The sequence below is a fragment of the Tachysurus fulvidraco genome, chromosome 1 (genome assembly GCF_022655615.1).
Source record: "Tachysurus fulvidraco isolate hzauxx_2018 chromosome 1, HZAU_PFXX_2.0, whole genome shotgun sequence".
NCBI lineage: Eukaryota > Metazoa > Chordata > Actinopteri > Siluriformes > Bagridae > Tachysurus > Tachysurus fulvidraco.
In genome coordinates, this window is record NC_062518.1 from 33,563,224 (window position 1) to 33,707,402 (window position 144,179).

The following is a 144,179-nucleotide window of genomic DNA, read 5'->3' on the forward strand; positions in this document are numbered from 1 at the left end:
CTAATAATAATTGCAAGAGTGATTTTCAGAGGTGGCTTGATACATACTGCCACTAGCATTTTAGATTTGTGGATAGCAGTGATAGCTTTTCATTAAAAGATGTTCTTGATTATATTTATTGTATTTCCTTTAAAATGTGCACAAGTTTTAACTGCAATTTTCTTACTCGGATTATCAAATCTTATCTAAAAAAATTATTAACTTATTATAGCTGATACATAGGACTCAAAGTGAGTCATGAGCCTGGGAAATTCATTATCACGTAACTTGAGGCGCAACACCCACTACTTATTAGTACTGTGTTTTCTGTTCCTTCTAGAGGTCCGTAACCTAATAAATGAAACAAAGCGGACAAACTTAGCAAATGAGCCATATTTGCTTTCCCTTTGTGCTCAACAATGTCTCTGGGGCAATTGATTACAACATGTGCACAACACAGTGATGTTACTGAGTAGGAGTGTGTGGAAAGGACTGTAATTTTCTAATAATATGCAGTTATACAATTCTATATGCTGTTTTATAATTAATATCTAAAGTAGTTAGTATCTGGCTTGAAGTGGGGTTCCTAGTTATAGCTTTCTATTGTTTTTTAAGCTATTTTGATTTGTATAGAACAGAGGTCATTTTTATATTAGAAGACAAAAAAAACTACAACAAAGAAACTAGCTATTCACACAGGTAATATGTAAAGGTCTTTGCTATTGGAGAAATTAGCTGGTGTCAGGAAACAATTTCCTTTCCATCATTTTAGTTATAAAGGTGAAATAAAGAACATCTAAATCAATAAGGCTGGGCAAAGCCAAACGAGGTGACAGGAACAGAGTTAAGTCTGGCCGATGTAACACTGTCTAAAGCACAGCAGCAATGGTGAACGGTGAAATTTACATAACCTATGCTGAGAGAAAAAAAAGATGGGGGAGGCATGGACAAGGGAAATTAAGTAATTATCCTTTCAAGTCTAATTTGCAGCGTTGCTGAAAATTAACCTATGCAAATGAAATCCACCAGGAACTTAATATTACTCAGCTGACCGCTACGTGCTCCGGTTATCTTGCTATTTACTCTCTTACTGTAAGTTTTTATCGCATCTATGGCTCAGCATTAAGTTGTAGCACATCCATCTTTACAAACAAACTCATGAGCAGGTTAAAATACTGCTTGCATGGCCAAAGTTTATAATGGACTAGAAAATCATACTGATACTGTCTAAGGTCAATAATATAAGTATTTGTCTGTTTGTGGTTTTTCATTTAAAACATTACATCTTCATTAGTCAGTATTTGTGGGAAAACAAAAGAAATAAATAAATAGTCCAACATAAGATATACAGTATGCTAATAATTTACAATCATGTAGTTGATGTAGGGGAAATGGTAGCTCAATGCTTAGAGCTCTAGGTTACTGATCAGAAGGATGGTTGTTCATTGCCAAACCGCCAATATTGGGGAGTTGAGTAAGGCCCTAATCCCTCTCTGCTCCAGGGGCACTGCATCATGGCTCCCTCTGCTGAAGTTGGGATATAATAAATGTAATAAAAGGTTCTTCTTTTTCTTCTAACACTATAAAATAATAGCATGTGGAATTATGCACCATACGAAATATTCCAACATCTGAGGAAAGGGAAAAATTATTAGAATTTACTTCAATGTCTTAAACTAATGGAGGGCTGCAAAAGTAAGAAGGAGAAAAAAGGCCAGTGCTTAAAAGAGGACACGGTTGCCAGTTTATTGTAAAATAAACTAAAGAGAAAAACATTTTTTTTTTAAAAAACAACATCTCTACAGAAAACATTTTAGAAAAATGAAAGTGGTCTTTATCCCTTTGAAATGTAAAAGTGTCCAGATTTGCACAGCACCTTTGAAGAAATCTTATTATTAAAATCCATTGTCTGCTGTGGCTTCCATTGAGCGCGACTTTAGAATTTTTAAATCGATGGATTTTTCTCCTGCTTTAAGAATTATGTTCTTTTTTGCTTTTTCATTTTCTATCTCGGCTAAGGATTTCAACTTGGAATGGTCAGCATGACTCTTTTATCCAATGAAAGCACACACTTTCCCTGATACGTCTCTGCTTTGACATCCTCTGGCAGCTGCTATGGGCCTCAGACCACTTAGTGCATCATGTGTATATGTATGTATGTATGTAGGTAGATATGTATGTTTAAAATATTATTATTATTATTATTATTATTATTATTATTATTATTATTATTATTATTATTATTATTATTGTATAAAATAGTGTAATGTGTTATGTGATGTGGTCTTTGTCATGCACATTCTGCTTTGAATTTCCTAACCATGTAAAAAAAGAAGAAGGGAGGAACGATTGATGACTTAATGGCTGTCATTTTATCTGTGTACTTTTATTTAACTGTAAATCTCTTTGCTTCTACATGATGTAGCCTTTTTAAGTACTAACTCTAAAGGGGACTGATGCCTCATCTTTCTTTCTCTCCATCTCTCTCCTTCTGTTTCCATTAATCTGCTCTCTCTGATCATGCACTTATAATTTATGAGGAGCACATCTGAGTAGAGTTTCTTCTCTTTTTACCCTGACAGTGCAAGTGTTTTTCTGAAGAATCTTAACATCATTTTCCTACTCCCTCCCTCTCAAGCGTGAAAAGAGTGGATCTTTCACCTCTCCTGCTCTTTCCAAATGCACTACCAACTTTAAGTCCTCTCCAGGACCCTGTGCAAAATATTCACATCTAAAATAGTCTCTATGTTTTCACATCATATGTTGCAAAATGACACATGCACCCACAAAGATGACATTCTAAGTTACAGCAGACTCCTCTGCACGAGAACCTTTAGCTTTTTTAATTCTAACGGGACAAAACGGAGGTGCACAATCTCAAAAGTTGCCTAAATAATTGATGTTGTGGAGACTCTGTATTCTGACTTGTACATCCAGGGGTGGGCCACCTCCCATCGGCTGGCAGCAGTAATTGGAGGAATCATGACAGCATAGAGTTAAGTGCTTCGTTCACTCTGGGTGAGGAATGTGACACTCGCACACAGCTGCACTCATAAGTGTAGACCTTTTTTCCTCTTTTTCTCTGCACCTATTTTAAATGTCATTTCTCGTGTGGGAATCTGTCAGTCATTTTCTGGGTGGCACAGCAAATATGCTGATAAGATGTTTGGGAACTAAGCTGAACTCGGATAAGAAAACTGGACGATGGTCACTCGGTGATGTCGTCAAGGTGAAAAAAAAAGGTCACAAGATTATTAGTAAGAATTGATAGGTTTCCAGAAGAATTCCAGAAGATTTCTTTAGAATCTGCAATTACAGTACTAGTTTCATATCATTTCTCTTTTCTCCACTTTTTTCTTGAACATTCTCCTCTCTCCTTCCTTCCATATTCTCTCATAGCCCTTTTTGCTACCTGCATCTTTCATTATTTCTCCATCTGTCATTGTTGTCTTTCTAATTGAACTCTCCTTATCTTTCCTGACTTTATTCTCTCTCTTGCTACAGTAACTCTACATCATCTGCCGTATCCCTCTCCTTTTTTCCATGTCAGACTTTTTTGATAGAAATGTAGGTTATAACAAGTGTTATTTTCATTCTTTATAAGTCACATGGTTCAGAAATGTTAAGAAATTTTCTAATAGAAATGTCAGAATGGAACAAATATTTCAGGAACAACTGTAAGTGAAATACAGTCTTGGGTTTCTTTCCGATTACATTCAGTAAAAAAACTCTTTTTGGTTGGATCCTTTAAGAAAAAAATTGATTAGGTTCACTTTAGTAAAAGATTTGGTTGCAAGTTTGTCTTAGCGGTTATAGCTTTTCAAACTTGCTGCTTATGCTTGTAAGAATTCCTATGAATTTCGCATGAGGCTGAAATGTGACTGCAGTGACATGCATGTAACGAATTTCCTTGATATCAGCCAAAAGGGTTAAAGTTATGAAGAAATCATTTTAAATAATAAATAAAAAAATCACATATGTTCCAAATATTCTTATTAATTATATGTTTCAGTGCCTACTGCAATGTCTTACCAAAAAATAGGCATATTTAAAAAAAGCTGTAACATGGTAATGTAGACTATATGTTAAAGAGAGTGAAGAGGGAGTGAGTCACAGGTACCATGTCTAGTTTTATAAAGTTAAAAACAGGGAATTGAACAAAATGAGCTTCTGGAGTCACAGGTTTTGCTTCTACTATAAATTATGTTTAAAGCCAAAAGTGGGGAAAAGTGAATAATCAAACATTTTCAATTTAACTATAACGTGAATGGTCAGTCCTGAGTATTTGCAGTGTATGTTAGTGTTTTAAATGTTTATATGTTTGAGTGTTGCAACAAATATGATGTCAAGTTCTGGTGCACCAACCAGCACAGTGTCCAAGGAAAGTGAAGTTACCTGTAATGTTATTATTTTAAATATTGTGACTAACTTTTTACAATTTTTTTTATGATTTTAAAATTCTCTTAATGAATAATAATTCAATCTCAACAACAAAAATAACTTGTACAAAAATGCCCTTATACAACACATTAAAAACAATGAATAATAATAACAATAACAATATCAACAACAACAACAACAACAACAACAACAACAACAACAATAATAATAATAACTGAAGGCTCTGTTCAGTAAATATTCTAATATTCTAAATATTCTAATATTTTACCAGAAATCTTTCATTAATCTTCATTAATCTTTCATACACATGTGCTCATTTAAATCATTGTTTTTCTTTTTAATACATGATTCATAATTAAGCAGCTCTACCTGTTTACCAATCTTGTTGAAGCATGCTAATTCAACTTGCTTTAAACTTACAGTTTAAACTTTTTGCAGTTTAACTGTCTCTAATTCAGGACTTCTTTCAACGGCTTCTCGAAAAAAGAAAGCAGAATCCCACCAATCTTCTCTGCACCAATCGGAAATGATAATTTCTTAAAGAGTAAAATGCTTTGCATTTCTTAAAGAGTAAAATGCTATCTTGACTAATAAATGACAAAAAGTATTAATAAGGTGTCTGATGGCAGGTTAATAGTTGCCTTTCCACCTGATTAAGGAAGATGGCTGTAAGCTTTTACTGTTTTGTTTACTATTTGTTACTATTATCATTTTGGAATCATTTGATTGTTTTATATACATATATATATATATATATATATATATATATATATATATATATATATATATATATATATATATATATACACACACACACACACACACATTTTTTTTACCATAGAATGCTTGGGTTAGTGCTCGAGTAAGTCCGGTGCCCACGGCCTTGCAATAACTAGAGAAAGGCATCTAGTATTGCTACAAGCCTGTGAAAATGCTGCAAAAAACGTTATCAGACAACATTTCTCAGTGGCAAAGACCAACACTGACCTCACGGACTGAGGTGCCCTTGAGCAAGGCATCAAACCCCCCAAATGCTCCCCGGGCACCGCAGCATAAATGGCTGCCCACTGCTCCGGGTGTGTGTTCACGGTGTGTGTGTACACTGCTGTGTGTTTGCACTTTGGATGGGTCAAATGCAGAGAACGAATTCTGAGTATGGGTCACCGTACTTAGCTGTATGTCACGTCATTCACTACAGTACTCTGACATGTATAGTCCCTGCTTCTGAGCAAATGACATCTGCAGAAGCCTCTGGTGATCTTCAGGGCTGGATGGGACACTGAATAGACAACCTGGTGCTCACTTAACCATTGTTGCGGGTTTGGAGCTTCATGGTTAGAGGTTGGAGATGCTAGCAATGGTGGCAGTCTAAAGACAAATCTCAGCAATTCAGTGTCAGAAAAAGGTGAACCAAAAGTTTGCAGTCAATGGTTCCAGTCATTTTTATCCAGGGTATCTTCCCAAATTTATTTACTGTAGCAATAAAGAAAAAGCACTGACCTCAGAAAATAGAACCTCAGTATAAAAGAACCAAACATGTTTGCTGACAAATATCAGCTTCTGGAGTGGTTTACCACAGATCGTCAAAGGTTCTGCAAGTCAGGATTGCAGATGTCAGTTCAAGTACTTTTACTGGCTTGGGAGCAGTAAAGGTGATGTTGGAATGGCAAAAGAAAGTAAAGAAAGCAAAGGAAGTCTCTTCTAAAAAGCTCTTGAAGGCTTCAAACAAAAACCCTTACAAATCCAGTTAGACCTTTGAGAACTGACATGTTTGGCAACACAGGAGAGAAAAGATTTTGCTACTCTTCCAAAGTTCTTCAGAAAATTTGGCTCACACCACAGTTCATGATCAGTTCAGTAGTGCATCTGTGAATGTGTATTACATCAAGTCTGGATACTGTTTGCAACTTTTATAATAATAATAATAATAATAATAATAATAATAATAATAATAATAATAATAATAATAATAATAATAATAATAATAGTATTACAGGGGTGGCCATACTTGGCACCATCTTTGTTACTCAACACAGTTGATTAAGTTTTGCTTTACTTATAGTTGCTTACCCTTTTTTTAAGAAGAAATGATGAAAAATAGTTTTCTTTCTCTACAGGTGCACTGAATCTATCCATTTTATCTCTGGAATGGGTCATATTTCATAAAATTAAACCTGACCTGTGTTTTACAAAAGAGCAGCTGCAGCATGTTCAACTGGGAAATTCCTTTTTTTGTGAGAAATGTGAACGTACTTTTATGTGTATTAAGCATTGATCATGGCTTTCTTTCTGAAACCTTGCCAAACTCATGGGAAATTCTTACTACTTGGAATAAGCAAAGGTGAATCCCAGATGAGTCATCATGCTGTTTGGATTTCATTCAAAATCATTACAAAAAAAAAATCATAATAAGTGGTAACCCTTCATTTCTCTGCTTTCCACATTTACAGTGTGTAAATATGTTATGCCAAGTATCTGTAACAGATCATTATAATTATTAGAAACATGAATTCGAACTATATTAGAAATATATTTTTATACCTACTACAACTTCATTGTACAAAGTGTGAATTTTTTAAATGTCAAACCAGATTTGATAGATGCTTGCAAAGTTTTCAAAGCAGAGCTGAAATTAAATGTGCAGGATTGTAACAAACATTACTATATCGACTTAAAGTGTTGTGGACATTGATGGCAGTAATAAAACCATTGCTTCTATTAGAGAGCATCACAGTATCACATTCTATTTCATAGGGAGAATAAATCTGTTTAGAACAGAGCTAAATTATGATGCCATGTTATATTTGACATGGGCATGGTGCCTTAGTGTTTTGCATGTTTGCCCTTGCACCTCTGGGCTTGGGGGTTCTAATCATGCTTCCAGTCTGTGTGTGTGTGTGTGTGTGTGTGTGTGTGTGTGTGTGTGTGTGTGTGTGTGTGTGTGTGTGTGTGTGTGTGTGTGTGTGTGTGTGTGGGTGTTCACATGTTCTCCCCATGCTTTGGGGGATTAGTAGGTATTGTGCAGGTCACATGAACTATTAATCGTGACTTCCTTTATTTCAGCTCTTGGCCAGTGTATTTTACTAATTTTGATGTCATATTAATTTGATTACACCATTACTATATGATTTCACATGGTTATATTATGTCATTGTTTATTATTTATTATGTATTATTATTTATCTCTTTATTATTTATTATTCATATGTATTATTTCTAGCCCTTATATGAACTTGATTACCAATTTGTCCCACCAGACTACAGCTTTTTCTTTAAGAGGTATTTTAGAAAATCTCAGACAAACTGTTAAAGGCTAATTTGCACAGAAATGACACTTGTTGATTAACCACCGTTCTTACGAATCATTTGGTTGCCATGATGAATGGGAAGGTAAATAAGAAGGTTGCAGTCGATGTGAGAGACCTAATTAAGTATAGTCTCTAAAATGCTAATTTTACTCACATGAGAATGAGTTTCAGAGAAATGTTGCAAACGAATGTAGCTGACATACAGCTGTGAATTAAGCAAAGATAGGAATAATTGTAGGAGTTGACTGCGTAACTGACTTTAAAGGTATATAATCTATATTTCAGACATCACATAGCTTGTGTTTTAGAAACACACTATTTTATTATATTAGACCTACAGTACATATAGCCTGTATAAGATCCTGTATAAGATATGATATTAAACCTGAATTGCAACTTACATATTGATTCTGCAATGAATGACCCGATTCATTTTTTTCATCTGGTTTTCAAGTTGTGATTTGCATGTTTTGGCAAATACTAACAGCACATCAAGAGTGTCTATATTCCTCTAGGAGATTCTTGAATGTAGGCTGTCTTGTAAGAAACCCTGCAATTTTGATTAAGTGTTCATTGTCTCACTGACGCAGTCGACTCAAGAGAAGTGTCACCTGGCCTACACAAATGGTCCTCCTGGTGCTTTCGATCAGCAAGAAACAAAGTGTCATGTAATACAATCCAGTGTAGTGGAGGATGAGGGATGATCCCCAGCTTGGAAAAAGCACTGAACAGCAGTAGTATGAAACCACTGTGAAAGAGCATTATATATACACTCCCACCTAGTATCAGTTCAACCTTTCTGCTCTACTCCACAGATTAGACTGATAGCAAATCATCCTCTGAGTGTGATCTGAGAGTCGAGAAGCTCCATATCAGTGTGATTTCTGTACATTTCTCTCCCCAGACTCATCCTATAAACCCCTAAAACCAAATTCCTCTTGATACACACTTCTTCTTAAAAGGGTTGTGTGTATGAAATAGTCTTTATTAAACCAAGAAATTAAATCATGCCTTTCTTATATCCAGCAGCTAAAATGCTAATGCTTCCATTTTAGACTTAAAATATAAGAAGGGGGCAGAATTGTTGACTCAAGCTTAATTGGCTTTTGACCAAGTATGCTTGCAATGTTATTGATAACTGGAGGGAAAGCAATGGAAGGGCCTTTTTACTTGTTATTCAAAAAAGAAAAGAAGGGAGCAGGGTCATTTTGGTGGAGAACAAAATGATTGGTTTTCTTTTAGCTGAGGCGCTGATAAGATGAGAGCAGGATTTCAAAGTCTCCCTTAATTGCAAGTTAATGAAATACAATTTATGTTGCTTTGATTCTGTCAGGAATGGGGAGTGTGTGAGTAAATTGCTAGGCACAATAGGCATAATTTTTCTGCTAGTGTGCAGAATACTTGAAACATATTGAAGTTATTATTATTATTCAATACAATTCACGAGGATGGGGAAAATGCAAATACTGCAGGGAAAAATCAGACTTCTCTGGCAATCATCCAATGAATAGTATTCAGATTTTGCTTCAAAGCTCAATGGCTAGCATAACTAATAAGTACACTGTTAGCATCTTGCAAGCTGCTGGCCAAAATATTTTTATGCTCATAATAAGCGATCATAATTTCAAATAGATTTGCCATTTTGTGTTGTTATTCCTGGGTATGTATGATTTTATAAAGTTACCTAATAGTTTGCTAATATAAGAGCAAACTTACATCATAACAAACTGACAAATACTTTATACATTTTAAACAATGTTTAAATACTTAAAGGAGTTTAATGAGTTGTGACATAAGCACCAGATAAATATCTGTAAGCATTTGGACCATAACTTGATATCTGTTCATAAAGATGCTGAATTTATGAAAAAATAATGGAAAATATTAAATACTCAGCATTTCTTCATGCTAACTGTTCAGTAAGGACATTTGGAGTGTGTGTATACCGAAATTATCATCAACAAGACTAAGATTAAGATCAACTAAGTCAAGAGAAAGATTAAACACTCAGCAACCATGCTGAGCTATCGTTCTGACAGAATGTATACTTCTCATGTTATATTAACTAAATGCTGCTTTAGTTCAACTTACATTTAATGTCCATGAGCTGTAAATAAAGAGTTTGAACAAAGTGCATCGAGCAGGGTGAACAGAAACAGTTCAAACATAGCCATAGTTGTGTAAACATAGCCACTGATGTGAGGAACCTATGGGGAATTTGTCATAAGATGTAGCATATAGAACCAAATCTATAGTGTTTACTGAAAAATGTTTAGATTGCAGATTTCTCCTTTAATCTTATACGGAACAGGTAAAATATTGTATTTTTTCTATAGAGGACATTTAGCTACTGAATTGCAGCCTTTAGCTGCCATGCTGTCACGTCTCCCACAAATAGGTGCTTTGGGACAACTAAGCTGCAATCAATAATGCCCTGTGATTATTCATATAAAAGATTCTCTGCTAGGAAAATGAGTCATACTGTCACAGTTAGCTGGTTATCTCTCTTTTCATTTTTTCTGTTCATATGATAGATCAGCAGGTCTTAACTTGGGGATTGCAAAGTGATAGCAGGGGTCTCAAAAAAAAAACAAAAAACAAAAGAAAAAACAAAAAACAAAATACTTTTATATATGTATAAAATATGTATATATTTTATAATAATTGTATAAAATTCTTGCTTAACGGCACTGCAAATGGTGTCATGATATAATTAATTAACTGCTGATTAAGGAAGAAATCACCCTTAACAGTTTGTAGTTCATTGTCATTATTGCTTGACTGTTGATTAGACATGGAGCAATTTCATGTGAAGAACAAGTATAAATATGGAGCTAGACTTATGATTTAGCAATGATCTCTTCCTTAGTCCCACTCAGACACGACTGGACTGACTCACATCATCTATCTAAACCCAACCATCACATTGATTGAGTAATCCAAAACATTGCAGTTGTTTTAAGTTAAATTAACATTTATCCATTTAGAGGGGCTTACAAAACACTGTTCTTTAGGTGGGTCAGACTCACACAAAGGCTAAGAACTACTGCTGTAGATAGTTAGATAGTTTGATTTGTGGAACATTATATCCGTATATAGTTTTAACATCTACAGGTTCCTGAACTGAAATATGTTTGCCATTTGCATGTAACCAGAAGAAAAGTTTCAATTTTCATGTTTTATTTGTCATATAATGTCTTTATATTTCCAGTCTTTGCCTGTCAAAACAATGTAAAACCTCTAGTTTCTGATGAACTATTCCTGGCATATTACTATTCCTTCATATCATTTCACTGTCATTACTGTTATATGCCTAGCCTTGAGTTATTTTTATACAGATTTGAACACATTACTGCTTGTTACAGATGATGTATGTTCTTTTAATCTGAGGTCAAATAATGGAAGATCAGGCCATAAGGGTTTGAATGGAGATCAGGGCATGCTTCCTTCTGCACTAGTTCTGGATTTATATAGAGGCCATGAGGCCTAGGACTGCACTAGAATATTGGAATTGCTTAGACAAACATTTGCCAGCATTTTCTATGCCACAGAAAGCTAAAAGGCATCCTGCAGATTAACGTGCGATAAACACAATAGAAAAAAGGGTAAAACCCCCTTGGCTTTGGTTTTAATGTGTCTATCGATTCTGGCAACTGCCTACACAACCCTGTCTCAAACTCTCTCGCTCAGATATGCTTAATGTCAGCACCTTTCTTAACTTCAGTGAAATCCCTTCCTTTATTTAAGTCAGCAGCAAGTGGACATCAAACCCAACAAACGTGTATGCATGTGTTTGTGTGTGTGTGTGTGTGTGTGTGTGTGTGTGTGTGTGTGTATGTGTGTGTGTGTGTGTGTGTGTGCATGCTTATATATATAGCTAAGATCTGATCGGATATCAGTTCCAATTCACATGAATACAGAGAGAGAGAGAGAGAGAGAGAGAGAGAGAGAGAGAGAGAGAGAGAGAGAGAGAGAGAGAGAGAATATTACTAAATATACTAAAAATACTTGGGGATAGCTATTGTATTTCATGCCTATATACTATCCAAAGAAGACGGTTTTTGTTATTATAATGCAAGAGTTGCATTATTATAGAAAATGTCCTTCACTACTACCATGATAAAATACATACAGTGCTAGTTTCTATTCGAAGATGAATAATGCTGCTGACAACGTATTGTTTCGGCCAGATACAAATAAACGTAATGTAATAAAGTCTGTGAACATTAAAATAAATCATTGTATAATAAAGTTAATATCCTGTAAATTCAATTCAATTATTAACAAAATGTTGAGACAATTTTTCTTTCCATCCATCATGACATATTAGTTCAAATGTAAGAAAGTTTTTACAGCTCCTAATTTGACTTTCTTCTTCCTGATTCACTCTCTGACTGTATTTCCATCAGTGGCTAATTACAGACATAATTATCTAAACAACATTATTAACATTACCGAGACTCCAGCACTGAAGACTGCATTGCCAGTTTCAATTAAGCCTTTCTGCATAAGCGATGTGAATACTAATTAATCAATTAATATTCTGTTAGTCCTGTTTGGATTTGAAGATCATCCGTCTGCGGCATCAATATGCAGAAAGGATGCTGTGTACTACACTTGTTCTGACATTGAGTTCTGTCATTGTTCCAAATCTAGTGCAATAATGTTATCCAACTACCTAATGAGAAGGTAGGAAACAAGTACATTTGGTACAGATTAAATCTTAACAAAAAAACAAAACAAAACAATGTACTTCTGTTTCTATAAATATGTAGTCCACGACTCTTATAGTCAGCTAGAAAAGAAATACCACTGAGAAAAATGTATATCTGCAACAGAGGTCTGTGTGTACTACTATAATACTGCTGAAAGGGAAATAAGAAGCTATTTACAGTTTTAAGTGGCAAAACTACCAGATATTTACTTTTTTCTTTTTTTTACATAAGTTGATACTCAGGAGGGCGAATTCAGATGCTGAGCATGATTCTAGTCGTTTTAAATATTGATTTGATGCAGAAAGTCATGTTTTCCTTTGTTTTATTCTATGTAAAAGCATAAAGGTTTCCTCAAATAGTGTGACTATGAGTATTTAGGATTTAACTTGGTTTTCTACACAGTTTATCTATCACATACATTTCTGCAATGTCTCAGGTCTGTGTGCTGCAGCTATGTTTGTAGGTATTAATCGACTTTGTGATTTTGCTTAACAATGATGGAAAGAATATTTAAAAATGACTGACAGTTGCCAAATTTGCATCTGACTGATACTAACACCTTAACCGACATAACCTTAGTACTGAATCCAGTGAATTAAAACAATACTTACTCTTTCTTTCTTTCTTTCTTTCTTTCTTTCTTTCTTTCTTTCTTTCTTTCTTTCTTTCTTTCTTTCTTTCTTTCTTTCCGTCTGTCTGTCTGTCTGTCTGTCTGTCTGTCTGTCTGTCTGTCTGTCTGTCTGTCTGTCTGTCTGTCTGTCTGCAACATGGAGTCTATCCCAGGGAACTTGGGACACAAATTAAGGGACACCCTGAATGATATGCCAACGCATTACAGAGCACAATCATGTACACACACTTACAGTACAAACTCACTACACTACAAGTTTAGAGACACCAGTCAGCGTACAAGGCATGTCATCGGACCGGTGTAGGAAATCCCCGAAGCACAGAGAGAATATGCCAACACTACACATGCATGGTGGAGGTGGGATTCCAAACCCAAACCCCATGCAATTTGCATCAGATAAGATGTTCACCATTATCTCATACTATACAGTACAAATGTTGATAAAGAAGTTTTTTCCTGTATTGTTAAATCTGTACTAAAACATTAAATTCACATTAAACAAGAAAAAATGTTTGTATGTCAGTAAAAACAAAATAAAAAACAGAACATTACACGAGAGCACTTTTTAGACAAAAAAAACCTCATGCAAGCTGTTTGGTTTTGCTTTGCCTAAACTAGAAGCATGTGCAATAGTCAAAGTCTTAAGAAGAACCGTGGCAAATTCTCCCATATGCTCAGTAAATCTTACCAGATAATGTCATTATAAAACCTCACACATTGTACCTGAGTCTACTAATTCTTAAAGAAAAAGCAATAACAACAACAACAACAAAAAACAAACAAACAAACAAAAAAAAGAGCAACAAATGCTGCCTTTGATTATTACTGGTTACTGTGTTTTATAGTCTTTTTTTTAATTCAAAATTCAAAACTGAATGGGAAAAAGTTATGTAAGTAAGAATTTTAGTACTCATAGTGTTTAAAAACCTATTTATTTCAAACCATGGTGTTTTAAATTATCATATAAAGACATTACATGACTAAAAAAACTTGAAAATTGAACATTTTTCATCTGGTTACATGCAAATGGGAAACATATTTCAGTTCAAGAACCTGTAGATGTTAAAACTATATACAGATGTTCCACAAATCAATTTTCTGTTCTGAACATATTCACACCGTGAAAAGAAACAACAATGATTATTTCTCCTCACTGCATATGTATCAGTATATTATAAGAACAAATGCACAGGGCAAGCTATCAAGACCAATTCACTGATCTAATGTCAGGAGTTGAACATGGAGATACTTACCACTGAGCTTAACAGGTTCTAGCTTTCAACAAAAAAATCCTCCGTCACTTGAATAAGATTGTGATTTGATATAGATTTTTTCCACTCATAAAGGCATTCATAATTCTTACTGTGCATTAATTAGTGTTTCTGAATTGTGGTCTTATGTTTCAGAAGAAAAAAAACAAAAAATAAAAACTGTTCTGTTTACATTTTTAACTCCCTGTCTTTCATTTTCATTCAAACTTTTAATCATGCCGTATGAATCTTCTTTTGTGTCATCTTTTTCTCTCTCCACCCACCACCTCCTCCGTCTTGTCTTTCTGCTTCATCATTCCTCTTTATACACCACACCCCCTTTCCTTTTTTCTCCTTCTCTCTTTTGTTTTTTAATTATAAATGGCTCAAAAGGTTTGGCCAGGTTACAAAGCTGAGCATGCTATAAAGCACCACTCTCTCATCTGTAATTAGTAATTAGATGCCATGGCTAGCAGGACTCAGTCCACACCGTGCTAGCTAGATTAAACTCAAGGGAACGACCTGCCTCAGATTTTACACTGCATTGAACATTTAACAAATTAAAGATGGGTTATTCATGAACAGCTTAATTGCAAAGAGCATATGGTGTATTAACTCATAATCAGGATTAAATCAAACAAAAAAAATTGCTAAAAATTTGTTTTTCTGGCATTCCTAAGAACTTCTAACCCTCCTACACCACTGTGCTATTTTCAAATTGAGCTAAAACACATAAAGTACTTAATAGAAGAAAATAAAATATAAAGCCTGACATTTAATTGGCTCTCTGAAGATTTTTGTGGTCAGTGGGCAAGTATTAAAGGAAGACGTATTAACTCGGAAAGTAATTAGGAGATGTTGTTCAGCTTTTAAAAGGCAAAACAAATATCACTGCCAGTGCTTAAGGCATCTATTGGATAATATTAAATAAAAAGTTTCCAAAATGTTTTACAAAACCTGCTCTGCTTTGTGTTACATTGGGTAGTGTTACTGCCTCACAGCTGGCCTAGGTACAATCCTGAGCTCAGGATACTGACTGTGTGGAGATTTACATATTTACGTTCACATTTATGACCTTTAGCAGAAGCTTTTTTTCCATAGCTACTTATATAAGTGCTTTAAAGTCTCTACTGTGGAGTCGGTGTAGAATGAAAACAGACATAAACACTGCAATTTCTGTTTATATAATAAAGTGCTTAATTTAAGTTCCATGTTCATTCTCTCGAATGAAGTGTTTTTGTGCGTTTCCTCTAGGGTCTCTGGCCACCTCTCTCTGTCCAGAAATTGTGTCCACCATGACCCTGATCACTATGAATGAAACAACTGTATGTACACAAAATATTAAAATGTGAAAATTAGACCAGCATTCACCAATATGCTATTGGTTCTGTTCTCTGTCCATGTATCTATACATGTTCTCCTGTGTATGCATGGATTTTCTCCTAACTTACAATAACAACTATACATTTATATACATATATATTTGTCTGCACTAAACTATCTCCACTAAATAGTGCACATATGTGAGTGTGCAAGGTACCATGAAATATGATGGTCAGGTGTTTTTCCCACCTTGCATTTAGTGATCCATGATCTAAATTCACTACAATAATGCCTTCACTACAATAATGACCTATAGGGTCATAAAATAATTTCATTTACAATACAGAAAATAATTATACAGCTGCAAGCAGCAGTGAAGGAACCTGGCATCTCAGGACCACCAGGTAGACAATTAAGTACAGTATGGACACATATGTGTTTAAACTTATTTTTTAGTATAGCACCCCAAGTGGCCAAGTTTCATGACACTCGGTGCATAACCATGATTGCTAATACCAATAAAATGTAAGAAGTTTCGAATCACTCCAACAAAGTGCTCAAGAGATAAACTCACTTTGTGTTTTGTTGTCTTAACCATGGAATTTCATTGGTCACCTGTTTCCACATCATTTGCCCAGAATATTTACTTGTAGGTTTACATGTTAAAAAATTAAAAATATGTTTTTTTTTGTGAATCTAATAGTGTAGATAGTGTAGTCTAATAGCAAAAATGTATTCTGAAGTTTGGCCTGTTGGTGCTGCTTTGGTGCCTGAATACCTTAGACTGTGGTCTATGAGGGTAACAGATTATACCAACATACACCTTGGGTTCGCCTTTAAAACCCATTGAAAAATCAATAATTCCAAGACGGCCAAAAATCAAAATGGCCATAATCAAAATCCCCATGATATTCTAAGCAAGCATTGCTAACATATGGCTGATTTCCAGTTTTGGTTTCTTTTCCATGGAAATTTGGTGTTGATAGGCTAAACAATCAAGGACTAGTTCACAGAAGTAGGTCTTTAAAAAAAATCCAATATGGCAGAAATAAAAGCCAATAGGTGCATTTCAACCGTTACACAACTCTAGGACAAATGATTTAAAACAAGCAAAACGTTACCTTGAAATTTGGCTTGTCGGTGGCACTAAAATGAAGAATAGAATTTGTCAAATATCAGAAAAATCCACAAAGGATATATGGGCTTCCATAGCTCCCTGTAGAGAAAGTATAATAATAATAATAATAATAATAATAATAATAATAATAATAATAATAATAATAATAATAATAATAATAATAATAATATTACAGGCCCATAATTAAATTAAAAAGCTAGAATTAGGAACTGTGAAAGAATATATATTCATTTTGATATTTTTTCATATGGTTTAAATTGCACTTAAATTGTAGGTTAAGAGACAGCCATGCTTTTCTTCACCATTCACCAATTATTTAAAAATGATAATATAGTATATAATATAGTATATAGTATAATATAATTATATTTTATAATTAAATTCTTATTATATTACATATAATAGAATTATATTATTTTTACCTTCAGATTATTTAACAGTGTTTAAATCCAAACCCTGTTGATTTGTGAATATGTGTACGGTTAACAGATGTATAAACAGATAAAAAGCTGCTACAATACATCAATACAATACCTTCTGGCATCTACGTTCTTGCAATATCTAATGTTGACTGGCCTGAATGTTTGCTGCATGTAAGAAACAACAAGTGCAGAAAACATTGTTTCATTGTGTACTAAGGGAAACACTGAATGTTCCTACAGTAGGTGTAAGTAAGAGGGTTTAACCCAATAGTATTATTGTACACCTTTTCAGAATGTAGAGCCCAATCGCCATGTTTTAGGTGTTATTATCTAGGACTTAAGTTCTCATAACACATCCTTGAGTTATATCTGGATTTATAATTCTTTCTGATTATTTATTGATTAATTTGTGTACACACTTTACAATGGATCCAATTAAAGCATCACAGTAGTGCTTGGAATAAATTCTAATTTGTGATAATTCAAATCCACTGTTTACAAATTGCAGCAAGCATCAATCAAGCAGTGCTGATACAATGAATTAATCACACTTATTACTCACTGTGATGATGATTTCATGATAGGTTGTGTGTGAAGGTATGATGAGTTTGACATTGGCTTTAACGGAGTAGGAAAGTCACTGGACTTTTTGTGTGGATCTGGCAGACAAACTGTCAAACTAGTTGTTCTCAATAAATTATAGGACATTCACTCCCATGTATTTACATACAGGTGGAGCTAGACAGTGTGAGTATTCAAAATTACATTTTAAGCTCTAGCTCTTACGGCTAGCACATATGCCTGTGGTGTGTGGAGTTTACACGTTTCCCTGTGCTTTGGGAGGGGTTCCTCCCACTACTCTGGTTTCCTCCCTAGTACAAGGACATGCATTAGACCAGGAGTGTCAAACTCAAATTCACAGTGGGCCAAAATATAAGACTGAGATAAAGTCACGGGCCAAACTGAATATTTATTGAAAAATTAACTGCAACTGATATGTAATGTTCAACCTTTTTCATATGGAAACAAACTTTAGTTTTGCTTAAACACAGGATTTGGAACAACCAGAGCTTGATATTACAAACACATAAGAAATTAAATTCAAAATAAAAGACACATCAGTGGTGTTCATTTTGCAAACTTTGACCATACACATAGACAAACTCTCCCTCATTAAAGGGCCGGGCAGATTTCGAAATCTCTGCTGCCACAATAAAGCTTTACAGCCTTTACAGCAGCTTCACTTTTTGATTTAGCTTTCATGAACATAGTCTGCTGGGAAACCAGACTTTTTTTCATCTCCTCCGCCTTCTGGAGCTTCTGCTTTAAGTCCAGGTCCTTATACTTCTCATAATGTTTCGTGTCCTAGTGTCTTCTTATGTTATATTCTTTCGTTACAGACACGTTAGCTCCGTTAGCACACAAGACCAACAGGTCTGTCCTTTATATTCAGTAACATGGTTGTTTACGACTGCCAGCAGAGAATGTGGGGTGCTTGCTGTTCGTGACTGCGCGTCAATACAGTAGCAAGGCATTCTGGGATTTGTAGTATTAGCGGAGCATGCGGCTAGCCAGCTGTAATGCACATTTGATATGATCTCGCGGGCCAAATATAATTACACCGCGGGCCAAATTTGTTTGACACCCCTGCATTAGACAGATTGGCATCTCTAATTTGTCTGTAGTCTGTAAATGGTTGATGATGTCCTGCGATATTCACGGTATCTTGTGCCTTGCACCCTGAGGTGCCTTGCACCCTGAGGCACCAGACTCTCTGTGACCATGCATAGGATAAGTGGTTCTCAAAAGGGATGGTTGGATGCATAGATAAAAGTTAGACCTGGGCACATCTCATGTTCAGGAAGTCTCAGACTTTAAATTTGTCCAGGCTTTAACACTAGAATGTCCAAATATAAATACAAATATTTGTAAATAGACACAGATACAGATAGTGTCAAGTGTTTGAGTAAGATGTACTGCTGTAGTCAATCCCTAACAATGCATACATCCTCAGTAGACATATTAGAGTTTGCATGTAGAGTAAAGTCATCTATCTTCAGTAACTGCTTCATCAGGATCTGGAGTGTATCCAGGGAACACTGCAGGCATAAGGCAGGAGTACATGCTGGATAGAATGTAGGTCTATCGCAAAGTACCACACACATTCAAAAGGTTCAAAAGGTGAATAATCAATGGATCACACAGATAGCAGACTCTGGAAACTATAGTGTTTACCTCCGGAGACAGTGTGATTTATTACTGCTGTGAAGTTTCTCCACCATGCTCATTGTGTGGCCAGTGGCTGCTCTCTTACATCTACAGCTTTGCCTTTAGTTCTACTGATAGGCAATATGCTTAAATATATTTTCAGTGTTGCATGGCACAGTGGTCTACTTCTTGTGTGTGTAAAAAGGGGTTAAAAAAACTAAAGAAAATCAATCTGAAGAGAACGTCAGAGACATAATCTCCTGCCAATTGCCCTGACATTTCCCTGAGTGTTGTTCCAATCTCACTAATAACAATTAGCTATATAATTGTAACAGTAATTATGATTAAACATTTGGTGAGATGCCAGGGAAGCACTCTCCTGTGTAACTTTAGCATCTTCATTTTTTTTCCACATTGCACAAGAGTGGCAGGGGAGTGTGGGCTGTAGACAAGCCAAACACGCGCCGTTAGCTTTAAGCACGTCCAGCAGCGGAGGAAAAAGCCGAAATGTCTCGATAATTATGCACATCCTAAATACACAATAACATTTCAAATGCACTGCCCTGGAGTGTTATTAACTTCACAATTCTTGTAAACAGCACATGGGAATAAGCAATGTTAAGTATTTCCTAAAAATAAAACAAAATTGTCAATGTTTCAAATAGATTTTCAACAAATATTTAAATATACACACATTTGACAAGGTATATATAGAGTATAGTTGAATTGTATTGTAGTTTTCTGCTTATTATTTGCATATTGACAATGTCCCTTGGTGGGCCAGCGGCAGGACCCCACGCTCTCATTGCAGAAACCTGGGTTCGGTTACCGGGCAGGGAGCCAACCCAACCACTGAAGAGCTAACACTCAGTTCTGGTCTCAAGCCTGTATAAAAATGGGAGGGTTGCGTCAGGAAGGGCATCCGGTGTAAAACCTGTGTCTAATCAAATATGCAGACCAAATGATCAGCTGTGGCTAAACTGAACAGGAAGCAGCCAAAACAACATTTACAGGTTTATTCTTCAAAATCAACAAATGTATTTTTTTTTTAATATTTGTATTTTTATTTGTTAAAAATCTAATTAGTTCATTTTTCTTCTTTATAATATCTATTGTCACCAGACACTATCTAAACTATCACCACTGAATTCTTTTGATCTCAAGGTCTTATTCTGGACAGGTACTTCAATGAAAGTTCAATAAACCAGACGAACGACATTAGTATTTTCTTCCCTTACACCTGTCTGTGAGTTATGGTGGCATTTCAAGAACATTTGAACTGAAAACCTTGGTAAAATACTCAACAGCATGATTTAATGTTTGGCTATAATGTAACTACAAAACAATGCATCCCATTATTTGCTTTAAATGTTGATGAGTAGTTTTACTTCTACACGTTTGACCCCCATCCCTTTCTGAGAGCACTTCCTCCTTGCTCCTCCTTTCTTAACTCAAATCCACCAGCTCATCAATGTGCTCTTGTTGCTAGGCAACATCATCACACATATACTCCCAACAGAGTTTTGAAGGTAATAAAATAATGCCCCAAGATAAACAGAAGCTAAGGTCCGGAAAAGCACAGGAGGGAGTAAGCAGAAGTGACGCTAACTAAGTGTAAATAACTCCTGCAGCTTATGTCTCTGATTGTCTCCACATGCTTCTAATTAAAGGGAGAGAGAGGTTATTATTAGTTAGCTATGTTAGTGTGGGTGCTGAGTTTATTAGCAAAGCAGATGTTATTTTACTTGGGGGTTATCGATCAGGGCTCTGTTTATTTGATTTACCATGACTAACACTTTATTTCATTGGTCTGCTCTCTTTACCATCTATAGCCATGACCAAGCCTAAAAAGCATGCCAAATAACACTTCTCTATCTTTTAGCAAAATGTCATGAAATTTCTCAATAGTGTACAGATTGACCTGAATTTGAAACTGTGATTATAATAATTAAAGCATTAAGGCTTCAAATCTGGAACATCGAAGTAAACCAAAAATGGACAAGCTTATAGTCTAGTAAATCATCTAGTAAAAAACAACAAACATGTTTTCAGCTGACCAGCATTAAACAAAAAACAAAACAAAACAAATCTATTTTTTAAACTACAGAAGAATGTGTCAATTAATAGTCAAATTAATTTTAAATATAAAATAATCACCTTTAAAAAGCAGCTACAAAGATATGAGGCTGCAATGACCAATATATCAGTTTGATAAATGAGCAAAATAATAAATAATAAATCTGTGTATCATATTTTTAAAGGATTTATAACTTCAACTTGTGTGGATGATGTGGCAGCTCAGCTAAATAATTCTGCAGTTCAAAAGATCATATCTGTCAGCAGAGCTCTCATAAAGCAGTGCCATCCTTCCTTACATCATCTGCTAAGTTTTGCCTCGATACTCTGTTTAACTCTGGTCTCAGTAGCACCCAAAAACAAATCTGGTTCGACCTGTTGTTGCTCTCATACTCTGCATTCTGACACTAATCTAGCTTTGGAAGTGCTATTGGAAACCGAAGTGCATGGCACTGAATGCACAATTTCATGATATTATTCACTATACCACACTGCAATTATATTATTTAAGTTATATCTTCTTTTAATGACAATAAAAATTATGGAGAGGAATTCAGAGCAACAGAACAAGATTTAAAAAACCCTACACTTAATATGAAGTTTTAATTAAAAGATAAAATCCCAGTATAGACTTACACAAAGTACACAAGGTACAATTTTTGTAGTTGTACTTACATTCCTTACTATCTGCCTGTGTTTCCTTACACTTTTTACCCCAATTAGCTTACATTAATAGTTAGCTAGTTAATATACTGTATAGTCTGTGTGACCCACAATCTAAATAAAGTGAAAAAACAAAACAAAACAGAAGTTATAGTCTTTAAAGTTGACCTACTTCCAAACAGTAAGCATTGATAGCTGACACTGTTTAGGATCTGTTGATAGATGTTGACAGTCTATTGATGGTGTATTGACTGTAGACTGTCTACAGTGGATCATTCAAAGAGAGTGATGCTGAAATTTTTATATTAGCACTCTTTATTCTAGGGAAAAGCTAGAGAAACACAAGGAAAAAAGCCACATTGTGACGTGAGCTCTTGCTAAAGAGTAAAAACACAAAGTCAAAGGCTAGCAAACAACACAGTAAGTTCTGACATTTGTTATCTTCTTCTATTGCTTTACTATATTTCTATACCATTTCTCAGCATTTACATTTTGAACCATATTTTACGATGTGGCACTGACTGCAAATTTGGATTAGCGATGTGCACTTCTCCTAATCACCATGCAAATCTGTCTCTAATGTTCCCATTGGGCACCTTGTGGAGGGGGAATATTCTGGCTCAAATTGAGAGATGATGAATGCTGAGCCGTGCTTCCGTGAGTATAAGAAATCAGGTCTGCTTAAAAAATAATAATGAAAAAAAAACATGGCGGAAGAAAAAAAAAATCTGAAATTATGATGGTTATGCAAATGGTTTGACAAGAATATATATGACATGGGAAAAAATTGCAAAGCAGAAGTTTGTGTGTATTTGTATATAGTATGTGTGAGTTTAAAGTGTAAAAAGTCTGTTAAAAACAGCAGTAGCCCCTCCTTGAACTGCCACCTTATTGTGGTGGAGGGGTTTGCATGCCTGAATGATCCCAGGAGCTATGTTATCTGGGGTTTCTGCCCCTGGTAGGGTATCCCAAGGCAAACAGGTCCTGGGTGACAGGCCAGACAAAGAGCGGTTCAAAAAGCCCATTATGAAGAATTCAAAATCAAGGTCCGTGACGTCGCCCGGTATGGCGCAACTGGGGCCCCACCCTGGAACCAGGCCTGGGGTTGGGGCTCACATGTGAGCACCTGGTGGCCGGGTCTTACCCCACGGGGCCCGGCCGGGCTCAGCCCAAAGGAGTGACGTGGGGCCGATCTCCCGTGGGCCCACCACCTGCAGGTGGAATCGTAAGTGGCCGGTGCATTGTGGATTGGGTGGCAGTCAAAGGCAGGGGCCTTGGCAACCCAATCCCCGGACACGTAATCTGGCTGTAGGGACATGGAATGTCACCTCGCTGGGGGGGAATGAGCCTGAGCTGGTGCGGGAGGCTGAGAGATACTGACTAGAGATAGTTCGGCTCACCTCCATGCACAGCTTGGGCTCTGGAACCCGATCCCGAGGGAGGTTGGAGACATTGAGTCCGAGTGGACCATGTTCTCCACCTCCATTGTCGACGCGGCTGCTCTGAGCTGTGGCCGTAAGGTCTCCGGTGCCTGTCGTGGCGGCAACCCCCATACCCGGGTGTGGACCCCGGAAGTAAGGGATGCCGTCAAGCTGAAGAAGGAGTCCTATCAAGCCTGGTTGGCTCGGGCTACTCCAGAGGCAGCTGATAGGTACCGGAGGGTCAAGTGAGCTTCAGCCTGGGTGGTTGCGGAGGCAAAAACTCGGGTCTGGGATGAGTTCGGTGAGGCCATGGAGAAGGACTATCGGTTGGCCTCGAAGAAATTCGCCTCGGGAGGGGGAAGCAGTGCTCTGCACACACTGTTTACAGTGGGAGCGGGAATCTGCTGACTTCGACTGGGGATATTCTCGGAAGGTGGAAGGAGTACTTCGAGGATCTCCTCAACCTCACCGACAAGTCTTCCACTGAGGAAGCAGAGGCTGAGGGCTCGGGTTGTGGACTCGTCGATACCCCAAGCTGAGGTCACTGAGGTAGTTGAGAAGCTCCTCAGTGGCAAGGCACAGGGGGTGTATGAGATCCGCCCCGAGTACCTCAAGTCTCTGGATGTTGTGAGGCTTGGTTGAGAATTCGGCCGATAGTCGAACCTCGGATTCAGGAGGAACAATGCGAGTTTCGCCCCGGTCGTGGAACACTGGACCATCTCTATACCCTCGCCAGGTTGCTGGAGGGTTCTTGGGAGTTTGCCCAACCTGTCCACATGTGCTTTGTGGATTTGGAGAAGGCATATGACTGTGTCCCTCGTGGTGACCTGTGGGGGGTGCTCTGGGAGTATGGGGTTCGGGGCCTTCTGCTAAGGGCTGTCCGGTCCCTATATGACCGGAGCAGGAGTTTGGTTCGCATAGCCGGCAGTAAGTCAGACTTGTTCCCAGTGCATGTTAGACTCCGACTGCACTTTGTCACCGGTCCTGTTAATTATTTATATGGACAGGATTTCTAAGCGCAGTTGGGGGCCGGAGTGAGTCCGTTTTGGGGACCACAGGATTTCATATCTGCTTTTTGCAGATGATGTTATCCTGTTGGCTTCCTAAAATCAGGACCTTCAGTGTGCACTGGGACGGTTTGCAGCCGAGTGTGAAGCGGCGGGGATGAGAATCAGCACCTCCAATTCTGTGGCCATGGTTCTCAGCCGGAAAAGGGTGGCTTGTCCCCTTCAGGTTGGCGGAGAGCTCCTGCCTCAAATGGAGGAGTTTAAGTATCTTGGGGTCTTGTTTACGAGTGAGGGAAGGATGGAGTGGGAGATCGACAGGCGGATCGGTGTATCTTCTGCAGTGATGCGGTCAATATACCGGTCTGTTGTGGTGAAGAAAGAGCTGAGCCGCAAGGTGAAGCTCTATATTTACCAGTCAATCTACTGTACGTTCCTACCCTCACCTATGGTCATGAGCTTTGGGTCATGACCAAAAGGACAAGATCCCCGATACAGGCGGCCAAAATGAGTTTCCTTCGTAGGGAGGCTGGGCGCTCCCTTAGATATAGGGTGAGGAGCTTGGTCACTGGGGAGGAGCTCAGAGTAGAGCCACTGCTCCTCCACATCGAGAGGAGTCAGCTGAGGTGGCTCGGGCATCTGTTTCAGATGCCTCCTGGACGCCTCCCCGGGGAGGTGTTCCGTGCATGTCCAACCGGGAAGAGGCCCCGGGGAAGACCTAGGACACGCTGGAGGGACTATGTCTCTCGGCTGGCCTGGGAACGCCTCAGTATTCCCCGGAAAAGCTGGAGGAAGTGTCTGGGGAGAGGGAAGTCTGGGCATCCCTGCTTAGTCTGCTGCCCCCGCGTTCCGGCCCCGGATAAGCGGTAGGAGATGGATGGATGGATGGATGGAGGGTTAATATATGGAAATTTAACCATACTATCAATATAACAAGTTCCGTTAGTATTTAAATAGTTTCCTTTATTATTACAAACTCTAAGGTTGTTCACACTTCTAATAACAGTTCCAATCACTAACAGTGTACAGTTTATTTGGATTGTTGTCATGCCCTGTGTAATTTGTTTTAATGAAAGAATTACTTGTTCATAAATTCATTTGGATAAAAGTTTAGAGCTGAATGGTGGATAGGTACAATTCCAGCCCTGAACTTAGAACTTAGAACAACCTTACAAACTTACATGCTCGAAACCTAACATGGCAGATTGGCAACAGCAATTACACTTCAATGTTTAATTACTCTTCAATGTACAACTACAATTCACTTCAATGTTTAACTTTTAATGATCATTTCAAGGCCATATAATAAGCCCATTGGAAGTCACGTTTTGTTTTGTGTAAGCTACATCGGCTGGTCTGACACAGAATCTTTGATGCTAGGTGTTCTCCAGTGTAATAAATTGCTGTGTCTGTTTCTGGACCATGTTCGACCAACTGATGATTCATGCTGCCTTACCACCCATAGGTATGTTACCTTACATTATTACAACAATATAACAGTAACAAATAATGGGCTCCTGCAGATACTTTTAATGCTTTTTTCCATATTTAAACCAGACACACTTTTCTATGTCTTTGTTTATAGTGTTTGTATACGTTCAGACCCACTCATGCTTTAACCACTGAGGTATTTGTACTTCTGATTTTAGCTGCATTTAGACACACTTTACATTACAAGGCTGGAATGGGGGTCAGTAATTTTTAGTTCAGAACATTATATTGTTGAACATTATATTATATTATATAATTGAACATTATATTATATTATAACGTTATATTTGGTTAAACTCTATAATGGTCAATGGACAACAATGGATACTAAAATTTTATACTATACATTTACCTAAGATAGTACAAATTCATTTTCAATTACGAGTGATGCCCCATGCTTTTTCGAACAGATGTAGTTTACAGTGAATCATGTAAGTTTTTATATGATGTGTCAAAAGAGTTTAAAAGTTTTATGGAAATTATAACCTTCTACACATCCTAAGGCTAAGAATATAGGACTTATGCATGTATATACACAAAATTTTCTCATGTATTCCACTTTACCTGGTGTATTCATGGTTGCAACAAGATAAGAGTTTTAGTCCAGTTGTCCATAAATAAAGGGTTTACATTCTACCACCTCCTGGGAGATCCTCAGAAATTCCCAAGCCAACAGTGATACATAAACTCTCCAGTGGGTCCTGGGTCTGTGGGTCTAATGGGAGCTTACCAGAGGGGCATCCTTATATGGTAGCCCAATCAACCTCAACTGCCTTCTCTTGATTCAGAGGAAAAGCAGCTCTACTCAAACAGCTTTTCCAGTTTGTTAAGCGCTTCACCCTTTAATGGAGATTAAGCATAGCAATGCTGAGGTAAGACCTAATTTCTGCTGCCTGTACTCATGACCTTATTCTTTCACTCACTGACCACAGCTTGGAAATGTAGGTAGTAAAACAGAGATTTCCCCAATGGAGTGGATCTCTTTATGCTATGTATACCTGTATCATATGCTATGGCCATTACAATCAGTGTAACCTGACCCAATTTTAGACTTATGGGGGTTTTGAGAATAATATGTAGAGAGCCATCATTCTCCACTACCATCAGCATTTGGAAGCTGAAAACAGTTCCAGATAATTCAGAGTCTACCACAATCTGTGTTCATTAAATTGCATTAAATGTGTTCTTAAAACTTAAATAAAACTCAAATAAAAAATCATTTTTTACCCAATTTTCTCCCAGTTTACTCACTAACTGCTCTTTAATCACACAAAAACTATTAACCAGGAATAGTGAGGGGTAGTATATGCCTCCTCTGGGGCACAAAAAACCAACCCCCATTGCCATTTTTGCTCTCTTGGACTACCAGCAAAATATGGCTGTGGCATCAACAGAATTCAAACTTTCAATCTGCCAAACACTTTTTTGTTGTGCCACTCAAGATCCTTAAACAATAATACCAAGCAACTTTTTCATAAAGAAATAAAAAAAAAAAAGACACAATGTGCTATTCAAACTTTTCCACTTCCTATGGAAACTTAATGATTGTCAGACGGTAAGAAGGAGAGTCGAAGCCTTGTTAAAGTAGCAATACATCTTCTAGAAGCTTCACTCACGTCTCTGTGAAATAAACTTGGGATGTCTATTTCCTAATAAATATAGTAGCTCTATGTTCTGACAGGTGAGTTGAATACAGGCAGTTACTGTATATACAGTACCTAATCATTCTATCCATCAAATTTAATTTTGTTTTTAGCATTTTACTATTTAACATTAGTGACATGTTTTTGCTCTTTGTTTTCTGTGACTCAAACATAGTTAATATTTTATGAGCAAATAACACAAAGTTTGAGATCCTGTCAAGTGCAGCCATGACAAACATGCTCTACTTTATTTATTTATTTATTATTATTATTATTTTTTAAATTGCATATACATTTAGAAATGCATTACAATAGTATAGTTTCCAAGCAGCTAAGACCATCAACCGTACAGATGTCCTTTACTGCGTAAACACAGGCATGCACAAACATTGAGGCATGCCTCTCATTCTTCATTCTATTTCATACCTTCATAAATCTTTAATCTTGCTCTATTTCTTTCATGGAAAAATGGTGAAAATTTTTCAAGATATGGACAGTCATATCTGTTATTCTCTCCTGTCCCTTACACTTTCTACTGTATATGATACTCAATAGCAGTTACCTAGGATTAGAGCATGAACAGTACACTTAAGCATGGTTTTTAGCCCTTACTCCATGTTTGAATAGCCACAAAAACAGTGCAGGACAACATATACTGTATGGCAGAAGGAACACTTTATGTAAAACTGTCTAAATCACACCACTTTACTCTGACTCTCTCTCACTCATTTCTACCACTTATCTGACTACCTCGGGTCACGGGGAGCCTGTGCCTATCTCAGGCATCATTGGGCATCAAGGCAGTATACACCCTGGACAGAGTGCCATTTATACATTTTACAATTGACAAAAGGTTTAGAAATGCCAGTTCACACAACGTTAATGTATGTCTTTACTATTGCTGGATCAAACACAATTCTAAATTTAAATAAAGAAATGTTTATGAATGGCAGTTCTTTTAGTTTTTCATGATTACAACATGTATATTAAGGAACTATAAGGAATAATACTGGTTAGGACTTTGTAGGACCACCAACTGTCCAATTTTGGTGCTTTTGTGCTCACTGCGTATGTGTCTCAAGATTTGATGTGCTGTGTGTCCTGAGATGCTCTTCTGCTTACCTCAGTTATAAAGAATAGTTATTTGATTTACTATAACCTTCCTGTCAATTCAAACCATACTCCTTTGGATATGCTCCATTGACCTCTCTAATCTCTTAGGCACTCCCTGGATGTTTTTTGTATTTTATACAGTACCATTCTGTGTAAACTCTAAAGACTGCTATGTGTTAAAATCCCAGGAGTCTCTAAAGTAGTCAAACCAGTCAAACCCATCTTGCCATGGTCAACACCATTTTGATGTCATCAGAAGGCTGAATTTTGGTGCTTTTATGCATTGTGCTATTGTGATGTGATTGGCTGATTAAAATATTTATAAATGCATAATAGGTGTACATAAAGTGTCCATTACAAAGAATTGGTGACAGCTCTGGTGACAGCTATGGCATTTTATATTGTTCTGTCTGATGAGAATGTGTATTCTGTTTTTTTTGGTTTTTGGGTCAACATGTAATGTTACTTTGGGATTCGGTTTGTGTATATCAACCTATTAGATCCTTGTGCTGCTATACCTCTTGTCCAGTGTGTCTACATGTCAGAAAATCAGCGAATGTCCAACCCAAAGTCCTTACATCTCTTACATAAGTTCTGCTATGTTGCTGTTTCAGAACAATGTTCCCTTTTCTCCCCTTTACACCAGAATGTCCCTTATAACAATTAATAATGTTTTGTGTGCATGAAATATTAAAAGAACAAAGATCATCTAAAGTACAAAGAACTGAGATCTTCTCCATGGCCTATTCTTATGGATTTTAGAATTCTGCTCCTCAGATTGTTGTCAGTGGAGGTGTGATGATAATTTGTCGTAACTTGTCCCGGAGAGGTCAACGTATTCAATCCTCTGTCATCTTCATCAACATTTTCTGTGAGTGTCATTTGGCTAGAAATATTGTATCTATAAAATACAGCGACACACCGCACACCATTCATGATACACATATAAAAATAAAAGCATTGTGGAGGCAACACTTATTCATTCCTGCCTGCTTTTCTAGAACCATCTCAGTTTGTGAGTTGTTTATGTTGCCAAGGGGAAAGCTGCTGTCAATCAGGATGCGATCTGACACACCTACACATATCTTATCAGGCAGAAAAGCTAAACTTTCTCTAGTATCTAGTTATATTAAATCATAGTTATACAAACAGATTTCTTGAAATTACCTTTGGGAAATGGTATTTAATGATATCTTGTTTCTATAGATAGAATGATGTATCAGAATAAGAAAAATTGATATAAAGCTGTAAATTTCCATGCATTGTAAAATTCCTTGCGATACTATTATAAGGTTGTTTCAGAAAATTCATCAGCTCCTTCACCATCTGACACCCACCGACCAACCTGAACAGTGCTGCGGTATAATAAAAGTGATTATAAAGTCTTATAATACCTTTGTATGATAAAATTAGCAGCTTGAATGGAATATTTTTTATATATATTTCCCAAAATCAAACAGCAGTAATATATATTATTGTAATATTGAACATTATAAGAAGTGGCCTTTGAGGACAACAACCTCCTAATCAATACACAATTTCCGGACTGTATATTTATAATCACACCCTCCAGTATCACACAAATGAGGATGAGGTTCCCTTTTGAGTCTGGTTCCTCTCATGGTTTCTTCCTCTTTTATGTAATGGAGTTTTTCCTCACCACAATCACCTAAGGCTTGTTCATTTGGGATAAATACAAACATCTGTAAATATAAGTCTAATGTTAATCTTGAATTCTTGTATTTTATTAAACTTTGGATAATATGAATTTTTTTGTATTATGTTTTCTCATGTTCTGTAAAGCTGCTTTGAGACAATGTCCATTTGCTACACAAATAAATCTGAAGTGAATTGAAATATATTTCTGGACTGAACATAATGCTTCAGACTGTAGCATGGGGACTAATATGGTAAATGCAAGAAAGCAACTCTATTAAACAGTCTTACGAAAGAAGTTTCCTAGCTAAGGTCTTAGGTTCCTAAATACGGAACAATCTTTTATAGTGAATCATTAATTTCATCTAAGTGCACAATTAAATGGTGACTGCTTTTAGAACAATTTAAAACAAGACTATAAATACCTGCACAGTGCATGTGGAAATTAATTGACATTTTCTCTTGGCTTAGAGCTCCACTTTCCCCATGAGAGTGTTTGATCATGTGGTGTAGGCTGTCTTGTTGGAATAGGCTGAAATTGATAACCCAGCATGAAGTAAACATGACTAACAAAAAAAACACCAAACATCCAAATGAGGCATCTAACATGTACAGTAACAACAACTGTTTATTACCTTTATTGTCTAAAGCCCTAGGGTTTTAATTGCTTAGGGTCCAGGGGTATTTTTGTATTTTACAGGTGCTCCTCTGTGACAATTATGTTCCGAATAGGCCTTTGTCTGTGTTATTGTCTGTACTCCACTGAGAAAATTACAGGCAGAATTACCATGTATTACAGTTTATTTTTTATTTTTGCCAAAGTCAGTTCTGTCTGAAGACATGTGCATGATTTTCTATGCAGTGGTCACCTGGAGTGGGGAAAAAAAAGATGCTTGACTGTCGCAATTAGTCGTATTTAGTTGCATTTGATAATGAAAGTATCAGTGCTGCTTTCCAAGATACTGAAAAAAATCACACTTTCCAGATGTGATATGTTCATCACTAAGGTGTTAAAACCTCCATGGATAAACTACATACATTTACATATATTCATTTAGTGAATGCTTTACTCTAAAGTGACTTAAAAATGAGGAAATTCAAGCAAAGCAATATATCAAGCAGAGAACAATACAAATAGTGCTACCACACTAGAGTTTTAATTGAGGTCTTAAGGAGCAAAGTCAACAGAGTAGAGGTACTTTTATCTATCTATCTATCTATCTATCTATCTATCTATCTATCTATCTATCTATCTATCTATCTATCTATCTATCTATCTATCTATCTATCTATCTATCTATCTATCTATCTATCTATCTATTTATTTATTTAGAGTGGGGACAAGTTAGGGGTTAGCTACGTTTTTAGAAGATTGTGACAGAGGTCACAATGTCCGGATTGAGGGGCAGTGAGCTTGACAATCTGACGCACTGTAACAATACAGATACTGATTCATTGTAAATAAATACATTTTACTTTAAATGATTGGGCAATTAGAGCAGTGCATTTTGAGAGTTAAAAAATTAAAACTCAAAACCTTTAATTTTTAGCCATTTTTAGAGACTGTATATATATGTATATATTTCAATATATACATATATATACATTGAAAATAGTAATTTTGTTCAAGTTAATTTAACATTGAAAAGGTGGTTCAGTGTAACTGTTGGAGCCTTAAGATACAGATCAGAAGGTCATGAGTTTATAATCCCAGCACTACCTAGCTGCTACGGTTTGATCTTGATCTTGGAGAAGGTACTTAACCTTTAATGAACATAGTCTTGCCTCAGCTCTAAATTACTTTAGATAAAAGCATCAAGCAAATGTAATGGACAATGTTTTTGTTTTTACTGTATTATGATTTGGAAGTATCAATTTCAGTGTTCTCTATACTAGTGATACAAATTTAATTGATTCCTTAGGCTGTAAATTTAAGGAACCTGGCAACACAGCTGGCAACATCATTTATACAGTGTGTATGCATAGTGATATAAAGTTTAGCACGGTTATACACAATAAACCTGTAGAAAGGATGTTCATCCTAAGTGCTAAAATAAAAGTGTGGCATTGATGATTCAGGGGTGTCTAGGGTTGATCAGTTTTATCCCCCCCTGTAATCTAAAGAAACAGGCAGATAGTGTTTGAATAAATGGCATGTGCTAACCTGCTACAGCTCCATGTACAGCATTATCTCCTCTGGCAAAATGCATTTTATTCCCCTTTTTTCTTCCTACCAGCCGTAAGGGATTTGTGTAATCAGAAGGGCTTATCCATGAGCCAACCTTGCCACACCTCTGGAGAACACCAAATTTTAATATGAGCCCCAAGAGAGTTTTTTTAAAAATGGAATTTATTTCGTTTACAGTAGGCTATAAACAATACAGTAGAAAAGTCATCACGCTATTTGTGCTAGTTTTACTACATATTTGAAGTTTCCCAAGGCAAGAGAGATAATGTGAAACAAAACCCCAGAACTGTGTACAAAAAGGATAAACGGGAGACAGAGAAAGAGAGATAGGAAAAGTGTTTGTGTATGTGTTCATAAAAGCAATGACCTCGCTGCAGCCAAGGACTCCAGTCCACCAATTGGAGAAAGATGGATTCGGTGGCTCGGAATGCGCCCTGGATTATCTCTGCTGAACAGCAGTGCTACCGAAAGAAAAGATGCAGGGCTCTGCGGCATCTCTTGGAGCCTGAAAAATGAGCGAGGGAGATACTATTTCTTCTTTAATTCACAGTGGGTGAATTCAGGGGCTGTGATAAGCTGCTAGTGATCAACATCCTTCAAGTTTGAGCATAACTGGTTGACTGTTTTTTTACCCCCTTTATCCATGTCCAGACCTATGCAACCTTAAGCCTTGTGTCTGGACCAGACTCTAAAAGAGTATGAATTTTTATTCTCCTTTTTCTGCTAGCTGTGGTTTTTGGATTGAGAGGAGTGTAGAGCATGGGGTTGGAGAGCAGGAGAAAGCCCAATCATGCAGCTAGCACATATGTTCAATGCTCTGATTCATGCAGTGTCCTTGATTCAGCTGAAAACTGGGCAAAGACAAACAAAAAAATATCTCAATGCTTTTTGAAAAAAAAGTTTTTCTTTTATTTTTTAGTATTATTAACATATTCAATAATTATTGAATGTTGTTCATCTCTTTGCAGTTTACAGAATCTCCTAGTGCCTTTTCCAAGTTACTAAGCAAGATCAAATGGATATAATGCGAAATCTATATTAAGTGAGCTTCTGTGTCACAGTGTCAAAAAACAACACTGCCAATGTAATTGAAACAGAAGCTCGATATAGCTTTAGCATTATATTCATTGTAGAATACTCTTTATTCATTTTTCAACACCCACGTCTCAAAATCTAAAAACACATCTTATCGCATCCCTTCTTTTCATGAATTCCCACTACAAAGTAAAAGTGAATCCGCTGTATTCTCTCACTCTGAACAACTCTTAATAATTTTGCTAATTTATTCATTTAACAATGCTAATAGACAGATTGGAATAATTGCATTATTCAAATGAAAAAAAGAAGAACTAACTAGAAAAAAGAAAACAACATCAACATCTAAAAACAACAACAGCAACAAAAACTCCAAAACAATGAGATAGCATGTTATAGAAAGAAAGAAAGAAAGAAAGAAAGAAAGAAAGAAAGAAAGAAAGAAAGAAAGAAAGAAAATGCTTAAGCTAATTTTAAGCTGAAACACTTATTTTAGGTCGCTTATTCCAGGCGACTCAGAACACAAGACAGGATTTACATTTTACATTTACAGCATTTGGCAGACGTACATAAGTGCTTAAATCTCTAACATTGAATACATGGACAGATAACCTGAACAGGATTTGAATTGCAGGTCAGAAACACTTACACACAAGCACTACAGCTTATTTAGAGATGTCAATCAGCCTACAATATATGTCCTTTGACACAGAGAAAACCCCCAAAGCACAGAGAGAACATGCAAACTCAGCTAGGAGGCAAGAATCAAACCCACAATCCTAGAGGTGTGAGGCTAAAATGCTAATCGCTAAGCCACACGCCGATAATAATTCATAATAAATCAGAAATAATTTTTGGAGATGTTAACAATAGAGCTATTCATTATTGCTGTTGTTGTTTTAGTGTTGTTTCATTATTTTGGTGTCAATTAATAATATGATTGCCTATATATTAAATTATACTTTAGCGCTGAATTAATAAAGCTGGTAAGCCTGTCACACACTGTTAATGTTAACAAGGTAACAGCTGATATTCCTGTATTCATTAATCCACACAGCATCATTAAGTGCACCTGGAAAGAAGAAACAGCAATGTCAGTGTGAATATGAAAACTGCCTCTTTTTACTGAGTATATTATTTATTAATAATAATTGTATTTATAATGATGATGATGATTGAATATTGAGAGGAATATGAAATGCAATATTGTCCTCCAATGAATACAATTTATGGTCAATATATATTTTTGTGGACAGCTCATCATCATAGTCATACGTTACCTTAAACTGTTGCCACAAAGTTTAAAGCAGACTATTGTATATGTTTTCTTTGCATACTGTGGTATTATAATTTCCCTTCGCTGGAACTAAGAGTCCTGAACAGTGAAGTCAATAAAGACATAGTTTGCTGAAATGGAAGAACTTGAGCGTCCTGAACAGAGCCCTGATGTTAACCCCACTGAACACCTTTCCCAGACGAGTGGAGCTGGTTATAACCCCACAGTGATGGTCAGGTGTCAAAAACCTTTGCCGTACAGTGTATACGTGTGCCTTAGAGTCTCTCTACAGTGCACAATGTCAGAGGTAATTTCCAAGTAATGTCATGGGGTTAAGTCTTACCTGATTACATGCTTGAATCAAAACAACATAATATCAGATTCAAACCTATCATGGACTCATGATAAGTTTTCATACTTACAAAAGCAGGAACCTTAAAGTGTCCGCATAATTACGGTTGTTTATGTTATTTATTTCACAGCTGATGTATGTTCTTAACTAGTAATGAGCAGTAAGTTTTGCTTAATGTTTTTGCTTAGACATGAAACTATCAAAATCTGACATCTGGTGTAGTTTTGGGTAAAGGCACTCGTTATACCGTTCCTTGTGCCACTCATGAACAAGCCATTTCCCATAATCATCCTGACATTTTACATTCTATATTTGTTGCACACACTTTCTCTACACTTTGAAGGTCACTTCCAAATTATCTTAAGGCATGCAAATTGGACTGTTCATCCTCTGATTTTTAAGCAATAAAAAGTGGACCTTTAAATGTCTCCTGGTTTTTGTAAATTTATTCCGCTTTTCAAATATGAAGAGATAGTGACTTTTATGAGGGTGTTGCTTCAGCAGTTAGCGATGCAAAACATTTAATCGTCAATACATACTGGGTTTTATTTTACTACCAATAAATACATACATAAATACATACATACACATACAGCAACCCAGTGTTATGCATGCAAATTTTATACGATGAAGAATGGAATAAAAAAAAAAATTACAGAGAAAAGTACAGAGAATAGTCCATGTTCTGCGTTACCATGTGACTTGCAAGCCTACATGAATGCTACTGTATGTAATGCAAAACACAGTGATTTTATCCCTGCAGGTCACAAGGCTCTGTACACTAAAGTCGCCAGTAGGCATTCATAGTACTGTTATCATAGTAACATTGTTTATCAGTGGGTGGTACAACTAGTATTCCACTTGACAACAAATTCACTGATATATATATATATATATATATATATATATATATATATATATATATATATATATATATATATATATATATATATATATATATATATATATAGTGATGGGTATATATGTGAATATCAGTGAACCACTGGTCAGTGATGCAACATGCTTAAAAAGACCACAAGAAAAGCCATTAAAGATAGCAATGCTTTTCAGGCTCAGAATAGCAGACATTTCCTTTTCTTCTCTGATGTGAAAGCAAAGCTTTTATTTAATTTGGTCACGTGATGTATTTATCCAATGATGGTTGTTGATAGTCACGGTTAAGAAATGTAGAGTGTGGAACATTAGATGATTGAATAGACAGAATGAATTGTTAACCATGGGTAAAGTATAAGCAGTATGAAACGTCAAAAAGATTCCAGGGATCTGTTTACTCAGAGTTTAAAGTGACTAAGGGTTAACAGTGAGCAGCTGCATCACTGTCTGGTTTGGGATCTGCACCGTCAAGTGTGAAAAGTTTCTTGAGGAAAGCTTTAGCACCAGATGCACAGGATGCTTTCAGTCATCAGCTGTTTAAGTCCTTCCCAGGCTGTCAGGCATGACGTCAGTTGAAATAAGATGGAAATTGTTGATGATGATGATGATGATGATGATGATGATGATGATTATGTAATTATTATCAAAACATGTTTATTCCATGTGGTACACAGCTTCAAACAAGAGATGATCTATTTTCCCTTAAACTGACTCACTCCTATAGCTACAACGGGCGATGCAAACAGACAAGTCATTAATGTTATGTCCATTGCTCTTGAAGTATCTCACCCCCAGAAAGGAGAAATCCTTCATTCTAATGGTATGCAGGTGCTTGACAAAATGATCAGCCAGTCTTGGCTGTGTTTCCCTGATTGCATCTTGTGCAGGAAAGACAATAACAAGTCCTGCGGTGATGCATGAGGACTGATGGGTGACAAAAACTGATCCTTTAAGGCCTGTGAATTTAGTGGCTGTGTTAATGCATTTACAAGTAGAGCATCTTGGATGGATGCATGTAAGTGCCACAGCTATTATTTGGCTATAAATCTCTCCTTATGAGGATGTCTTTAATATTTTTATTTTTTCCTGTTTGTATGATAAACATCTGGAAACATCTTAACAACGGAAGCGGTCTCGTGACCTCACTGAAGGATTTTAAAGTAAAATTTCAAACACTGATTTATATCATTATAAACATTATATTTATTCCTGTTTTAGAGTTCACTGCCACTGGAAAATGTGTTGAGAAGGTCTTGAAGAAGAGCTGTACTGCAAGTTGAACGTGGGGTTAGGATTAGAGTAGGAATGCAGGCAAATTTTAGTAATTTAAGGTGGTTTTCTTGTGTAGCAGTACGGTGTTGTTTAGTGTCGATCTGTCCAGGGGTGTATTTTATAGATGAGCTACTTTTTGTTTTGTTTTGTATTTAAAGATTTTACATTCTTGACTATCATGACAAGGGCATGATACTAAATAAAAAGCTTAAATGCATGCTTACACTGGTTCTGCAGTGTAGTGCCGATGTTGTTGCATTTTACAAGTGCATACTGTGACTATTTAATAAATTCATAGATGCTTTTAGACAGTATATTAGTGACTTTCAGTGGAATACTTTTCTATAATTGGCATGTTCTTCTTTTTTTTTTACTTTTGGGAATAGCCAGACATTAAAATTCTACCACTTTACTGCCCCTTGAAATATGTACAAAACAGAAACATATTTTACTTTTGACATTTGGAAAATATCAACATTTCCCAGTCTTAAGGGTTTTCCTAGGCTACTATGTATAAATTCAAGGGCATTTTTTTGTAGGCCCAGTACTCCTATTGTTCCCTCTAAGTTCAGACAGCCATCATTTCATCATGTCTTTCATAACATCCTGAGCCTCGCCATGTGTGTTTGAATATTTCATGACAGACTGATGGATTCCTAATCTTAGCCCCAAGCCCGCATTTTGTCACAGCCACATTTTCAGTCTGTATAGTTCTTTTTTCTCTCTATCTATGTGTTCAACACTGATTTTCTCAAAGTGACCTTCGTTATTCTCTCTCAACATCATTTTGGTAGATTTTTGTACTCTTTCCTATGCACTCGCACACACATCCATATTTCTGTGCACATGGGAAGATACACAAACAACTTATTGTTTCATTACTGAGTTACTGTCTACTAAAATATTATAAACACTTTTTTTGTGTTTTGTAAATGTTTAATAATGAATATATCATATTATGGATGTATATGTCTATTCTTTATGTTATCCCAATTCAATTACATGCACTACAATTCAACAGTACCTAATCTCTGATTAAGAATAACATGTATACTGTGTAATTAGCCACAGTTCCAATAATAAACACTATTAATATAAATAATAGAACATTTATATTGCACTTAACTTGGGAGAAGCTTACAATTATGCAAATCAAAGCAAATGCAATAGAATGCAATGCAATGTTTTTAAACCAGTGCCTGTTTATGTATATATATATATATATATATATATATATATATATATATATATATATATATATATATATATATGTGTGTGTGTGTGTGTGTGTGTGTGTGTGTGTGTGTGTGTGTGTGTGTGTGTGTGTGTGTGTGTGTAGTATTTTAATTGTCTTTTGCTTCTGAAATTGAATTAATTTCAGTCATTTAACTCGATCTTTTGATTCAAACGAATGGCATGTATTTTTCAAAACTGATGGAAGACCAACTGCTGTGTTAAAATGCTTCTTTGGATAAGTGTGAATTCTCAGAGCCAGTGGTGCTACTGATCATCACGTTACTACGTGATTAGAAAATTGAACTATGTCTCGATACAGATAAAGAGTTTCTTAGCTATAAGAAAACTTGATAAGTTAATTCTGATTTTGATAAGTCACACTGATCGCTCACGGCAGTCATTTAAGCTACAGATTTGTTAGGGGTGTCACAAAGTAATTATTCATTAATTTTCATAAATGATGTTCTAAAATACATCCTCCCCTGAAGTACTGACAGATAAGTCAATCAACGCTGCAAACCGACAGCTTACAAGTGAATCTCAGAACAGAGATCATGATGGATATATCATTATGTGTGCTTTTTTTAAAGCTGTTAGGAATATATTTGCTTCAATCTCTTTATCAGACTGACCAAAACATAATTTCTATTAATAATCGCTCTTTTTCATTTTGAGACACTGATGACTGATGAAATATACTAAGGTGTGTTTGAAGAGCAGTCATTTATAAAGGCCCTGCTAACAGCAAACAAGCTAACAGGATTTAGCAATTTTTCTGCTTGGGTATAATGATGGTTCTGCTTATAACACAATGCTTTGCCGATGATTTTAATTTGTAATTTATTAACAAATGGCACATGACTCTGTTAACAGTTAATAGTTACTAGTTAATTTTAACTGTTGTTGATGTGTCCATTCTGACTACAGTGAAGAACTGAAACTGTTCTGATCAATAGTCCAATGGTGTTGATTTTGTAGCATGTGTGTCTACGTACAAGCCCCTATGTATGAGCTGTTGCTATATAAACAATAATAAAAAACAACAACACTAGAACAAGTATATTAATATAAACATATCACCATTGTTATCACCAATCAGAATGGAGAATTCAAGCATGTTGTGGTATAATGGGATGAGCGGATGTTGTAATATAATATTTGCATATATGTGGCATTCTCGGTTTAATTCTGAAAATTGCCTGACTTGTTTTGTGGTAGAGTTTCTGGTAACATGCAAGGAATAATATACTGATAGAAGGTAATCTATTGCAGGATATAATTGAATGTATGTAACACATACATGTACCGTATGCTGTTTGAAGAAGTCAGCTGCATGCTGAGGGAAGTCTCCACACGTACACAGCGAGCGGTAGGTGTTTGTGTACATAAAACACAAGAAGGATGTGAGGTGACAGATACATTGCGAGAGAGATATGGTCTGTTCTTAAAGAATAATGTGTGAAATAAACACGGTGAGGCGTGTGACACGGTTGTGCTATTGTGTGGGTGAGTGATCTACAACTCGACTCAACCTTGCATCAAGTGGAGAAACAAACCAACACAAACCATTGCAAATCCATGTATTTTTAAAGAGGAGACGCATGCCTAGGAATAAAATGCATTTCAGTCATATTGGAATTTTCACCCAGGAAATGTGAGCTGTCTTATTTTAGCTTGAAAACAATAGTTCCTTAGTTCACTGTGAATTTTCTGTAGGAATTTACCGAATTACATTGTAAGTATTAAAATGACAGCTCGCTTCCTATACTGAGTAGGTGTATGTCACCAAATGTGTTTAGGGCCTGTGTATGAAAAGCTTTATTTTTTACAGAAAACATAGCCAAAGCCTGAATATAAAATTTAGATAATCTATGCACCAAGTGCTGCTGGGTAAACAAAATTGAAATAAATTCTCAAACTTTCCTAAAGTTCTAACTTTCAAAAGTACTTCTTCACAGTTTGTGAAAAACATTATATATTTTTTGACATTATAGCAATTAAGGCTGATATGGGTGAGCTTGTGTGTATTGTGTATTCGTCTGTCAAAGTTTGCTAATTGCTCTCATTCTGTTCCCATGAAGTTTCAAACCTCTAGCCACCTCCATTTTCCAAATCTGTAACTGATTCGTTGTTATTTACACATCCAAATAAAAGGAACAATGTTCTGTCGACAGTAATGCTCCCAAGAGAGCTAAGGTAATCGGAGGAGAGAAAAGATAAAAGAAATAAATTCCCTGAAGCTAATTACTGAGAATGCTTGCGGTATGAACAAATGTACTGAAATACAACAGTGCCACTTCCTGGTGGTTGAGGTGGAGGTGAATGTGGAGAGGAAATTTCTGATGAGTTTGAGAAAGTGCTGGATAAGGAGATGATACGATCGGCTGGCTGTGTTCTCTGTAAATAAATAAATAATTAAATGAATGAATGAATAAATAAAGGTTTCAGATTGACTGAGCACACCATGGTTAATGGGCAAGATTTAAACAAATAGACTTAGAAATCAAGTTAGCCACATGGAGTGTGTACTGTGTTAAAGATCTACTGCAGCTGAGTTTGCTTACAGACTTGCAGATTCTGTCACTAGGAGATCCACACTCCTCTCTGTGGGGTTGAAATTTCTAAGTATATGGGTTATATTGAGTGAATAAGGATGTGGTTTGGATAAAATGAGAAAATGTGTGTGTGTGTGTGTGTGTGTGTGAGAGAGAGAGAGATTGAGAGAGAGAGAGAGAGAGTTACATGTTGAGATTGTGATTTCAAACTGATCTTTCCTTTCCCTCATCATGACTTGAGCAGAACATTTATTTGAAGCTCTTTTAAAAGCCACATTCTTCCAGTCCCCAAAGTCAGGCACTTTTTTCCATCACTTAGCTTCTAAATCTTGTTCTTCCATTTGCCCCAATATTGCCTCATTTTCTTTGCTAAGTTGACACTAAAATCTCTAATGTTTGCAGTTTTTATTAATAGTTACATACGCATTTAACACTAGTACGTTCACTTTATAAAACCTCTTTAGCAGTCTATGGGGACTGAAATATGGATCTGTTTTTATTGCTGTTACACAAAAAACACATATCATTCAAAATCTGTAATTCTTTTCTGACTCAAATTCAACCTCCAACAAAACTTTGTATAACTACAGTATACTTTCCATACATACTATTTCTTTACATACTGTTTTCAAAAATATTTAAGATAAGCTCCAAAACTAGGTGGTAGGATTGCTGCCTCACACCTCCAGGGTCCCTGGTTCAAACTTGAACCCAAGATCTGTATGTTATTCCCATGCCTGTGCTGGATTCCTCCAGGTTCTCTGCTTTCCCTGCAGCTCCAAGAACATGGCAGTTGGTGAATTGGTGACTGTAAATTGCCTCTAGGTGTGAATGTATGTGTGCATGACATCTTGCATTCGATTCAGGTTGTTTTTCCACATCACAGGAGTCAGATTCACTGTGAACCTGAAAAGGATCAAGTGCTTATTGAAGATAAATGAATGAATAAACATAAACCTAATCTCCACTAGAGATGCAGTGCACTGAAAAATGATGAAGTAGAGTTACCTGATTCAAGACACGATTGCGTAGTAACACCATGTCTGAATCATGTACTCATTTGATTTCCTTTTTTTTTTCCCAAATGTGTACATGCATTTCTTAATGCTGTGTTAAAATTTTCTTTGCACAGTTTGCTTTACCAAATTAAAGTTAACTTTAAATACCCCAATGTACTATGAAAGTATGGAAACACATAGAATATACATGACTAATTATTGTACAACAAACAATTTCAACAGCAAAGGATCTTGCTCAACAAGAACCATTTGTCACTCACAAACCCATCTAGGTGAGTGTGAATAGTGTCAGAATAAATAATGTTCTTACATACTGTATACTATATAGTCAAAAAGTGCAATGACATTAACCATGACATTAATGGAGTTTTAACATGAAGTGTATTTTGTTGAAGGTGTCAACTGACAACTCAGACTCAGACTTGAGTGCAAAACTCTCGGTGACAACTGCAGTCTTAATGCTACCATAGTACTTGCAGTTCTAACTGAATGATAAAGTGTTCTTATATATATATATATAATATTAATTTAAATTTTTCTAAAATATAAAATCATTTGTTTTAGGATGAGTAGAACGAGTTTGTTTTGAGGATCGAATAATTTTTTATTTAGTTTAAGTTTTAGCAAGTTTTGGATGTAATGCCTACTCGTGTAGTACGTTGCTCTGGATAAGGGCGTCTGGAAAATGCCGTAAATAATATTAATTAAAAAAGCATTAATGAATGTGTGCAAACAATTAAAAAATACTGTAATAAATGTGTTGGTATAAAATACATCTTTATGTATATAGCAACATTCTTAGATCTTTCGGATATAGCAAATTCATTTCTTTTTCGTAGAAAGTGTCATCCTAGCTGGGGCGATTTTGAGTTTCGATAATAAGTGATTAATTAGTACAGACATGGTGATGACAAGAGAGTTGACTTCTTTTGAACGCTCAACACATTGAATAGCTAAGCTGCGTCATTGTTGGAATCATTACTTTTTAGTGTTTGTGGCTTTCTTTGTGTGAGTCTGTGTCTCTGCGTGTGTTGCAGGTGCTCATATGTTTTAGCTATATCTAAATGCAGGCTTTACTGTTTATTCACCCCTTTAAATTAAATCCTAATGCTGTCATGGCCTGCTTTTCATTTGTTAAACTCACAATAGCATTCAAATGGTAATGGAGGGTTAATATAAACAGGTTTGGACAGAGGTCTCTGTTTTCCATTAACAGCTAGCCATTACATTAATTTCCATTGTGACAATATGGTCTTGTGGTACAAGGGACACTCTGTTATTATGTCATTGTAACAGGCTCACTTTAAGTGGTAAGCAACACAGCATTTTATTACCAAAGTGTTTTGCTCAGCTGTTGTGTCTCAATCAAGCACACTAAAGCACTAATGGCTAACTAACTCTAAGTGCATCAGTAGTAAAGACTTTTCTATAGGTAGCCTATAGCGTAACAGCCCTCCTCAGTGTTGTAGCAGTTGAAACAGATGCACTTTAAATAAAAACGAACAATGCATAGAAATATTCAGCACAAAAGTACCAGCAAAATGGCATGATGCAAGCTTATAAATCAAAGGTCGCTTTGCAGCTGGATTTACAGTTATTTGGAGTGTATTTAGCAACAGTCTCTGTAATAAAACATGGCCATCATAAGTATGTATAAGTCTAAAAGTCAACACCATACAAAGCAGTTTGGAACATGATATAATACTGAAAAGAAAATTATGGAATAAACTTTACAGGCACAAAAATTGAGACACTAAAGGACATGTCAGTGGTGAGACTTTTGCTGTTTAAACTGAACATTTTCTTATTAACCAAACAAGGCTAGCACCTTTCCCCTAAGGCTCCATAAACTGCTTCATTTTTTTCCTGTCAAATGTTTACTGTGAAAAATCCAGGCTGGTGAAGTTTTTAGTTTTCTTTGCAAGTTAAAAGGCACCACTTGAAGTAAAATATCTCTCTCAACCTGCAAAAAAAATGAAAATAAGAAACACTTGAGCTGAGAGCGGGCCTGTCACCTGTCACTTAGAATTTACATTTCTGCAGGTGGATTTTGCCTTTGACTTGACAGCTGTAAAGTAGCTTTTTATTAAAGCAATACGAACATCCCTTGCACGTTCATGCAGAGCACATAATATTAATCATCTCTTAGTTTAGGCAATGCACTTTTTAAAGTTACTTACTTGTAAAAAATGCACAAACACAACCTCAGGTAAACAGCATTTACTCCAAATGACCCAACAACCTCTAACACGTTAACTGTATTCTTTAACACAACTCGGTGAGAGAGTAATTAAATCGTGTAAAGGGTAGCTTTGCCAAGCTCCTATGGAATAATGGGGTGTGATGTGTTACCAGTCTAAACACTGTAGACATGGGCCATTCATCAGACATGTATGCAGAGTATGCTAGTGACCCAGATAAGCTCAAATGCAGAGGAATGAAATATACCCTCCATTGGATATGAAAGCAGCAAAGCAAAGAGGAGAACCATACAAAGACCCATAGCTGATCTGTCACTGTCAGCATAGACCATAGAGGCTTCATAACACCTGGGTAATTCAGCTCCGTGGTGCAGTGCAGAATAGTGAAGGCCAACGTGATCACTACACAGACATATGTAAGCAACCCTAGACTTATACTAGACAGCAACAAAGCAACAGGTGAGTATTTGTTTTTTTTTGTATGTACATGACATGAAACAGAAAATTCTTGTGCTACAATTATACATTCCTACACAGACACAGTGTAAAGCTAAGCCAGCTCTTATTATGTACACAGTATAACAAACTGTACTGTACTGTACTGAACACAGACACAAGTAAAAATAATAGTACAACGAAACAATATATGCAGTCCAAGTGACACAGCGGGAGTTACTGCACTACAGTACTGTAAATTATGAATGTTATCTAGAACGTAAAAAAGATTAGATGGTGCACACTCGAGCACAACAATAGTAGCATTTGCTAAAGTAAAAACACTTAAAACAAACTACAAATGAGACAACTTGATGCTTCAGATGGTGAAGAAAAATGGCATAGCAACAGCCAAGGTCAATAACTCTCCTCACCAAGAGAGATCAATATCACATCAGAATGTGCATCAGTGCAGTCATTCAGTTCCAGTTCACTTCCTTTTTTTTTTTTTTTGCATATAAAAAAATGCATGGTTGTCTTTGTGAAGACTTGACAATCTTTGCAGATGAGTAAACTGTGTTAATCCTGATTGCCGTGTCTGTGTATGATTATTGACTACCCCTTGCCTGACTACTTTACTGGATAAGTCAGTTTGAAGTCTTATACCTAATTGTGTTTTGACCTTTGCCTACTTTATGATTATAATATTGGATTGTGTTTAATTAAACCTCTGTACATGCATCATTGAGCCTCTACTGAATGCAGGATAGAAAAGCAATTGGACAATAAAATACTTGCAAAAAAACTGATAGAGCATTCTTATTATATTCTGCTAAGCAATGTAATCTCTTTAAATTCACGGGACTACTAATGACCACTTAAAAGACCCTATGCAGACACAAAGACAGGTGCCTTAAAGGGGCTGTCAATTATTCGTTTGCCTCTTATCACTTTGAATCATCTCCCAATTCAAGATCGGTATGAATGCAGCATGGATGATGGATTTTATAAATGTAGTTAAAAGCAGACATTGAATTAAGTTGTTCTTGTTTGTTGTCGATATACACATATTTCATAGCTGGATTTATTTTGCTTGGGATGTGTTTGTCAAAGAGATAAAGCCTTGAATGCAATAAGCATGAAATAAGCACATGCTGCAAACTGCCTCCCCCAAATATATGGACATGATGTGTGAGTTTGGAAAGTGTGTGTATGTGTGTATGAGAGAGAGAGAGAGAGAGAGAGAGAGAGAGAGAGAGAGAGAGAGAGAGAGAGAGAGAGAGAGAGAGAGAGAGAGAGAGTTGGACTGGATAATGTGCATGTGTTTTTGTGTTCGCATGTGTGAAAACTGCAAACAATAGTGAAAAAGAAATGTTTTCCTGTCCATATTTTGTTTTCCAATCACTTTTTACACCCATACATTTGGAACATGTCTAAATGTACCCCTGCCTCGAACTTTCCTTCACAGCTTTGATTGTCAGATTGATATACAACACACACATACACAAGCAGAAAATCTGTATGCTCCCTATTTCCCCAGTGCCGGCTCAGTAATTCTACTTCCTTAATAACATCAACTTCAGCAAAAGACCATAAAGTCTTGATGTTCAAATCTACTGCATACAGTGTATACAGGGTTAGAATAGGTTTAAAATTGGTTTGACTTTTTGCCTGTCTTGCAGTTATTTATATTACCATGATGTTTTCACAGATCGTATGGTTGAGTTCAGTTTGTAGATTGACAATGGAGCAAAATTTCATCATGATGGTGCACTAAATTAGACTAAATTATCTACTTAGGGAAAGAACTTATTAGTTCATTTAATTTCATTTACAGCATTTGGCAGATGCCTTTATCCAGTGTGATGTACAAAAGTGCTTAAGTCTCTATCATTGAATGCATGAACTTGGATACAGACGTTAAATACCATGAGCCTAAATCACTGTTTTTTTTTTTTAAATACACACATACAACAAACAGGGAAGAAAGTGCTAGTTGAAGTGTTTCATGAATAAGTAGGTCTTAAACCGTTGTTTGAAGATAGCCAGTGACTCAGCTGTCTGGTCACCTAGGGGAAGTTCATTCCACTACAATGGTGCCAGAACAGAAAAGTCTTGTAGTATACTTACCTCTTACCCTGAGAGTGTGTCTGTCGAGCAGTGCTGGTAGCTCTGGGGGTGCGAGGTTCAGTGCAAGGAGTGATGAGGGCTTTGAGGTAAGAGGGAGCTGGTCCATGTTTGGCTTTGTAGGAAAGCATCAGTGTTTTAAATCTGATGTGTGCAGCTACCGGAAGCCAGTGGAGGGATTGCAGCAGCGGGGTGGTATGTACTGTAAGAACTTAGGCTGGATGAAAACAAATCATGCAGCTGCATTTTGGAACATTAGAGGATGAATTGTGTTCATAGGTAAACCTGCCAGCAGTGAGTTGCAGTAGTCCAGTCTTGAGATGACAAGAGACTGAACAAGTACCTGAACAGCCTGTGTGGACAAAAATGCCAGAATACTTCTAATGTTGTAGAGAAGGAACCGACACGAGCATGTCACATTACCAACATCCAAGGAAAAGGACAGTTAATTGTTCATGTTACCCCAGGGTTGCGAAGGGGAGATCAGATCATTAAGCAGGGATATTGCAAGAGCATGACCTGGGGATGAATCACATCGGATGAACAGCAGTTCAGTTTTGCTAGGATTGAGCTTCAACTGATGAGCCGTTATCCACAATGATATATCTGCCAGACATGCTGAGATCCAAACAGAAGCTGTGGTATCTGAGGGTGGGAAAGCGAAGATAAGTTGTGTATCATGGGTATAGCAGTGGTAAGAGAACCCATGTGAGTATATAATAACTTCACTAAGAGAGTGAGTATACAGGGAGAAAGGAAAATGACCATATATTGAGCTCTGTGGGACACCAGTGGAGAGTCTGTATGGAACAGATGTCAGTCTCCTCCATGTTATTTGAAATGAGCATCCTTCCTGGTAGGAAGCAAACCTTTCCCATGCTGATCCACAAATCCCAAGATTCCTGAGGGTGGACAAGAGAATCTTACGGTTGACCATATCAAACACTGCTGAAAGGTTGAGGAGGATGAGGTTGGATGACAGCTTGGCTGATCTAACAGCATGTAGTTTCAGCATTTAGTTGAATGTCTTACTTTAAAGCCAGACTGGTTGGTATCTTGGAGGTTGTTCTGTGAGAGATAGACAGACAGTTGATTGTAAACAATGCGTTCAAGAATTTTTGAAAGAAAAGAGAGAAGTGATACTGATCTGTAGTTACTGATGGCTGATGGATTCAGAGCAGGTTTCTTCAAGATGGGAATAACCTTTGCTCTCTTGAAGGTAGCTGGCACATGACCGGATGTTATGGATCCATTGTTGATAGCAGTGATGAAGGGCAGAATCCCGGAATCCTGACTGTGAGATGTAGGTGCAGTCGAAGGCAGAAGTGAAGGTCCTGTAGATTTTCTTAATCTTCTCATGGTAGAAAGAAGCAAAGTCTTCTGCAGTCAAGAAGGATAAAGCAGGAGGAGTTGGAGGGTTGAGTAGAGAACAGATGATGTTGTGGAGCTTACGGGGGTCTTGTGCCAAAGCTTCAAGCTTTTCCTTGTAGAAGGAAGTCTTGGCAGAAGTCACTTCTGAGGAGAACTTGGTCAGGAGTGTACAGTAAGAGTCAAGATCTGCACCAAGTAGTAATTTCTTCCGCTTCCACTCAGATGCTCTTAGCTCTCTTCGATAATCTGAAACACATTTGAAAGCCAAGGAGCAGAACAAGAAGTTTTCTTGGGTTTAGTGGACAGAGGGCAGAGAAAATCCATGGTTGAGGAAAGAGAGGAGAGGAAAGTGTCTGTGGCTGAGTCCAAGGGTGAGGAAAAGGACTCTGGATCAGGAAGAGATGAAAGAGTGCCAGAAGAAGTGGAGAAAGAGTGGAGGTTGTGGTGGGTAAGAGATAGGGGGTGAGAGTTAGTTTTAGGTAGGATATGGAAAGTGCGAGTGAAGGATACCAGGTGATGATCAGAGATGTACAGTATAGTGGGGTAACAGTCAGGTAAGTAGCTGGGGATGGATGGGTGAAGATGAGATCCAGAAAAAACAGCTCTTATATTCCAGAAGAAACTCCTGTGGTACTTCATTTCTAATATTCAGTCATTTTTTTTCTTTCCTGGATGCTTCAACTGCCTTGAAGACAGAAAAATAGCAAAAAGGCGACAAAAAATGTGTACAAATACAACAGGATAAAACAAATCAAAAACACAAAGGGGGAAAACAGGTAAGGAAACAGCTCAGAGTTGGCATTCAAAAGAAAAATTTGAGAATTGAGAATTTGAGTTTAACTAGGTTAAAAGTTATTTTTTTGCTTCCCATCTATCCTATATATACAATCACAACAGACAAACTAAAAAAATAATTTTTAAGTGTAAATGAGGATGTCATAATGAGATGTGAGTAACTCTATAGGTAAATCTTTAACTAAACCCAAATTATCATCACCATCAAAAAAAACCAAAAACCTTTTACATAATTTTTTCCAGAGCGACTTACAGTTTTATCTCATTTACTTTAATAAATAACTGCACAATTGATGGTTAAGGGCATTGCTCAAGGGCCCAGCATTAGACCAGGGATTCAAACTCAACTTTCTGATTAGTGGTTCACTGCCTTAAACACTGAGCTACTACATCCTTATACAGATACACAAAGACATAAACCAAATCAAAAGCACAAAACGGTACAAGGCTGAAGCGAGAATACATACACGTGAGAAAAGACCTCAGTCAGCCAAAAAAAGGAACCTTGTAACATATGAAAAACATGGCTTCATGACAGAGAAATATTTTTGTGTTTTAGATTCACAGCAAAAGATAAAGAGAAAGGGAGAGAGAGAGAGAGAGAGAGAGAGAGAGAGAGAGAGAGAGAGAGAGAGAGAGAGAGAGAGAGAGAGAGAGAGAGAGAAATTCTTTCTTTTGAATTCAGGTGGGAAATCATTTTTGCACACACACACACACACACACACACACACACACACACACACACACACACACACACACACACACACACACACACACACACACACACAGTCATTCAATTAACACGAAGCACCAGTTCTGAAAATTAAATTGTATCATTTCTTTCATCTGTTTTACCTCCATAATACACCATAGTGATGCTTCATGACTCAGACCCCTGGCATCGCTTGGCTAAAGTCTGTGGCAGCTGAGGAAGGAAAGAGAATGACACAAAATTATTTTCTTGACAAGCAAGTTGCAGTTGCTTTGTCAGTTTTGCTCTCTCTTTTGAGGGTTCTTTGATGTCTCAGATAATTGAAAGAATAACCTTTCGGAGAAGTCAGATTTGACAGAGAGAGAAAGAGGGAGGGAGGGAGAATATTGAATTTGAATCTCTTCCTTGTTAAAGATGTAACAGTTGTCAAAATTGTGTCCCAGTGTCTGACTGATATGGTGAGATCAAGATAAAAATGATGACAAAAAAAAAACCCCATTACATTTATTTGAGTGCATGATTTTGTCATTTGTCACAAAAGATTATAAGGTAATTCATCAAGCCTTTTGGTGTTTACTCAATATTTCCGAAGTTCAAAGAATGACAGTTGGATATTCTAGTGAGGTGTATCTATAAGAAAGGCAAGCCAGGAAACAGCTTGGGGCTCTGAGTTTTGAGAATTTGAGAATTTCTAACTTTGCTTAAAATGCCGTAACAGCTCGGTCTTTAAAATTATACATAGAATATAAAATTTAACGCTTTGCCCAATATGAACTGCTGTAACAAAATGATGGCTTTTTATTTCAATTGCTTGCAGCACTACATCTCACATGCAGAATATTAAACGTACACTTTCAGTATATTGTCTTATAGTTGTCTCATCATAATGAATTTCTTTTTGTAGATGTATTTATAAAGGCATCTGGGTAACGTAGTGCCAATAATAAAAGAAAATAGTCACTATTTTGGCCTTGCATTTTCTTTGCAAGGGCCAAACAGTGTATTCATTCATTCCATTCATTCATTCATTCATTTTCTACCGCTTATCCGAACTACCTCGGGTCACGGGGAGCCTGTGCCTATCTCAGGTGTCATCGGGCATCTAGGCAGGATACACCCTGGACAGAGTGCCAACCCATCGCAGGGCACACACACACACACACACACACACTCTCATTCACTCACGTAATCACACACAGTGTATGTATGTATGTACAAATTTCCTTATTTTAGTTGAAGATTGATGTGTCTGTTGTCTCAATTATTTTTCAGTTTTCATAAAACATTAATGTACTTATAGGTTTAACTTTATTTTCACACAGGGATTATTTCAATTAAACTGAAAATAGGCATATCAAAGATAAACACTAATGTAAAGACATCTTAGAAAGTGCAGAGAAAGCGAAAACTATTCTCACATTTCAATTTTGTTAATGTGATTAGAATGTTAAACTTTTATAGGGATCACTTTAATAATAAATGCTATCATAAAAAATTTAAAGCCTTCAGAATTTTTATTCGGAATAAATGAACTCCGCTTATTGAACAGTATCCTGTAATGGAACAAGATTTTCACAATTACAGTTACTGCAAAATTTGGATAATTATTAATCAAAAAGACATATGTTCCTTAGTGCCTCGAGAGACTTTTTAAAGGTTTGCAGTAAAATATTATAAACCAGGCTAGATCTAACCTAACAATTCTTCATCATGCATTTTCTCTCTTACTCCCTCTTCTCTTAGTCAATTTTAACACACACACTCTCACTTACTTACTTACTTACTTACTTACTTACTTACTTACTTACTTACTTACTTACTTTGTTCTTCATTTAGCCTCTCCTTTGTCTCCAGAAATGAATTGCAGACGTGGCCGAAGAAACCAGGGCGATGTCAATAATTTAGGCAGCGGGAGCTAATTTTAATCCATCTTGGTGAAATGTGCATACAAAGTGTCAAATGTATGGCATGCCAAGAATCTGTCATGTGATTCATGTTCCCAAGAGAAAATTAATTTTAAAGACACCTCATAATATAGATTTATAGACTTTAAAGAAGTCTCTTAGACTCCTTGGGCAGCCTGGGTGTCAGTGACTGAAACAGAGGAAGGGTTTGAGGCAGAGGGTCAATTTGTCTTCGCTTGATATGACTGCCTTGGTTTTCTAGACTGATGATGACTGGAAGAAACTGTCAGAGTCTCTTCCATTCTGCCCTACAGCCTCTTAACTCGACACAGTTTTACATCGTCATATTTACAAGCACTCTCCTGAGCCGACTACTTTAAAAAGTTCAGCCTAGTTAGGCTTAAACATGATGCTTGTCTCTTACTGCTTAGTAAAAGCTACAGAGATTAAAGCTACACACCACAATCTTGTCGCAATAATGCAGTAAACAACATACTGCGTGGAAGCTAATAAGACCACATGATGCTAATGCTTCAAAAGCAGCTCTATGCTGCAGAATGCTACACAGCTCCATAGTGAAGAAAGTCACCATGGCAGAAGGTAATGAAAATAGATTATCACCCGCTAAAGGACAGGATACTTGGTCTAACTCTGATCACAAGCTGCTAATGGAATAGCACCTTGTGATTTGATGTGTGATAGGTGAGAAGAAGAAAGGGACATATGACAGCATGAAGGTTGTCTTTATTGAAAATACTGCATCTTGACTAAATAAGTGACTTTGGAAAGGTTTTGGCATCTTTTCCAGATGTCTCTCACCATCCTTGGTGGTTAGACTGTCTTAAGAACTTGGTAAATTTCATTTCTATCATATAGTTAAAAAAGGACAATTAAAGAAAATCCGTAATAGGAGCACTTGCTCCACATTAAGTTTTGCTCCAATCAGCAAAGAACAGGAATATGAGGCTACAGTAGGCACAATTTCACCTAAACTGGGCAGCTGAAAAATATTTCTTGCCATTTTTTCAATTTTCTATTGCTTATTTTTGGGGAACATGTGCTCACTGTAGCCTCAGGTTCCAGAAAAAAAGGCCAGGTGAATTTCTTAATTTGGTGTGTCTGTGCTCATGAACACATCGGATTCCTGTTCTTGGCTGACAGGAGTGGAACCTGATGTGGCAAATTCATAAATTCATAAATTGTCTGAAAAGATTTAGAAAATTGTGTACTAGAAGATTTTATCCCAAACTTGTTCTATGTTGTAAGAGTTTGGACCATAAATTGGACCTTAGATGTATTTTCCAGCATGATGTGCCAAAGGAATTGTCTCCATTATTAAGGATACTGAATATTACTTTATTCACCCTTTCACGCCACCCCTTTGCCTCTAACACCGCTTTCTACCAAAGTAAAATATTCTTGGTCATGTAAGGTGTCATGATAGAGAGACTGAGATAGCTGTAATGCAGATTTAATAAAAAGCAGTTTGGTTGTTTTTAAGGTGGTTTTCACACTAGGAATATTTGCTGCTTTTCCCGGTGCCCCTGATGCACTGGTCTGGTTTCAGATTCTCAGTTTTCCAAACTCTGGTGCATTTGCGTTCATATTTTAAGTTTTGCATTATTTTAGTGCTGTTATATACAGCATTGCATCTCATCTTTTCTGTGATTTAAAATGTACCCCTTGTCACACTGGGTACACGTGCATTGTGTAAATGAATGATGTCATCACTGAATAAAACACATACGCAGGTTACTGAACAAGTGCAGATCTGAGTAAGAGTTGTGTTGACAGTCACAGGAATCACTGCACAATTCCATTGCAACCGAAAACAGACATCCTCCATCACCTACAGGTAGTCTCGAGTTTAATACTACAGTGCGCTTCCTGGTCCACATGACAGCTTTCAGAGTGTCTGAGCAGAAGTCTGAACAAATTCTGGGACATCAGAAGACCAGTGCAGCCTTGTTTGTTGTTAGACCTGGTATAAAGTGACTAAAAGAAAGCTATAAGAATGATTTATCAGACTACTGTTCATTCCAAGGAGCATTAGAAAGTTGATTAGTTTTAAATCTTGTCATAACTTCATCTAATACTCCACAACACACTGAAACCGGGACAAATGTTGCATTGTAGCTTGAGAAATCTCTAAACAGCTTATGATGATCCTCAGTGAAAAGCTTGAGGCACCTAGAGATCGTTTGTGTAAGTCGTTATTTATGGATCCTTACAATGTGAAAAAGCTCCCTTGATTGAGCTGCTTATCTCCACCCTAAAAAATCCCTATGCTCAAGTGATATGACCCAGTGTGGCTTGAAACTTAATTAATGAGCCACAATTAACACAGAGGATGAGTTAATAAACAATTATACAGCGACCTTGCGAGACACATCTCAAATTATACAAACCTCTACCTAGAATTTAAACATGGCCAGATGGAGAAGGTTATTACTGTTTATAACAGAAAGAATTAACTAGGGAGACAGGAATTACAGCTTTGTAAGTTAATAATCATTTATTTTTGATTATGTCAATGAACTCAACAGTGTGTATGCCAGCAAACCCACTCAGTCCCATCAGTGATTTCTAGTTACAGCCACACAGTGGCAACTCTAATGGATTCACGGTCCAAAAAAAAAAAAAGAAAAAGAAAACCTGAAACCTTTTCTCATTTAACTAATTAACTCGGAGCCGATAATAATAAACAGAGCACTCTGGCTTGGGAGAGTGAGGAAAAGGCTTAGTGGGGGTGTACGTTCCGCTGGGTGTTTAGAACAATCTGCTTGCTAACAGCCCTGGAGAACTGAATGACTTTGAGATGGTGCCCTCCGTATTCCCACAGATGCAGATTATGAGCACTGTCAGCATTCAAGAAGTTCCTCAAAATGCTACAGGCTTATATTCTACACAGTGCACTACATCATACAGTCAACTCCAGAATTATTGGCATTCATTAAAAGAAACATGAAAACCAATAATTGCATTTAATATATTAATGAATGAAATGGGAAATTTTGTAGTGGGTTTTTAATACAATCCAGTTTCAAAGCGAAATGTGTGAAAAGCTCCATGTTTAATGGTAAAATGACCTTGTTGTTAAGGAAACCTTGTTCATTATTGTGCAAATTAACTTTATTTGTGTTTAGAAATTAAACTTTCCATTCCTCTAATGAGCAAAGAATATATGTGAATGTGTGGTATGATTAAACAAAGGCAGTATGATTCAAACTTAATTTTCTTCCATTCAGCAATCAAGGATTGTACCTTTAAAGAGCTTGAGTCCTTTTTAACATTATTACATAGCAGGAGACGAAGATTGCTTTTCGAAACTTTGTTGAAATAAATTTATTTGGAAGTCTGACCTACAATTTCTACACAAAGGTAATCCAAATACAATCTAAAATTATTTTTTATAATAGAAAAATATTAAATATCATAGCTTCCAAATGGGTTTATATAAATGAAGAGCTCATACGTGAACATGTGTATACTGACTGTTAAGTTAGATATAAGCATAGAAATAGGTACAACAGATGGAAACGATAAGAGGCATAACTATCTGAACCAAATAAAACTTTAAATAACAACACACATTTTACAAGAAATTAGTTATTAGTTAATTAGTAATTAGTAACTATTAGTAATGGGGGACACGGTGGCTTAGTGGTTAGCACGTTCGCCTCACACCTCCAGGGTTGGGGGTTTGATTCCCGCCTCCGCCTTGTGTGTGCGGAGTTTGCATGTTCTCCCCATGCCTCGGGGGTTTCCTCCGGGTACTCCGGTTTCCTCCCCCGGTCCAAAGACATGCATCGTAGGTTGATTGGCATCTCTGGAAAATTGTCCGTAGTGTGTGAGTGTGTGAGTGAATGAGAGAGTGTGTGTGTGCCCTGCGATGGGTTGGCACTCCGTCCAGGGTGTATCCTGCCTTGATGCCCGATGACGCCTGAGATAGGCACAGGCTCCCTGTGACCCGAGGTAGTTCGGATAAGCGGTAGAAAATGAGTGAGAGAGTGAGTGAGAGAACTATTAGTAATTTGGAATAAGTTTAAAAATGCCTTAAAAATGGCTTAATTTGGAACACAGAAATAAATACAAAATCAAGCTAACTCTGTGATATTCGAATGAGCTTGTAATTTTTCAAAATTACCACAGATTTATTTATTTTTTTTTGCTGCTTTTAGCAGAATCACATCGTGTGGAACATGAGTACAGAATGTAATTACATATGTTCCTCAAAGTTAGTAGTTTAAAAGAAGAAGCCTATACTTGCAATTTCAACAATTCAGGTAATTTTCTCAAGACAAAAAAATAACAATAAAAAAAAAAAGTTTTTAATAAAAAGCGTGTTTTTAGTTGTCCTCATGTTTCATCATTAAAGACACCCGTGTTCTGACAGAAAAGAACAAGGCTACAGCAAAATCCTTCAGGAACTTTTCCAGGAAAAACTGAATAATAATAATAATAATAATAATAATAATAATAATAATAATAATAATAATAATAATAAGAAGAAGAAGAAGAAGAAGAAGAAGAAGAATTGTATTACAAATCCTTGAAATATTTAATTACATATGTTCAGATATGTAAATATCTTCATTACCTATTATTACCTCAGCAACACTAGCAACACAACAAACTCTTGAGTCCACACAGCAGAAAGCACTGGGCTGTCACTGCTCCATTTAAACAAGCTCAACATGCTGGGAAGTACACAATGGTGTCAAGTTGCCTCAGCTGATCCAACACAACAAGCCTGTGGATTACTCTAAGCTGATTTGCCCATAATTTCCTCTGCCAGCAGACAGGGGAGAGCACAATCCAGATTCTCATGTTTAACTCTCAGCTCCATCCTCTCACAGGCATCTTGAGGAATCACAGGAAGAGGCAATGTGTCAGATATTAAACCAAACCAAAAATACTCTGACCAAGTTGGAGACATGCAAAAGATATTTGATTAGAATATAATACAACTGACATATTTTTTTTTATTTGTAATGCAAGTAATCACAACCCAAAGGATGCTGGAAGAGATTTTTGTCAAAGTCTCTACTCCACCATTAAACACCAATTAAAGGAATACATATTTTCCTTTAATTTATCACAGACAGTTTAGAGATACCAATGAGCCTACAACAGTTGTTATTGGTCTAAGGGAAAAAACTGAAGCATCTGAGGAAACCCCTGAAGCACAGGGAGGACATACAAACTCTGAGCACACAGGGCTGAGACAATATTTAAAAGACAAACATTAATTATACAAATAGAAACACAGGAAATCAACACAAATGTTTGCACAAAATTTTCACACCCTTAACTCAGGTTCAGAATTGGTCTCAGTGAAAGTTATTTGATTTTACTTTGTGTATCCATATTTATGATTTTTGTTTGTACCTGACTGTGATCTATTCTAAAAATGTATTTTGAAAAAAAAAAAAAAAGAAATAAACTAGTAGCATAATTTAAACCACCATAACCCTGACCAGGACTCCAGATGGACCAGCGACAGGATCCTGAACTCTCTATGCCGTGGCCCAGGTTTGATTCCCGGACCACGTGATCCGCTGTGGTGACCCTGAACAGGGAGCAGCCAAAAAAAAAAAAAAAGAAAAAAAAAAGAAAAGAAAAGAAAAAACCCTGACCAGATTTCTGAGCATGCTGTAAATGCAGCATACATTGCAGTCATGTTAATGAACACTTTTGTTTGTCCTGTGAGCTTTATTTGAGCAAATGCTTATTTGCATTCTGTGTGATCCCAGTCCTGATGCATGCCTTGTCTCAACCTGATGTCCTCTGAACCTTTTTGGCAAGCCTTCTAATAACAGAAATAATAGATTAAAAAAAATCGAGCTTCTCTTATTCGTGTCCGTTTAGGAATAGTAAACGATATTTATTCGTATTCGGTTCTAATATATACAGTATTGTAGTCTGCAAAAATCAGTTGCAGTAACATCACTGCTATAAAAAAAACACATTCCAGGAGCCGGTTTAATCTATTTCTTGCATTGTGTCCTGTCTGCCCATGAGAGAAGCAGTAATGAAGGCACACCTGTCTCTATTCTGTGTGCACTCAGTGTGTGTCTTTATGCGAATTTCCCTGCTTCCTGCCTTTGAAGTGGCAGGCTGGGTGGGGTAAACCTCAAGGATGTGAGCCATCAAAGCAGCTCTGAGTTTGATGAGGCAGGTTTTCTTTTTTAGTGATGCTTGTCAGACGGTTTTCAGTATCTGCAACCTGTTAGAAAATGAGCAGAAACTTTGGGGCACAGATAATAGGTATTGTACTCTTGTACGAAATGAGTTGTTCCATTGTATTGATCAATTTTGACACCGGGATGTTTTGTCTGTTGACAAGTAGTCAAAGCTTACCATGATAAGCACATCATACAATCATTACATCACATCATTCACATCAGAGCATCCCTTTGTCTGGGGTGACATAAAAGAATTCAGATTGCAGTATTAGGATTCAAGTACCTACAGTTGTAACACTGGATCCACTGGTCATAAGATTAAGGTTTTCACTTGTATAAAAATCCTGATCTGAGGCATTTGTAATTACCAAACCACTCAGTGCACACAGACACCTCCTACTATGCATCTTGTCTTGAGTGTGTGTGAGTTTGTGTGTGGGAGAGTATGCTTGTGTGTCCAACAAAAGTACAGAGCTGTTTCTCTCTCCCGTTGATTATTTTAATGGAAATGCTTCACTCTGGAATTTGTGCCAACTTATCAGGGGGAAGTGGCTGACTGTGAATCTGTCTCGCTTGCAGAGGTATTGCTGTGCAGGAAGAACGCAACACCTTTTTTTTTTCTGAGCCCCACACAAAAGCCCTGCAGTGGAACTGTGAGTGACAGATAGCAAGCAAACCCTGCCACTTTACACAATCCCATATACATGCACTTAGACGTACAAGGCCTTTCTCTGTTGGGCTGATAACATACACCAATGTTATTGAAGTTGTGAGTTCAAACTAGTAACGATTGGCTGAGCAAAGAAAATGAAATGGATCAGGCTAGAAATAGGAGTGGAGAAATTTAAAGCTGTGGATGATTCGTATAGACGTGTGAGAATTGTCTTTTAATAATTGTGTGTACAGGTCGTCTGAACAGGATATGGAACTTAAAATTTAGTATGAATTGTAAAAAGAGTAAAAAGAGTGCAACACATTGTAACTGTACTGCATAACAGTAGGTAATACTAGTGTGTAGTCAAGAAAGTTTTCAGTAGTGAAGCTTTGATTAGTGTAGTAAATAGCTTTAGCAATTTAACCAAAACTAAAACTAAAAACAAACAAAATAATCAAAGCAAAATAGTGCTTTTTTAATAATTCATTTCTAATCATGAAACGAAACATTACAAAATTTAATAAATAAATCTTAAATAATGGAAAATAATATGAATAAAAACAATCATAGCCAAATGCGAAAAAGTGTTTAATTACAGCTAAATGGATTTTATTATACTTTTGGAAAGAGAAGTCACTTTTTAATTGAATTATTAAACACATTTAACAAATTTTAGAAACTACAATTTTTGTATTCTACATTTCAGTTGTTATAAATCGTTATTATATTAATATTTGTGACACTGCTATAAAATTTCATATCTGCAACCCCGATCAGGATAAAGTGATTATTAAAAGTGATTAAGAGAAAAAAAGTCTACTTTTGCCTCCTTGTATTTAAGCCTAAGCCACTTCCACTGAATTTAAATGACAGAGATGCTGACAGCACAAGTTTAGCAGTGGAAAAAGAGCTTAACCTGAGGACATGGCTCAAACATCTTTGTCAACCTCATTTCTGAAAATGGGAAGATAAATCAGGAGGAATAGAGGCCAGATAAGTCAGCGATTGCCAGCAGCACTCAATGACACATTGTGGCCTTAGTGCATGACACAGTGTGCACTATTTTGCACCTCTAAGCGTTTGAGCCATAACCTTTACACATTCCAGCATTAATTGGTTTTTGAAAAGTGAACATTACAATAAGGTCCTTAGCCATGGAAAATGCTTTGCCTCTAATTTCACTATACTTATAATAAAACAAATTCATTAGATAGGTTTAAATCAATGAGTTGTTTTTCCCCGAGTAATTTCTAATGAGTTTAATTTTAATTATACTTTAATTTTAATTATAGCACTGTTTTGATTAATTTTCTATGACATATTTTTTTCTATGACAAAATTTCTTTGACATCAGTTCTGCTTATAATTCAAATAACACATTGTTGCTAGTCCTATTACACTATTCGATCTCCAATCTAAAGCTAATAACATTCAGACATTTAAGGAGTCTTCACTGTCAGCACTTTTCGACAATCAGTACAATCAGCACACGTGAAAGTCGTTGATCTTTCAGTTTTTGTGGTACCTTTGAGAGACGGCTGCTTTATTGCTTCACCACATGACACCACATGTAATGGATTATGGATCATGTTTTGTTCCCAATGAAACTAATCTCAATCCTGGATTAGTTTCTCATAGTTAAGTATTATTTAGACATGATGTATAGCTCAATTTCAATGTTATAGTGACTCATGTGATTAATGAAGCCAGCTGTGAATACTAAAAGCTAAATCTAACACTAAAGAAAGGTAAAAATACTTTTTTTTCCACACATGGCAGATAGATAAAGTTCTCTTGTGTAGTTGCCATGGTGAGAAAAGGTTGAACTTTAACGTGACTAGTTGGTTCAAAAACATGTGGAAGAATCAGCTAAGGTCAAAAAGGTGTGTCCACAGACTGGCTTGATTCATGACTATCATTTGTGTCTGAAAAATGAATATCAGACTTGATGAATTACTGTGTGAATTTTCACTAAACCAAGGGAGTGTGAACCTTAACCTTTTTCCAAAGACTACAAGGTCAACTGAAGCACAAAAATGCTTTAGAGCTCCACTGTTAAAAGAAGGACGCAGCTGTGGCTGTTTGATGTGCTCAGTGACATTTAATCAGTGCACACAGTAAATGCAAATCTGAATGTGCTAGCCGTTTACAAGACCTTGAGAAACAAAACTGGAGTTTAACAAATACATTTTATTCACAAGACATGCATTCACCTTCAGCGTATGTGAAGTATACTGTATACATACTACTACAGTACTATTACTACTACTACTGCTACTGTACTACTGCTATTACTACTAGTAATACATTCTTAAGATGTTTTTTATTCAATTCATTCATGCATTAAGGGCAGATGTTGTGGTTGTGTCAACATGATCCTTTGTTCTGGGTATTTTTCTTTTCTAAAGTATAAATGCATCATCAGGATTGTCACAGAATATTTCTTTTTTTATGAAGAAGGTCTATATTCCCAGATGGAATCACAAAAAAAAAGAAAAGAAAAAGGTTTTAATACAACACAGTTAGCATGTTGTAAAAGGAATAAAATGGGATTGAATGAATTGTTTATAAGGTTTTCTCTGAAATCCCTATGATGCCAACCACACACGCACACACATGCACACACACGCACACACATGCACACACACGCACACACACTCACACACGCACACACGCACGCACACACACGCGCACACACGCGCACACACACGCGCACACACACGCGCGCACACACACACACACACACACACACACACACACACACACACACACACACACACACACACACACACACACACACACATACTGCATGTCTCCTGCCTTTTTATAAGTGATGTGCACTGCTGCAGGAGACAATAAACTGGTGGAGGAACCAATTACCAGAAGGGTGACACGAATGTGGTTCATAGCCTTCAATATGTCATTATCTCTGAATCGACACATCCAAGCAGCCCTGACAGGCCATTTCTGCAGGAACTGCAGCAAGCTGCCATGATAAAGCGCCAGCCAAGTAGAAACAGGGGAGAAAAATGGGGAGCCATCCATAACGGCCAGCCGCACACCTCTCCTCACATCTCTGTCGCTCTATACCTCTTTTCATTGAGTTAACTGTAATGCATTAACATTTCCTCAGGAAAATCAGCTCCTTTTTGCTTCACACTCTCTGCTAGACCTTTCCAGAGGCCTCCCACGCTTTTCCTCTGTTCTGCCATGTCGAAGCATCTTTCAGATTACCCCTTAAATCTGAAATGGTAATTCTATTTTTCTAATCTAATCCTGTTAGGACCCCATATGTTCACAGCAAACTGCCCCAAGGCAATTACAGCCAACGTCAATGAATTAAGTAATAGCTTAGTGTGAAGCCAGGCTGACTTCCTGTAGATCAGCGCTGTCAGCAGAAATACACATCTGTCAGTAGGACAGCCAGAGGATTCATGCAGAGATATACACACACATATACCACTGCAGAACCAAACACCATTTAGCTCCTGCCTAAAATGTCCACTGAGTGCTCTATAGTCAAATGGTGTCAGCAAGAATAAAATCTCTTTTTCTTGGATATGCTTCTAACTGGCTTAAGTGAGTCACAGCTTTCACACACACACACACACACACACACACACACACACACACACACACACACACACACACACACACACACACACACACACACACACACACACACACACACACCTTATGGCTACACTGTGTAGCCATTTTAATAAAATTTAGATTTATTTGCATTGCATTTTAACAGAAGCCAAGGGTGACAGAAAAATGAAACCTTGAGATAAACCAGATTCATAATGGAATCCGTTCTTTTCTGGGTGAAACCACATAGTGGGATTAAAATTCTTTGCAATATGGATATGCTGTATTTTTTGGTAGAATCGGGTATAGCAGCTCATAATAAACCAATTGGTTGCTCAGGTACTGTATAGTGAGCCATTTAACACTTTATAGGTTATTACTAGTGTTTTATAATCATTGCAAAAAAATTTTTTATAAGCCAGTGTAGTGCGGGCATTCTTCTTCTAGATCTAGAATTAACCTGTCTTGTTTATGCACTGGATCATCTAGACAGCAAGGCATAACAATAGTTCAACCTAGTCATAACAACAGTATGAAATAGATTTTCTGCATCAGTAGCCATTATGTATTTTTTTTTATCTTAGCAGTATTTATAAGATAAAAAAGGATATCCTTGTATTATTCATGAACAATAGGTCATCCTGTTCAAATAAGAGAATAGTGTCCACAATACCAATGTCTTTCTGCTGTATATAAAGTAACTCAAATTTGCTAACGAACCAGAAAGCCGCTATTTCCAGCCACTATTAAAACTTCTATCCTGTCAGAATTAAGTTACTGAGCATCAGAGTCTTATGTCTGTCACATATTTCGTTTTTAGGCTTATGTCTGTCACCTAGCTTTGCTAAAACTTATAACTGTGAGTCATCAGCATTGCAGTGGAAGCTAACATCATCAGGAATTGGACCGTCTATAGGGAAAAGGAGCTGACTCACCATATAAGGACAAAGTCACTGTTGCTCAGACCAATTTGTCAGCACCACACAATTTTAACCACCAATGAAGTACCATTGTTGAACCACAGATGAACAGAGGTAATTTGCACAACGTGCATGGAAGAGAAATTAGCTTGCTGTACACCATGAGGAAGCAGAATTTTATAATGTGGTTTCTAAATGTAATTCTATCTTGCTATTCCAGTTTCTGACCGCATACCCCATATACATTTTATTTTGGTTTTAGTTCCGCATTCATCTAGTTTAGTTATTTATTTTATGCACATTGTCAAACATTGCATCTTAATTAGTATAGCTAGCCATTGATTTTCTTTGCTCTTTGTGATTGAATTGTCATGCTTTCTATGTTGTTATTTTCTACATTGTTTTTCAAAGTATTGGGTATGAAGTGTTTCATGGTTACACCTCGCCCCAAAACCCATAATCATCCTCACTCAACCCAGTGTTAATTCTTTATGTGTTACTTCATACACACAGCTCATTGTTAAACTACAGAGTTGAATTTCTTTTTTAAATTTTTTATATTTATTAATTTTTTTTCCTGAAAATACTTGATTATATTATTGATGAGGCTGGAAAAGGTCCATTGGAAGTTGCTAATTTAAAGAGATTTTGAAGTTCAAAAAGTTTTTTTTTATTTTTTATGTGAAATAACCAAACTTTAATCTTGACTTCTAGACTTCTAAAACCAAAACAGACAAATTTAATAATTAATAAGGTTCAAGAGTGAAACAGTGCAATAGTAAGCAAAAAAAAGTATAAAATATGTATAATAGAGCAAGAGAGGAGGCATGGAGCAAAAATGTGTTTTAATAATAATAATAATAATAATAATAATAATAATAATAATAATAATAATAATAATAATAATAAATTTTATTTAAAGGCGCCTTTCTGAACACTCAACACTTTAATTGATGATGCGATCTGTTTATGTGTTTTGATCTGCTAAAGGATGCTTAATGATCTGCTAAACTTTAACACATTATTAACATAATACTGTAGCATGGGTTGGGGCTGCATGTTGACCTTTTGATAATGTATTTTTATAACTTGTGCATTCATTGGTTTAGGCACCTCAACACCCAGCTATATTACTCTCTTTTACATTACAGTATAGTTCAGATAGATTGCTTGTAGATAACTCCAGTAGCATAGAAGAACCCTGTCTGCCTTCTGTCCCTTAATTTGGGTCTGGATTATTGTTCTTGCGGAGGCACCCGCACAGGGACATGTGACAATATGTAAATTTATGCAAGTATGGCGTGACTTTGTGGTGCAACTACGAATGGGAGTGAAGACAGTAGAGCACAAACTCTGCTTCTATTCATCTCTTATGATATGATGCAGATATACACTGGTGAATTTTATTTACAAACACTCACTATAGAATGTTTATTTTAGCACTAAAAATAGGAATGCCTACTGGCGACTTCATAGTACAGCGACTGGTGACTTGCACCGATAAAATCACTGCATGTGTGCAAGTAGCTTAAATCTTCTGTCAGTATTCCTAAGGCATTGGTGAGTGTTGGCTCTTCTGCTTAAGCCTATCAGTAAATACCTGATCTAACTGTATCCTAGGTGTCTTGTCATGCCTGTCACTCTACTGATGCAGACAAACACCACAGGTAGTTTTAAAAATCCAAAGAACATGACATGAACACCGTCTTTTCTTTGTTGCTCCCATATCAAAGATATAGCTCTACATTCCACAATCTCCTATGGTACTCATGACATGAACAAAAGAACCCTGCTTGATGTGAATCATTTTCCAATGAGGCCACTTGCCTGCCAGAATGAAGCTATGTATGTCACTAGTTTATGGACGAATGAATCAAGCATACAGTGCTTTGAAGTAAAAAGTGGCATGTTTTAGTATCAGGGATAACATTACTATGTATTGGGGTACTTATTATGTACCATTCTACTCAGAAATGTCCCTTAAATATGTATCTGTTTACCTTTTGATATGTACCTGCCTCATCATTTTGGACTGTGTTAAGATTGGACCTCACTCTTCTCTTAAGTTTGGATTGTAAACATTTTTTTTCTCAACTCAATACTTTATATGCACTAATAACATGTTTATATAATGTTTCATGGACATACCTATATTTAACTTAACGATCTCATGAATTTTTACTATCTGTTAGCCGTAGCATCTTATCTGTATAATAGAGACTGCAATCATAACCTTTGGAAGAAAACACTTATCCCCTTCACCTTGTGTCCATTAGAAAGGACCTCCCATCCCTGATCACTGATTTTGGTCCATGATTAACCAATCACAATGAAGTCATGACCACTAAATTAATTTGAGAGGACTTTGGACAACCAGTGATCCAGTGACAGGGTCAGTGATAAATGTGGGAAATGAAGCCTAGCCTATCTGGCCAGATCCTGCAGTTTGGTATTTTTTCTGTGTACTTATTTGTTTCTGTTTCAGAGAATTTTAAAGAATGGATTCTACTTAATTTGAGTTCTAGATAATCTTATTTCTTTTAATGCATACTATAAAATGAATAATATATATGGAAAGAACAATAGTAGAAAATCACTGGAAAATTCCTTTAAGCCAATCACTTTCAGCTATTTTGTAGAGGTCATCTTAGTCTCGTTCAATGTTTATTTAAAAATAAAATGAATAATAAAGTGGTTAATTTTCCCCCAAAAAAGAAAATTGTTACTCAAAAAAAAAAAAAAAAAAAAGATATATTATGGATATTTTACCCAAACATCTCATGTATTTTTCAGAGCCTACATAGCGTTAGATGAACTGAGTGCAACAGAACACTTTTAAATTTTAAGCTCCAGCTGTGTGCCAGACTATTTCACATTGCAACTACAAACAGCACAACAAGAATATTGCCTTTGCATGCGCTCAGGTGTCACACAAAATATGCGACACCGTATATTTGGTCCAAACAAGCAGCATAAACCTGTAACTTTTCTCTGGTTAGTATTGTGTGCTGTGTGAAATTGACTGAACACCAGCAGCAGTAGGCCAGGCCACTAAGTGCCTATGAAGAGTTTCATCATTTCTCTAAAAGAGGCAGATCTGGGAGGAATAAACAAATAATAAATAAGGTGACTGGTTAATTCATTTATGCTACAGTAACTGCTTATTCATTTCCTTTCATTTGCATTCAGTTGTGTTATAATTTCATACATATATGGCCAATTTTCTTATAGCCTCCTAAAAATCCCAGTCATATGTGGCTCTTCTATTCAGCTATCACTACAAAGAGTGTAGCGTTGCAGTATGCATACAGAGAGCTTCATGATGACATGGTTTCTCAAGATTTGAGTGTAAGAACTTGAGTGTCCTGCATAAAGCCCTGTCCTAAAACCCACTGAACACCTGTGGGATGTAACATTGACTGTGAACCAGTTCCCAGGGATGATGCTCTGTTCTGTTTTGTGCACTGTGTTCAAAAAACAAAATTGCTAACCATACAGTACAGACTATGAGCAATTCTATGGTAGGCAAAGCATTACTCAAAAAACAACATCAAAAGAAGCAAGACAAGACAGTACACAGAAAGCAGAAATAATCAAGTATAGTAAATCAAGATCAAGAACAAGAAACTTGAATGAATGATTAGTGAGAAACGTAACAAGGCATTGTGCAGGGGCTAATGAAGGGTAATGTAGTTCAAGCATTTATTCATCATAACCATGACACAAGGCCTCAATGACAAACATCGGTGCCTGAACTCATTAATGCTTTTTAGGCTGAAAGGGCAAAATTTCTCACAGAAGCATGACAAAATCTAGTGGAAAGCCTCTTCTAAAGAGTGGAGGATATATGGTTTGATGACGAAGCATGCCTTTCAGAGCCATTTTATCACTCCTTCCTCTACTACTGTGGTGGTGCTGAATGGACAGCGCCAGTTCAGCGCCACAACAGTTGTTATGAATAGGTGGAGAATTCATGGCAGTGGGGCAGTGTAACAAAAGTGTGCCAAAAAGTCAGCGGCCAATCAGAGTGGTGCTCTATGCTCTTTACCCTCCTGGAGAGAGAAAGAAAGAGACAACGAGAGAATGAGAAAGTGAGTGAGAGAGAGAGAGAGAGAGAGAGAGAGAGAGAGAGAGAGAGAGAGAGAGAGAGAGAGAGAGAGAGAGAGAGAGAGAGAGAGAGCAGCATGAGTTGCAGTGATTCCAAGAAGGTAAGGGGTCATCTGGCAAAGAAGTTAATGTGCATTTCTCTGTTTCCAATGCAGATCTTCCCCGAAGAGTTGGAAGAAGACAGCAGTCACTAAGCCTACTGCACACTGCCAGCCTCCTGGGTCCAGCCACAATGCCGCACAGCCTCTTTGAAGCCTGCAACGTGCCGAACCGCTGCCGATCAAAGCCCACTAAACCCTCATTTCTCCACTACATTTGTGTACCCTATTTTCTCCCTTTTTATAAACTGCACCTTAAATAATATCCACTTTTGCACCTTGTATATAATAAACCACTGACTGTTCACCTCATCCTGTGCTCTCTGTGTCTGTGTTTTACCCCTCACAGCATATACAGTGTATATATATATATGTGTGTGTGTGTGTGTGTGTGTGTGTGTGTGTGTGTGTGTGTGTGTGTGTGTGTGTGTGTTTAACTTTTATCTATTATACTGTAGGTAGCTCTAATTTTATAGGCAGTTGTTTAGGGTAAAATTGTGGCAGATGTAGTTGTGCAGTTTTTAAAAAGAGGATGAGAAGGAAGAAAAAACTTCTGCATGATCTGCAAGTTTCTTTCTTTTACAGAAGTACAATAGGGCATCATTAGTGTCACTTCTAGCTGAACAACATCTGTTATTTACCGTTCTCTCAATGTGTTGTATTTCTCCATATTCTCTGTCTTTTTCTTCTATACTAAAGATGTGATTCATTAGACAGGCTCCTGATTGGCTGCTTAAGACACTTTTGTCTCTTTTGTCAGCTTTTGCTGAGCTTTTCTTTCTGCAACTGTCATGCAGGTCCAAGGTTCCACACAGGGTTATCACTGTTCATTGGTTTATCCAGTTGCATCACTTGTGTATTGTTTGTAAAAGTAAAAGGCTTTGCTGTGCCCTTACAGACTTTTTTTTTCTATTAAACATGCGCCAGTCATGATGCAATGTGATGAATGGCCTTCTGGCAGGTCATGCCTTGAGTCTACAACATGGTTCTGTGTACTGTGTTTTTACTTTTGTTTATAGTCCAAACCAGAGACCATGAAGCTGTTAGGTGACAATGCTTTCCTAAAGATATTTACAGCATTTGGCGATTTCATCTCATTTTAAACAACTGAGCAATTTAGGGTTAAAATCCAAACAGTGGCAGTTTACATTAACATTTCCAGCATTTAGCAGATGCTCTAATCCACAGCAACTTACATTTTATCCCATTTTTTATACAACTGGGGGTTAAGGGCCATTCTCAGGGGCCCAGCAGTAGCAGCCTGGTGAACATGGGAATCGAACTCACAAACTTTCGAATTGATAGTCCAGCACCTTGACCTCTAGGCTACCACTCCTCAGATTGGTGGGCCTGGGATTCAAACTTGCAATCTTCCTATCAGTGATCCAACACATTACTCACTAGGCTCCCACATGCCCCAAGACCAACATAACCTACCCCTATACCCTGGAGATAATACACTTTATTGTGGTGGATTAATCACAAAAAAAAGAGTTAATAAGAGTGTTAATAAGTGTGTTTAGACTGTGTTCTGAACCATTGCTGTGACTAACAGCTGCCCTATGCTGCCTCCTGATTTGGCCATAAACAGTTAAAGGTCAGCGGCTACTAAAATGGAATCGTTTTGCCATGAATTGCGTGACAGATTCAAACAATCTGATTTTAGTGGAAAATTAACCTGTACATGGAACAGAAGCCATGATTTGACCATTTAAAGTGTTTTTTATTAACAAAATATACTTTTAACCAATCATTAAAGTATAGTTAGTTAGTTATCACAAATATAATGTAAAGGTAACATAAGCTATGCATGTTGTAATTATGAGTATACAAGTCTCATTTATAAACATTTTCAAATTTGAAAAAACTTTTATGTTTATCAGTGACCCAATACTTGTGTATAAACACATTAGCAAGCAGGTCATTTGTAAAAAAAAATACATTTTGAAAGAACAATCAATACTCATGATATTTAATGTGGTGCTAATTCTTAGTAAGTCACTAAAGCTATTAATTGTTACTGATGTCATAATCACAGCCCATTGCACCCATGACAGTAATACATGTGACAAATTTCCCATTTGTCATTCATTTTTCAAAAAACAAAACAAAAATAATAATACATTATATATATACAGTGTTGTATAAAGTATTAGAAAGCAATACTTGAGTAAAAGTACAAGTATCATACTAGAAAAAGACTTTGGTCGAAGTGAAAGTCACCTTTTAGAATATTACTCAAGTAAAAGTCTTAAAGCATCTGATATACACTGTACTTAAGTATCAAAAGTAATTTTCTGATATTTAATGTACTTAAGTGTTTGAAGTAAAAGTAAAAAGAAAGATTTCAGTGATTTTCGGTAGGCATAAGAGCAGGGGCGGTTCTAGGATTTCATCTTTAGGGGTTTTAGCTCTCAGTGAGAATTTAAAACAAGAAAAGTTTTATATTATATATTATATGACTACATAGTAAGCCAAAAGTTATAGTATTATTAAATGGCAAAAGTGGACACCAACATTTTATGCATGATGTAATGATGCCAGTCAAATCAGTTCATGTATGTGTGCATTCTCTGTATATATATATATATATATATATATATATATATATATATATATATATATATATATATATATATATAAATATTTATTCTAAATAACATCATTTATCACACAGTAAAATAGAAAGGTGGAACTCGACTTTACAAGTAAATTAACAATTTCAATGTTGTTTGAAATGGCCACATATTCTTTTTATCCCCAAAATGCACTTTTTGTGATTTGATTAATCATCTAAATTTATGTTTTGCAAGTATAAAATTTGAATTCGAAACATTCTTTTAATAAAAATTCTAAAGATTTTTATTTAACTCTTTACAGTATTATTTTTAATTAGCGATAAGGATTTTCTTTTTGGCTTTGGTGGCCTCAATTTTTATATGTGCAACATTCTGTATTGGTGTCTTGTCTGCAATGAGTGTTTTGAATCTGATGCGTGTGTCTACCAGAAGCCAGTGGAGGGAGCACAGCAGCGGGGTGGCATGCGTGAACTTAGGCAGGTTGAAAACAAGTAGTGCAGCTGCATTTTGAATCATTTTCAGAGGACAAATTGCGTTCATAGGCAGACCTGATAACAGTGAGTTGCATTAGTCCAGTCTTGAAATGACAAGAGACTGAACAAGTACCAGAATAGTCTGTGTGGACAAAAATGGCTGAATACTTCTAATGTTGTAGAGAAGGAACCGACATGAGCATGTCACATTAGCAACATGTGAGGAAAAGTACAGTAGATTGTCCATGGTTACCCCAAGGTTGCGGAGGGAGATCAGATCATTATGCACGGATATTGCAAGATCATGACTTTGGGGGATGAATCACTTGGGATGATCTGCAGTTCAGTTTTTGCTACAGTAGGATTGAGCTTCAACCGATGAGCCCTCATCCACGATGATATGTCTGCCAGACATGTGGAGATCCGAACAGAAGCTGTGGTATCTGAATGTGGGAAAGAGAAGTGGTAAGAGAACCTGTGTGAGGAAATAACTTCACCAAGAGTGTGAGTATACAGGAAGAAAAGTTGTGATTTGTTTTGCTTCTTCTCACGTGAGCTTAGCTCTCTTTGATTGTTGTGCAACACATCTGAAAGTTAGGAGCAGAACAAGAAGTTTCCTTGGGTTTAGGGGACAGAGGACAGTCAATGGTTGAAGAAAGAGAGGAGAGGGAAGTGTCTGTGGCGGAGTCCAAGGGTAGTGAGGAAAATGACTCAGGATCAGAAAGAGATGAAAGAGTGCCAGAAGCTACAGAAGAAGGGGAGATGTTGGGGAAGTGGACATGGATGATGGTGATGAGGTCCAGGAATAAGACCTGAAAGGATTGAGAGGAAAAATGCCGAAACCAGAGACCTAATAATCTTGAGAAAAAATGTTTCAATTTACATTTTGATTGGGACTTTTTTAGAAGGGCAAGGGTTGGGGATGCTTTCATTTTACAACAATCATAGGGAAATAATGTTTTTTTTTTTTTTTTTACAATTATTAAGTTTATTATGTTTATTACAAGCATAATAATGTTTATTATGCTTTTGTGTTACTCAATGAAAGAATCAATTAAAGTTCAACTTACAATTAAATCAGTCAAGACGTCATTTTTAACATTTGTATTATTTGTATTTAAAATATGCATGTCTGCTTATGACCAAACAAAATGTTTATTTATGTTTGTATATGATATAGTTTATATAAATTTCCCACACACTCATTATTGTACCGCTCTGCAGCCCTTCGACGAACAAACTGCCTGACTGTTACAGCCAAATATCTCAAACTTTGACTCATCAGTCCAGAGCACCTGCTGCCATTTTCCTGCACCCCAGTTCCTACGTGCAAACTTGAGTTGCTTGGCCTTGTTCCCAAGTGGGAGGTATGGCTTTTTGGCTGCAACTCTTCCACGAAGACCACTTCTGGCCAGACTTCTCAGGACAGTAGATGGGTGTTCCTGGGTCCCACTGGTTTCTGCCAGTTCTGAGCTGATAGCACCCCTGGACATCTTCCGATTTAGAAGGTTAATAAGCTTGATGTGCTGCACTAAGATTCCTTGGCCAACCACTGCGTCTACAATCCTCAGTGTTGCCCGTTTCTTTGTGCTTCTTCAAAAGAGCTTGAACAGCACATCTTGAAACCCCAGTCTGCTTTGAAATCTTTGTCTGGGAGAGACCTAGTTGATGCAGTATAACTACCTTGTGTCTTGTTGCTGTGGTCAATTTTGCCATGACATGAAATTGTCTTTCAGAACCTCACCTTGGTAGCAGAGTTTGGCTGTTCCTCACCCATTTTTAAGCCTCCTATACAGCTGTTTCTGTTTCAGTTCATGACTGGGTTTCAACCTATGTGTGACCTTGATGATCATTAGCACCTGTTTGGCATAGTTGGCTGATCATACACCTGACTATAATCCTACAAAATCCCTGACTTTGTGCAAGTGTACCTTATAAGAATTGATGCTGGTTTGAAGGCAAAAGGTAGTAACACCAAATATTGATTTGATTTAGATTTTTCTTTTGTTTGCTCACTTTGCATTTTGTAAATTGACAGAAATAAACAAACACTCATTATTTATATTTCTGAAAGCATTCTTTGTTTACAGCATTTTTTCACACCTGCCAGAAACTTTTGCACAGTACTGTATATATTTTTCAGTATTCTAAAATGATCATTAAAATTTTGTTTAAAGTATTTCTTGAGAGTTTGAGATTGAATAGAACAATACTAGCATTATATCTGGCATCATATGGTTGACAAAATACTATAAAGGTTTTTTATTCACAAAAGTATTTGACATCTGGAAAGAAACACTGCAGACAGTAAAGAGCTGGCAGAGAGAACGAGTTGGAGGACTGAGAGACTTGAAGAGAGTGATTCATTCAGTCACACATTTGCTCCAAACATTCAAAGTGAGTCATAACTAGTGCGTATTCTGAGAAAAGCGGCCTGCAATGTTTGAAGGATAGCATATTTTGAGGAGTATCGATTCATATGCTGCTATTTGTGGCAAGAATCTCCATGGCTTAATTTGCAAATTCTTATATTTCCCATACTGGGAACACTTTATAATAATCTATACCAAACAGCTGACATAGAGTTTTGGCACAAGTTTGCTAAGCACTATCAAACTTACAAGAACTGATAGCTACAAATGGTCCTTCAAGACCACCTCCTTCAAGGCCCCTCAGTTGCCTTGGGAAAAGACAAAGGTGTTTGGTGTGTGTGTGTGTTTAAGTAGTGGGGAGGTGGACCATGGTGTGTGTGAAATGGAACCCCCATCAGAGACCTGAAAGGGACATTTCAATTAGAGGCGCTGTGAAGTGTGTCGCCTGAGTGCTTACTGATCATCACCATGCGCCATCCCCCTTAGAGATGCCTTTCTTTCTTCATTAATAAGTGGCAAAAATCACAGCATGATTTTTTTCATTCTCTCTCTCTCTCTCTCTCTCTCTCTCTCTCTCTCTCTCTCTCTCTCTCTCTCTCTCTCTCTCTCTCTTTCATTCCATGTCACTCCCTTCTCTCTTGGCAAATGAAATAAAAAAGAAAGAAGCAAAGGGAAGAGGTAGAAGAGATTTGGCACTCTTGTCAGACAGGCCTCACAGCCCTTCTCCTTTTATCTCTTGCCTTTGACTTCATGCTTTGATTATGAAATCCCCTTTCACAATGTTGAGAGCTTGCTTTTTTTTTTTTTTTTTTTTTTTTTTACAGTGCAAGGCCACATTTGAGCTGTGAAATTCAAAATCATCAATAATAAATCTATATAAATTCTCTATTTATTTGTACCAGGCTTGAGACAACTTACTTGAAACCAAACACACTGCAGCACAAGCAAGAATTTCTTTCATGAATGTTAGTTGACTAATTGTTCATGTTTACACCCACATAGATTATGCCATCCACATTGTTTTGAATCAGAAATGTCAATCAGGCTTTTGGCGGTATAAGATATTACACAAACTCTGATGGGTTTGTGCTGGTGATAATATTTATCTATATACAAAAATCGAAAAAGAAACACACACACACACACACACACACACACACACACACACACACACACACACACACACACACACACACACACACACACACACACACACACACAGATGCTCAAGGGTTTGGTATGAGTATTTGATAAATAATAGTGGACATTATACCATCTTTGGATGCTGCATTAGAAAAAACGAAACTACCCCATATTAACATTTACTTTTTACCCTGCTTGAGTACTATAAAGCACATGACTGTTTTTGACTTTGTGTGCTTCCACTTGTCTTTCTCTTCCCAACAGGCTTCAATATGCTAATGATGCTTCAGACTGGTCTAACCCTCCTGCCCACTGTGATGTGACCTCCACAATACAATCTAGCTTCACTCTGAAGCTCAAATTACAAATGCCTCTGACATAAATATATATTCTCACCAAAGCTTCCCATGGAGGAAAAGTCACGATTCATTTGCATTTTAGCTATTGATTTTTAGGAAAGAACTCTGGCAGTTATGTCAACTCCTGCCAATCTGTCTAAATCACCACTAGCTACACCACTGCTGATTTTTTTAAATTTCCCCTTCTTTTGTTTTTCAAGTTAAATTACATGATGTCAACAAACAAAGACATACAACGTAAGTTTTCATAATACATGAAAAGTAAAACAGTAGATTTTTGAAAATATTCTCCTATTCACAATCCAGTAGTTTGTCACTCAGTATCATGTGGAATAAAGACTCAACACCTTCTATACAAGTTTACATCACAACATTCTTTTGAACTGTGTGATTCAGAAATATTTAATTAAATTGTTCAAATAACAATTTAAGTATACTGAGTGTGTGTTAATGGAATTGTGACTCTCAGCATATGTTGTTAATCACATAATCCTGACTAACAGATGGTTTTCCTGCAACAAGGGAACATACTAATGCCACCTGTCAGGATATTAATTAATAATGGGAGATGAATACATGTTTTCACTCCCTAGCAATGAGCAAAAGACCACTAAAAATAACAAGCGTTTGTCTACACAGATATAACACTTACAGTTCTATCCCTTTGATGGGTAAATTATAGTTTCAAGGTGGAATATGTTTGAATTCTGAACATTGGGTTTATCTGGCAAGTTTACCAGAAAGAAATTCAACAAATTTACATCAAAAACATAAGTAGTAGTGTTGTTGGCTTAGTGGTTTACATGTTTGTTTCGCACCTGTGTGGTTGGGGGTTTGATTTCTGCCTCTACCCTACAGTATGTTTGAGGTTGAATGTTCTCCTTGTGCTTTGGGGGTTTCCACTGGGTACCCTGCTTTCCTCCAACAGTACAGAGATGTAAAGGTGGGGGAAGTCGTGGCCTGATGGTTAGAGAGTCTGACTCTTAACCCTAAGGTTGTGGGTTCGAGTCTCGGGCCAGCCACGACTGAGGTGCCCTTGAGCAAGGCACCGAACCCCCCAACTGCTCCCCGGGCGCCGCAGCATAAATGGCTGCCCACTGCTCCGGATGTGTGTTCACGGTGTGTGTGTTCACTGCTGTGTGTGTGCACTTTGGATGGGTCAAATGCAGAGAACAAATTCTGAGTATGGGTCACCGTACTTAGCCGTATGTCACGTCACTTTCACTTTCACTTACACTTTCACTTAAAGTCGGCTGATCGGCAGACTTCTGAGGTGTTTGGGTCAAAATGACCCATTTTATAATTTTACAAAAAGTATGTTGCATTTGTTGTAAATCATTTGCATTTGAAAATACATTTTTGAGAGCTGTAATTCAAGTCAAGTCTAGTCGAGTAGCTTTTATCGTCATGTTAACCATATATAGCTGACACAGTACATAGTGAAATGAGACAACGTTTCTCCAGGACCCTGGTGCTACATAGAACAAAGACACAGCTAAGGACATAAGTAACTTACTTCTAGCCACATAAAGTGCATCTGTGCAACTGGTTCACAAACAGTGAGTGCAGTGAGTGATAATTTGTATTTGTCCTGCGTAACATACCAGATCAGTTTAACCCAAACGTACCAAAGAGTGAATATTCAGAGTGCAAAGTTCTTTGTTTTTCTGTTTTAATATTTTTAGATGGAACGTATACACATACTTTACATTTTTAAGTTTAACATTAAGTCTGCCAGATGCTTTTCCTTGTATGCCATCTTCAGTTATCTGCTACTATGAATTACTATGACCATGCATTACCTTTCAGGCAAATTGCCAACTGGTACAGGCATTTAAAACTTTTTTCTTTCTTTTAATAATCATTTCCCTGCCTGTGCTTAATTGTAATTCTATCAAAGGGATTTTGGTCAAATGAAACAAATTGCTCCCTGAGGATATTTTTTTTCTTATTACTGAATGTCAGCTGAAAGGTAATTTTTCTTTCTGCTTGTTTGAGCTACCAAAATGTAATTCATTGTGTGGAATATTATTAAAAAAAAAGGCATTTTTAATAACTTTGTTGAAGGCTGCCAATAATTATGGAACTGATGGCATATTTAATGATTAATAATGTATGTGTAAAAAAATGCTTACTTGTTTAGTCTCACTAGTCTCACTGTAAAGTGTAAAGGTTTTGTAAATTAGCAGGATTTAAACTCAACACATATTTCCATTGAAAGAATTTGAGGAAGTTTATGTTGGGCATAAAGCCTACTGAACTGAGGTCAAAGGAAAGGTAAGTAAGCCATGCTGGATTTCTTGTTCACGACATACATTATGCATAAGAGCACAGACATTTTACCTGATATGCATTTCCAACCACACAAACCTGCTTGTACCTGAGACAGAATCAAACAGCTAGACACACTCATGAGATCCATGGAAACATTTGTACTATATACTGTACATGCAACCAGACTCATGTTTGTAAAATACTGTCTTTGAAATCTGAGAAAGGTCTTTTTTTTATGCTAATTGTTTGGCTACATTCTTTCTTCACTTATTACTGATCATTGACTTAATTATCAAGCTTTTACAGAATTTGTGCTAGAGCAAGGTAAAAAAAATGATTAGGTGAGTTTTAGCTCACAGCAGGGCCTATAGGAGTTATTACATTATTTACACTTACTTTTAGTATCATGAAAATGTGCCATTTCTAATGGCTTCTATTTGTTTCTCCTCTGGATATTTGATTGTATTAGTATTGATGCTAGTTAACATCATGCTACCTTTACCCAATCTGAGTTAGGTGATATGAGCAGCACTGAGAAACATAATAAAATCATTTTGAGATAACCGCCATTGCCTTGTATTTACAGTAGCTGAGTCAGTGATACAGCCCTGACTATAGCATACAGGTGTTTCAAAGCAGTAGGATGATCTTAGCTGTCCCTCAAACAACAGGCTGGGTATTAAACATCAATAAATGATATGTTGCTGTTTTTATGTGGCCAAGGGAGATAATACAGAATTAAATTTTCTAAGGGAACAGTTATTAGTATGCTGATTGAAGGCTTCTGAACTTCTTTGAGTGATTGATTAACTTCACATTAACTTGTACCTTGCTAACACCTACTGTGGACCTGAAAAAAAAACCTTGGTTTAAAATGTAGAAGGTGTCTTAGGAATAATTTTGTAAAAATAGCTCCCTTGTGTTTATTGGAAAGAGTAAAGCTTATCCAACCAAACTGCCATTTTTTATATCCAAGCAACAGATTGTTTTAATAAATAAGTAGCAAAAATAAACTCGAAATATTTTATTGTCTTTGTTCCCTCTTAGGCACTAATATTTTTTTTTTAATTCCAAATTTGTATTGATTATTTGATGACTTCAGCATTACTGGGTCAGTTAAAATAATAGAGTTCTCAACATGACAATGTGACAGACTTATTTGTTTGTTTGTTTGTTTGTTTGTTTATTTATTTTGTATGTAATAGACCATTTTTATCAAAAAAGTTTGGATTTGTTGAGAAAAAAACGATAGAACGATGTGTGAAGTCTCAAAAGAAGAAAAAGATTCTCTGAGTTATTTCAGAAAAAAAAACTGTAGTTACTGATACAAGGTCACTGATGCATTGTTAAAGGCGAAGGATCAACATGCCAAGTAATGACTTTGATGAGTCTGATGCTGTATATTGCCTTTTTTTTGTTGAGTTTTTAATGTACATAAATTTGTTAATTTTGAAGCTGTCTTTTCTGTAAATATTTGTTTACATGTGTCGAAGACATTGGCATCAAATGTAACCCACACACACCTGCAGTGTCCGCTGAAATTCTTATTAATGTCTTCTGAGATTTTTATAAACTATCTATAGTGTTTATATCCTGCTTATACTGCTCTAGTTATTCTGTGTATTTGTTTACAGTGTGATCGTTCATGCACACCTGTGTATTCTGCTGCATTGTGTTATTGTGTATAAAATTGTATTGTGTATATGAATTTGATGAAGGTATATGTGATCCTGGAGGGATATTTTATCAAAACGTATACATACTGTATGCATGTGCATGGCATAACAATGGGAATTACACATTAGGAAACACTTGGCACTGAATTCTTTTAAAAACTTGGCACTGAATAACAGCGGAGCAAACTCAAACGATGTTTTGCCTACAGGCTTTCCCTCCAAAACCCACCCCAATTTCAAATCTGTGCACTTTTAACATCTCAAGGAGCAGCAACATCTCAAGTGAATGAAGTCATCAGAATCGTTTAACTGAACCGTTTATGCTATGCAAAAGATAATAACTAAAGTCTCTTATTTACTAATGGAGAATCCAGCTTTATTCACCCTGGTTCTTTCATTCGTAGCAGAATGTATGAAGGTTAACTGTATATGATATGATTTAGGTGACAGGAGCAGCGATGAGGTTGAGAAACATCAAACAAGAACTGCATTTTCAGATAACTGCCATTGCCTTATGTTTAGCTGAGTCAGTGATACAGCTCAGTATTTCAGAACAGTAGGTCTTAGTTGTCCATTGAACCACAGGGTGAGTATTAAACAACAAGTCATGATCTCTTGCTGTTTTTATGTGACCAAGGGAGAAAATAAAAAATGGAATTTTTGAAGCAGACATTTATTAGAATGCTTATTTTGAAGCTTATGAACGTCTCTAAGAGATTGATTAACATGTATGATACTTTCAACACGTCCCTTGCTAACACCTACTCTTGACCGGGAAAACTAAGTTTAAAATGTAGCATATGTCTTAAGAATAATTAAGTAAAGTAGCTCCGCTGTGCTGATTTGAAAGAGACTACTGTACCCAACCAACCCACCCAACTTAATGAATGAGAAGCAAAAAAAAAACAAAACCACTAAATACTGCACACTTCTTTGATATGATAAATGCAATTAAATCATTTATGTACATCATTATAAATTCAGTACAAACATGTGATCCCATATTACAATTACAGATTCATTCCAAATTGAATTTGTGTCATTTTGCCAATTCCAATACAATAGCAACCACTTTCCATCTCAAGGAAACCCAGGAAGGTGAAGACTAGACTATGTAACACCAGCCCCCTCTTCTTTTTTCAGCTGCTACTCATGCCACATCACAGAGTAGCTGAACACACTCGGATGAAAGTGTTAACTGTCCTCTTGTGCATACATGAGCTCACAGACACCCACCATTGTTTAGTGTTAGTCTGATTGACAGGGAGAGAGTAATTTCATCTCTCCCACACAAAAAGTTGGCCATGGATGGCTGTTGCATCACCAGGATTCGAACTTGCCATCTCCCAAAAATGGGCAAACCCTTATTGAAGTGTTTTGAGTGGTCCTAATCATTACCCAGTTGCTAAGTTACAGTGCTACCTACAGTAGATGCTTAAAAGATACATAACCAACATATTTATAATGTACAGAAATAACTTTTAAGTGTGCGTGTGCATTGTAAAATATGTTCGATGTGTTATTCAGGTAATATATCTTTATATATATATATATATATATATATATATATATATAAAATGTGTGTGTGTGTGTGTGTGTGTGTGTGTGTGTGTGTGTGTGTGTGTGAAAGTGAGTTTGGATGTGCCTGGGCAGGTGTAAATTGCTGTGAGATTTGCTGAGGCTGTTAAATTATTCAGGGCAAAAGTGCACCCTGGCTGTCGGAGTGTGGGCTGGAAGTGTGTATCTGTATGTGTGTGGGAGAGCACACAGTTGGTAGACAGATGCATCACATGTGTGAGAGAAGAGGCATGAGAAGATGAATGAGTCAGGGTGAAACCCTTTGCTGTTTTTAGGATGTAACCGTGTGTGTGTGTGTGTGTGTGTGTGTGTGTGTGTGTGTGTGTGTAGGAAGGCTTTAGGGTAGCATTGCCTCTATGCTGGATTGTGTCAGCAGGGCTTTCTAAGTGACGGAGAAGGCTCAGGCTCAGGCATGGTGCTGAAGTTAAGCTTTATTCACTGTTTCAGCTGAAAGCATCTCACTCAGGCAGGCTGTGGTGAAGAGAACAGGAGAAATGGATTGATAGACAGACGGTAAGGGGAAGTGGGGTATAGCGATATGATTCAAGAATGAACTGTTAAAGAAAAGTAGAAATGGATAAAGAAGAAGAGCACATAGTGAAATAAAAATACTTTAAAATGATATAGCTACACATTTCTACAGTGTCTTTGTGTTCACAATACATGCGGACTCAAAAGAAGTTTTCCATTTTTTTTTCCCTCAATATGCAATAGAGCTCACACCTAATATGTGTAACACTGGAGTAAGCATATATACTAAATTACTGGATAATATCATTCAAATACTTACTTTTTGTGTTGCAATCACTTGGCAGTAAATGAGAGAGAGAGAGAGAGAGAGAGAGAGAGAGAGAGAGAGAGAGAGAGAGAGAGAGAGAGAGAGAAAACAGAAGAGAGTGCAAAAGAAAAAGCATTGACAAAAGTTAAATCAAAGTAATCACAGTGTCAAATTATATATCATTTATAAAATAAATAGTATATAAATTTAAATCATTTTCAGCATTTAAGGAACATCAGATGATGTTATGCCAAACATGTTGTACAGTTTACTCCATTCCTCTAAATATAGATAAAATTATAGAAAATCTATATAAAATCCAAGAGCATGGTCAATGTGCACATCATGTTTGCAACTGAATATGCTAAAGCTGAGGATAGACGCAGCCTTTACATTTTTGCTTCTTCCTTTGTATAAAAGCAAATAAAAAATACTTAGTCCTTCACAAATTTGTACACATTTTTTTCCCCAGAGATCAAGTTCAAAGATGAAATTTCTCATGATTCGTGAAAAGTAAATCCAGGACAAACCTGAAGTTTTAAAATTGACTTGCTTGCTGTCACCAAATGAAACAAGGTGAACTAAAACATTTAACTTTCTTTTGCATATATTGTAAAGCCCTAAGGCAAAAGCTTTAACACTCTAAAATAGACTATGTTTATTTATGTTACCCTTCAAATTTGTCCACAATTCACTGCACTAGCCCTGCTATAGATGGGTTAGACACCCATTGCCTTGTAGCAACATTTATCTGAGCAATTCATTCTCTCTCTCCCCATCACCTCCTTCCCTTTCTCTTTTAATGGAAGAGCGGGGCAGCCTGTGAGAGGGCTATTTTCTCTCCATCTGTGCCGAGATGAGGAGAAAAAGAACTACATTAAGAGATGAAGGACACCAAAGGCTTCCCAGGAGGGACAAGGATGCAAGGCAACCTGACTGAACTCATTCCAAATCTTCTTTCCTCAAACAACTAAAAAACAAACACGGCGACATGTTGGAAAAAAAATGAGGAGAGAAACGTGACATATGCCAGCTTCTAAATCAAGATCAAAATGAGAGAGAGAGAGAGAGAGAGAGAGAGAGAGAGAGAGAGAGAGAGAGAGAGAGAGAGAGAGAGAGAGAGAGAGATGGGAACAAGGGCAGTAAGAGAAACAGAATAAGAGTTGCAGATAGAAACAAATTTAGAAGGTTATTAGGTGAGAGGCAGAGACAAATGGGTATGCTTTAAACAGTATTAAAGAACATCTAGAGGAAATTGATCTACAGTGACAATTTGCAGCATGAATTGTTTGAATTATAGTGTTTGAATAATGTCTTATATCTTTTGCCGGAAGGAAGAAAATAATAATGCTAGGCCGAACCATTTGTGCACATAATTGTCATTGTGTATCCTAGGAATTGCAGTTATGTTTAGTCATCTAATGTGTAAGAATCTAATTGATGCTAGTGGTTTAAGAAAGGGATGATGCAATTCTCAGCTGTGTAGTCAATTCTTTATTTTCCAGTCCTCCATTTTACACTAATAAGTGACCTAAATTATCCTTGCCAGGTACATAAAACTTAAAAAAAAAACACTTTCTTACATAACCGCCGCCTCATTGTGCCATGCACAGTTGTATATAAAACAAATTCATTGTTCTTGCTTCCTTCCTACAATTTTTTATTAAATACGGAATCCTGCCAGAACTAATATTTCAGAGGCAGCTGAAGTTGGAGAGAAAAAATACTACAACATTAATCATCAAGGGCCCCATTCGACTTGTCATATTTATAAGATTTCTAATAAATGCATATTTTAAGTGCTGTTGGTACTTATTTATTTGCCATGGGAGATTACATCCAGTTCTCTCTGGAGATAAGCTATTCAGCCATTTATTCTCTTCAGACAAACAGAAAACAAAAAAGTTTTCTTCGAATTAACCCAACTCTTACACTTCTTATAAATCTATAGGATGTAAACTTGTGTGAGAAAGCCCCATGCTGAGGCGGTATAAATAGAAGGAGTAATCAGTGACTGGATTATTCCCTATCAGCCTTATACAGATTTGGATTTGAAAGAAAAAAAAATACACATCAAGGTTGGCTGCTTTCAGAGTTATGCTACACAGGTGTTGATGTTGAATTTCCAGTTGGCACATTTTGAAATTAACTAGGAGCAATTCACACCTTTGAGGTTGCCAGGTTTTTTCTTGTGTAACATTCTCTTGGAAGTTATCACCAGTGTCAAGTTACCCCATTCACCCAAGCCAAATGAACTAAATTCAGGTGTCATATCATAAAATAGATTGCTGTTTGCTGACTACAACAAACAAATACAACATAGTGTATCACAAAAGCTTCAGAAGCCAATAAAATACACTTATATATAATATAATATATATATATAAAAAGGAAGAATTATGAATTAAAGGTAATAGCAGCCAAAATATTAGCCAGTAGCCAACAAGTGTATATCTTGAGGCTGACTGTCATTGATATGCCTCATTATGAATATTACATTCATTTGCAATCATAGAAATTTTGTCTTAGTAAATTTAGCTTTGCTGTGAATTAATCCTAGCCATGCATTAGTTTATTGGTAGGCTTTGAAAAAAATATCCAGTCTTCTATGGAGAAAGTAGACCTGCAGTACTCTAAGCTTAGTTCCTAATTAGTTCATAATTAGTTCTCTAGTACAATGAATTATTTTCTAATGGTGTACTTATATATTACCATTTATTTAATGTTATTCTTGACTATGGATTATTGGATTAGAAATTGATTGTTTCATGGATTATTTTGTGTGCATTTTCAAACCGAAACTGTAAATACGTGTAAGAGTAAAATATTGCGATAACCACATACAGTATATCCAAACAGTGGCGTGAGACTCAATAATGCGAACGACAGCACAGTCATCTCTTATGTCTGTAGATTGGTTGGAGATGCTGTTGTGTGTAACTTTCTTACCTCACGTCCTCCACACAAAATAACAAAGGAAACTATTCCTAGACAATTCCTGGAGTCTGTCTCATTTGGCTACAGTGAGGAAAGAAACACTTTTTTTTTTTAACTTTCACTCTTCACAGCTCTGAATATGGTACATAATGCAAATAATGTCTTTGTAAGACTTCATATATCACACCATTTCTGTTAAAAACCAACAAACAAACAAAACAAACAAACAAAAACAACCTCAAACTGTATCAGGAAGAATCAGTCCTCCAAACACATAATGTTAATGTAAATTAATGAAACAATAAACAATAAAATGACGAGGACTAAAATAATACAAACGACGACAATTAACAACGACTAAACATAACCACAGGTAACCAAACGTAACTAATGAATCCGCCCCCATCTATACAACAGACAATGATGACACAATGAGGAACAGGTGTGGAGACAGGGAGGAGCAGACGAAGGCGGGGCAGACACGTGACGAGGAACAATAACAAACACACATGGCCGAAAGTCCACGCTGATACCTGACAGTGATATAGTGTTTATTTTTTAAAGACATGTCTTGATATACTTGTAACACAGACACAGATAACATTCTAACATAATAACAGCTGAGGTAAGAAGATTACTGACAAAATTTCCCCCCTTCCAGCACAGTGTTCAAAGCATCATGAGCGCTGTTCTCGTGTTTTGTTTCCGTCCCTCCTTTTTTGATTCAGCTCTTGTCTCCACTTCTATCCTGTCATCACCGTGTTTCCTGATTTGGTCCATAATTACTTTGTATTTATATACCCAATTTTCTTTCTTCTTTTCTTTCAAATTCATCTTCGTTGTCATGAGCGATTCTTTTCCTGCGTTCTCTGTTTCCTTGTTTTAGTCCAACGTCTATATTTATACCAGTGCCATTATATCCAGCATTTCTACTTTATTCCCAAAGGCAAGACTTAACATTATGTGTGTCTTTAATCAAAGGAAGCATAAACCATCCTATTTCCTTTGTGAATCATATTGGCTTGTTAACAGAATATTCAAAGTGTTCATTAAGGCACAGCTGAATGGCTGTGCAGCACATAATAAGAGGTACATCTGCTGAGGTGATTAAAAACAGTTATTGTCAAACAGAATGATTGTGTTAACAAATCTCAGTTCAGCTATTATGACCAGGTGCAGCCTGGGGAATGTGACATACCTGGTCATAATGTCAAGCCATCACGCTGTCAGTCCTTATCTCAGGCCGGTACCACACTCACCCACCAGCCTCTGTCTTTTCCTTCTTTGTGCTTGGACACAATGTTGTTTGATTGAACCATCCTCTCCACAATGGGGACTCAAAGGAAAATGGACGAGATAAAAATGTGGGTCATGCACCGCATCTTTCCATCTGTAAAGGTCTGTGAGAGGTGCTGTCGACCTTTTGCATGGTTAACTTTCAGCGACAATCACTGGGACAGGGAGTATGGTATTGAGAAAAAGCAAATGCTTTAATATAATGCATTAATAAAAACAGTAAGTAGACAGCAAGACACATTTTTATAATATTCTTTAGTCAAAATGCCTCTGTCTAGGATTATTAAAAGGAAGAACAATAAAAAACAGCTAACTTTCATTGTTTTTAGTCAGAAAAGTAGCAAAATTTTTCAAACATGATTATTCATGAACCAATTATGATTACGAGCGGTAAGCAGTTCCCTCGCCATGCCTTGTCTGTCTGCACATGTTAACATCTGGTTTATTTGTTGGTAAACATCAAAAACAAATCACACTCCATCAGCGGCAACGGTTTCTTTGTTTCACGAGAGTGAGACAAGCTCTCAAAACAACCACAGAAGAACAAAGAAATGCACAGATGAAAGGTTACTTCCCTAAAGTTTTAATTACATTTTTCATTTTTTGGCCAATTTATCCTGCTTGCTTTTTGTAGTCGGTTTCTTTCATAATAAAGAGAGCTGTTATCTGGAATGAACTGTGTGGATTTTGTTATCATACATACATCAGTTCTGCAAAACTGTAAAACTCACTTTATGTTCTGATTTTGACTAAATTGGTTTTGCCTCAGATGCCGTACACTTCTGCATGTAGCCGATGAAGTGAATGTAAATAAACTTGTACTGCTGATAATCTGATTGAACCTAATGTTGGATTTGGTACTGCAATAAGCTTAAAGTGTTGTAGTAATAGAATAAAGGTACAAAGTGGTTATGGTGTCAGTCTAACAATCAGAAGCTTGTGAGTTTGAATCCCAGGTCCACCAAGCTACCACTGATGGGCCTCCAAACAAGGCCCTTAACCCTTAATTGCCTAGTTGTATAAAATGAATGTAAGTCACTCAGGATAAGCACGTCTCCTAATTGCTTAAATCTACAATGTAAACACACTGCAGTCACTACAGCCAACAGATACCACCTTAATTTTCCATCAGACCTTACAAACTGTCACAACTATTCAAACATTCATATGAATTGATATTATAAAAAAAAACTTTCTTACCACACTTCAATTTGTACACACAGTTCACAGTTCATTTGTATATAGCGCTGTTTACAATTGACATTGTCTCAAAGCAGCTTTACAGAACATAAACATAAAACAAAAGGTTAATATAAAGAATAATATAAAGATTAATATCCTCCTCCACTTTGTGTTTCTTTGACAAAGGAGAAATGACTATTTTTTTGTCTGTCAATATTGGCTACACTATTTTTATTGAGTATATCCTTATATAATATTTTGTTACAACCAAATTAAGGTTACAAATGGTCACTCTGAACTTCCATATGGTTGTTCTTGAGTAATATTTCCTTTTCAACCACCTGCTCAAACAGTCATCAGTTTTTCTAAGATATGAGATCAATTCACAAAAGGCCCATGCGTATCTCACCCTTACCTTGCCATTTGATAGTATACCATTGTTTCTTCAGTCTATATTTGCTCTTAGGGAATAAGAAGGTGATATTATAAATCTGCCAGACAACAGCATGGGGATTGTGAGACTTCTTCAGGCACCGCCTCTTTACAGCTGCATTTTCCCACTCCTCATGCTACCACTGCCAGGGTGCTGAATGGTCAGCGCCATTTCAGCCCCACTGTATTTTGGACAGCCGGAAAGTGCGTGGCTGTGGGGTGAGGTGGTGAAAGCACACCAAAAATAATGCTAACCAATCAGCATGCCCCTACAAGCTTTTCACCCTCCAGGATAAGCAGAGAGAACAGCCTGGGGCTCGGCACCATGGCACAGGTAAGGTGCTTGCAGAGCGATTGCTGGACCCTGAGGGTGACCCTGAGGGTGACCCTGAGGGTGATGTATCCTGGGCCTGCTACTGGGTGCCAGCTGCCTGTGCACTGCCATAAGCCTTTCTTGACCTACAGACATTCACACAATTCACTGTCATTGGGCCACAAACCCTGTCTCAGTTCTTTGAAGTTTTGATTTACTTAAGGAGCACTGACAATAAAGTGTGTACATGTGTGAAATAAGGTCCACAATTATTTCCTTAATGCTTGAAAAATTAAACACTTAAGCTCTGAGGGTCTACTCTTACTCCATCCTGTGACAAAGGTAAATAATATACCCACCAAAGGTTGATGGAAGAATCGAAATGTTAGCTGCAGTGATCTTTCCAAATTCCCCTGGGTATGGCAGAAGAGGCAATTATAGCCTGGAGCTGCATCACTAAGGGAGCCATTACCAAGCTGATAATGCATGCTACTGTACTTCAGAACTACAAATGGCAGATCAGCTGTAATGAGATTCCCTAGGTCCATTAGATATCTTTTTTCTTTGTGCATAGAAAAGCCTTTGTTTTTAGTTTATGTGATATACCTAGATTCCCATCATGCTGATATGTTCTGTTATGAAGTATGATAGTATACAGAATTCAACAATGATCTTGAGGAAGCTAAGGTGGTATGATGCACTTGTGTTATCTTGCATTCTTAAGCCTTGGATACACTATATTATTTTTGCCCTAGTCATATCATCGATTCTGTGCTAGTCTGTGCACAGATACAGGACACTATCTGCAGATACAGGACACAGTGAACAACTGGAATAAAATCATGTTGTGTGTGATGGGCACAGACTTTAATCTTTCTTTTCCTGATTGAATTTGAGGACAGTCACAGTGAATCAGAGGATATCAAGGAATAACAACCACACATCAAAAGCATCAAAAGCTGTAATGGCTGAAGCCATAAACCAGCCAGATGAGTTAAAACTATTTGCTTGTAAACTTCATATTACTAAGTGCCTTGCTATACTACTTATTTGTACTTTGTTTAAGCATGGATGTGTGTTTTGTTACAGCTGTATCCTACATTATAAAACATTTCAAGATGATTCAATGTAGAATCGAATGTTTACCTGCTGCCTTAAAAAAAAACATGACCAATCTAAGAGGAGATGCCAACTACATGTGGCCTTTAAGGACAACAACCTCCTAATCAATACACAATTCCCAATTCTGTGTATTTATAATCACACCTCCCAGTGTCACCCAAATGAGGATGAGGTTCCCTTTTGCTCCTCTCAAGGTTTCTTCCTCTTCCATCTAAGGGAGTTTTTCCTCACCACAGTCACCTCATCACCTCAGGCTTGTTCATTGGGGATAAACACAAACACATTTAAATATACGTCTAATATGAATTTTTGTATTATATTAATCTTTGTATAATATATATTTTTTTGTTTTATGTTTCTTATGTTCTGTAAACCTCCTTTGAGACAACGACCATAGTTAAAAGCACTACAAAAATAAATCTAAATTGAATTGAATTCAATCTCAAATTGAAATGGCCATTTCAAACCACAAGTAGCCAAGACCATTTATAACTTTGTTTCATTTTTAAAAAAGATATAGACTTCAGTTCAAAATTCAATACTTGACAATTGTAGTTAAAGAAAAGAAATAGGTTTACATAATGTAATTGTCACAACCAGGGAAGGAAGGAGACAGACCCATACACAGGATAGTTTCAAATGAATGGGGTTTAATAAATAATAAAGACAAAAAACAGTAAATGATGAAAACTAAAGCAATACAGATGACGACACTTAACAATGACTGACAATCACTAAGGTACACGTAACCAATGATTCTGCGCTGCCATCGGCAACGCAGCTTACATTTGTTCAAAAGACAATGAGACACAATTAGGAACAGGTGTGGAGACAGGGAGGAGCAGACGAAGGCGGGGCAGACACATGACAACAACAACAACAACAACAACAACAACAACAACAACAACAACACATGGCCAGAAGTCCGGGCTGATCCCTGACAGTGATGAAGCTATCATGTTTTACAGTGTAGAAACAATAGAACTAGAATTCTCTTCAGCTGTTTGTTTCTATAGAATATACAACACTGAAGTGTGCAGTGTTCATGTCATCTGTACAAAAGCAGGGAACGCATTTTACATTTCTCTAAACAGGCTTAGGTTACAATGTTATGCATAAAATCATCATGATCATTATGCATTAATTAGTGTTTTCCACATAATAGATATGTTTTCTGGTAGTTATTAATAAATTCATAGTGATAAAATTAGTGATAGTGACACTACAAAAAAAAAGATAATAAAATTACCAATAAGTAAATAGGAATCCTTAAAAACTGTCAAGTGTCAAAATGGCTGCAAGCATGTGTGCAGATTTGTAATCATTAATCATTTCCATTTGGGCAACTATAGGTACATTCAATGAGGCAGATCTGTCAAGTCTTCTTCTTCAGTCAAGCCGGTTTTCCAGACTGCTTTAGATACCCCAAAGGAGATGTGATTTTATGTGAGAGAATATTTTTGGATAAAGTGCCTACAGTGTTGCATGAATCGCTGTATACAGGTTGTAAGGTTTTTTAATGGGAATGAGAAAAACTAAGAGGAAAATGCTCATGTTTTGATGGGAAACACACACCCACAAACACACACCCACGCCCACACACACTCCACATAAAAAAATCATGGCACACCCTGGATCACTGTCACAAATCACTGTACAGTGAAATTGAAAATATGGGACAGACAACTCATCCATTTTTATTTAAATTCAATATACCACATATGTGTTTTGATAAACTCAATATTAAAATTCTATTAACTCGTTTCATGCACAGTTTCTGAAAGACACTGCAATTGTCATTTAAGATTCATAAAGCTACATCCAAGGAAGAGGAAATAGAATTAATTAATTTCCTTTTAACCAAATAGTAATCAAGTAGAAATTTTTAATTTCACTAAAATTTTAACAAATGTAAATACTAAACACTTTGGGATCTTCGTTATACTGCAAGATGTCACTGTAAATATGCAACAACCAACAATATATTTTTTTCAGTTTTTCAGGAATGTTATTACTCATGAGTGTTGAATGGATAATAAATAATCTTCTTATTTATTACTTAATAGACTTGTTTTATAAGGGAAGCTGTATTGAATATGCTAGCAGAGCATTATTACCCCACAATAAGCTATCATCCATATAATGGTTCATGTGGCTTGTATTCATAGGCCATTAGGCCCCACTGCATTATTCATACTATTACCATTCAGATGTGGCCCTCACAATAAGAGAAACCTGTGGATGAGTCTTTTCAAATGGTTCCATCATGCCCTGACACCCAGCAGGCTTGCCATGAACAAGGCCTTTGCCCTTGCTCTTTTGCTATTGCCCCCTCTTGGCCTTCATTAACTAGAGGATGCCTGGAGGGGGAGCTCAGTTTACCATCTCTCTCTTCTCGCTATCTTCTCTCTTTTTCTCTCTCTCTTTTCCTGCTCTCAGTAGGATGCTTCTTTAGACCTAGCAGGCATCTTTCTATTGCTATTATTATTATTATTATTCAAGACAATTTTCCTGTAGCCCCTTTAGCACCGGTATCTCCTTGGTGTAAGTGTAAGTCATAAGTGTAAGTCATAAACTTATGACTGTCTCACAGATAGAGAGTGAGAGGAGAGGGAGAGCACAGAGAGGTAGAGAAGAGAGAGATTAAATGATGTTGAAGTTGGCCCTGGAAGCACGCAGGTGTCCAGCCTAATAAGCTCCAAGAGTGGACCTGCTTAGAGGTTAATATGCTCTTCAGTGCCAATCGCCTGCCGGACATGTCCTTAGAGAGTGTGAGTTGGAGAAATTCGCATTTCTGTTGTGGGATCAACAGTGAAGACTGGTGGATAAATTGTCTGATATAATGGGGACCTCTGAGTCTACTCTGACCCTGGGATTCTCTTCGGTGTTGTTAAACTTTGTACTGGTGTCAATGAGATATTCAAGTCCAACTTTATCCATGTCATCATTTCAAACACAACTCCTGGTGGCACCATAAAGAACACTGCTCAGCGCTGAGCTGTATAATGAGTATTCATTTTCATAGCAGATGCAGTATGTGTCATGCAACTATGTGACAATTTTCATACAGAAATACAGAAATGAGCCTGTTATGGCATCCTAATTATAATTCATATCTGATACCATATCATAAGATAACAAAATAGATCAGGGCACATACGATCATCATCATTCTTTCATTCTATTATTACTGTCATTAGCGTTAGCGCTGATAAGATAATATGTATAATATTACGTTTGACACACTGCAATGGAGATTTGAAAGTGTGTGTGTGTGTATGTGTGTGTGTATGTGTGTGTGTGTGTGTGTGTGTGTGTGTGTGTGTGTGTGTGTGTGTGAAGGGGCTGGGGGTTGGATTGGTTGAGGGGAGTGTGAACAGTGGCCTGTGTCATTTTAATGATCAGCAGATCTAGCTGATGCATTTTGGAGGTCCTGGACTTGAGTTTCATTATAAACTCATCAGACACATTGCAATATCAGCTCAGCTACTTCAGCCATGACAACAGCTGCCTCAGCAACGAGAAGTCACTTAACACACCCTTCAAATTTTAGACCTCTCTGAAACTCTTGGACTTCAATTCCCTTTTAAGTTTGTAAATTGCTATTTGTATTCCTTATTAGATATTTAACATTATCACCAGATATCTATTATTCATTAGAATCTGTGGTATATTATGGATATAAATGTGACCAACAATGCCCACTTTTACAGAAAGAGGCAATTCAACTGACATGACAGACTTTTCCCACAACCTCTTGGCAAACATGTGGGATTATTTGTGTTTACTCAGCACAGATTGCTTCAAACAAAATTTATTAATAACTAAGTCAGGATATTGTGAGGAATTTTTTTTTTAACCAGTGACTTTAGAGTCCTTGGAAAAAAGCTCATTATGTTTCATTGTTCAAAATTGAGTTTTGTTGCAAACTGGTTTATGAAAGTCTTTCAAGATTCTGAAGGTTATGACCACAAAAGTACACAAAAAACATCAGATATTTTGTAGCATATCTGAAGTCTCTTTAAATTAAAAGAACTAACCAACAACTACTAAAAACAATAAAAAAAAACTACTAACAAAACAAAAAATGTTTGATATTTTTCAGTGACTTCACTGTAATGTAGAAAATCAGACTGTGGCACACACAATATGTAACCTGCAGTAATCATATAAATCTCCAAATGTTTAATAAATGAACTACCGTGCATTACACATGCATAGACACAAAGTTATTGTAACATATTTTGTTACTAATATTCCCACATATGAAGATGCTGTGGCACATCCCACCCCCTGCTCTCTTTTCCTCACTCATATTGCAGCAGCCCATCTGATATAGCCTGCTGTTCTAAAAGAACATTAAAGTTCATTTTAAAGTGTAATGGGTCCCATCAGCTGGTGAGCCTGAAGTGTTAAGGGGTTTTTACACCTCACTGCCCACCCTTTAATACAGTGATTCTCATAACTTTTCATATACACTTGTCTCCAAGAGCGCTCTCACCTTTAGTGCTAAATATGCTCTATGGATGTTATAAGCAACGTTGATAAAATTAGTTCCATAATATAATATATTACATATTATCTAGTATTTTGAATTACAGTTTTATGGCCAGTCGCAATATAATGTTGAATGGAAGGCAATTTTATTACTTTTAGGAAGGCATCACAAAACGTTCCTGCATTAATCAAATAAAAATCTAGATATATTTATTAATCAACAGAAGAGGTTTCTCTAAATGGAAGAAAAGAAAATTGCCACACTATCTAACCCAGCCATATGTGCTTGCTGAACATCCCATTCCAGATGTAGTCTCCCTATGCTGTTATAATAAGCTTCTTCTTAGAAGATCTTCAACTACATTTCAAAAAATAATAATTGGGATTTGTCTATTCAGCCACAAAGGGCATTTGTAAGGTCACAGGCAAGGATGCCGGACAAGACGGTCTGGTGTACAGTTGACATTCCACTTCTTCCCAAAGGTGTTCAGTAGAGTTGGGGTCAGGGGCATTGTCATGCTGAAACAGCTTTGGGGCCTGTAGCTCTGATGTTACATAACAATGCTAACATATGCTAGTACACTGTCAAACATGAGAGCCCGAACTTATTTCTTCTCTATAATCCTAATTGTCATGACATGATTTGGGTAATGAATTCAAGTGTATAGGTTTTGAAAGATGAAACTTAAAGTAACCCATTGTCTTGACTGCTTGCGAACTGAAAGTTGAGATAACTCACATTTTTAAGGCAGCAGGTGCAGTTTAACCATAATGAAATGTTATACAGTGTATAGCGTTTTGGATGACATTTTGCAAATTAAGTGAACCATAATGACCTGAATATAACATATAATTTGTGTAGACTGATTTCATTTGTGAGAAGCAAAATGAATAAAATAACATAGGCAGTTGATAAAGTGAACTCAGGTGAATACGAGAGGACATTGCACACAAAAGATGAATTGATCTTCCTGAGCAGGAAATTTAGCTTAAGGTCAATTTCAGCGAGTTGAACTTTATTCCTTTGAGTCCTCAAACCTTAGAAGTGAGGTGTAATCCAAAATAAGAGGATAATGTGTGTTTTTCTAAAGAAAACCAATAATAATAATAATAATAATAATAATAATAATAATAATAATAATAATAATAATAATAAAAAGAAAAGTCAGCAGTATGCTCTCTCTTTCTCATTACACCATGCTAATTATTATGGTGTTGATCTTCAGAGTTTGATAAGGGGTTAAAATGAAAATCTCTTTTAAACTAGTGTTTTTGTGAATATTTCCATAGAATATATTGTGAGTGTGAAACCTCCAAATCGATTAGATTCCCAGCATTCAAAACACAACAAATCAGCATTTTCTTTTCACTCTTTGGATTTGACTTTTGGGCTTCCTACTTAACAAAATTGATTACAAGCTCCAAATCTTCTCTACAAAGGAATGTAAATGTAAACAGCAGTACGTTCGATCAAAACCAACCAATCAGATATCTGCTTCTCCACAAATCTCTCCCAGGCTTGGGTGATCTCCTGCATGCCTATTCATTGAGAATTGGCAGTTTTCATTGATTTGTGTGAGAAAGACAGGCATCTTTATCCTACTAAAAGCCTCATCACTTCATGCTTCTGTGACTTGAGTCAGCTTAGCCTTACAGTTGTCAACATCAATGATGGCTTGGATGACCTTGGAGTACCTTTTATCAAACAATACATATTAAACCTCATCAACATCTTACATATACACTTTATATTCATATATGCTATATATATATCCATCCAGGTAGATGGTTATCTGATAGTGGTTTATTAATGCATAGTGATCAGCTTATATAAAGAGTGTCTAAAATGTATTTTATGTATAAAGCCCTGTTTTAGGACCAATCAAAAGGTAGACATGTTCCTATTTCAATGCAGGTTATGCATGGAATATACAGTATCATTTATAGATGCTTGAAAAACCTTCTTAGTCTCTTTAGATGCCTTGTGGTTTAAACATATTTGGTCTATTCAGCATGTAAATTTACATACGGTTTCTTGGTAGACGTGCAATGCTTATCTAAAGAGTATACGCTAGGATGTGTGAGCCTCAAGCTAGAAATGTGATAAGTGTATGAGTTACTCTTGAATACATTAAAACTAGATGGAAGCGCTGAGTAGATTCTCAGTATCTAAGGATTTCACAGACTCAATGTTTACGTGTTAATTAGTAGTGAAAACAACAGGTACCTGATAAAAGTGAGACCCTTCTATGAGAAGACTCCTTTTATACTCTTAGATGTCTGTGTTTATGATGTTCCTTTTTTCTTTTTCCTTTTCCCCGTTTTAGCCTTATATCAGGTCTTTTCTCTGGGTCAGAAAGTAATTTCTGGCATCCGTGTGTTAGTGTACATGATGTGTTTTTGCTCATGTTGCAGCCTTGTAATGCAATTCCTCCTTTACACAGTGTGTACTGCTATCAGGAACTTTCACCATTCCAGTTCTATCATTCCCTAGATAACATTCCCTAGATAACATAGGCATCTCTGTGAATTCTTCATATACTTCATCTTGCCCATAATAATATATGGATCTTCTGACATGTTTGCTCTTCAGATATTATTATAATGACCCCAATTACTGATGGTCATATTAGATTTTTCCCATGTGTAGGATATTTTTGGAGGTATCAGAGTATGGGTGGAGGTATTATTGATCATTTTCATCTCTGAGTCAATTCCCCCAGTGGATGGACTGGAATCACCAACTCTGTCAGTCTTCCCTGCCTGTACTGAGGTCAGTGAACTTCTGCTTCATGGCCTTGTTGCCAGTTTCTCCTCCTGAAATGTGGCCTCTTCCTGCTTTCACTTTCTCGCTGTCACATTATCTCAGGTGAGCACCAACTGCACATTCTGAGTTCTCTCAGAGTGAGGTTTTCTTGCAAGATTTAACACACATGGGGTCTCCTAACTGCAATACATGATTGATTTGCATATTACTGTCCACTACCTTTGAAGTGAATTTATTGTGAGCCTTTTATGGCCCCTATGACTGTTTTACTGGCTGCTAGAAGCTTCACGATCCTGCACTTTGTGCTCTTCCTTTTAATTTTTTTTTTGTTTAGTCCATTACTGACTGCCTTTCCATTGTCATCCAGTAACTCCCTCCTCATATGTACTGTATATGTGCTGGATATGATCCTTAATAACTATAACTTCCTGGCATAAAATGTTTTAAAATAATGAATCTAGCTTTCCTGGGTCTCACATAATCATGACTTATTTTATTATTCTGCAATTCACTAGCTTTTTTTCTCACTCTAAATGAAAGGATTTTATTATTCATTGAACTATGGGAGCGCACCTATTAGGATTATTTTCTCTGCTTCAATCACATTTAAAATAAAGGTGAAGGATTTGTGATATGTTATTTACAAAGTATTATCTGCTAAGCATTTAATATGAATGCCTGTCACCTCTGACACTGTCACATTAGCATATGGTGGCTTGGTTTTTTAAAACCCGGTAAGTATTAGACACGAGAAACAGGGAGAATGAGTTGTGTTTTGAGGAGGGGAATTATGCTGCGTTTGCTCACGTTGCATATTTCTTAGCACACATAACAGGTTCAATTACATCTGAAACAAAATATTATATTCAGGCATAAACTGTCTCCAGTACAAATTGCTTGAGGCAGTGAATAATGGGAGTTGACAAGCATAAAACGCAGCCATTTCACTGAGAAATTCCATTCCATTAAATTATGGATTTGAACGTATCAAAAGGATACTCAAACATGGATTTTACTTGGATTTTGACTTGGTACATTGTGTTCTTATTAAAATCAGAGATTAATCTGTTCAAGTTGACTAAACTTTAGTGAAGCTAGATATCTAAACATATTTCGGGTTACATGTGTTATTGTGGATTTAGTTCTATCACTGTTTATGATTACAGGCTCAGTTATACTATAGATATACAGCTACAGTATATACTGTAGAGCTTATACAGTATTAATTTTTGTCCTTTACTTTAATGCGGGTTAAATGTCTGCTTATATGCTACTTCATTCAATGCATATGTACTCAGTCACACTTTAGACCGTTTCTATGCTGGTGCAGATTTAATTATATCTCTTCGTCTATTAGTCCAGTTGTTAAAGGTCACCCAGGAGGCTACAACACTCATCTTAATGACTTGTCTAAGTGAGTGAGTGATCATTTTCCTTTAATTATTGTTGATTACTATCATTAGGTCCTTGCTTTCTGTCTCACGCATGCTGTTAGTGGCTTGGATTAATAATCATCATGGTGACTACTTCTTAAAGCTAATTGGCTGCCACATTTGAGTGGCACTAAAGGATGGGGAAAAAAGCCTAATCAAGCAAAGTGTCCTAATTTCAGAAGTATACTTTATTAGTCATGAAGCCCCTGACAGCATAGATAAGACAAAGCCTTTCTCTGAGAATAAGTCTCTACGGTCTCATTTTAATCAAATTATCCAGCTTTTGGGAATATTTCTGGCATGTTTAAAATCTTGGGTTCAGCTAATCTTTACATGCACATGTGATATTAAGTGTGGTATAAAAATGATGAAATAAGTGCTTGCAGTAACTACAGAGTAAACACTGCATAACAGGTCTAAAAAAATCATAAAAATGAAATTATTAAATGAGGCATGTTAGATTTGAAAAAGAAAAAAAAATGACCAAACTGGGGAAACATTTTCAGAGTTGCAGCAGAACAATATTAGCATGACTCTTATGACCAACATAAAATCTATGCTATGCATGTTGAGAGGTGGGTGGGGCTGTGGTAAGTGATAAGCCTAGGGATAGAGCTGCTAGAAAAAAGCAAATCTTTCCTTTTGAAATATTTTTAAGCTGTTATAATGTATATGTATGTGGAGCTTATACTGTAACTTTACCCAGCACAATTTCTGCAGCTAAGGTAAACTCCTTTCCATTTTGATCTTAGCCCAGTGGCTTACTCCAGCAAAATTTCCCTTCTGTCTAACTAATTCTGTTTTTTGCTTGGCTCTGCATGGAAGAGAGCTTGTGATTTAAAGTTGCTTAACTCTGTAATTGTTTGTGAGTATATTGGTGTGTATGGAAGTGAAACCTCTTTATTTAGCATACAAGATTTGTTATGTATGCTATAATCCCTTAAAATGATCTGTCAAAGTTGCGAGAAAGTTTTTCTCTAGATTAATTTACAAAGACGTGTGTATATAATTTGATGGTCTAGGAAACACAATAAACATCCTGTAATCAGGCTTTTTGGTGGTTTTGATTCAGTGCTTTCTTCCCTTCTGCATTATCCATTCCTGTAGACAGGATGAAATAATTATATGCATGCTATGAAACCTTTACAGTATCTCATGTCTCATTAGAATGGGGAAAATGAACCACTTTAAGTGCCAGCTTATTATTCAGTTATTCATATTAAATCATATTATTCAGTAACTACAGTGAAACTACCAAAAAATATATGAAATTACAAGAGTAAGAATGTCAGAAGTTACAAGAGTGAGAAATGTAACTCAGACTTCATTGTATGAATCAACATCAAAACAGTATTTCCAAAGATCCTGAATGATAAACCAGTCCCATGATCCATAACCACACATGCTAATAAATAACAAAAAGACATTCTTTCAATTTTTGTAAAATACTGCTGTTGGTTTTCACGAGTGACGTTACTGAGCATTTTACTGAGCAATTGCTATTTTGGTTTTCACTCTGTTTGTGAGTCTCTTGTTGCTTATTATCCTCTGTTTGCTGGATGCCATTCCTTGTGTCCGCATCTAACTTTACTTTGTGCTTTCAACTTGCTCGGCTCTAATCATTCCCTGCACTTGGGTTCATCTCTGTTTAAGTCTGACACTCTGGATTCAGTATGGTGTCCTGGGAGTGAAAGAGTAGCTTACACTGTTTTCAATCTGAATAATTCATCAAATGTATTAATACCAGTATATGGTATATTGTATTCATATGTTCTATTAAATCTCTCTCTCTCTCTCTTTTTGTCTCTTTCTAGCTGAAGGCTTTCTCATGGCCCAAATTGAAGCTGGCTGAGTTCAGAAGTATTCTCATGAACAAGCTCCGCTGGGTTGCCTGCCTCCTCCACTGATGCCAACTATCTTTAGATTCAGTGCAAACTCAGCACTCTGTGAGCACCTTTTACAACATCAAACACAAGCCTGCAGGCTTCCTTTTAGCTCGACAAAAACAAGAAGTATGAAAGAGAGAAAGAGATGGAAGCAGAAGAATGTTGAAAACAGAAAAGCAAAAATCAGGACTTGGATTTTGGTTACGTGTATTGACTCAATGTGGCTTTTAATAGGCTATACCTTCCTTTTTATACTGCTTTATTAAGCATACTCTACAAATAATAAAATAAAATGAAAAAAAATGCAAATTTGACAGTTCTAATCATTATTTACTTGCACGAAACCACTTGCCTGCCTATATCAAATTATTTTTTTTCCAGATAATTCTCCAATTTATCCTATATTACGCTATAATTTGTTTAGTTTGCTAATTAATGTTTTGATATAAGCAGGCTGACTGAGCAAACATTCTACCCCAGGTCTTTCATTTTTCTTTTTTTTTTTCGTGGACTCAGGACTGATGAATTAGAGTAAACATTTTTTTCCACTGGCGTGTAGCCATAGCTGAACACTTCCATCATTGCACTCAAAAGCCTTGAATAATTGAGCCTCATCCACATGTCTAAGACAAGTATAAACTGTTAATGTTTCTCACTTTCTAAATGATATATAAGAATTTGAAGTCATTTGAATATCTTTATGTGTATATTAAATGCTACATTTAATGATGACACAATGTTTGATTTTTTTCTCTGTTCTGCTCTGTTTTTCTCTTTTTTTCTTTGGCCCCTTCCATGAGTGCATTAAAGATTTTCAGGAATTAGACACTATATGTAATTAGGGCTGGTGTAATGAAATGTAAATGTGTAGTTCACATAAGTCAAGGGTCCTGTAGATAGAGATACATGATAACCCTTGATGGAAATTTGGAATCTCAGGCAATTCCTCTGAACCCAATTTAATCATCTGTGCACATTAATTATTAATTCTACACTTTCCTGACCCAGCATAGCAAATGATCTCACACAGATATATTGACCCTTGGACAGAAACTGCAGCTTCTCCACCATCTGGTACTGAGCAAATATAATAACCAGGCTCCTTATTGGAGTCCCCTGGGTCCATCGCCTGTGACAGTGTCATGAACAGGTTCAAACTGCACATCATAATCATCATTAGTCACCTGCTCCTCCTTCTTAGGAACTAATATGTTTAATGAGCAGGACTGTGAATCCATATACACTATCTAAATGTCAGTGTACCTGGGTGTAGTCAATTAGGGGGTGAGACAAGCCAATAATAAATGAATAGGAACCAAAAGGTTAGTTGTGAGATTTGAAGATAATTACTTGGGTGGACTAGTAGGAAGGAAGTACCACAAGATGCAGGATAATCTCAGCGATAAGGCATAAATTATTGGTACATCATAATTATTGCTATACTGCTAGGCTTGTGAACCCATGTGCACTGTCTAAATGTCAGTGTTCTCAAGTGTTGTCACTTGAAGAGCCACTAAAAAAGCTGGTTGTAAACACTTAGGAAACAAAAGGTTAGTTGTGAGATTAAAGAATAATGACATGAAAGGGCAACTGGTATAAATGAGCTAGCAGGTTTAAACACAAAAATGAAAGAATATCTGTATAACCAAGCACATCACCATGTGTAGTAAGACGAATATACAGAATACAACAAAGAAGAGAGGCTAGGACTGTTTTCTTTTTCTAGTGAAATGCCCCTTTCATGTTCTTTGAGGCTAATATCCGAAAGATGAGTAATATCAAGTGTACTTCTTTCTAACTAGATGCAATCTAACTAGTTAATTGATTTCATCACATGTCACTGATGCATCCATTATAGCAGTAACTGAAAAAGAGCATGGAAAGTACAGTCACTTATATATAACATAATACATGAACTCAGTTGTGGTGGATTTATTGTCATATTTAAAAACAATTTTTTTTTTTTAGACCGCATTGTACCAAACAAAGTACAAATTACACAAAACAACAGATTACGAAACCACGAGTTTAATGATTTTTTTTTTGTTCACAGTTTTTCCACAGGGATCACTGCAGGAAGGCATTACGCATTATGAACTTCAAACACTTCAATACTTAGAGATCTGGAATGCAGATGTCTTCATCTGCCTTTAAGTGTTCATACGAATGATGCATGATGTCCAACATCTTTCTTATTAGACTATCAGTGTAAGCTTGCGATAACACATTTCCCAAATATAATAGTTCTGTGTCGGGCTATTGATAAATACAGTATGTGATTTGAGCATTCTGTGTAACATTATAAATAGCCCTCACTGTTGGTAATACTCTAAGACATAGTAGTGAACAGATTAATAGACTATTTTTTCTGAAATTAGACGACCCATTACAGATATTATTATCTATTTTCACAGCCTTCATCTGATACAGCTGAGACTTTACTTCAGTGTCATCTGATTGAGCATTTGATTTCTGCTCTCTAAGGAACAATTTGTATTGTATTATGAACCATCAGTTACCCGCTGGGAAAATTGGCAGTTTTACTGGCTATTTAGATCTTGCCTTAATCCAGAATCCATGTGCACTGTATACCTAATAGTCCACCTGGGACATAAGAAAGCAAGACAGTCTAAAATGTCTGAAACATTTTTAGTCATGTGGCAGTGGTGCAATGCATAAAATCATGTAGATACAAGTCAAGAACTTCAGTAAATGTTCACATCAAACATCAGAATGGGGAGAAATTTGATCTCAGTGCCATTGCCTATGGCAGGTTTGATGGATGAAAAAGACCAGGTAATGCTTTTCTTCAACTCTCCAGTTAGCTCCAGTTTCCTGCTGCCATGAATAAAACCGGATGTGGACTTCTGCTATTTTAGCCCACACTCTTATATGGCATGGTTTTATATAGACCATCAAATGGTTCAATCACTTGCTTCATATATAGATCCCCCAAATTTTCCCCACATTCTTATTCTTATTCTAAGGCATTACTGCAAATTTAAACAGAATATACATTTATTTCAATAAAAACAACATTGTGTTATCAGAAACTGTAGAATGTATTGATAATAGCAAAACCAATACATCTTATTTAAGTGCAAGTTCAAAAACATGTCATCTCAAAACATCTTACTGTGTTAACTACATACATACCTACATACAGTTCTAAAAAAGTAGCAGCACTGATTTTTAATATAAAAAGTTTCATTGCTCTACAGGGGTTTCACATAAAATCAATTTTTAGAAAAAGGTTCTTCCTGCCAAGTACAATAAAGAGTACATGTGCCTAAAGGATTGGTGTGTTGTTATATCTTAGATGCTTAGCATGTGAATAAAGTATTTGAGTTATTGTAAACCTACATTCAGCTAAAACTAATCATTCTGTTCATCATCCTCTGATGATTGTTATATATCCATGTTAATATACTGGTCTGAAATACTCAAACATGTATATCTGTATAAATTGTAAGGATTATATAAATCCCTTATAGACATACTGTAGGGACACCATGCAAAACCTGTGCTTAGGTGAACCCTGGAGCTGTAAAGCAGCAGCACTATCCTCTGTTCCACCATCCTTCCATGTTGCCGCTATCCTAAAATGCATCCTATTGGCCTTATTTATTTTTTTTGTTAATCTCTCTCTCTCTCTCTCTCTACCTCTCTACCTCAGTCTCTCTCTCTCTCTCTCTCTCTCTCAACCTCTCTACCTCAGTCTCTCTCTCTCTCTCTCTCTCTCTCTCTCTCTCTCTCTCTCTCTTAACTTTAGAACACTTTTGTTTTTGTTAGTCAGTCAGTCAGTCAATCCCACCATAATTTGAAATATACACAAACGTGTATGTGTTTAACTTAGAGAAAGAGATGTTGTACGAAGTTTACTTGAAGCAGACAACGTGCATAGACACTATCTGCTCCACAATTCTGGTGAGAAATGAGGACACATAAATCACTGTAGGACTTCCAGAGAAATAAAAAAACACCAAGAAATATGGGTAAGGAAATGAAAGTAGAAAAACACTGAGGCTACAACAAGCTCACTCAATCTTAAGGGGCATACTTAAGTAATTTCCACTTTCTTTTTGTCTTGGGAGTAAAGTGTCATGAAATCACCCAAGCCCAGAAGGCCTGTCCAAAAAAAGAGAGAGAGAGAGAGAGAAAAAAAAACCTCAGAATTTGTCCTGCGGGACAGACCGGTCGGCTTTACTGAATCTACAGTAGGCACTTAGAAGGATTTAAAGAAATCTAAAGTTTTTAATTCAAGCACTTTAGAATAGGTAGGCTCTTTCTTCACCATGTGACTAACAAACTCATTGTTATTCCCTTTTGGTTTGATCAAGATTAGGTGTGGGTCAAGGTAATAGAAATGTCTTTTATTGTTTTTGGTGACACAATAAAATATTAACATCAGCAGACATAGCCTTTTTATCAGCTGCTATTACTGAGGATTGAGCAATCAATACATTTTTCATTTTCTCCATATTGCTGTTATATTGCTGGCTGTGTGACCAGCAGCATCGTTGTTAACACTGAGCTTTTGTTTTTATGTGTAATGTTGTCTTTGTTTTGGGGAGGTGGTGACAATAAGACAAAATTATACATTGAAAGAAGAATTAGATTAAAGCCCTGATAAGCCAGCAGAAAGTTTTTTTTTAAATTATATATTCTTATTACTGATACATTTCATTTAAATATATATATATTCAACTTTAGTGCCAAGATTGGACTGCTAATTGCTGTTTACAGACGTTGAAACAACTCTATGTTTAAATTTGTAACTAAAGTAGTAAAGTAGTGCAACCAAAAACTTGTTGGTAGCATGTTGTCACAGATACCAACAAGGTCATGAAGATTGCAAATAACATTTCTGCCCTCTCATGATCTACTGCTTTCATAGAGCGGTATACAGAAATGAATAACATCAACATAAAAACATCAATAATGTTTTTCTAAATTGAACTAAATTAATTGTGAAGATCAGAGGACAGAAAAGAATTGGAAATAAATAAATACACCACTGTTAAAGGCATGCAGAATTTTGGGGTTTGTTACATACTTATGTTCCCTACTTCCTACTATATATGATACATTTCAAAACTGATGAGCAATGTTGAGAACCATTCAAATGCATGACCAATCTATAATTTCTAATATTTTTATTAGAAACACCTCTCAAAGGGAAAAATAATCTGCTCAGTAAGAATCTATAATGTTTTTTTTTTCTAGGCTCATCAATATTTCAGGAAATGCATTGAGAGGTATTACTGTAACTGCATATTAGCATAAAATTTTTAACAGTACATATCGTTCCCTAGCATCTAATGGCTTTTATATTAGTAGTGAAGCATCCTTTAATGGTCCAGCTAGGTGTCAGGAAGCAGAATGAGGATGCAACACAAGAGAAACAAGTAATCCAAAAAGTCAGGCGATGACTAAACAACATTGCCTAGGGCGAGCAAGAACAAACAATAAACCCAGAAAAAGGGCAAAAATAAACCTACAAAGTCTTTCACAGGATCAAAAGACTTGGTGTTGTCTGGTACAAAATGACCCATAGTGTATACTTCGTAATGTTTGTGTAACCTTATGTGAGTGCTTTTAAACTGTGAGTGTTGGACTGTGAGTCCAAGTTTGTGTGTGATCATGAGAAAGTCTGTGTGTTGTAGTCCTCAGTGGCCATGTTTGTAGGCTGTGCAGAATTCTTGGAATAGCAGTTAGATGCTGATTCCAGCATTGAACAAATCGCATTGGGCAAGTCGTGGCCTAATGGTTAGAGTCTGATTCGTAATCCTAAGGTTGTGGGTTCGAGTCTCGGGCTGGCCACGACTGAGGTGCCCTTGAGCAAGGCACCGAACCCCCCAACTGCTCCCCGGGTGCCCCAGCATAAAAATGGCTGCCCACTGCTCCGGATGTGTGTTCACGGTGTGTGTGTGTGTGTTCACTGCTGTATGTGTGCACTTTGGATGGGTCAAATGCAGAGAACGAATTCTGAGTATGGGTCACCGTACTTAGCCTTATGTCACGTCACTTTCACATGATAGTAGGTGTACATTACAGCAAGAAAAGGTCAGTGCATTGGCGATATTAAGATCTTTTGGCACTTGAGACTATTTTGCCTTGCATTTTCACCTCTCTTGAAAAGATACATCTATTTAGGATTATATGTCATGAATCTACACAAAGCATCCGTTTAGATTTACATTTATGGCATTTGACAGACACCCCTTTCCAGAGCTATTTAATAGGTGGCTTGTAGTCTCAATCAAAAACACATCCTCATTCTAGATCATTCACATAATATTAATTATATGGATTTTCCAAAACACTTCATTATTATGTTGTGGTGATTCATGGTATACAATCTTAATGAAATTCATTTCAGTTCTATAGGTTGTACAACTTCAAAATATGAAAAACTATAAAACTGGGCATTACTTATGTACTTATATATCATAAAACAGTGCACCTGGTTATAACAAGTGCTGAGTATGCAAGCATGTATACAGCAGATGATCATCTTCATAAGCTAAAGTGGTCTAAAGGGGAATATTACCCATAAAGAAAATGATTACATGGAATGAAAGATAAAAATGTAATGTTTCCCATGAGGATCCCCATCAGTTATCAGAGTACATCATCACTTCCATGATTGGTGGTCTGCCAATCTTTCCCATCTTGCTAAGTTTTGGACCAAATGGCAACACAAAGGTTAATAAGAACCATACAGCTGTATGTAAGATACATACATACATGCATACATACATGCATGCATGCAGTGCATATTGTACATACATACACAGTTTGGAGATTGTCAGTTGTTTTGTTATGCAGATTTGTGAGTTATACTATATTTTGCAATGTCTACAGCAAATTTCGTTAAACCAAAAGAGATGAATTGAAGCCATACAGTAGGTCAAACAAGTCATATGCAAAATGTCCAGTTCAAGACTGACATAACGACATGTTTTAAGGGAAAACAGAAAAGAAAGTTGTATTACAAGTAAGGAAAATAAAGGAAATACATAAGGAAAATAAACAGGACTTCCAGGCACCCTTAAATCTAAGATCACACTGCTAGACTAAATGTACCTGTTAAGATAAGTATTTACTTATATCTGCTCTCTCTTCCTCCAAAGACACCACTTATTTTACACCTCGAGTGGCAGTCTAACCCTACCTAGTTAGGGGCAAGAAGTTATTTCCAAAAGTACAAAGATAGATGCATAAAACTACTGTAAGTGCAATATAACACTTTCCTCTGCCAGTAATGATCTCATTGTTTGGCAGTCTTCACACACTATTTTCTTTTCTTTCAGAAATTCTGAAATTTTGTGCAGAGATGAAAGGTCAGTTTCTCAATATTTACAATTTGTAATATCACTAACTATTGTACGAAAGAGGCATTGTTGTAAGCCTAATTATATTTTCTCACCATGAAGTATAAATTTTGTACTGGCACTCAATCCTCCATGATGGGATTTCACCCGCAGGCTGCCACCTGATTGGTCGGGTAATTAAAAGAGTGCTTGAATTTAGTCATAGTCTTTTTTTTTTTTTTTTTTACTTTTCAGTTTTGGAATTGCTCCACTGGGACAAGAAAAAAGAAATCACATGAAGCACAATACACATAAAGGAATTAATAGAAAATGTGAACAGGTTGAGAGGACACAATACAGGTGGGCTTTTTATTTAACTCAAACAAATGATTTAAAAAAAAAATCTGACGACAAAGTCAGGTCATATGCAAAAACAGGCAGTTGTAAAAAGTGTAGCAAAACAATGGCTTAAGGTTAGGCAAGGGCAACAGCAAAGAAAACAGGATTTGGTCAAAAACATGGCAAAATCAGGACTACAATCATAAGACAAAATGCTCAGTATGATCACAGATTCAAAAACATAATTGGAATATAAAGTTTTTCATAATAAAACACACAAGGGTTTAAATACTGACACAGAACTGGAACTAAACTGAAAAAAAGATTTATCAAGATGCTTGAGGAAAACAACCAATGATAAGACTGGGGCTAAGACAGAAAGTATATCAAGACAAAATCACATGCCTATATTCAGTTTTAAATGATGTATTACCTGACAGACTGATCTCAGAACAGTTTTTTATTTTAATTAGATGGCTTGCACATTGGCCAAGGTCAATCTGGAGGTAATCCTGGGGCAGAAGACAGGGGAATTCACTATAGTTCACTACACCAGTCTAATACAGTGCACCATGCACACATTTAATCACATCATTCTGACAACCGGCTGTTGAACAGAGGGCATAAAAAAGTAGGAAACCTACATGGACACAGGAAGGACATGCATGGAGAGCATAAACAGAAATTCCATACAGAGAGTAAACCAACCTTAGAGTTGGGCTGTGGACTGGAGCTGTGCACCAACGCTACCATTGTCAGAACTTTGCCTGGGCATTCTCTGCCAGAACACTAGGGGGCGTTCTGGCAGTGTGCTGTGTGTCACCTAGCTACTCACCTGTTCCTAATTGACTGTTATTATTGCACCTATTTATTTCCTCAGAGTGGTGTTTGGGGGCGGAGTCTTTGTTTGTTTCCCTGTTTGGTGCATAAGGTGTTTTCTGTGTTTGTTTTTACCGAGTTTTTGTGATTTATTTGTTACCCTGTCTGTGTTTCTCTCTTTTTAAAAAAATAAATAAATAAAATGTTTTTTGTTAGCGATGCGGTTCGGCCTGGTTTTATCCATGCTGTCCAAAAGTGATATTTAGTTCACCATTTATATAATATGCCTCACAACAGCTGCAGCACAGACTTTATTTATTATTCAAAATCTATACCAGTGCCATGTCCAATACAAAATAAAAGCAAAATATTTAAATCTCATTGAAAGTTTAGTGCTTTGCCCAATGTTACTCGATATTATACTTTTAAGAGAGCAAATAAAAGCAAAAACAAACTACAAACAACAAATAACAAACACAATAAGCAGATGACAAACAAGCACACACACTGAGATGCGAAGCCTGATATAAGTCTTAAATGGGTTAGCATTAAGATATATGGAACACCACAAGTTCTAGTCTTAGAAATTATTCTGGTTGGTGTAAATCTATCTTTGCTTGAGCACCTAGTGTGGAGATGGGGCACTATTTGGCTTTAGACATTGCTGTAAATCAATACAGGGTCTAAATTTTGTTGAAGATGGAGTGTGGAAGAGACTGGAAGAATGAACACACAGGGATTGATTAAAGCCTGTCTTGCCACATAACTCTGCAATACTCTAGTGAGCACTGACTATTTGAAACACTTCACATTGGCTTCATATTATACTTTCACAATTGTTTTTCTTTCCTAAGTATGTTTTTTTTTTGCCCTGGTAACATGATCAAAATGACTGCAATAAAGGGCCACTATCACTACTGTATATTTTCCGCTCTCATTTCTTACTCTGAACGTTGAGAGGGAAAATAAGGAAAGTATGTCAGAAATGACTCAGAAATCGTTATTTATTTCTTGTGTAATATATCAAAAGAGTTGAAAAGTCTCCAGCATCAATGTTAACATTTTTAGATGTTATTGATGTTTCATAGGCTAGATGTATAATTTCAAGAAGATGGACAACCACACAGACAAGTGTACTTTCTTTTACCCATGGGTACTGTATAGTACGGTATACACCAGCCCTAATTTCTCTATTTTAGTTTTATTATTATTTATTATTATTATTTATTATCAACCAAATACTTCAGACATAACAACAAATACAACTCAATTTATACATACAGTACACACTTAATTGCTAGCAATTAATAACCAAGTGGTTCATCTATAAAAGCAAAAATGCTGCCTGCTTAGTGCTCTGATGGAATCAGGTGCGTCTACATGACGCTGAGAAGAAAGGTCATCGGTCATGACCTCGGAGAAGGGACCTGTTGTGTTGCTGCTCATCAATCTGGGAATTTGATACTCACCGTTTTATAGTGAGAAGACTGGTTTACAAATGGAGAGCCTTCAAGACATTTGCCATCTTCACAGGGATGTGTGCCTCAGGAAATTCAATCAAAGGTCAGACCATTTAATAGTCAGATATATAAAGAAAAGCCCAGAGCTACATCTTGTAACCTACAGGCCACCACATTAAATGTTCATGTTGGTTGCATTTGCACAAACCACAAATGGATCTGAAACAATATACAATACGTTGGACTGTTGAGACAATGCTGTTAATGTTTGGTCATCATGCACAGCACCATGTTTGGTGAAAACCACAATTACTTCATACTTTCTGTGATGTATGTTGGTGGCTGGGTGATGATTTGGTCTTGTTTCGTAGCCACAGGACCTGGTGAACTCCAGAGTATTCTTAAGACTATCGTACGGCCATCTGTCCAGCAGCTGAAACTGGGATTAAACTGTGCCATGCAACAGGACACCGATATCACTAAATGAATGGTTAAAAATGAAAAAAATCAAGGTGTTGGAACAGCCAATATCACATAGTCCAGATGGTAAACCCTAATGAGATGTTCTGGTGGGATCTTTAGGAACCGTGTTTAATTGAATGCCCTCAAACATCAGTTAATGGTAATGTTAAAAAGAAAAGTGGCCAGAAATTTTCCAACTTTTTTAAATCTTTCAGTTCAGGATTCTGTTAATGAATTAGAGAGGTGTGGTAGAGAGACCATGGACGAGCATCAGCTTACATTCATATGCAAGTGGAGGAGAGTGAACCTAAACTTGATTGAGCAAGCTGCAAGTCCGGGACTGACTCATTTTTTTGGTATTGTCCTGTTTTGTAGAGTTTTTGGAAGAGCTCTGCTAAAATTCTGCCTCCCCTCCAAGTCTTCCTTCATCTCATTCCTCTCATATACCAAGACTCTACAAGGTTGTACTTATTTTTGTCAAGCCACTTGAGTTCTCCTACTCCAATCTTGGAAATCAATGTCTTTATGAATGCGCAGATTGTAGATACGATGTCTGAATTACTGTTGCAAAAATGAGTTCAGTTTCAAAGTTTTACAAAAAACTTAAAAAACAACATCTGAGTTTTTTCTTTTCATTCTAAACCTTGTACTAAAACTAATTTCATTTGACATACAAATTGTAACCCTGCCAACCCTTCTTCTATAATGTGGCAAAATATTGTACACTAATGCTAGTTTTGTGGAAAGCCTAGTCAGACTGCAGGTTTCTGACGCAGATACGGTAATAAACTACTTTGTTTTCAAGTCATTTCATGCAGGTCACTGTGTCCTTACATGCTTAAATGAAAATAACTATAAGTGGGTACACCTCTCCAAATATCAGTCAAACTGCCATTTTCTCTAAAAATTTGAAGTCCTTGGGCACCTTGGCTTATTAAAAAGTGCCAGACTCTCTGGCAGTAGCTAACTGTCTAGCTCGTTTCTGGCTAGCTAGTGACTTCTGCCCCTCTGTATGCCTCTGGGTGAATTATGTTGGCAAGTAAAGATGGCCATAGCATAAGAACATATGATGTGTAGGACTGCTGTACAACTCTGAAAGATTATAATTAATAATATTTAAAAGGATAGTTTGCAACTGAATAATGGATAACTGATTAATAACCTGACTCATCATGTGGAATAGTGATCTCACCGGAGAAAGGGAGAAAGCTGGTTAGTATATAAATTATGATCAAGCTTCTTTCATTCTCAAGGCCTTCACTTCTCACACAATGCAGTATTAGTCATGTCTTTACTCTCTATGTATATATGCTATAAAGTAAAGAATATTTTAATTGTTTATTTTATCAATTTACACTTGCACAAAGGGTATTATAGCATCAGTGTCAGGTGTATGATTAACCAGTTATACTGAGCAGGTGCTAATGATCATTATTTTGTAGGTTAATACACAGTCATTAACTGAAACCGAAGCAGCTGTGTAGGTGGCTTAAACCTGGGTGAAGAACTCTGCTACTTAGGTAGAAGTTTCATGCCACAGGCCATACACTATGGCGAGACACAACCATAGCTTAAAGCAGACTAAGGTTTTAACCACTTATGTGGTCGCCCCCCTATTTTCATGATTTTCGCCTAGATGACTTTCCCACCTATAAAGTGGTACAGCTCCCACATACTTTGACACACAGAGGTGAGCCTGGTCTCATTGGAAAGAAGAGAAGTGTCAGGGTTACTCTAGGCCTTACTGACACAGAGTTACAGAGGCTAGAATGGAGGGTTTTTATTTCCGTCTGAGTTGTTTGATGTGACAAGGAATCACAAAGAAACAGTCACCGTTATGGTCGCAATGATTGATCAAGGAAACTTACTGCTGCAGAGTAAATCTGCTGCATTATTTGCAAAATGTCCAGCAGTGCCATCAGCAAAGAACTGGTGGAAAACTGTGGAATGCAGGTACACCCATATGTTGTCTTGAGAAGATTGGCCAAAAGTGGGTTAAGGGCTATGGTTAAAAAACTGTGTGCTATACCTAGAAGGATTGATGCTGTTTAGCAGGCAAATGATGCTGTTTAGAATCAAATAGTATGATTGGATGTCCATAAGTGACATGTTCACTACATTGAAGAACAACCCTTTAGCCAACAATTTGTAGTGCATCTAAAAAACATAGCACAGATATTTAGTGAGGAGAGAGAGAGAGAGAGAGAGAGAGAGAGAGAGAGAGAGAGAAAATGGTTATGAGAGTATTTTCTATTATGAATTAAAAAAACAATGTGTGAATGGGGAATTGAAAGTGAAAAGCAGGGAAATGCTTTTAATTTTTCTTTAAATAAAATAGATGTATGGTAACATATAGTTCTCGGTGAAATAGTTCAAACTATTCATAAGAGAATGGCCGAATTCATTAAATAACAAAAGCTAAATATCAGACTGTTCACACTTGACTTTACATACAAATATACAAACAAAAAATATAACCATATGCCAAGATATAAGAGGTACGAAATGTATATTCATCATAACAATGGATATTTGCTGACATGTGATATTTGCTTTCACTTGATCATTATAGAGTAATGTACGAATAACTGTAAAATCTTTAAACTCTTTTGGTCCTCTTTAAATCATAGCTCAGGTGACATTGGTTGAATGTATTCTGGCAATGCTCTTGCTGCTGAGTAAATGGCCTCTTTCCTCATCCACTGAGAGTGTCAAGAGCTTTGAAAAATGTACCTGCATCTAGCTAATTTATAAGCTTCAGTGGCTGAGCTGAATCTGATGTGTTTCTGCAAGACTGTGCTTAACACTTGCTCCTTCCGGCAGAGGTTAATGACATTTCATGCATTTCCTACATCCAGCCAACATTTCTTGACCTTTCCAGAGGTCAAAGTGTGAGAAAGGGCTTGGGTTTCTCCTGCAAAAATATCTGACATGATGTACAAGCTTACAGAGTACTCATGTATACTAAACGCAGCATGAATTCTAATGTCAGTGAGTTAAACTGATGGAAGCTGTCTACATATTTGAATAGTGGATGTGTATTTTTCATCATGTGGACTGTCAGTTAGCTGCTCTGAGTGTTGAGGTGCAGATAAACACTTTGATAGTTTAATGGACAGGTCACAATATTTGCCTGAATCCCACTACAGTAGTAGTGGAGCATTTTTGCATCTGATAGAATATTTTAGACTATCACTCAACTTTTAAGCTCAGATGGGTCATTGATAGTTTCAGACTTTACAAAGTTCTTCATAGAAAGGTATTTAGAAAAATACCTTCCCTAATAAATGTAAATACAGTTACGGAATATATCGGAGTAGTAACTGAATAACGTTATTAAATTCATTCATAAGGATTATCAGGTTAAATTCCTACTTAACATTTGAGTATATTTAGAAAGTTCCAATCATTAAGATTGAACCTTGTAATATATGCAACCTCCTCTAATGAAGCCTACATAGTGTATGCATATATAAATAGTATCTTGAGTACCAAGCAGTTGATCTGGATAGATCTGACTATTTACCTTTTCTCTGAGTTTTTGAATAGATTTAATAGTGCAGTAGCAAAAAAAAAAAAAAAAGCCTGACAGTAGGCTGCAATGAACATGGCATGTGGTTGTGTTTTTGGATATGAGTATGTTGGTGCACATGAACCTGTAGTCTGTCACAGATACACAGAAGTCTTTTACCACCACTTTAGCAATGTAACAGAAAAAAAAAACAACAACCAATTTTCACTTAACAAAATATTTTAACATTAAACATGCATGAAGAAAAAAAGACTGGTGGCTGGTTATCTTGGCAGGTGATCTCCTTCTAAGCCATGCACTAGCCTTGCTGGAGACACAGACCATTAAGAAATAATGTTTGCTTGAAACTACAGCATTGAGATTTGGTGCTCCTGCTCTTTACAAATTTTTTTTTTTTTCAGAGTGCTCTGTAAAGTCTACAAATATTATTAACACAAGCTGAGGATGTCTTGCTAAAGTTTTCTTTTTGTGTTCATATTTTTCTGGACTATTAACTGAATGCTGATCAGTACAGCACAAATAAATCACTATTAAACCAAATCTTGTGATGGTTAAAGCATAATAAAGCATACACATTTCCAGCAAAAAAATTAAAAAGTGACAAGAAACAGAGAATCCTGGTTAATTTAGTCATTCTAAACATGACGTATACATTACAGCAAGATGGTTTTTTTTTTGTTTTTCTCTTTCCTTTTTTAAGTACAAAATGTGGTATCCTGGAGTGAAAAGCGCTACTTCTTGACTAATTTATGCACTGCCACAGTTCATCATTTATCACTTTCCCCAAAGTTTCTTACTTTCATGACAGAATATGCAAAAAGACACTCTATGAGAAAGGAAGCTTCCAAAGTGTAAAAAACATATATTGATTGAAAGTCTTTGCTAAATGTATCCAGTTATCAGCAGGTGATGGAAAAGAAAAAAAAAATCCCTAAAAGAAAAGAACATTTATCAAGGGCATTAGGAGGCAAGCACCCAATTTTCAGCTGCAGCTTAGGCACTTTGATAAATCGGCCCATGGGCTCATTTGGCGCAAGCACGAGAGAGCGATACAAGCATATTTTAAACCATTAAAGGCTCAAGTTATCCTCCCCCTATTGGCCATCAATCACATGTCTTCAATCCCCTAGCTCACACTAACGCCCTGTCCCATAAATGTGGTGTATAAGAGCCCAGAACAAATGTTTCATTTTCTTTTTGGCAATCAGCTCTGGTTCTGTTAAGGCCTAGGTAGGTAAAAGGGGGGGGGTGTTAAAATATGATTCCATTAATTTCATCATTCACTGAGAAACTGCTAGAAGGGTTTCTATGCCCATATTTGTCTTACTTTATCAACAGGAGAAAAAAAGAACATCAGTTATCCATTTTAGTCCTGAGCTCGAAGTCTATCCCAGGAAGGTAAATATCCAGAAATGTTTAGCTGTCCAAACTAACCATTCATTGTTCTGTTTCAATTTATTTCTCAAACATAATGGAGAACAAAGTGGACCTTAATACTGAGACCAACCTAATCATATTTCACTGTCATGTCAGTGAGACTCCAGAGAATCCACCTTAATTATTTTCATTACTTCCACTTCCAATCACAGCCTTGATTGAGGTGGTCCTAAAGGTCCTATCCTTTCCCCTATACACATTTGGAGATTTAATTCAGCCCAGTTAATACCAAAAGAGTCTTTCTTTAGAAGTGGTCCATTGGGTACCCTTACAGAATGTGTTCATGCCTCAGGGCCACATTTAGATAATAAAAATGACAGCAATTTGAGTAAGCGTATTGCACAGGCAAACTCTCCTTTCAATTGCCGGAGGCTCTTGCCAAAAAATAATATCTGGATCTAAGTTTATGTGAAGAGGCAGCTAACGCGTGTTTTGTAGAACAAGGCTAAGAGTACGAAACAGAGCAATAGATAGAAAGTGTTCTTTATGCTTCCTGTCCTTTCTACTACTGACCTTCTTTTATGCTGCCAGATTTGCTATATTTTATATACACAACCCTGAGGCCAAATCTGGATACAGAAAAGAAAATGACATATAGAGATAGTGTATATATGTTTTCTTGTCAATGTTATTTCCACTTTCTTCTCATATTCACTCCATGCTTCATCCGTCACTGTGTGGATCACTGTGTGGATCACTGTGTGGATCACTGTGTGGATCACTGTGTGGATCACTGTGTGGATCACTGTGTGGATCACTGTGTGGATCACTGTGTGGATCACTGTGTGGATCACTGTGTGGATCACTGTGTGGATCACTGTGTGGATCACTGTGTGGATCACTGTGTGGATCACTGTGTGGATCACTGTGTGGATCACTGTGTGGATCACTGCGTGGATCACTGCGTGGATCACTGCGTGGATCACTGCGTGGATCACTGCGTGGATCACTGCGTGGATCACTGCGTGGATCACTGCGTGGATCACTGCGTGGATCACTGCGTGGATCACTGCGTGGATCACTGCGTGGATCACTGCGTGGATCACTGCGTGGATCACTGCGTGGATCACTGTGTGGATCACTGTGTGGATCACTGTGTGGATCACTGTGTGGATCACTGTGTGGATGTGGTAGCTTAGTGGTTACGGTGTTGGGCTACTGGTCGGAAGGTCATGGGTTCAAACCCCAGGGCTGCCACTGCTGGGCCCCTTAACCCTCAATTGCAAGTCACTCTGGATAAGGGTGTCTGCTAAATGCCATAAATGTAAAATATTTGTAAACACCACTGAAACCAAGTACCCTGAATACAGTCAAACACTAAATGAGCTATTTTAGAAAATAATTACTGTACATACTGTATACTTCAATAAACAAAGTAATGTTGCTGCCAACCATATAAAACCAGCCAAGCCAAGACAGGAGTCACTGTTTTTCTGAGAATTGTCCACCACCTAAATAATGTGGAGGTATTCAGGATCCTTTTTTCACTGATGAATGGTGTAGGGTTACTGTAGGGTTGCCAGGAGTGCCAGAGTACAGTATACACAGAAACAAATGGGCTGCAGTCAGTAAAGAAACGCTATTTACGTAGATAATCAAATGACATGTAATTACGTATAATAAAATAGCTACTGATTAGAGATACTTGTTTATTCTGGTAACAGCGGTCACATTAATTCATTTGCAGTAACTGCTTTGTCCAAGTCAGAGCTGGAAGAGGTCTAGAGTCTATCAATTCACACACTGGATATGAGAAAGGTATACACCCTAAATAGAACACCTTTCCATTGCAGGGACACATATACACACAAGTTCACACCTAGGAGCAACCATAGCCAATCCAGATAGCCTAAAGTTGTGAGGTTGTTATGATACCGCTACACCTTTGTGATTTCTCAGCGACACCAAGTGACACCACTGTCACACCGCTCACTTGTAACTTATAGAAACAAGGCCTGCAGAAAAGTGCTAACATGGACTGTATGCAACATTTAATAGACAGATTAAGTTTATTTCAACCATTTTATCACAGATAAGTACTTCCGTTAGGCTACTGGCCCTTGAAGCAATGTGCTAAAAACCTCTTCAGAAATTGTAGGAGAATGTAAGCTTAACTGGTAATAAGGCAGCACAGAAATCACAAGGATGAAATTAGCATAAAGTATTTGACATTTTAACCTCTGGATGAAACTGCTTTTGTGAGCAGAAAATTGCACTTGTTTGAAGCTGAATGTCAAAAGATGTTAGCAGGAAAGAATAAGTAAGGAAATGGCAAATTATGGTTTTATTAAGAATATTTCAATATTCCTTCTATTAAATTCAAATTTAGATTTTAGTATATAAAGTACATCTTTATATAAAAGTCTTTCATTCATCAATCATATACATTTAAAGTCGTATAGGGGAAAACAATGCAAGATAATTGAGACAAAGAATGATTTCTTTAAAGAATTGAGAGATCACACATTTACATTTATAATATTTGGCAGATTCCCTTATGCAGAGTGATTACATTTTATTTAACTGAGGGTGAAAGGACTTGCTCAGGGGCCCAGCAGTAACGGCTTGGTGGATTTGGGATTCAAACTCACTTCCGATTAATATTCCAACACCCTAGCAGCTAGGCTAGACCGTCCCTTATACCATTGCCTTTAACTCTGATAATCCAGCCGGGTACAAGAAGGCCAGATACAACCTTCAGAAGCTCATCAGGAAGGCCAAAAGGAGCAATATGAGCAATATGGAAATTTTCCACCAGAGTTCTGATATCTGGCACATGACATTCAACAGCAAATGAGCTAAACAACCTCTATGCTCATTTTGAAGTAAGCAAAGGAAAACACTTTTACAAAGCTGTCCAAAATACTTTCACACTACGCACTAGCAACTAACTTTAGCAACTGTGAGATGATCCTTGAGTCAGTCAGTCAACTTTAAGTAAGCTCAGCCACCTGATGGTATCCACTGTAGTAGCATTGGTATTTAAAGCCTTTTCCAACACATCACTTGGCCAACTTTTTTCAGGAAGACCACCATTGCACTGATCTAGAATAACTCCAACATCTCCTGCTTAAATGGTTACCACATGGCACTAATTGCCAATGTTTATAAATGCTTTAAACAGATGGTTAATGCTTAATTTGCTCCTCCATTTCTGCCTCTGCTATTTGCATACAGTGCCTATCGGTTCACTGACTACACCATCACCCTGGCACTACACACTGCCCCTAACCACTTGGAAGAGAAGAACAAGTATCTGAAAAGACTGCTTACAGTTTAGCATATAATATCATAATTCCTGCAGGCTCATCACCAATTTATAGGACCTGGATCTGGATAGCAACCTGTACAAATGGATCCTGGAACTTATAAAAAGGCCACAGGTGGACCAAAGTGTCAAAGTCAAGTCCTTCTTTCTCACCATCAGCACAGAAAATCCTCAAAGCTGTGTGCTCAGCCCCCTTTAGTACTCCTAGTATACACATGACTGTGTAGCACAGTACAGCACAAATATTATTTTCAAATTTGCTGACAAGAACACCATTGTAGGTCTCCTCTCAGATACTGATGGAATGGGCTACAGAAAGGAGGCCAGAGCCTTGGCTGCATGGTGCTTAGACAACAACCTCTCCTTGAATGTCAGCAAAAAAGGGAGATCATTGTGGACTACCAGAAGTCACAGGAGAGGGAGCATGGCCCTGTTCACATCAACACAACAGAGGAGGAAAGGGTTTGAAACACAAAATTTCTTCCACATTTCCAGCAACCTAAAACGGTCTATCAAGCGGCATCTGTACTTCCACCAGAAACTGAGATGGTTTGGAATGGTTCTAGACATTTAAATAATTAAATTATTATCGCACCTTTGAGAAAATTCCTGGTTGCTAAATCACATCCTGTTTTGCTGGCGACCACAGCAATCATATCAGCTGAGCTCATCATCAGCAAGACATGACACTCCCTACAGGACCTTTACCTGAAACAATGCTGAGAAGAGGCAAAAAAATAATCAAGGACAATAGTCACTCAGGGAGCATCCAGGGCCCCACAAATAGACTCACAATCTTTCCCCAAACCACCAGATTTAAACAGTCAGTGACAGCATAATTGCACAGCCTCCTTTTTGCACAATTCTCTGCTTATCCATATCTATGTACACTATATATTGTTGTATATCTCATAGTTGTTTTTTTTTACAAAAGTTGTATATTTTGTTTATTTTATATATTGTATGTCCAGTAATGGAGCTATCACAAGAATTTCAATGTGTAGTTTTCAGCTGTGCAAACAATACTGAAAGGCATTGATCATACTGTCATGTGACGCCTGATTGCCACTAAGTTAATCAATGAGTTGATGCTCATTGATTGACTCATTAAGATGGACCTGTCAGAGGTCTCAAATGCTTTTTGCGGTTATTACCCTGTTATTTGATGATGGAACTGGGTAACATTGTGACCTGAGATCAAAACAGAAAAGAAATTTTGCTGAAATAAAACAGGGCAACTGAATTACTACTCCTTTATGCCCTACAAATTTAATAGAGCCGCAGCAGAAGAAAGGTCAAGCAATATAGAGGTTATAGTGGTCAGGGCAGTTCATAGACCTTCTGAGTGCAATAGATTAGAATGGAGGATGCCAAAGTGTATATTTTAAATAACCACTGCAGTGCATAAAATGTTAGCACAAGCCTAGCTGTAATCTGTTTTAACCCTTGTCAGGATCAAATTTGAGCCATGTGCATTAGGCATCAGCCTTATCTTTTGAAGGTCATGTTGTCAATAAATATACTCTACTGCAAACCTGTGTAGGTTCTTTGATAGGTCACTGAATATATTGTAGTTGTTCTGATGGATGTCTGTGAGGGGTGAGATAAGAGAAGGAGAGAATGTTTCAACTGTAGGTGGACATCACACCTCTCCAGTGCTTGCCCATTCCTGGTCACAGTTATGCAAAATTGCATAAAGTGTATATGCTGCCAAGTCCTCACACACTTTACAGCAACGTATGCATTGGCATTCACCCAATCCAAAGTCTACGGCTTACTGAAAAAATCCTGGGGAATCATTTCCCATCATTTACAAAGTGGTAAGGATGAGGCTAACAATCACCTTATGCTTTTGGCCTACATATTCAATTTCAAATGGTACCAAATGATGCCATCAACTTTTCACATCTTATCTCATCTCATCTATATATCTTTAGATGAAGTGTAGATGAAGAATACAGCTCAGTATAGGAGATGTTTTGCTTCTATAGATCAGTGATATCAAAGAAAGAGTGAGGTCACACATGCATCACGCTGTCTATATGATGCAAAAACATACTGTATATCAGTGGAGAGAGCAAAAGGTTTGAAACTCTATAAAAGACCAGACGCACAGGGTCTTTTCTATTTCACCTAGACTTTAAGGTTTTCAACACGCTTGTAAATTGCCAATAAAGTACACCTTTCTGACCATCATGTTCTTTCTGCAAGGTGTTACTAAGTGTTACTAAGTGCAACACTTAGTGTTTGCTTAGTCTGTCAGCTAAAATCTTACCACTCCTAACTCCTGTAATATCCTAATGCCTATTTGTTTCTTACCCAATGTCCATTAATGCTTGGCAAAGAGAAACTGCATTTAGAATGTCCAACACAGACCCAGGCTGTATTGAGCCAGCAAACAACCCACACTAGCCATGGTTTATCAAACATGGAACATGGTCTGTGTATGGTGGTGGTGGTGAGCATAGAGATAGAAATAGTGAGAGAGTGGGGGTGGGGGTAACTGAAATAGTGTTTGGAGTTGAAGCATGTCCAATACTGCTACAATGCATAGTCTCAGATCCTGGCACAGGAGAACTTGATGAAACACAACAGACGGATGGTATAATTAGGTCTAAACTGGCGAGGAACCAGAGTCCAGCAGAGGTAACAAAGACTGGGAGGACACAGACTGCTACAACAGAGCTATCAGAAAATTAAGAAGCAGAAAGTCAGGGGCAATCAAGTCTCTGAATGACATCATGTAAATAGAAAACAAAAACAATGTCTTAAAAAATGCACCATGTCTTAGTGGGATAATCCATTGATGTAACAATTGATGTTTAGAGAAAGTGACCATTGGTTTATGAATATGGGTGGAATGTTTAACTCATTCCAAGAACATAAACATTAATCAGAACACTTAAGTAGCTACACAAACAAGTCAGCTAGCAATACAAAACACACTGGCTTCTTCAGCATACATGATCACAAACCAAATTACTCCCTTTGGATCAAATTTGAGCCATGTCCATTAGGCATCATGCAATTCGATTCCAATTCTTAGCTTACAGGAGTGGAACCGATGTTGAGTTTTACCATTTAACATAAGTTGCATACATGATTAAAAAGAAGCATAAACAAGAAAATAAAATATCCGTAATATACAATATGTTGAATAGCTGCAATGGGTTTAGTGAAGGATGAAGGAAATGAATATCCTCTACATCTGCTCCAAAACTGATCATAATGATTCTGTGATGTTTGCAGTAAATCTAGTGATTTAGGGGCCATGGATGTCGATTGACTTCATCCTAATTTAATTGAAACGACTCTTAAGTAGCAGTATGTCCTTGGCATTATCACGTCATTATATGTGTTTACACAACAGGGTGCACCTGGTTTTGTAAAATAACCTCACATTTGTTGGCTGTTAAATGACTCATAAACTAATAGTTGGATTTAATGATTTCCAAATGGTGGATGTCATACCTTTATACAGACCCTCTTATGTTTGGCAGCAGTTATTGAGGGTTGAATGCATGGACATAATTTTGCCCAGATGTATGAAATATGGTGCAAATTGACTTATCTGACCATTGAGTCCAGACTATGTTTTTTATACCATATTTATCCTGAATAGTGTCTTGAAATATAGTTGGAATTGTTAGAACTGTTTTCTATTTCTGTATGAATTCTTGTAAATTTATTGATGCATGTAACTAATCACTGAGATGCCAACACACACAGATCACATTTTCAATCATTGATTGGTAAAATAGTTAAAAGTACCAATAGCATCATGGTCATTGGGATTAAACCCAAACAATTCTAAGCCCAAAGCAAATTAGAGCAAAATAGAAAATGTAGCAGTTCAGTTTGGTTAATTATCAGAAAAGCAACCATGCACACCACATGCATTTCTCATTTTCACATCCTTATTAAAACTGTGACATGACAATGAATTTTTAGGGGGAGAAAACCTTAGGTGCGTATGAACCAGAGGTGTGTATAAAACTTAATGAAAGATTTAGAGACGACACTATACTGAAATCGGTTATACTGTAGCATGCAGATATCCGATATCAGATCCTGTACACATATATCCATATATAGGATTGATTTAATTATGCTTATAATTTTTACTTATTTATATTTATTATATTTACATTTTAAGTGATTTTTATGTGAAGACTTTAACTGTGTGTTTCAATGCTTCATAAAAAAAGCAAACAATAAAACATTTTATAAAAAGAAACAACAACAACAACAACAACAACAACAACAACAATATAGCATAGGTATCAGCATCAGCTGATAAATAAAGTTTTGGGAAAAGAAAAGTGGTATCATTCCAAATATACAAAGCTCAAGATCATGTTACCACAAGCAGCCATATAATAATAAATTAATACCAGTAGTTTAAAAATTTGTTGCAAAAAAAATTAGAGCATTTGTATTTTAGTTTTTTTATTTCTGTACTTTCTGCTTGGTCACATTTTACACTGCCCTCTAGTGTATGCATTCACATTATAGCTGAACACCTTATGCCAGTTCTGGACTTAATGCCTGCACATGTTGGCAGATTCACAGAGGCAGGAGTAAAACTGAGCTCTTATGAACTGCCAATCATGTGACCATACTGGCCTTTACAAGAAAATAAATAATTAAAATCAAGGATAATAAGATATACGGAATATGGAAAATGTGTTGTGATATTATAGTGACATTATTAATGCAGACTGTTTGTTGTTATTTAAAAAAAAGAAATGTCCTCAGAATTCCATATTCACCTAAAGCTATAAATTGAACTTCTCTCCAGCCCTGAAAAAAATACTGTGTTGTTTGAAGTTCAGGCTTTATTCAGTAAGCTTGCCCTGAGCCTTCTGCTTTCTCTTCCACCGTGGCCTGGAGTCAATCCCCACTTTGACTGTACTGCTGCCTCCAAAAACTTTGTGGGACCTTGTCGGATTATGCATGTGTATTATTTATTATTTCTATCTAAAAATAAACTGACTAATTATTGCCTTACTGTCTCACTGTGTAAGTGTGTGTGTGTGTGTGTGTGTGTGTGTGTGTGTGTGTGTGTGTGTGTGTGTGTGTGTGTGTGTGTGTGTGAGACAGAGAGAGAGAGAGAAAGACCATAATGATAGGAATATATATTCATATACACATGTGAAATGTGTCTGTTTTCTTCTTCTTCATCATCATCATCATCATCATCATCATCATCATCATCATTACAAAAACTGTAGCTTGTATTGGAAAACAAAAAGAAGGTTTTCCTTTTCGCCATTGCCTCTGGCTTGCTCATTAGGGACAAACTGATATATTTCAAATTTATAGATTTCTGTAAAGCTACTTTTTGAAAATTGTACATTGCTGAAAGCGCTATACTATTAAATTAAATTGAATTTAATTGAAAATTATAAACAGTCTGGATGACAGCAATCTAGTTTAACATCACCTATGGGCCCACTATTACAAAATATAATGACATGCAGATTCACTGTAAACTTCTCACTGAAAATATATACCAAGTCTTTTACTTGTAAGAGTTGCAGATGAACACACTGTAACTGCTGAACAAATAACACGATAAACTATATTTATGATCTACGTATGTTGTGAGGTAATTTATCTCTAGATGTTAATGTGAATTTAGGATTTTGATGGTTTTATAAAGGTGCAGCAAAATACATAGTTTGTCTTGGTTTTTGTGTTTAGAATATAGTTTTTTTTTTCAGTTTAGGGATATTTTATAATTTTTGGAGGATTTGTTTGGGAACCTGGTACATTTTCTACCTTCATTTGGTTTGTTTGGAAATATTTCAACAAACTAGCCGAAACACCTTGAATAAGGTGCAAACAAACTGTTAAGGTGTCTCATGATTGCTGATGATGAATTCTGTGGGTGAGAACATCATGTTAGATGTAACACCACATCCATTTTAAAGGTGAACTGAAACAACTTTGTCCTGATGAAACCTCATTTTCTTGTTCAAACTGATAAATTACAATGACTACAGCTAAAAAGTCAACCACAAGCTCACAGAGCAGCTGACAAAACTTCATGATGGATGACTTTAAAAGTGGAATCTCTGAACATAAACACACTCTGACCAATGAGAGGACAGATTACTCACATGTCACTTACTGTATATAATATCCTTTCAGTATAGTTTGAAATTTTGTCATGTGAAAGTAAACTGAGCCAAAGAGATAACTCAATGTTGTAACAAGTTAAGTCCCTTGTTTTGGTACAAAGCACAGTCCTACAGGTCTATAAAATAAGAGCAAATGCTAACAGTTTGTGGATTTCTAGACTGTATACAATATTTGTTTCTTACAGAATTTTTGAACAAATTTTGTTGTTGGATGGATGTTTGAAGTTTGATTGTAAGTATGTCTAATAGTACACTGTGTGTACTGACTACTGTATGTATGAATATATTGCACATTTGCACATTTTCACATTTGCACATTTTCACCTGCATGTAAATTGTTTCTTAATTTTAATAAAAGTGACTTGACGCAATATCATCATTATCAGTCATAGAAAGCTCTGTCCATCAGAAATGTAAATGATTAGTCAGCTTTCTGAAAATATTTTTTCTCTATGTGAAGGAATCATGGGGGGCACGGTGGCTTAGTGGTTAGCATGGTCGCCGCACACCTCCGGGGTTGGGGGTTCGATTCCCGCCTCCGTCTTGTGTGTGTAGTTTGCATGTTCTCCCCGTGCCTCGGGGGTTTCCTCCGGGTACTCCAGTTTCCTCCCCGGTCCAAAGACATGCATGGTAGGTTGATTGGCATCTCTGGAAAATTGTCCGTAGTGTGTGATTGCGTGAGTGAATGAGAGAGTGTGTGTGCCCTGCGATGGGTTGGCACTCCGTCCAGGGTGTATCCTGCCTCGATGCCCGGTGATAACAAGATAGACACAAGCTCCCCGTAACCCGAGAAGTTTGGATAAGTGGTCGAAAATGAATGAATGAATGAATGAATGAATGAAGGAATGAAGGAATGAATGAAGGAATCAATAGTTTGAGCTATTCCAATAAGACAAGGGAAAGACCAGGAATGAACTTAAAAGTAAGAAACAACAGACTTATTAGTTGCAAAGGGAATCTTAGCTTTCGGATGAGTTAATAGAGAAGATAAACGATTAACATCATCTTTTTATTTGTCTGAGGGAGTCAGCAATTCTTGTCATAAAAAGGTGTACTACAGTATTTTGCAGTTTTTAATTATAACCTTTAATCAAGGATTGCCATTGAGTGGTTGTAGCTGTGACAACTAGCTGAGAACGGAGCAAAAAAAAAGGGAAGCAATCAGAATATTCTCAATAGTACGTTAATTAAGCAAAAAAAAACACACAAAAAAAAAACACATTGAATATGTTTTTCCCCCGTGATAATTTGATCGTTTTATTTATGGCTTAAATCAGTTCGAATGACACTACACTATGACTCCTTGCAAAGTGAATAGTGGAGCTCAGTGATAAGAGTGAAGCAAACTTGCTTTGAGCCCTGCAAAAATCCTTTCGTTCTGCTTTAAAATAGGTGCAAATATTTATCAGGGAGTCCATCTGTCTGTTTGATGGACTCCCAGATGGGATCCCAAAGGAAAGGAAGCCTGTTGCTTCTCTTTGCTCCAGTGCTTCTCTCTTTCTTCAGTGCCAATCACCTTCTCTCATTTTCCTACTGAATGATCAAGGGAGGGCTTTACAGACAGCATTATCATTTTAAGAGCTTCCTCTTGAGGGAGTGATTTGGAAGATTGGCGTTAGACATAAAGATGGACCAATCAGAATATTAAGGCTGATGCTGACTCTCAGCATGTAATCAAATGTGGGGTAGATGTGACGAATTACCTGTTATAATTAGTGAGAATGCTAGCTAAAGAAAATTTAATGTATATCTCCTGAGTCTCTATTAAGACACAGAGATGTTCACTATTTCTGTTACCCCAGTGCAAATTAAATATGATATTCTATAACCGTAATAACTAAATACGACAAACAATTACAGTACAGTAACCACCAGTACACCTGCTCAGAAGACCAGGTTCTGTCAGTGAAGGACAGGGATCTGAGGGTACAGTACAGTAAGTAAGTCTGCATAGGATAGATAGAAAAAAACTGTTTTTGTATTTTATTTTATTTTACAACATTCATGGGCCCTATTTCATTGAGGATGTGCCTCCCATTCATGGCTGATAGGAGAGGAACCCAATGTGCTCTTCTGCTGTTGTAGTCCATCTACCTCGAAATTCTACATGTGCATTCTCAGATGCTTATCTGCTGGACATGGCTGTAACAAGTTCTTATTTTGAGTTACTATATCCTTCCTGTCACCTCAAACTAATTTAGTTCTTCAACTGCTTCTCAATGGATGTTTTTTCTTCACAATTCTATGTAAACCTTAGAGAAATTTTGTGCATGAAAATCCCATGTGAATACGAAATGTTCAAAGTCAACATGAGAACATTTTTAACCATTTTCTTATGTTTGATGTGAACATTATCTAAAACTCTTGACCTGTATCTGAATGATTTTATGCATTGCTCCGCTGTCATACGATTGGCTGATGCATAAATGTGCAGGTAGGCAGGTGTTTTATGTTTCTATTACAATGTCTATTTTATCTCTAGGAAATAAAACTAAACACTGCAGTGGTGGTTTTTAAAAGTGGCTTTCAGATCACATTGTAAGCGTAAGTGTCTTTTTGTCATGCCTAGTTTATTTTAACCAGTGTTAAAATCCACTCCAGCTGTGCAATGTGCCATAGCAATGCGCAGCCATACACCTACTTCTTTTTTTTGTCTGAGTCTATTTAAAAAAAAAAAAAAATAAAAAATAGAATAACTATACTAAAATATCTAATTTGTTTACAAGCAGTATTATCCCTATCAATAGCACTATTTCACACAAGGTCATACTGCCACTTCCAGGCTCTTTTACTTTCTCTCTCTATAACAATCTTTTGATGCTGTATGTTTTATTATCATGCTCAAAACATGACACTAAATCATCTAAAGAGCCAACACTCTAAATAAGTTTATGCATGAAAAGATGAATAGATGTGTTCTCATGATCACACATATTTAATTCAAGGTAAATGTCAATTTAAACAAATTTAAAAACAATCGCAGTTTGCTACTGTAAGACATAATTCATCAGAAAAACCTCAGATAGTGTACAGTATGTACTGTAATGACATAAAGCAAACCCTACAGCACTTGACATTTAAATATACACAGTCCTTTATATCATTGCTTCAATCATTGCATTATTATTAGATAAAATTTACCCTTTTTCTGTCACATAATGTTCTTTTGTGATCAAATTTGACCTGTTGCAGCTTTTAAAGGTAGGGATACCACTTAAAATATAAATTGTGACATTTCCAATTTAATTAGCCAATTAATCTCAATCTTCCTTATTGAGAAGAAGCATGTACAAAGACTTTAACAAGAATTCACCATTGTGCCTGTCCTTAAGCATCCAGATCTACCAGCAACAGACAAAAACCCTGTGGCATTTTCCCTTTAACTCTGCACAGCAATATGTAACTCGAATATTGAGAAGAGACAGCTCTTGGCAGGAAATTTGACTTTGGAAGGATGCTGCTACTGGCTCTTGGAAGATAAGCACTCTTTTGCCATGTTTAATGATCACTGCAATTTAGAGTACCTGAAATTTGCTAAACAGCTTCCCTCCAGACAAGCTAGTTCAGCACTCCGCTCATTCTCATACTGTTCATGGTCAAAAAGTACAAAAGCAGACACTCAGGCCATTCTTAGTTGATCAAATACTAGAGAACACCATGATCGGGTGTATTTAAAAGTGTGTTAAGTCCTGCCCAACATTTGTCCATTCACCAACATCCATGGGCAGTGGATTTTCTGACCACCCCGCTATCTTTTCAGAATAACACCACAGTGCTATTTATTGTGAATTAAAAGAATGTTTTTAATAGAAAGAAATCGATCAAAATGCACAGAATTCGAGTCTACAGAATTAATATTTCTTTAGGAACTGGATTTTCTGAGGACACAGTGTCCAACTGTGGTCCCCAGAGCATGTCTCAAAACTGGAATTAATTAAGTGGGTTATAGAGAGACAGGAGAACCTTCTGGGCACATAATGAGTGACCAAGATTCTTGTCATGTCCTGAATATACCCAAAATTCCTTCTTTCCACTGAACCTACCGATGCCCATGCAGTTGATAATGGGTTTCATTTTAATGAGAATATCTGGGAGATCACATAACAAACAGTCAGACAAAACAAAAAATATGCAAACTATCATGACGCAGACAATTTATTAAATGAGCCAGATGACGGAGCATGCCTCTCTAGGAAAGATCTTTTTAAGAAGCTGAAGCAGAAGCAGCATTGTAACACTTAATAGAATGGCAGAGTGATGTGATTTTTGATTTTATTCAAATCTGCACACTATACTATAATAAGAACTATACATTTGCACACTCTTTGTAATTAAACTCCTGAAGAACCTGGTTACAAATTATACTTGTCATATGGATATTAAGTAATATCATTCCCACTGTGCTCAGTTTGAAAGAAGGAAAACAAGACTGTGAATGGCAGCCATTTACTAAACTCTAATAGAAGTGCTGTTCAAAAGTCTGAGGCACTCATTGTCAATTTGTTTTCCATTTTGTCTCTTCCAGCTGCTTCAGATGAGAAGTGAGAATCTCTCCAATCAGGAGTCACTTGTTCTATCCATGAAATATTTGCAAATAAAATTGTGTTGCCAAATCACACTGTCAGTAAGCATTTGAATGCCAAGAACGACATTTATTGTACTACAAACTCTGAGGACAAATATCTGACATGGTGGTAGTGTTTTTCATTGACTTTTCAAATAAGCATCAAGGGCATGGTACAGGCACAAAAAGTCCTTGTTAGAATTTACTGATGGAACTGATTGTATATAAGAATAATCTTTCGATATCATACAGAAGCCTGATGCTCAGTGTACGTCTGTGTACAGTGTACACAGTCAGAACGGCGATGCTTTGATGAATTTAAACACACGCCATATCTAATAGGCATTAAAATCATTTTGTTACACTAATGTTGCATCAACATAATTCTATTTCAGAACTACTCTGCATGTGTTCTGGATTTTTAATAGTACCTGATTTGATTGTGCCAAGCATCCAGAATCCTGAGCCTCTCTGATTTTGAAGATCTGAATTTATATAATATCCATAGCCTTGCTTGCCAATTAATGTATTGTTCTTTTTTAAATGCATTTTGGTTTTGCATGTCCTATCTGTCTTTTACTTCTAAAGGGATGGAATTAAAAGGAAACAACAGAAAAAGTGTGCAGCTGCCTGCAGGCCACATTAATTAGCTAGTGGTTGTACTGCTTCCATCAGCAGCCCTCACCATGGAAACACTAATGGGTTTCACCAATCTAAGCCTTCAAATATTATGTTAAAATTGCTCATTTCTCTGAAGATGCTTCACACAAACCCACACAAACACGTGTATGTATGTATGTATGTATGTATGTATGTATGTATGTATGTATGTATGTACTGTACTGTACTGTATGTATGTATGTATGTATGTATGTATGTACTGTACTGTACTGTATTTATGTATGTATGTATGTACTGTATGTACTGTACTGTATGTATGTATGTATTGTTGTAAAATATCTTAGTAGAAATAATTAAAATATTATTCCTTACAATACTATACCCAAAGTATTAGGCCTTGCAAAATATTACAATTGCTGTCATAAGACATATGTAGGCCAAAGATGTTTATTGCAACCAGATTCGGGGCTGTCAGGCCTAGTCAGTCTGAGCACATTTGTAATAACAACTTGTTATGTAGAAGGGAAAAGACCATGGTTCCCAGACCTTAGCTCATACATTGTTATGGAAAATGAAGAAGACCATGGTTCTCAGACCTTGGTCCATAGCAATAACATGTTATGTAGAATGAAAAAAACAGTGGTCCACAGACCTAGGCCCTGAAAAATAAGCGGAGGAAAATCCATAAATGGGCATGTGGTGCTCATAAACATGTTGTGCAGACTGAAGAAGGCCCAGGTGTTTAGTCTGAGGTCATGAAAAATAAGGGGAGGAAAATCCATAAATGGGCATATGGGTGAAAGGTAATAGGAAATAAGGGGAAATTGGGTCAGTGTATTTAGAAAACATAGGAGGTAATGCCGGTAAATAAGGTGATATGGCACCTGGGCTCCTAGGAGCGTCAGGGTATATATTGGGAAGATATCTGAGGTTTTTTTTGTTCTTCAGGGGCGAAGGGGTGTGTGTGCGTGGGTGCGCGCGGGCGCGTGCCCGTGTCCGCGGGTCAAGGTGGGTGTTTTTATTTTTGCAAGGACATTGCGAGAGTTCTTGTTTTTCTTGATTGATTTTGCATGACATGCTCTTTTGGGGGGTTTTCTTTTGTTACTTTTAATTTGGCAACTTTGTTACTTTTAATTTGGCAACTGTGTTACTTTTAATTTGGCAACTTTGTTACTTTTAATTTGGCAATTTCTCTTAGAATTTGTTGGCTGATTGAATCCAATAAAGAAGTCATTCTCATCCAGGTCTGAGGAGTTTTCTCAGTATTTTTGTAGTAATTATAGAGTTAACAGTTAAGTTTAACTAAAACGGTCTTTAGTAACCAAAAAGTCTAAGTGTGGAGATCACCCTGCGATGTGTCGACTTGGAGACCGGCTCTGAGTTCCGACAGTATGTACTGTATGTATGTATGTATGTATGTACCGTATGTATGTATGTATGTACTGTATGTGAGTATGTATGTATGTATGCATGTATGTATGTTTGTCTGCTGAAGCTTACAAGCTAAGCTTAAATTATGCATTAGAGTTTGTATATTATGTTTATTTTATATTATTGTATATTATGTATATTAAAACATCTGTTCAGCGTTTGTGTGTTTGTGTGACGGGGGTGGGGGGGGGGGTGGGGGGTTAGTTTGTCAGCATAGACCCATTTGTATATCTTCCAACCTTTCTATGATTATCAGTCCTGATCACTGTCCAGCTAACACACCCTACTACTCTCCATCTTTTGTTATTGTATTTCGTGAACAAAAATTGTGTTTGTGAGTTACAACTGAGTATGACCTAGTGCCCAAATAAGACAGGAATACATTCTGTTTGGTTTCTGCCTGGCTGAGAAATGAATGTCAACCATACCTGATGTTTCCATCCAGCCCAAATGATGTGAATGTATCAGTCATGCTCAGATAGCCTGAAATTGAAATCATAGCTTGCAAGCAGACTCTGTTGCTGTTTTCTGGAGGGAAAAAAAAGCACATATACAAATGGTATGTTGTCTGAGAACTTGCAGAGGATGAACAAAATAATGGAAACAATAGAATATCATAGAAAAAGGAAAGACATTTGAACTTAACTATGTTAAGCAATATACGGTTGAACAGAAATTAGCAGCTGGCACATGTGGTTAACATGTGGTTAGCATATGAGGATTTTCAAAGTAACCTGCAGCATATAATTAGAATCTAAACAGATTAAATTTAAGGTACATCTTACAAAAAACTACAAATAATTAACTAATGTGCCAGAGAGAACAAACTCATATATAAGAGCAACAAATGCTAAATACAAAAACGCACAATATTTGCTGGACACGTAAGTTAGAGATTCGACAGACCTTGAAATCCTCACAGACTTCCCTTTCAGTATAGGCATATTAACAGCTGACACATAAAGAAGCATTACTTGCCCTAATAAGTACAAACCTGGACCTTTAACCAATAGAAGCAGTAACATGGTCTTTTGAGTCAACGAGTATATTTGGCTCATTTTTCCTTTTAGATGATAATAAAAGAATGATGAACCATGCAATATATCAGGTATCCGGATCTACCACATAATATACTGTCTATATTGAACCTAAGAAACCAATTTGTTTACACAAATTTTCTTCTTTTTAATTCACAGCATATCAAACAACAGAGTTTTCTCTAACACTCTGAGATTAGTTTTATCATTTACATATATGCCACATAAGGTGAAATAAATCTGTTTCAAGAGATGTCATGAGAAAGTCATGTGTATATATAAATGCTGGTCTACACTGATAGAATCAGCACAAACTTAACTCTTAACCAACTGATTTCATTCAACTGAAAACATTTGGGTTGTTTTATATATAAATATATATATATATATATATATATATATATATATATATATATATATATATATATATATATATATATATATATATATATATATATATATATATACACACATAGATAGATAGATAGATAGATAGATAGATAGATAGATAGATAGATAGATAGATAGATAGATAGATAGATAGATATATTACATAATATAACTGCTAAATGAATTGTAATGCATATTTAAAAATAAATAAAATGTGCCATCGTTCACAAAGTGAAACTCAATTAATTAAATGATGTATCATTTCGAAGTTGGCAGACCGAGGAGAAACAGGTTATTTCCATACAGTATGCTAAAAATATTAACTAGAATTTATATGTCAGTGTGTAATTGAGTGGCTTTGGTTTAATGTGCTTCTTAACAGTAATGTTTTAATTTGAATTTTTAAATTGGCTTGAAATTATTTAATGTCATGTTTAGGATAAAGATCTGTCAATCAACATTTTGTGTGGGATGATGTGCCACTATTATTCATTTATAGAAGGTTAATCTGTCCATGGTCAATGTCAGCATATGGTGTGTCATAAATAGTTTCAAGACCAACATTAATTATTAATAAATCAAAACACTTCCAGATATAGGAAGCCCAAATAGTCAGTTTTGGTTTGAGAACCACTGTTAAATGTCATAATGTTAGCTAGCTAGCATTGTCTAGTATTGTATAGCAGACAGAATTGATGCACTGATAAATACTCCATGAATAATACATATTTGACTCAGCTAGCTTCTTGCTTTACAGGCACTGAAGACATAATGCTGCCTAACGTTACTGATAAAAGGGTTTGTGTGTGACCTTGGATACTCATTACTCACTACTCTTCCATCAATTATAACAGTATATCCTGCCTTCCACGGCTGATGGACAGAGGGCATGAATTATTCCTCCTTCCCTTTTTCTCCATACATTTGATCCATTCTCTGTGATTGAACATGACCGATTTACCAAAATTGTATTGATTTGCTGTAACTATTTATTTACATTCCAGTTTTAGTTCCATATTAACATTTGTTTTCAGTAATCAAGGGATCATCATTTAAATACCCAAATACTCTACAACACTATGAGAAAAAAAGTGTTTATTAACCTACATAGGTCACATCAATAGTGTTTTGTTTGATATACAGTTATTTCTCTTAAATTAAATAAATCATAAACAAGAAAATACCACAGACTGTTTTTGCATGATGTTTCTTATATTTTCACCATAAGAAACAATTCACAGCCCCTGTAATGATTAGCAAAATGTACAAGAATTGATTGATTAATTAATTAATTAATGTCTTTATTTTTACTAAAAAAAAATCAAACAATTGTGTAAAAAAAAAAGAAGTAAATAAATAAAAAGCCATTGCATCAGAACAAGTGCATTACTTGGGGAAAAGAAAAAGAAAAAAAACCTTAATATTTGAATCAGCAATTTGTCAGTTGTTTTTAAACAGACATTCCCCTAATGCCACTTTCATATACTCATAAACCATTAGAAGGAGTAGCTGCCTGCTTATAGAGATATGTCTTGGCTTTCAAGCACTCAAACATTTGAGGGCATTTGAAAGTGACGTCATGACATCCTTTGCTAACCGTAAGACTAGTTAATATGTTCGCTCTAGTTGAACCACCAGGTTTTTGGGGTAGAGCATTGTGTAATTGGATGGAATGATGGAAAAGTATTCAATTCTAACTCAAATCTACCATTTAAACCTGAGACTTGACACTGACAAATCTTACCTAGCAGATCTTTGATTCTGATCAGCTTAATCAAGACAGTGAGAAACATGTTGACATCACAGAGACATGCACTGTATATGATCCTGGTAGAACTACAATAAAGCAGAAATGTCATACAGATGTGCTTCACCGTAATCTCCTACTTTCAACACAATGCAATCTAGTTAAACACAGCTAATTAAAATATTGCTGGCAGCCGTGTCATAAAATAATATTTTTCATTGCTAGAAAGTTTTCTTGTTTTCGGCTGTTTGTTGTGTTCAGAAGCATGTTGACTATTTTATTTGTGTTTAGTTAAATGTTGACTGTATGCAACAAATTAATTTTGTAAGCATTATTAACACTAATTCAATGTTCAAATTAAAAGTTCAGTTGACTCGATGTTGTCTTTCATGTTTTGCACAAATTTCATTGTTTTCTCGCAGCTGTAGTAATTAAGATATGACTGGAATTATACACATTTGTTGGGTAAACTGCATCTTACCAGATACCATGTCATTCTGTTTCATACAGATGATGACTTATCTTCTTCCTCTGGAAACATTATTATTATTATTATTATTATTATTATTATTATTGTTGTTGTTGTTGTTGTTGTTGTTGTTGTTGTTAAATCCTTTTAGAAATATAATAACAAGTTTGAAAAGATCAGGAATTCTCAGAATTTTATATAAAAATAGCAGATTTCATGAAAATACATTCAAGAATACATCTAATTTTTGTTTTGCTTATTTTCCTGATGGCTGTCAAAGATTCTGGAAGTGTCTAGAAATAATTTTTTGAGATCGTGTTTTACTGCTTTACTGCAGTCACAAACTCATGCATCATGGCCTTTAAACATGATCAACAGGGACTATACTTTCCAACACACACACACACACACACACACACACACACACACACACACACACACACACACACACACACACACACACACACACACACACACACACACACACACACACACACACACACACACACACACACACACACACACACACACCATACACACACCACACATGCTGCCATGCTCACAGTCACCCAGCTACTGATTGAAACCCCTTGTATTCAATCAGCTTCACTCTGCATATAAGGGGCTTTCATTCAGTATGCAAACTGTGATTTATTTGCTCAGTTCCATTTTGGTGTATAGCATTGTCTAGCCTCTTGTTTATTGCTTGGTTTACCTGCAGTTTGTCACTACCTCTGATACTCTATTTGTCCCACTGTTTGTTTGCTAACTTTGATTCTGACTTATCTTTTGGATGTCTGCTTTAAAAGCTGTAACATATACACATAAAGTACACATTCAATAACACTGTCATTACACGTACCGGAAAAGTGCTTAATAAACAACATACAATGAGCCCTCCATAATTTTATAATGAAAACAGGCCTGACCAACCAGAGGAATACAGAACACAGGTTATGATGTTACAAATCCACAATTTGACATGGGTTCCCATATATACTACACACTGAAGAATTAATGTTTGATATAAACCTTTCTATGGTCATGATTCTCTACCACAGGTTTATTCTCTATAGCAGCAAGGGCTAGTATGTATTCAGTATTGGCTACTGGTCTATGATTGCCTAGATACTGTACATGACAAGTACACAGCATATAATATCTGCAATCGTGCAGGTTACAACTCACCATTTCTTGTCTGTCAGAAGGTTGTACTGAGTTTCACCATGAAGAGGAGCTGTGGCCAGGAGCTGTGCTGTGCTGCCATTAGTTTTTCAGGACAGCTGCCTTTATTTGTTCTTTACTCACAAGTATACTCTTCCCTCTGCTCAAAAACAGAACAGGAACCTGTAATAATCAAGCAGTCAGTAAAAGTTCCCAATACAGCCTCCAGCAAGTAAAGAAGTCAGATGATGAGATGGATGATGTTAAATTATGACAGTGTGGAAAGACTCACCAGGAGGGTTTCGTATCTATTGTAGTGCGCAATTTCCTGCACAATTTTCCAGTGTTCCTCTGCTCATATCTCTGGAGTTATGGCATGTTAGATGAAAGTGCTTTCTACCCACAATATGTAAAAAGGTGCAGCTCTGTCAGAATGCATATTTTGACTTTAAAAATCGATTGTAGTGACATTATATAAGTGCAACAGGATTTCCTTTAACAGACAATAGGCAAAATATGCCTTGATGTATGTTTACTGGAGATTTCCTGCTAAAATACAAAACACTGGATAAGGGTTATTGTACTGTAAGCTATTTTGATTAATCAAAATGACTGACAACTACTGACTTTATCACTGATTTCCACTATTTAACCCACACCCAGTGGATGAAAAAGTGGCATCTACTGTACTTACAAAAGAAAAAGTCACCTAAGTGTATTTCTGTCAGAAACCACTTGAGATGAGAAGCGCTATCACACTACTTACAAAACAGAGAAGTTCACGAAACCCAACATGAGTTAGACGAAGCAACATCACTGGTGGTTGATTTGTTAGGCAGCATATCTCCCTGAAATCTCTTCAACCCTAGATTTACCGGAATGCTTTTTTCAAACATCCCTCAAGATCGATGGGTTAACTGTAAAAAAAAAAATCCAGTATATATTACTTATTAAGAAAAATGTACATAATTTTTCCTTTTGATCAGAAGTGAATGACTGTATAACGACTGACAGTAGAAACTCTACGGCTCCCTCGACTAAAAAAGGCACAAGAGGTTCGAAATTGATCAGCATCGCATGGCATAGCACCATACAGAATTAGCATGCTCATCTGTTACAATTACAGTATACTGTTCAAATGTTGCTTTTCTGTCCCCTCTTTTAATTGACTATTATTTCATGGCAATGACATTTTAGGGTCCTGAGTTTTGCTGCAGAAGCTTAGCAAGATTAGATTTTTTTTTTCTTCTTTTTAATAACATAACATTTTGATATTTATTTACATTCAACATTTTTTTCATACAAGTGGGGAAAAAACATATAATCTTGTACTCAAGTATAAACAATGAGTAATCATATGCAAAAATGAAAAAGAGTCAATCATGTGGCAGGAACTTGAATAAATTCATGCAGATGCAGGTCAAGAGCTTCAGTTAATGTTTATATCAAACACCTGAAGAGGAAAAATGTTCAGTCCAGGACATTTGTTGATGCCAGGTGAGCTGCTTTGAGTATTTCAGAAATGTTCTGCAATTTTCATGCACCACATTCTCTAATGTTTAAACAGGATGGTGTTAGAGTGGGCACAGATTCCCCAAAACAATGACTGGTCTTCTGAAACATGATTGTGTGATTGGATAACAAATAAATGCTTGTGCATTTCTAATAAAATGACCACTTAGGGGTTAGTAATATATTTAAAAAAAACTTGTTAAGTTCAGGGAAAAGCAGTGCATTTGTTAAATCAGTGCATGCAAAAAAAAAAAAAAAAAAAGCCTAATAAATTTAGGTAATTTTATACTTATATGCATATATGGCAAACATGTACATAATTAATCAATTTTCTTTTTTTTCTCCACATAACACTGATGAAAAGCTGAAGATAATGTCAGCACAAACACAACAAAAACATTTGACAACTGCAGAGACAATAGTATTTTAACAAGCAACAAAACCATTGTGAACAATGTCAAGTCACATTTCATTATATTTATTACAAGACAAAAGAAACTGACTAAATAATACATTTAACAATGCACTTTTTCCAACAACAAGTCATTGCATGTATTACAATCAACCTATATCCAGGTGATCACATTATGTAATTAGAACACACACACACACACACACACACACACACACACACACACACACACACACACACACACACACACACACACACACACACACCTTAAATTTTTAAGCGTTATCCCACAGAATTTATTTTTTTTAACTAAATAATTTATTAGCTCTTGTTGTCATAGAAACCAAAAGCTTTAATCTTTTTAGCTGTTAGATGATGAACTCTTCTGAGGAAGTGTGGCTCCATGGTCTGTCTGAATTTGACTTCTCTCCTATGACATGTTTATTTTGAAATTATTCACTGATTGCAGATATGCTTTTAAGTAATGTCACGATGAACTGATTTTTTTTAGATAGGATATGAAACGTGAACATTAATTACTTTAATCTGGAAATAATAATAAGTATGCTTATAATAATAATAATAATAATAATAATAATAATAATAATAATAATAATAATAAGAAGAAGAATAATAATAATAATAATAATAATAATAAGAAGAATAATAATAATAATAATAATAATAAGAATAATTATAATTATTATTATTATTATTAGTAGTAGTAGTAATAAAAACAACAATAATGATAAAAACAGTAACAACAACAATAATAATAATAATACTAATATCAATTATTATTATTATTATTATTATTATTATTATTATTATTATTATTATTATTATTATTATTATAAACTTTTTTTTTACTTTTTTCTAGTTTTTTTTAGATGGGGTAAGAAATGTGAACATTAATTACTTTAATCTGGAAAAATAATAATTATTCTTATCATCATCATCATTATTATTATTATTATTATTATTATTATTATTATTATTATTATTATTATTACTACTACTACTACTACTACTACTACTAATAATAATAATAATAATAATAATAATAATAATAATAATAATAATAATAATAATAATAATAACTTTAACCTTTTTTCTTTTTTGCTTTTTTTCTAGTTGCTTTTCGTGCCATTTATATCTGATTTTCTGGTCAGAATTCTCTGGCGCTATTCCATCATAAATGTATGTCCCTGTTTCCTTGGATACAAAGTACCCACTCCATTTTGTAAGCATTAACTGTTACTTTATTGCAGGCATTGGCGTGTGGGTTGGTTAATGCTGTGCGGTCCACCAATCATGCTCTGTTGGTGAGAGAGAGTAGTAATCTTGGAAGAAATGTCTAGGCAGACAAATAAGTCCCATTTTTTCTAAAGTGGTTAACCCTCTGTGGTCTAACAGGTAAACTGAAGAATTTTCATGGTTGTGACAATAATACATTGACCAGTCATTTTAAATTATTCCCTCAAGTCAGCCTCACACACATTTTGTTCATTTTCTAAGTGGACAACATTTGGGAAGTTGAACCTGGTTGAGTACTTTTTACCCTGAATAGCATGTAGAAGGTCAGAATAGGACTGTGGTGGCCTAAGACATCTCCAAACTAAAGTCTTTTTTATGGTTAAATTAAGAAAAAGTACTTCAAATGAGATGAATCTTTATAAATAGTTGTGGTGTCTTCTCTAGGGTCATTTAGATGTGGGTAGTGTGTAAGTACAAGAAATCCCTGAACAGTTATAGTTTAATTTGCAGTTAACACTGTAGATGTAAGGGATCTAATATGTATCAGCCCAAGCTTCAGATCAAATGCAGTGGCTCTACATTTGGTATGATCTAATTTTGTATTAATTAGATTATTAGAACAGACTTTCTGTGATTTTTGCAATTTTTGTTTAATCTTTGCTCAGGGACCAGACAGAAGTCTCAATATGGTGGAACCTGTTTGATGCCTCAGGGTAGCTACCAGACAGTCATTTTACCCTTTTTATGGCTTATAGGCCCCAGCTGTAGATTGTCCCCAATTAAGCTGTATCATAAGACTATAAGATTTGCTACAAGAAATGAGAGCAGCATCTTCCCGAGTGGGATCGATACTGCCTTGGCCTAAAAGATCAGAATTGCCCTTAAAAGTAGTACAATTACCTATAAAACCCACATTCTTTTAGAACACCAAATAAGACATACCACAGTTCACTGATCATAACCTGCTTGAAACTACATAGACATATTCTCTATGTGAGAGTGTTTTCTATGTCAGAAAACACTATGCCATCAGGCATATTGCCTTCACTAATTTACACACCTCTGACTGATGTGGATGTACATTATTAACACCTGCACAGATAGATATCTTTGCAAACACCTACACATGAGCCTGGTCCTCTGGGCTCCCAGTATACAGCTTACTACAGTTGATGGTTTCTGAAAGCCAAGTTAATGTGTAAGAGAACTTACTCTTTTATAACCAGAGCACCTTCATCTGGGCTATCATAGAGAGTCTTAAACACTAGAGAAAAACTGTGGGGCACAGGGATTGGCCAGCAGTGAGCAAACCATAACTTTAGTCTTAGTATTAGGCACTATGGATATACTGCTGAATCATTACCAGTTCCCCATATTCCAATGTTGGAATCAAGAGCTTACTGTCTTTGTTTAAAGCACCAGAATCTTTCTCTACAGATTCTATACTCTTTTTTTATTACTAGTAATGTCTGATTATAAATCCCCATCGAAACAAATATTAGCAAAGATCTGCCAAGGCTCTCTATGCTGAAATTTTAAGGATGTTAATTATGTTTACATTGCCTTTTGATGAAGAAGGCATTTTGGGCAGAATCTATAAGGAGAGTCTTATTTTCAATTTTCTTAAAATGTGGAAAATAAAGAAAGAAAGATCATTGAACATTGTAACAATGAATAAAATGGTGAGTCATTGGCTGTTTCAGGGAATTTTGATTCTGTTCATTTTTACATACAGTTCTGCTATTGATTCCTAACTGTCACAAAGAAAACACAACAAGATCATTTAGAAAATTGTTGGAAACTAACAGCTATTATATAAATTTAGCACATTGTTTGTAATCAGCTATTTGTTACTTGGGCTGAAGTCTTAATGGCTGGTTAGTGCATGAAATGTTGAGGGGATCTGATGGTCAGAACTGAGACTTCAGACTTCAGATTCAATCTTTTAGACTTGTATATATTGTATACATTGCAGACCTAAGTTTAAGCCCACTCCGGAATTTCTAAGTAACCATTATACCTAATTTATACAAGAAGACAGAAGTCATTGCTCACACATATCAGACACCCCTCTACCCTCAACTCTATTACCTGAGACTTGTTTGAATTGTATGCTTTGTGACATTGCTCTATAGAATTGACAAGAAGTGTTGCATTAAATGAGGTAATCCTTTAGCCATGACTTCAACTAATTTGTCACATCTGATGTCTCTTATTGATTACACCACTATTTCACTTCTCACTGAAATAAAAGCAGATGGGTTCCACCAATTAGGAATAGAGGAAGGCACACATGGATCTTAGTTTGCCTTATCGCACCTACAAACCAATGGTTACAATTAAGAGGGAGTGCAAAGACATTTAGGCTAATCTCACCAAGCGATATAGAAGGACTACTGATGTATACTTTATAACTCTGAATTTATTTCAATGTTTTTTTTTCACCTTCCGTCTTGGGATTGTTTGCAAATTGCTTTTCTTTTGTTTATATATTTGGCCTGACTGAGATATTTCCACTGTAGGTACTGTCATGGGTAAAATAATCAAGAAGATTGATACTTTTATTATATTATAAAATGTTGAAAAAAAAATAGATTATGATGACAGCAATGACAATATTCATGACTTTTTCCTATTACACTTATATATTGTATGAAATCAGCGTATGATTTAATTCCATATGTATTAATCATAAAGAGTTTCAGGATTAGTTTTGGCTCGCATAATTCCTAATTCCCAACAATGCAGTGTCAATGCAGCTCATGGTTGTTTATATTCTGCATGGTTCTTTGTGTGCTATGTGATGCCTGAAAGACTTTGACCATGACATGGCTGTTGTTGCCAGACAGGTTGTTTCTTTTGAGTATTTAAGAATTTGATGATCCTTGGTTCATGACAGTCTATAGAGTTTAAAACGAGTACTGTGGATACCAAAACAACACCCTGCCAGTCAGTGGCAGTTCTGTAGGTGAAAACATTTTGTTTATGAGAGGGGTCAGAGTAGAATAGCCAGACAATTTCAAACTGACAGGAAAGCTACAATATCTCAAATAACCACTGTTTACAGCTGTGAAGAGAAGAAAATGGTCTGAAAATGCTGAAACCTTGATAGTTTTTAATAAAGCAATGTGACAATGTAAACAGTAACTAAAATTTTCATAAAGCCTTTCTAAATGTTCACTCACTTACTTTCAGCAACCAGTATACCTTTTAAAGGTCAGGATATATTGGGGCCTATTCTGGAAAGCTTGTGCATGAAGCAGGAATACACGATGGATGGGACAATGGGACACCGGTATAGTGTACATGTTTTTGCAAGATGGAAGGAAACACACATGGACATGCACGAAAACACTTCACAGATATTAACCTGATCTCAAGATTGAACCAGGCATCATAGTGCTGTGAGGCGTCAACACTGCACATCACTTGTCATGCACGACCTCTTCAGGGCTTTCAAAACTTCTTTCAAAACTTCCCTTAGGTAAAAATGTTATTCAAAATGAATCCCCTACAGACTGCTATGATAAATCACTAGGATTCCAGGCCTGAAACTGGGGTTTATTTGAGATGTTAGTTATCGATTGACATGCTTTGATCTCACATGTACTTCCAGTCTGGCAAATCCAACATCAGACAGTGATCCTAATGGCAGCTTACATGCATGCATTGCACATTTAAATCTTAAAATAACATCACAAAACTTTATTGCTGACAGGTAGCTAGTGGGATGTTGGGCTCATATCACCCAGAATTACTGTATTAATGTATCTACCCAACAGTTCCTGAAGGCCTCTGTCATAGAGAGAGAGAGAGAGAGAGAGAGAGAGAGAGAGAGAGAGAGAGAGAGAGAGAGAGAGAGAGAGAGAGAGAGAGAGAGACAGAGAGAGAGAGACAGAGAGAGACAGAGAAAATTAAAAAAAATATAAAATAAACAAAAAAAAAAAACACCACAGGACTCACCATTTTTAAGCTATTCATGTATATAACATTGACAGGTCTGTAGGGAAGTCATCTTTCTTTCATTTTTCCCTCTTTCTCCTCTCAACCAGTGAGGACTGGAGCGAATCTGTCTGAATGCGTTTTGAAGTCGCAGGTAAGATAGCGAAATTATCTGCTTGGGCTGCACTGCATGAGCAGGAATTCCCAGTAGTGGAAAGCATAAGGCACCCATGTCAATTGTTTGTTTGCATAGAGTGTAGCTCCAGGCAGTACGAGTGCACCTGGGGAAGAGGCAGACACTCATCACAACCTGTAAACAACTGCCATGAGGGTTGCCAACCTACTGTAGCAGAGCAGTCTTAAGAAGGGAAAAGTGATGTCATAAAAATACAGAGCAAGATTATGAACACGATAAATTAGGAAGATCTGAGTTAATGGCACTAAAACTTTGGATGTTTCAGCACTAAGAGAAGGAAGGAATCAGAATCAGCTTTATTGCCAGGCATGTTTTCACATGCGAGTAATTTGTTTTAGTGACATAAGCTCCACAGTGTAACAGAATGACACATACAGTATAGACGAAATTGTATGTACACATTTACTCACTTACTCTTACACTTACATAACTTACTCAAACATGTATTGTGTTAATTACTATTTGGTCTATTTATACAGCATTCTAATGGCAATATATTCTTCCTATTAGATGTGCATTTTGATGCTTGCCCAGTTCTCATTCATATATCATTTTATTGCTTATTTTCATTTTTCAGTTTTAAATTGTTTCTTCGTTTTATAGCTACATTTTTATCCATTAGATTTGAAAGCAAAGAAAACCATGCTCTTTCCTCTTTCAATCTGTATTTTATATCTACAGTATATATTCTTCAAGGAAAAAGGCAAATACAAGTGTTTACAGCTGGTGGTTAAGACACTAAAACAACCTTCATCCCAGATGATTTTACTCAAGGAAAATCTCAGACCTGTGAACTACTGTATATGCAAGTGGTTTGCATAATCTGAATAGCACACCTAGGAAATCAACTTGTATGTGCATAACCCTTTTTTCTAACATTCCCTGTGCAAATATGTGCTAGAATATTTGGACCTAAGCTGTGAAATCATGCCTTTAGTTAGTAAAGAGTTCATTCTGAATACTGGATATGAGTGGAGATGAGCATTGTAATGTGTACTTTTATTGAATGCATATTATATGCCTTCTATTATATACAATACATACAGTATATTAGAAAATGCCAGTAAATTTAATGAGTGGCAACATCAGAAGAAATGATCCTGTTATGGCTGCTGTTGTCTGCGCAATGAGTCCACAACTGTGTAATTTCTGTGAAAAATGTGTCCTTTAAAATGTAATGAAAGTATTGACAGATTGGAGTTCTTTTAAGTTCTCTGTCAGTCTGAAAGAGTTTTCATTAGTCTAACAGAGTTTGAAAGTTAGTACTGTTTGATTTTTTTTAGCACTCCTGGCATCCTGAAAAAACTCAAAAGATTTTTAAATTGATGTTCTTCCCTGAGGAGGAAATTTAGCCTACACAAAATTAGAAGAAGGCTATATTTTCATGAATTCATACTACGAGTTATGAACTATATGACAACTTTTATGACAGCTTCCCTGAGTCCTACAGAGCTGCAGGTGAGCTCAGTTTCTTCTGTTGCGTCTTTTATTGTGGCTGTAGCAAACGTGCACGCTGTTTAATTAAAATTTGATTTGTGCTACTTTTTTGCCTTGCAGACGAAAACTATGGTTTACTGATGTTTCTTTGGTGGCTGCTAGGATTTCTAGATAGAAGCTATGGGATTATTTTTGCCTAAAATATATTTACAGTCAGCTTCCTGTGAAACAGACCTGAAAAGATAACTGAAAGTAAAGAGCTGCAGAGGCATAGGCTAGGAATAGCCTAGGAAGTTAGCCTACTAGTTTATAACTCCCTTACACAGTACTGTATCAGCGTCACATGGAGTGCGCTGTTCTCTGCAGGTAATTGGATGACTGTATGGTGCTATGGCATTCCAGGAATTCAGATCAACAGAATAAATTACTAACTTAAAACATTTGGAACTTTTTGTCTTTTCTATATTCTTGTATTCACTTGCATTATTTATCACCGTTGTTGCTCTGAAAAGATAACACAAAGGACTTAATTCAGATATGTGGTTGTACTTGCTGCAAAAGTGAGTAAAGGAGGGAAAAAGATCAATATTTATTCTAGCTCCCAATTTCTGTCATGACTTATAGATTTCAGCAGAGCAGAGCAATACTGTATGTCTTGCAGACAGCTGCGTGCATTCACATTCTTGCACATTCTGATTAACCTCATTCACGACTTTTGTTCCCCCCTTTTTTATCCTACCATTGCTATTTA